The sequence below is a fragment of the Lycium barbarum genome, chromosome 1 (genome assembly GCF_019175385.1).
Source record: "Lycium barbarum isolate Lr01 chromosome 1, ASM1917538v2, whole genome shotgun sequence".
NCBI lineage: Eukaryota > Viridiplantae > Streptophyta > Magnoliopsida > Solanales > Solanaceae > Lycium > Lycium barbarum.
The window spans coordinates 158,998,277-159,126,469 of NC_083337.1; the positions used below are offsets into that span (position 1 = coordinate 158,998,277).

At 36.3% G+C, this 128,193-nt stretch overlaps 9 protein-coding genes, 3 long non-coding RNA genes and 2 other non-coding genes across 18 annotated transcripts; 6 read left to right on the forward strand and 8 right to left on the reverse strand.

Annotated features, from left to right (window-relative positions):
* Positions 1-2,230: 2,230 nt before the first annotated feature.
* LOC132625490 (uncharacterized) lies at positions 2,231-3,222 on the reverse strand. Its single transcript, XR_009576881.1, has 2 exons — positions 2,909-3,222; positions 2,231-2,541 (listed from the first exon to the last, which is right to left on the reverse strand). It is a non-coding gene; the product is annotated as an uncharacterized LOC132625490 (long non-coding RNA).
* Positions 3,223-10,668: 7,446 nt separating this feature from the next.
* LOC132600815 (probable aldehyde dehydrogenase) lies at positions 10,669-19,301 on the forward strand. Of its 2 annotated transcripts, none has more exons than XM_060314219.1 (16): positions 10,669-10,834; positions 12,270-12,349; positions 12,652-12,755; positions 12,971-13,038; positions 13,191-13,248; positions 13,384-13,497; positions 13,794-13,877; positions 14,274-14,378; positions 14,643-14,756; positions 16,521-16,652; positions 16,732-16,821; positions 16,957-17,046; positions 17,461-17,670; positions 17,757-17,867; positions 18,784-18,863; positions 18,956-19,301. In XM_060314219.1, exons 1-16 carry the CDS (start codon positions 10,749-10,751, stop codon positions 19,092-19,094), a joined length of 1,665 nt encoding a protein of 554 aa, XP_060170202.1. In that variant the 5' UTR covers positions 10,669-10,748; the 3' UTR covers positions 19,095-19,301. The 2 variants fall into 2 exon arrangements, with proteins under 2 accessions (XP_060170202.1, XP_060170212.1); XM_060314229.1 differs by lacking the exon at positions 10,669-10,834 and adding an exon at positions 11,342-11,395.
* A 4,811-nt stretch (positions 19,302-24,112) lies between these two features.
* LOC132600825 (uncharacterized) lies at positions 24,113-27,822 on the forward strand. Its single transcript, XM_060314236.1, has 2 exons — positions 24,113-25,456; positions 27,248-27,822. Exons 1-2 carry the CDS (start codon positions 24,277-24,279, stop codon positions 27,250-27,252), a joined length of 1,185 nt encoding a protein of 394 aa, XP_060170219.1. The 5' UTR covers positions 24,113-24,276; the 3' UTR covers positions 27,253-27,822.
* A 685-nt stretch (positions 27,823-28,507) lies between these two features.
* LOC132625574 (pectate lyase-like) lies at positions 28,508-31,077 on the forward strand. Its single transcript, XM_060340210.1, has 4 exons — positions 28,508-28,890; positions 29,430-30,081; positions 30,184-30,426; positions 30,568-31,077. Exons 1-4 carry the CDS (start codon positions 28,694-28,696, stop codon positions 30,787-30,789), a joined length of 1,314 nt encoding a protein of 437 aa, XP_060196193.1. The 5' UTR covers positions 28,508-28,693; the 3' UTR covers positions 30,790-31,077.
* Positions 31,078-32,257: 1,180 nt separating this feature from the next.
* LOC132600834 (uncharacterized) lies at positions 32,258-37,244 on the reverse strand. The gene is made up of 4 exons (XR_009567321.1): positions 36,893-37,244; positions 36,019-36,085; positions 35,002-35,090; positions 32,258-33,490 (listed from the first exon to the last, which is right to left on the reverse strand). It is a non-coding gene; the product is annotated as an uncharacterized LOC132600834 (long non-coding RNA).
* A 1,739-nt stretch (positions 37,245-38,983) lies between these two features.
* On the reverse strand, positions 38,984-47,685 carry LOC132600838 (isochorismate synthase, chloroplastic). 3 transcript variants are annotated; one of them, XM_060314268.1, is made up of 16 exons: positions 47,370-47,684; positions 47,070-47,264; positions 46,182-46,408; positions 44,597-44,714; positions 44,380-44,496; positions 44,127-44,273; positions 43,586-43,660; positions 43,429-43,497; positions 42,527-42,645; positions 42,362-42,419; positions 41,987-42,097; positions 41,472-41,556; positions 40,840-40,937; positions 40,502-40,594; positions 40,301-40,368; positions 38,984-39,279 (listed from the first exon to the last, which is right to left on the reverse strand). In XM_060314268.1, exons 1-16 carry the CDS (start codon positions 47,574-47,576, stop codon positions 39,270-39,272), a joined length of 1,797 nt encoding a protein of 598 aa, XP_060170251.1. In that variant the 5' UTR covers positions 47,577-47,684; the 3' UTR covers positions 38,984-39,269. The 3 variants fall into 3 exon arrangements, with proteins under 3 accessions (XP_060170251.1, XP_060170242.1, XP_060170236.1); XM_060314259.1 differs by having other exon boundaries at positions 38,984-39,277; positions 40,293-40,368; XM_060314253.1 differs by lacking the exon at positions 38,984-39,279 and having other exon boundaries at positions 40,264-40,368; positions 47,370-47,685.
* Positions 47,686-51,390: 3,705 nt separating this feature from the next.
* Positions 51,391-65,032, reverse strand: LOC132600856 (uncharacterized). The gene is made up of 13 exons (XM_060314280.1): positions 63,406-65,032; positions 62,800-62,974; positions 60,709-60,821; positions 60,500-60,601; positions 58,411-58,480; positions 57,861-57,916; positions 54,793-54,843; positions 54,532-54,636; positions 54,314-54,358; positions 53,263-53,371; positions 52,531-52,736; positions 52,064-52,147; positions 51,391-51,841 (listed from the first exon to the last, which is right to left on the reverse strand). Exons 1-13 carry the CDS (start codon positions 64,891-64,893, stop codon positions 51,650-51,652), a joined length of 2,796 nt encoding a protein of 931 aa, XP_060170263.1. The 5' UTR covers positions 64,894-65,032; the 3' UTR covers positions 51,391-51,649.
* An 852-nt stretch (positions 65,033-65,884) lies between these two features.
* Positions 65,885-69,503, reverse strand: LOC132600865 (hypersensitive-induced reaction 1 protein). 2 transcript variants are annotated; one of them, XM_060314288.1, is made up of 6 exons: positions 69,258-69,503; positions 67,629-67,820; positions 67,335-67,455; positions 67,134-67,225; positions 66,944-67,040; positions 65,885-66,496 (listed from the first exon to the last, which is right to left on the reverse strand). In XM_060314288.1, the coding sequence occupies exons 2-6, from the start codon at positions 67,815-67,817 to the stop codon at positions 66,138-66,140; spliced, it is 858 nt and encodes a 285-aa protein (XP_060170271.1). In that variant the 5' UTR covers positions 67,818-67,820; positions 69,258-69,503; the 3' UTR covers positions 65,885-66,137. The 2 variants fall into 2 exon arrangements, with proteins under 2 accessions (XP_060170271.1, XP_060170270.1); XM_060314287.1 differs by having other exon boundaries at positions 69,262-69,499.
* A 10,371-nt stretch (positions 69,504-79,874) lies between these two features.
* On the reverse strand, positions 79,875-79,947 carry TRNAA-AGC (transfer RNA alanine (anticodon AGC)). The gene has a single exon. It is a non-coding gene; the product is annotated as a tRNA-Ala (tRNA).
* A 1,513-nt stretch (positions 79,948-81,460) lies between these two features.
* LOC132625652 (NADPH-dependent aldehyde reductase-like protein, chloroplastic) lies at positions 81,461-82,674 on the forward strand. The gene is made up of 2 exons (XM_060340282.1): positions 81,461-82,040; positions 82,225-82,674. The coding sequence occupies exons 1-2, from the start codon at positions 81,608-81,610 to the stop codon at positions 82,569-82,571; spliced, it is 780 nt and encodes a 259-aa protein (XP_060196265.1). The 5' UTR covers positions 81,461-81,607; the 3' UTR covers positions 82,572-82,674.
* Positions 82,675-85,973: 3,299 nt separating this feature from the next.
* LOC132600892 (NADPH-dependent aldehyde reductase-like protein, chloroplastic) lies at positions 85,974-87,414 on the forward strand. Its single transcript, XM_060314290.1, has 2 exons — positions 85,974-86,550; positions 87,003-87,414. Exons 1-2 carry the CDS (start codon positions 86,091-86,093, stop codon positions 87,347-87,349), a joined length of 807 nt encoding a protein of 268 aa, XP_060170273.1. The 5' UTR covers positions 85,974-86,090; the 3' UTR covers positions 87,350-87,414.
* Positions 87,415-93,293: 5,879 nt separating this feature from the next.
* Positions 93,294-100,361, reverse strand: LOC132600908 ((-)-isopiperitenol/(-)-carveol dehydrogenase, mitochondrial-like). Its single transcript, XM_060314291.1, has 2 exons — positions 99,795-100,361; positions 93,294-93,851 (listed from the first exon to the last, which is right to left on the reverse strand). Exons 1-2 carry the CDS (start codon positions 100,264-100,266, stop codon positions 93,523-93,525), a joined length of 801 nt encoding a protein of 266 aa, XP_060170274.1. The 5' UTR covers positions 100,267-100,361; the 3' UTR covers positions 93,294-93,522.
* Positions 94,557-99,062, forward strand: LOC132600924 (uncharacterized). Its single transcript, XR_009567385.1, has 3 exons — positions 94,557-94,717; positions 96,449-96,568; positions 98,671-99,062. It is a non-coding gene; the product is annotated as an uncharacterized LOC132600924 (long non-coding RNA).
* Positions 100,362-105,579: 5,218 nt separating the features above from the next.
* LOC132618789 (small nucleolar RNA R71) lies at positions 105,580-105,686 on the reverse strand. The gene has a single exon (XR_009574321.1). It is a non-coding gene; the product is annotated as a small nucleolar RNA R71 (small nucleolar RNA).
* Positions 105,687-128,193: the final 22,507 nt, after the last annotated feature.

The following is a 128,193-nucleotide window of genomic DNA, read 5'->3' on the forward strand; positions in this document are numbered from 1 at the left end:
AATGATGTAAGATTCATTTATATAAGATGATATCCGGGGCCTAAAGCGGCCGCTTCAATCGCTCGGCCCTGGAACCGGCCTTGACACCAACGCAGAAGCATGTGGGGCAGTATCTATTGTCATGTGTGGTACGTATCATAAATGTAATCCCATCAGACTATCTAACCTCAGCGTCACAATCTTCGAAGCCAATTACTTTCAAAGCATGATAAATACTACTCGTAAGATCTTTCAGTTCACTACAACATAATACATCTATAGCTATAAAATACGTTGTAGCTAAATATGAAAATTTTCGTGGCTAAACACTTTAGCCACAATTCTTTTTTTCGTAGCATCCGTAGCAAAATGTAGCGTAGCTAAAGGTTAGCTACATACTTTTGGTGATCCGTGGCTAAGGAGTAATACTTATTGCTACGAATTATTTTGTGTTGTAGCTGTGACAGTAAAATGCTCTTGCCACGAAAAATATATTTATAGCAAATAATTTTATTCTTTTGCCACGACAAATAAAACTTGTAGCAATCTTTATATTGTAGCTACAATGTGCTCTTTTGTGGCAAAAAGTTTAAGCTATTTGCTATGAAAATACAAATTTGGTGGCTATTTTTATAGTTTAGTCTTGTGGCAATAATAATGTATTTAGCTACGAGTTCAAAAATCTATAGCTATGAGTTCAAGTATTTGCCACAAATATATTCGTATGTATCTAAAGAATCCATTATTTTTGTCATGAAATATATAAAAGTATAGCTAATTTTTTTCTACATTTGCTACGAAAAGTAAAAATGCGTAGCCCTGTTTTTGGCAATTGTATGTATAGCTACGGACTCAAAATTTTCATCGCTACATATTGAAGATTAAGCCACAATGATAACGTCCAAATCCACTCCTCAAAGAGAAAGTGTACACGGTCGTCGCAATATAATTTACCCAACTATGAGTCGGGGTCAATCTCACAGGGAACAATATACTAGGCGATTTAAACAAGTAAGGAATTATCACCAACTAAGCTAAGCCAAACACTTTTTCAATATTTGGTTTTTGATTTAAAAACTAACAAAGATAAAACTAACTAGAAAGCGGGTAAAATGATCAATGGCCACAAGTTTGGATACAAAGGAAATTACACTCAAGTAACGATCCAATGTATTTTATGATTTTACAACTAAGAGCAGGTTTATGTTAATAGATAATGGTTTCTACAATCTCATTGAAAGTCTTCCAACCAAATCAATGAATTTCACTCCAAGCTTTTCCAAGCCTTAGAGTGTGATATCAAGCACAACCAATTGAATCTCAAGTAACTTTCCTATTCCTAGCTCAAGTTATTAGATGGGTTTAATGACCCAAATTCTTGTTAATTAATCTTTCTCAACTTAGATTTCCTCTTCCGAGCTCAATCAAAGTAAGTGGGCGAGTCTTAGGGTTAGCTAATCCCTTAAGAATCATTCGAAACGAGATTAATTAAAACGACAAAGACCCACTTCAAAGCAATAAAAGTCATTCAATACATAAGCAAAACAAGAGTTTCATCCAACACTTTAATCATAGAATATTTCCATAAACAAGATTCAAGTGAAGAAAATAAATACTACACACTTAGATATACAATAATACAAAGCAAGGAATTGAAGAAATGAATTAAAAGTTTAAGAAATGCTCAACCAAATCTTCAAATCTTCAACCCCAAAGTGTGATGTAGGAACTTAGTCTCCAAAACTTGTATGAAAATGGCCAAAGATGAGTTTTAGAAACCCTAGCATTCTATTTATAGAAGTGCCAAAACGGGAACAAAAGTTGGACAAAAATACCCTGCGTGCACAACATGCTACTCGCATCTTGTGTCGCAGGTGCAACATGCGAGTCGCATGTTGTGCCAATTTCTCTGTCAGTACATGCTGCTCGCATGTTGTGTCGCAGGTGCAACATGCGAGTCGCATGTTGTGCCAAAACCGTAGCATGTTGTGCCAATTTCTCTGTCAGCACATGCTGCACAACATGTTGCTCGCATGTTCAACATGCTGCTCGCATGTTCAACATGCTGCAGCAAGTGCTACTAGCATGTGCTGCCAGAAAGTGCTTCTTGTTCTATTTTTGCTCTGTTTTGCTCTTTGGGCATCTTACCCTACAAAACAACATAAATACACAAAAAGTAACAACAAAAGTGCTTGAAGAGTCACAAAAGCTTAAGGAATTAGCATCGAATATCCCGTAATTTCACGGCACATCACACAAGCATTGTTAATTTTGTATTCCATAATAGGTTTCAAGTTACACATAGTTACATAGCTAAAATTTCAAACATTCATAATACATCATTTGTCTATGACACAATTACAATAGTAATATCTTGCTTGAGACTTGTGGGATCACATTGGGTATGTTGTTGTTGTTGTTGTCATCTTGCTTGAGACTCAAACTCAGCACCATCTTTTCACTTCTCTCCTCCCACACAGCCTCCAACCGCATCTTAGTTTGATCAATATCCGCCCTCTAATTTGTCATTGTTGTTGCGGCTCGAATAATTCCATAATCTGCCTATTAATTTTGATAAAGTAAATTAACATCATAAACATAAACGAATGAGTATATAAGTATATTGAATCATATATTATGAGAAATACATCGATTAACTTTTCATGAAAAATCTTCACAGTAATCTTAAAAGGGATAGCAAAACTCTAAATATTTCATAATAGATTTGAATCTTTACACTAAAAGTTTCTTCTAACAAAATCTCAATTAAGAAACAAACATATTTCTACATTATTGTTTCATGAAAGATTTATAGATCAATAATGGTGAAACATTACAAATATTAACATGAACAACAAAATGCCTAATAAATAGCAAGAGATTTCATTCAACTCAATAAATTGCGAATATGAAATAGAAAAGTCAATACCATCTTCGGAATCACATTTCAAAAGAGATTAATGGCATCAAAAGCGCTTGTTGATGCAGATCTAATAAAAGAGGACATCACTTTTGCCCCTCCATTGTGTAATAAAAAGAATCAATTAGCTATTTATCCAGCTGCATTGCATAAAAACCAAAGAACCCCCTTATGAACTTTTGATATGGAGTAATAAAGATTTGTTTTGGTGAAATTGAAAAAGAGAACAAGAAACCGTGGAGAGGTGTAGCGGCTAGAGGGAAAAGATGAGGACTAGGTTTTAGATTAGACAAAGGGAACAGGGACCGTGCTTAGATTCTTGATAACTAGGTCTAGGAGTATCAAGTTATTAAAATAGCATTAAGCCATTAATTGATAACTTTTATTTATTTAAATTGGATATAATAGTAATCAATAAATAAATACAAGAACATTGTTATTTAAATCTAACATAGTTAAATATTCAAATTTAATAAATATTATTAGATATTTCTTTAAATTGTATTTAAAAATTAATTCCTCGTTTAATACGAGTTATGATATACTAGTTAGTACATAAATCATATATATTATTAAAATTTTAAAATATAATTCTTAATAATTTAGGTATTATAAAATGTCTAAATATAGTCACAAAAGAGAAGAGACCCCTACACTATATATGAATCATACTAAGTAAGTGTTTGGCCGTAGATTTCAAATGAAGTTGTGTTTGGTCATACTTTTTACAAAGAATATTTGAAATAATGTTCATGCTTGAATGTACTTAAGTACAACTTCAAAAATGAAAAGTGGGTTGGAAAACATGCTATAAGCTGTTTTCCAAATTCGGAATACAACTTCAAGTTGAATTAGAATTTTTTATGGCCAAACATTTATTTTAAATAAAGTAAAAAATTATTACTCCGGAAAAAAGTGAATGCCAAATGGGTTTGTCATAACTCATATGCTCCTATTGTAATTACATCAAATTATTAATTATATTTGTAATAATTATTAAGTTTTTTTATGACAAGCGAAACCACTATCCTTCGGGTGCGCATTAGTTATTTAATATTGCCATAAGATCATAAAATCAATAATGCATATTATTTAAATTTAATATAATTAGTGATCAATGTAGTTAGATACAATCATACAAGCACATAGATGTTTAAATGTGATATAATTAGATATTCAAAATTAATTAATAAAATTACATAATTATTCATCATATCGAATCTTGCAAATAATACTTTATTAAATATAAATTATTTTATAATAGTTTGATTTGATTTACAATCGTACGTATGTCAACAATATTCTTAATTTATTGAACATTAAATTTAATAGTATGAATAACCAAATTGTTACAAATATAATACTAGTTCACTACGAATTTATTAAGTTGGATTTTAATATGAATTATGATATACTAGTTAGTATTGTTATGCACTTCTATATCAATCATATATATCATTGAAATTTTAAAATATAATTCTTAATTATATAGGTATTCCAAAATGTCCAAATATAATCACAAAAGGGACAAGACAACGTAATGTATGTTAATCATATTAAATTTTTAGTTTTTGAATTTAGTATATAATTTGGTTTACGATAATCAATAAGTTATTAACATTGTACAAGACTATATATCATAACACTTTTTATTGTTTAGATTAAATAAATATAATATGTTATACGATGCAATTGATACAAGATTATAGTTGTTTAAATTCTATATATTTAGTTATTCACACATTAATTAGATAAAGCTAATTTTTTAATTATAATCTTGATTTTATTAGTACTGATGTTAACTCAGCTGATGATAATATTGTAGACATGGAATCAGAACCTAAAACTGATGATTATAGCTATTACGTCAAGTATTGCCATGACTTTTTAGTACTTGAAGCAAAAGTATTTATTTAGATATAATATGTTAATTTGAATATTTTTTTGTGGCTAAAAGATTACTATTGCTTCAATGAGTTTTAACTCGTGGCAAAAAACAACAATTAGCTACAAAGCTTTGTTATAACAAAAAGTTTGTGGCTATATCATTTAAATATTGCCATAATTTCTAATAACTTGAAGCAAAAATATGTATTTAGCTACAACATGTTGTTCCAAATAATTTATTGTGGCTAAAAGGTAAACTATTGCTATAGTAACTTTTAACTCGTGGCAAAAATTAATAATTGGCTACGATGTTTTGTTATATCAAAAAGTTTGTGGCTTTATCATTTAATTATTGCCATAATTTCATATAACCTGAAGCAAAAAATACTTATTTAGCTACAATATTTTGTTTCAAATATTTTTTTGTGGCTAAAACGTTACTATTACTACAATAAGTTTCAACTTGTGGCAAAAAAATTAATATTAGTTACGAAATTTTATAAAAGCTAAAACTTTGTGGCTATATCATTTAACTATTGCCACAATTTTTTATAACTTGAAGCAAAAATACTCATTTAGCTACGACATGTTGTTTCAAATAATTTATTGTAGCTAAAAGGTGAACTATTGCTACAGTAAGTTTCAACTCGTGCCAAAACTTAATAATTAGCTATGAAATTTCACTGTAGCAAAAAGTTGCAGCTATTTAGGTAATTATTGCCACGATTCTTAGCAATTATAGCAAAAATGAGGAATTAGCTTTGTCAATATGATTTTTGTGGCTAAGAAATTTTACGAATGTGTAGATAGCTACGGAATTCAAATTTTTGTGGCTATTATTAGGTACTAGCCACGACTTTTAAATTCATAGCTGAGATTTCATAGCTATAAATGCCTTATGTTTTTGTGGTTTTTTGATGTCAGACAATTGCCGTTGATGAAGTCTCAACTCAAGCGTCCGAATAATAACTCTCTTTTTTTCTTGAAAAATAAAATTTCACTAATAAAAAATCAGCATCAAATCAAAGATTGACTAGTCCAAAAAATATCCTCAAACTACACACTTGTAATTGTTATGTTGAATCACCATTTTGTCCAAAATTTGGTAAAATGGGAAGCTGGTTATTGACCCATTAACCTACTTAGTGGATGAAAGATTGTTTATGGAGGATTTCGTGAAGCAAGCAAAATGAAAGTGAGTTCTTTCAAAGGAGAAGATGGTTTGACGGTCAATGACGATGTTAGTTGAGTTAATTAGAAATTTGATTGACAACAAAATTGAAGACAGAGAATGGTGATGGAGGAGAATGACCTTATTTCGCTCGCGCACTTTCGGAATTTAAGACATTCAACTCTAATAACCTATATACATCCATTGTTTATTCTATTTACTTAATTCTTAAGAGATTTGGTAATGCAAACAGGAGTTTTCTTGGTGGAAGACGATAACGCTAACATAATGAGTATATTGTCCAGATTGAAGTTTCAAGAATTGATAATAAGTCGTAAAGTTTCATTACACCATTATTTCAACCGGGGGGTGTTCATGAGTCTGTTTGGGTTTATTTTTGGGTAAAATCAAAACCAAATCAATTTAGTCGGTTGTTTTTAATTATTAAAATCAAACCGAATCAAATATAATACATATCCACCGGTTTGGTTGTTGTCGGCTTGATTCGTTTTTGGCTCGACTTTTCGCTTTTTTAATGATATTTCTCTCTTTCACTTTTTTTTCCTACGATTAAAGAAAACTTTTCCGTCCTTTTACAACTTATAATTAATCTGTTATTACCCTTTCATTGTGGGATCTATAATTTTCATGGATTATGGAGAAAATGTCTTAAGATCTACAAACTTTAATCTAGTGAATTAAGTTTATAAAAATACAATTTTTTCTAGATAAATTTCTTAGTTGTTTCTTTGAATAAATGAGTTTGGATTCATGAATTTCTTTTAAGAAATGACTTATAACCTGTTTGGCCAAGCTTATTTTCCCCTCAAAAGTACTTATTTTTTCAATAAGTGCCTATTTGAAAAAAAGTGAGGTTTTTGGCTAAGCTTTTGAGAGAAAATAAGTGTTTCTGGGGAGTAGCAGAAACAATTTTTCAGAAGCTAAAGAAAATAGCTTTTGCCCAAAATCACTTTTTTGAAAAGTACTTTTGAGAAAAAAATACATATAGAAGCATTTTTTAAAAGTTTGGTCAAACACTAATTGCTGCTCAAAACTGCTTTTTAAATTAATTGGCCCAACACAAACTGTTTTTCGCCAAAAGTATTTTTTTGAAAAGTACTTCTTAAAATAAGCTGATTTTAGAAGTTTGGCCAAACTGACTATTAATGTGTAAAGTTCATTAGCCTAATAGAAATAAAGAAAATTTTAATGAAAAAGTAAACAAAGTATTTAAATTATTTATAAAAGTATAATATATTGTGTACATATAATTATAAAAACAGTGTATATTATTTTATCGGTTTGGTTCGATTTTTTCTTTGATTTATTTTTGGTAAAACCAAACCAAACCAAATATTATCGGTTTTTTAAATTTCAAAACCAACCCAAACAACTATCGGTTTATTTTAAGGGGAAAGATCACGCATGCCTCCTCAAACTAAAAGAATTACCCGCCCATACCCCCATTACGTTCGTACCCCCAGAAAAAATCAAAAGTATTTACCCGAGATGCCCCCAATTATGATACCAACATGGTATATAAATATACTGAGATGATATCATGGAAGATGCTTTAATCCTTCTCTTAGTCCTTCATGATACCATCATGGTATATAAATATACCGAGATGGTATTATGGAAGATGTTTCAGTCCTTCTCTTAGTCCTCCATGATACCATCTTGGTATATAAATATACTGAGATGGTATTATGAATGATCATGTTCATTTATTAACAATGACAATTTTCTCGAAAAAAAATAATCTATGATACCATCGTTTTATACACATATATTGTGATGGTATTATGGAGGTCTGCTTCAATCCTTTAATGAGACATTCCTCAGGACCATGATACCATCGTGATATATAAATATACCGAGACGGAGTCATGAAGGACTGGTTCAGTCCTTCTCTTAGTCCTCCATAATACCATCATGATATATAAATATACTGCGATGATATCATAAAGGAAGGGGTTTGGGCGAGGGGGGCAATTAGTTTGGGTTGGCCAGGGCAAAAGCGAAAATAGTGTGAGAGGGGGCATGAGCGGATAATTAAATTGGGGTTGGACAATTAGTGATGTTTTCCCTTTAACCAAACCATAACACCTCTAATTTCAATTTTTTAAAATATTCGTTGACCTAATTATTACATTTGAAGAATTAATTATATTGTTTGATTCTTAACCGTAAAGTAATTGAAGTTTGTATATCATGAAAATTTAAATGTATAACTCTCATTTTGGCAAGTTAGATTAATCATTATGTCTGTGAAATTAGGCCGGGAATTGATCTTTGTATATAGTTCTTCAAGACCAAAGTCATACCAATTTATAGTGTTCATATAAGAAAATCCAATTTATTTTAATATTTGAATTGAAAGTAAAAATGAAGTTGATTCAGGGAAAGCAAACAAAAAATGTTATCCAAAAATGAAGAACAACTTAGATCTTCATAAACTTAATTCAAATATTTGTCCGACAAAGTTTCTTTTGACTAGGCTAAAAGTTATTCTTATAAACTAATCTAAGCAGGTTAGTTTTTCTCAAAATCAACTCTTAGTAGGCCTTTGGCAATAAAAACCAAATATTTTATGGGAATTTTACATAAATGACTAACATTTAGGGGTTTTAAATTGGGCATAGCTATATTTTAGCTAATTACATTTCGTAGCTACAGTGCGCGCTACAGTTGATTGTATTCAAAATTCGGTTGAGTTAGATTTCGCTGTATTCAAGTCAGATGTATTCAACTAAGTTGTATTCAAGTCAAATGTATTCAACTCAACTTTATTTATTTGTAGCTATTTTTACACTATATTCACTTTATTATATTTAAAACCGGTTGTGTAAAAAAAAAATATATCCTTCAAAATACGCCCCAAAACACAAAATTTTGCACTAAAAAAAATTAATGAATACACTAAAAAACTGAAAGAAATAAATTTCACTCTATTCATTTGTATACACTTCAAAATTCACTGTATTCATTTGTATACAAGAATAAAATTAACGAATACACTCAAAAATGAATACAAGAAATAAAATTCCGGCCAGATTTGGTTGTTTCCATCTAGATCTGACCGCTGTCACCGTCGTCGTCATCAACACCGGATTGTATTCAAAATTAGAAAGCCACTTCCAGCCAGATCTGATTGTTTCCGTCCGGATCTGACCGCTATGGGCAGCGGAGTTGTAAGCTGTCGTCGTCGCCGTCAGTGAGGAAGAAGAGAGAGACGGCGAACAACAACAACAACCACGGCCAACAACAACAACGCCACCATCAAAATAAATACAAAGACTCCGAATCTTCTCCGCCACAACAACAGCAACAGCCATCGTCGGAGCTTACTTCTCCGGCGAACCACAATAACAACAACAACACGAACCACAGCCAACAACAACATGAATTAATCAGTGATTCCCCAAGTACAAGAAATATCCCTACAATATTGGCTAATGATGGAGTTTATACTTGGTCGTTCATTTATTTTATTGTCTAATTTATAAGTAGTCATCTTATGGATGAAATCATGATATTACAATACTTTAAGCTCTGATTCTGTATACATAAAAGTTCCGTCTGGCTTTCGCATGAAGCAATGGTGACGATGAGGGCTAGTGGCCGGAGCTCGTTCGCCGAAGCTCCGGTGGCGGTATTGAGAGCAGAAGCCTTCAAAAAAAATTTATAAATAATAATAATAAGGTATTCTACTTTAAATATATATGTAGCTATTAATTGTATTTAACATATTAATCTTAGCTATATGTGTAATTTATTTAAATTATAACTACCAAATATAATATGTACTAATGTTAGTTATGCCACGTAGTAATCTCATATTTTATCTATTATTTGAAATTTTTGAAGTTGGAGTTAAAGATGAAGTTGTGTTTGATTATAATTTTTGTAAAAAATATTTAATTGTTTGAATGTAAGAAAATAAAGTTTTACTTGTTTTTCAAATACAAATATATTTGATCAAATGCTTGATTTTCAAATAAAATGAACCAATTTTTTTCCCCAAAAAGTGTATAATTCTAGTGGCCAAACGGGTCTTTTAAAACTTTTCTAAAAAACTGAAGTTTTTTATAAAAGAAAAGAAGAAACTGAAAACAAATTCAACGGAGAAGTGATTCACGCAATCACCTCTGGCTCACACGTGATTGTTTAGCACTGGGAATTTTTTTGGAATTGAAATTAGCGCACACAAACAAACAAAATTGAGTCACTGACAGCTCAACTTTACGTATTTTTAACGAAAAGTTTTATTAGTACTATACTATATGCCTTATCGGATTTTCGTCAGCAAAAAAGTAGATCTCATATTACATTTCTGGGTTCAGAAATTTTAGATCCACTTTTTTATTATCACAGTTCCGTTTGACCACGAGAATTTTTCACTTTTTTTTAAAAAATTATTTTACTTTATTTAAAAATTAACTTTTGATCATAAAATTTTTAAATATCTAAAAAACACCTAATAATCTATTTTTACTTTTATTATATTCAAACAATTAAATATTCTTTATAAAAACTATAACCAAATATAATTTCATCTTCAACTCTAACTTTAAAATTTCAAATGAAATGAAAAATATTTAATTTTCATGATCAAACGCCAACTTATTAATATTAATGTGTACTCCTCGTTTTCATATCAATAAGATCTTTTAAGCTAGTCAGGGACACGTATTTTTTATTTATTTAAAGAAATACTAGTTTCCATATCTATAAATTCTTTTAACCTAGTTAAAGTGTGACGCTTTGACACACACACTGCCGTCAATCATGTATCGGCTTGCCGCATACAGGCAATTGAAGAATAAAGTTTCTTGCAATGATCTCAATTGGATCAGTTTATTCAGTTCTGCAAGGTATTTTTATTGTTGCATATGTCACAATAAATCAGTGTTTTTTTGTTTTACTTGAATATATATATTATTATTATTATTAGTTTCAGGACTGGGATTGGCTCTGATAAAAATTTGGGTTTGATAATTTTAGTTTTTCTGTTACACCAATAAAAAGCGATCGTATTGCATATTCATGATTTTAGGTTGAAAAGTTACATCTTTTTCTTTATTACTTATCAAAAAAAATAAAAAATAGAAACACCACAATACCAAACTAGTTGGTTGAAGGGATTACATTTCTGAAAATTAGAGCTCTTTTTTTTTTTTTTTAATAAGAACCATGGTGTTTTTAAGGAGTCATTTTTCTTGGGTAAAGAATATTTTACAAAATATGTTTTTTTTTTTTCTGCTAAAAGTTATTACAGGCTTCCAATTGGATGGTTATTTAGTTTAGGATCACTGTTATTAAAAGCCATTGCTTTGTCCTTTAAAGGAATGAAGTGATGCAAAGCAAGGGGTTATATGCACTTCAGAGAAGTGTGCCCTTCAAACAATGAAGCCAATGTGTTCCAAATTAGAAAGGCAAATTCTTGACTTTTCAAACTTGAGGAGTTGTATTGATATTGGCATTATTACATGTTGGATGCCAAGAAAAGTTATTTTATTTGCAATTTGATCATTGTACTACTAAATTCATATATTGTTGGTATCTTTTAATCTTTGGTAAATTCTGTGCTTCAGTTCAAAGACATATCAAACAGCATTTTGGAATTTACTTTTTCCTTTTAATTATGTTCATTCCACTACCTGGATACTTAGAGAGCACGTTCCAATGTATTAGTTGTTACGAGGATACATTATAACTTGATTAGTTTTACAAGCTATCAACCTACTGCAAATGTTGTCTTTTATCCATGTTTGGGACTAGCGATGTGATAGCTACTTTTTTTCTTGTCTAGACCAGTTGTTTTTATAGAGAAGTCCCTTTTGTTTGTTTTAGTTGACGCAACTTTTTTGCAGTATTAAGATTTTCTTTCTAAGAATTCACAACGAAAAATGTCGGTTTTTACATCTCTTTCTTTCTGAGATGATTTTTGTTGTTATAGATGGACGAGTTCTTGTATCTGATTATTTCTTTTTGTGCATCTACATTATCACGATATGGCTGTGTTATCCATGTAAGTGATGCTTAGCTTAGATTTTGTTTTCTACTAAAGTACTGCTCTGGATATTCTCAATGTCCTGTTTTGAGCTAATCAATTGACGTGTATGGACCAAGCATGTATGGTGTTGTTTTAGAGTCATTGTCACATTGAACTTGAAATGCACGTCAATATGAAGTTATTTTAATTTTCCATGGCATTAGTTATTCCATTTAATTTGGCTTCCTTGACATTCTAGTTCCTTATGCTTTTTCACTTGTTGCATTTTTGTGACTTAGTCTTTCATAGTGCAGGTCAAACCACAATTTGTCCTTTGCTACGGTAAAAGCTGAAGAAGTATCAGGCTCTCAACCTGCTGAAGTCCACAACTTGGGTATGTAAATGTACATAACAACTAGCTGCTGAAAATGGCCATTGATATGCAGTTGTCCAACGTTTGCCTAGGAATAGATGTGATATACTGTATAGAGAATTTAGAAAGTTTTAATTCTCTCAATCTCCCTGTATACCATATACGTGTTAGCAATTGATAACTGATGTATTACATCACTTCTGTACACTTTTTCCTTTTTCACCAAATGTGCATTGTGTTCAATCGAAATACAAATAGAGAACTCTGGTTATGGTTCTAGTTTACTGCTACATCTAGTTGACTGGTGATTTTCATCCATCCAGTGCAGGGCAAGTGGACAAGTTCTTCTAATTGGAATACATTACTGGATCCCTTGAATGGGCAACCATTCATTAAAGTTGCAGAAGTAAACGAATCAGAATTGCAGGTAAATAATTTGGATGCATCATAATTCTTTGCGCTGTATTTTTCCAGACGAGTCTTTCAACCTGTGGAGTCTGTTATTCTGTACAACTGACTTGTTACTTTATGGCCAACTATTAGTTCGGTCACATAAAGACTTCTCCATTCTAGTATGAAATCTATAACATCAAAGATTGGCTCATAGTGATGATTCTATAATTCCTTTTGTCGCCTGTGCAGCCATTTGTGGAGAGCTTGTCCAAGTGCCCAAAACATGGTCTACATAATCCATTCAAAGCACCAGAAAGGTTTGCTTTAATTTTTTGTTCTTTTTCTTGTTTTTTGTGATGTTCTCTAGCTGAACAGTGTATAGGATGAGCCTTTAATGACTTGTGAATTTTTATACAAAGGAAGAAATGATGACTTTAGAGAATGTATCGAGTGACACCATTTTTTGCAGGTACCTAATGTTAGGAGACGTATCTACAAAAGCAGCTCATGCGCTTGGCTTGCCTGAGGTAAGATATATTCAAGCAAGGATGCTGGTGTTCGCTTAGCCATTTTTATGGATAGTTCATAACTTCATAATTAATTCTTATCCTCTTAATCTTTTTTTTTTTGTTTTGTTTTTTTGTTTCTTTTCGGTCTTTCAGGTTTCTGACTTCTTTGCTAAGCTAATACAACGGGTGTCTCCTAAGAGTTACCAACAAGCTCTTGGTGAGGTTTCCGTGACGCAGAAATTTCTGGAAAATTTCTGTGGTGATCAGGTAGATTCTAAAACTATTACCTCGTACGTTCTACGTTATACAGGGGCTATCTAAGAAAGAAAATCCATGTGATTTTATTGCTGCTTCATGTTATTTCAACAATTTTGTGTCTACTCATTCGTTGTTTGTTTTTATTTTTTGTTGTTCTGTTAATGTTAGTAGCTTATTTGACATTGAAATATTTTTCAAAGCTTTGACTTCAGGTTCAGGAAGGACTTGTTTCCAGGGGAATCATTTCTCCGTTTTCTTTAACATTACTGTCAGATCAAACACTGAACTCCTGATTTATTTGGCAGGTTCGCTTTCTAGCTAGGTCTTTCGCAGTACCAGGAAATCATCTGGGGCAGCAGAGCCATGGTTTTCGCTGGCCTTATGGACCTGTAAGCACCATTCTGGCAAATTGTTGACTAATTTAATTGGAAGTGTTAAACAAAAGGGTCTTCTAATGCTATCTTTCACTTTGAAACTGAGATCTAAAGGTGCAGTTTTAGAACTAAAATCACTAAACTTATGGGAATAAAAATTCTTCACTAGTTCAGAATGGTGTAAAAGTTGTGTTATATATCTGCGGGAATCATTTTTTATGAATGTCTTCCTGCTAATATAAGGATTTAACCTAGATTGCTTTTGGGCATAGTGCTCATAGTGGTAAAATTAACAGCACATAGGTTGTTTTTTACATTCCCCAGTTGTGACTTTCTTATGTGATTAATCGAAGTTTGTACTTCAATTATTAAAGGTTCTCACACTGCCCACTTTTAAACTTTACTTTGTAGGTGGCAGTTATTACTCCCTTTAATTTTCCTTTGGAGATTCCTTTGCTTCAGCTGATGGGAGCGTTGTACATGGGAAATAAGCCGGTACTTAAAGTTGATAGCAAGGTAAGGTCGTGCAAATTCTTATAGACTCTATATAGCATGCGAATTCACTTATTGGACAAGGCCCAGCTAAGAAACAAACTTGACTCTCATTTATCAAAGAACCAAAAATTGCAAATTGACTTTTACAAACTTCTCTCCTTTTTATCAAATTAACAAGATGTGCAGAAAATTGGAAGATTCTGTTCCTATTTTGGTTTTCTCTGTTAATAACTCTAAATATTTTTCCAGTGTGCTTTTTATAATTTGACTTGCATTGTTGGTTAGGTATGCATTGTCATGGAACAAATGCTTCGACTACTTCATGATTGCGGGTTACCTGTGGATGACGTGGATTTCATAAACTCGGATGGAAAGACAATGAACAAGCTACTCGTGGAGGTTAGTTTCTGAAATTAGACTTCTCTGGACACTTATCAATAAGAATTGACAAATGAGAATTACAAATTTTCGTCCAAAAACTTTCCATCCTATTAAAAATTTATTATCATCATGTTATGTGCAATCAATCTTAATTTCAACCAAGTTAAACTGATTCAGGAATCCCAAGAATAATTTATTCTATTTTCTTTGTTGAATTATTGGTATTCCGGCACTAATATGGAGTAATTAACTTCGTAGAGTCCTTAATAACTATAGGATTCTTTTGAAGCAACTTTTCCAATTCCTAAACTCAGTAATTGATTTCTTAAGAATATCTCTTTGAAAGTATTAATTATTAGGAAAAAAATTCCAGAGCTTTTCAAAATACAGTGACTTGCTTGGTAAACCTGATTTCGACCTATAATCAGCTTTAACTTCCTATAATAAATTAATTGCTTATTATATTTACAACCTTGTCCAATCTGTGTATTAATTTAGGTGTGTGTATTTGGTGATGGTATAATGATGACTACAACTAGAACTCCCCAAATCCTTTTGATTTCTCCAAAAGGCTAATTGTTCTTCATAGACACATAAATAAAATAGAAAAAGAGATTTTGATAGACACCTTTGGTGCGAACGCCTGTGATTCAGACGATCTCATTCATGTTAGTAAGCTAGTGACTTTATAGCAAATAGGTCTAATGATTCTTTTATCACAAAAAAAAAATAAAAAAAATTAGGTCTAATGATTAGTCAGCTTCCTGTCGTTTGAGATCTCATTCATGTTAGTAAGCTAGGGAGTTTTATAACGAACAGGTCTACTAATTTAGTCAGGTTCCTGTCCTTTGAGAATAATTATCAGTAAGCTCTGTGCCTTGAGAATAATTCCCTTCTCCAAATCTTGCTTTCTTTTAAACTACTACTTTTTAATGTAATCAAGTTTAGCATTTATACATCCCTTCATCTTGGTATGGTCAGTCTTTTGCCAAGGTTTCACAAATCAGTCTGTGGGAATAGTATGGGGGAACTTTTCCATTCTCAAACATTTTCTGGTGGAAAAGAAGACTTTGATTGTTGGACTAAATCGACCAACTGGTATAACATGTTTCTAATCTAATATTGGAACAAAGCCTTTTTGCCTTTGGGTGGGGGGAGGGGGAGTGGGGGAGGTGGTATTTGTTTCATTTGTTTAGCCATTATCCTCCTCTACCTGTTGAAAGATAGATGCACAAATATGATGCTATTATCCACCTGTTTCTTTCGATACCTCTAGCACATGCACCTCTTTCCCAAAAACCATAAGTAAACAAAATTGATCTATTATTTTCGACATGGTCATTATTTTAGATCCAGGGTAATCGCCCAAAGTTTCAATTTTTAGGTGTATTCATGTGTACCCAAAATATAGAATTAGTTACCAGTGCTGGAATACATGGTACAGATAGAGCGAATGGACATAGGAGATCCATGTACCTAACCCCAACTAGTTTGACATATATGTCCAAAATATACCCAGAATTGTTTCACAGGAAACCATATTGAAATGGAATATACTAATATGAGAATTACAATTAGTTATGCTTTTATATTTTTACCTTCTCAAAAGAAAAATTAGCTGTGCTTTTTATATGCAATGATGCATTTTTGAGCTTTCATTTTTATATCAGTGTAGTGAGAGGGGAAATGTGTTTCTATTTACCGGACAGATTTTCCCTTCAGACTCTGAACTGTTGTGCGTTTGTTTACCTAATATAGTTCTCTTTCAAATTGTATTGCTAGGCAAAACCACGCATGACTCTCTTCACAGGTAGCTCAAGAGTGGCAGAGAAGTTAGCTGATGACCTAAACGGTCGAGTCAGACTAGAAGATGCTGGATTCGACTGGAAGATCCTTGGGCCCGATGTCAATGAGGTTTACACAATCTGTTATCGACAGGCTTCTTTGCATTTCAGAAAAGCTTTATTTACTCGTGATTATTTGCTTTTGACAGGTGGATTACACTGCATGGGTTTGTGATCAAGATGCATATGCATGTAGTGGTCAGAAGTGTTCAGCTCAATCAATATTGTTCATGCATGAGGTTTTCTTGGTCCTTTTCTTTTATTTTTTTCTCCATGGAAATTAAATGTTTAGAGACAAAAAGTAAAGTAATATGGTTTCATGAAATTTCATTCAAATAACTCTTTTTTTTCTAACCATTATTTATTTGGTGCAGAATTGGCGTGAAACTACTCTCATGCAAAAAATGAAAGAGCTTGCTGCAAGAAGAAAGTTGGATGATTTAACTGTTGGTCCTGTCCTTACGGTAAGAATACCTAATGCTTTAAGTGTTAATTTGGAGATTTGAGTGTACATCGTTTGATGGTCTAGATTCTGGAGTTCTAGAGTGACATTAGATACAATTTATTAGGGAATAGTATCAATTTGGTCTGAGACTATTTTGGATGGTCATTTCGATATTCAGAATATTATTCTCTCAAACAAGTGTAGAAGTTTTCTTGAATATGTTAAACCAAATCTGTGACTCTGTGAGATTGAAATAGAATATTTGTCTTATCCTGCTCACTTTTTGTTAGCATGAGTACTATACCTACTATACTTGCATTTCATTTTCCTTTATATTTTTTCTTGAATTAAGCATTCTTAGTGGTACATTGTCAAGTAATGCCAAGTCTTGTCAGAACTTCCTGTCCATAATTGTTATGTATTCTTTCTGCAGGTTACAACTGAAACAATGCTAGACCATGCGAAGAAATTACTTCAGATACCTGGATCAAAACTGCTCTTTGGTGGTGAAGCCTTACAAAACCATTCTATCCCTGAAATTTATGGAGCTATTAAACCCACTGCTATTTTCATACCACTTGAAGAAATACTCAAAGATGAACATTATCATCTCGTGACCAAAGAGATTTTTGGGCCATTCCAGGTAATTGGATATTCTGAATTAAATGTCAAGTTGGGTAATTTTCTAGCTGATCATCAAATCTTGCTGGTGTGTTCTTTTCCTTATAGGTTGTCACCGAGTACAAAGATAATCAGCTTCCACTGGTCCTCAATGCCCTTGAAAAGATGCATGCACATTTAACAGCTGCTGTGGTTTCAAATGACATATTGTTCCAGCAAGTAAGAAAATGTTCTCGTTACTCTTGTTCAGATACGAGGATACCTGGGAGTAACAAGATTGAAATATCTGTTGCTCTACAATACAACTTAGAATGTTCCACATGCAACTAGCAAAAAATATCTCGAATTCTTTTTCTAGAAAGCATCCAGAATTCCTGTATGAATTTTTTTATTCCTTGATTGGATGAATCTAGAATAGAGAAGGCAATAACATCATGGAAGATACCCATCCCAAATTAGTTGTCGTCCCTACCCAAGAAATATTTTAGATTAAAACTGTTGAATTTTCTATTATGTCCGAGAGGTGTAGCATTGACTGTTAACTTAGATGAAGTAGTAGTAGTAATGATGTCTGCTATTTTACCCCGCTGTAGAATTAGAGAGCCAGGGAGGAGGGAGAGATGAAATTTTGCTAGTCCCAAATGTATACACCTTAAAAGTTCTGGAAGATAAAGAGATTCAAATAGTCCTAAGTAGAGTCAGGACAGTACTGGAGAAAATCGAACTATATTGCTATAGGTTATACCAGTCGGGTTCAGGGCTGAATGACCTCAATCAATTTTGTCTATCTGCTACCCATGTTTAGATTAGCTTCCAAATTGAGTTTAAGGCACGTTGAGCGAAAGAAGTTTGGATTCACGGATTTGGGGACTTGTAATACATTTTGACTTGTTGAATTGTTTGCATCATTGGGAGCTTAGAGTTTTAGCATTGACTTCATCCACATAGGATACGAGGTTGCTGTATTGGTTGGTAATGGTTATTGTGCTGAGAAACTTAGCTATGCTTCGTTGTTAAGACGCTGGCATTTCTGTCATGATAAAGAAAATGCTGAGAGATGTATGTAGTTATTTCAGCAATGTACTGTCTATTGGATTACACATGAATCATGTAACATTGTCAATTCCCTTTTCAGAAAGTAATTGGAAATACAGTTAATGGAACCACTTATGCTGGATTGAGAGCAAGAACAACAGGGGCTCCACAGAATCACTGGTCAGCAACGTCTTCTTCATCATCTTTTTGTTTTTGTGACTGTGATACACCTATTTAGTTGCTAACTGTGCCAAACGATGGCCCTATTATAGGTTTGGTCCAGCTGGGGACCCAAGAGGAGCAGGAATAGGTACTCCAGAGGCTATAAAACTTGTATGGTCTTGCCACAGAGAAGTCATATATGATGTCGGTCCTGTGCCGCATGGATGGGAAGTTCCAGCATGTACTTGAGGAACAACTGCGACACTCAAAGCACTCAGAGGATAGCATTCCAAGAGGCCTAACATTAGAATTCTTTAGAGAGAATCCAGTTGAGGATAATGGAAGAAAGGCGGCATATGAATTCAATAGGAATGTTATTTGAGTGCTTATGTTTATGCGAATATGGGAGCGGCTTGTATCTAATAAATGTGCGAGTTATCTTCGCATTTTGAAGAATATGCTCCCATCCGAATCTCGTCCCGTCCACCCTCAGCTCCAGTTCTTTCCATCCAAAAAACAGACTCATGCTTAGCATAAAATGGTTCCAGTAACCATGGAAAAGGGAAATGCTCTTTCATTGGCTATAGATCGGCACGCTGAGTATTCCATAAGAATCAGCAACACTTGTTCTCTGATAAAACCTGCTTTAATGATAAATGGGTGAAAAATATGGTTATTCGCCCGATTCAACCCATTTGAAATGGGTCCAATATGAGTTAACCCATATTATTCACTTAAAATATGGGTAACTTAATGGGTAAAATGGATAAAATCCATAACATATAAGGTGTGTTTGGTATGCTAATTTTCTCATGTTGGTTTGTTTAAAAAATTTTGAAAAATATTTTCTTTAGAAAAATAAGTTTTTTAAAAATGAGAAAAATGACTTTCCTAATGAAATTAGGAAAATAAGTTTCACATTTGACATTTCACCAATCACCCCACCACCACGCAACTCACTCCAACCCCTTCCATTTTTTTTTTAAAGTTTATACTCCTCTGTACCAAATTATGTGATACATTTTTCTTTTTAGTCTATCTCAAAAAGAATGATATATTTCTTTATTTGACAATAATTTAACTTTAAATTTTACTTTTTACGTTTAACGAGATGATTTATAACCACACAAATATCTTTAACTTATTTTAGACCATAAGATTCAAAAGTCATCCTTTATTCCTTAAATTCCGTGTCCAGTCAAATTATATCACATAAATTGGAATGAAGGTAATAGTATTTTTTTTGGTTTTCTACACTACTAACCCCCCCTCCTGCCCCAACCCCACTACCCTAAAAAAATAATTTAAAACAAAAAAGATTTTGATTTTTACACCCCCCCCCCCCCCCCCCGCGCCCCTGCTACCTCCCCTCCAAAAAAATTAAATTTTTTTAAAAGTTTTTATTTTGATTTTATACACCCCTTTCCCCCAACCACACCACCCTAGACCCCCACCACCACTCAACTCACCCCCCCCCCCCCCCCCCCAAGCCCCTCCAAATTATTTTTAAATTTTCTAATTTTTTTTTTTGGTTTTCCCCCCAAACCCCCCCCCCCCCCACCCCAAAAAAACAATTTTTTTTAAAAGTTTTTTTTTGTTTTTAGAAAGTTTGGAGGGGGGGGGGGGGGGAATGGTGGGTATTTTCCGAAATATGTTTTCTTGGAGGTCGTGTCATTGGAAAGTTCCTAAGTTTTATTCTTCCCGCAAATGTTGAGGCGCAACTATGTGTTGGGGATTGAATTTGTGGATAAGAAGGTAATTTAATCTTTTCCATATTAACTACATGAAGTCAGCATCTTTGAAGTAGCTTTGGATGATATGGATATCCATATTATCCGTCGGGTAACCCATTTTTTACCCGTATTATATGTGGACGGGTTGGGTAACTGATCCGTTTTTTGTTAATTCATTTTCGACCCGACCCATATCCGACTTGACCAGCCCGTTTGCCACCCTATTTATGATGTGTAAGAAGAGCAGCTTCTGCAAATTTAATGGTTTTCTTACTGTGATTAACCAAAGGACTTGTCGTGCATGGTGCTGCAAATCCATGCCATATGATTATGATGAAGGGGCATTTCACCAGAGGGTGGCAGTGGTAGATCTAGAGTGTAATCTCCGGGCTTACTTGAATTCAGTACTCCCTCTGTCCCATAATAAGTATCACCTTAACCAAAAATTCGCATATTAAGAAATCAATAATAAATTACCCTTATATAATAAAAATAAATTATTTTTTCCTCTTAATTAGAACATTTACGAGTGGTAATCCTTTTAACATTGAGAATCCAATAATACCAAAGTTACTATGTGGCTTCTTCAATCAAAATTTAGATGTTACTTTAACTTTTCAGTTTTTGTGTAAGAGTAGAGTTGAAAAAAACTAGTCAATTTATGTCTTGATTTCTTAAGATGTCACTTATTATGGGACGAAGGGAGTAACTTTTATTCTTGGGGAAATTGTTGATAATAGGAGTTTCCATAGTTCCAACAATTTCCAAGTTTGGTGTGGCTTTATAATTATAAGAATCTTCAGACTTGTGGATTATTTCTCCCCTTAGGCAATTCAGAGAAGTTAATGAAAACTTGTGCGAAGCTCATTATCGTGGACAAAACACAGTGATGCAAAAGCAGAGGCGGACCTACATGCGTGCACTCCACCCTTCGAAAAAAATTAAGTATATATGTGTATATATCTTAAGAAATTAGTATATATTTAATGGTGCACTCTAACAAACGAAAGTGTCTTTAGGGCACGTTGGTTACAATTGTTGCTTCCCTTACATGTCATTCCGGATCTGACCCGAATGTCACTTTTTTTTTTAGCCTATTTTTAGGAAAACAATAAGCGCTGAATGAGCTCGCCCAGATTCGAACCTGCACTGTCACCACATGTTGCACAGCCTTAGCCACTGAGTTATCTCTTTCATTTGCTTCACTGTGTTAAATATTATTTATTACACATATTTGACCTATAAACTTGTATTTTTGTCACTGCTACGCTATTAGTGACCGATCCGACACAGTATTATCCCTCAGTCATCATTAAAAAATTTGTTGGCATTTATGTTAAGATAATAGTGCCCCGCCTCTATGCAAAAGTTCCTTTTTAATTGAATTCTGTATGAAATAATATGGAATTACAAAATAATTAATGCTGATAGGTAACACATAAAAATTAGCAATCAAACATTCACTTATTAATATAAAATTCAAAATCAAATTATTTCCAATCGTACGGGTAATTAAGTTAAGGTGGTGATGCTACTAAAACTTCAAAGAATGTAAATAGTTCTTACACGCAATTAACAAAAAGCAAAATCAAAACCAAAAAGAAAAGAAAAACAAAAAGAAAGAGAGAAAGACGTCAAAAAAGGGTCATTTGCACTTCCCTTCTCTTTTGGGCTGGTCTTTAATTTATGCTTAACTTTTTTTTAAAGCATCGGTTTATATTTTTGTATCATAATATTTCATAAATTGTGCCTCGCACCGTTAATGAACTTATGCTCCCCTAAACATAAGTTCATTTTGAAGGGAAAAAAAAATAATTAAAGACCAGTCCATTTGAAGGATAAAACGTGCAATTTTGGGTCATTCGCACAAATGCACCTACTTCGGGGTGGTCTTAGATTTTTGGCCCTTAAATTTGTGGTCTTGAATTTTTGTCCTATAGCACTTTTGTCGTGGTATAAGTTTAGATTTCGCTCGACAAAGTTTAGATTTCGCTTGGCATATGTATCATAACATCCACTCAAGTTGTGCTGGAAAAGTCAAAACTTTCGACACTCATTATAATCTGAAAAATACTATACAACTTATACGACATAACTTAATTCTCACAAAACTTGTGCCGAGCGAGACAAAAACTAAATACCACAGATGTGAGGGACAAAAATTAAAGAACAGTGGGTTTGAAGGTTAATCCGTGCAAAACTTCTAAGAAAAAAATAGAAAGGACTGTAGACTACTGGTGGGCTCATACCTGTACGAGTAAGGTTTAGGGATTTCTACATGGTGTAGATAACATTAGGCCTTATTTATATCTAGTAGCTATACTTTAAATTAATTACATTCCATAACTAAAAGGTGTATATCAATTACTGTACATAACTAAAACATTTAAACACGGTTAAAATTAAAAACCAACCGTTCTCCTCCTCCTCTCTCTCTCTCTCTCTCTCTCTCTCTCTCTCTCATGTCGTTTTCTCTTTCTCTCTCTAACATTTTGAGCCGCCGCCGGTCATCTTTTCCGGCGGAGCTCTACCGGAGCCCAATCAAACGACCTGAGACATTATAACCAAATTGATAAAAAGTAAAGATACAGCTCCAGGAATCAGTAGCGTAAAACCCATATGAAGTCACTGATGATGCCAACAGTTATTGTCCAATCGAATATCACTTCAGATTATATCTGTATTTTCTTTCTTTATTTTATTTTTATCAGTAATGTATGCCAACAGTTACCGCCTCTCTCTCTCTCTCTCTCTCTCTCTCTCTCTCTCTCTCATTCTCGGATTTGTATGGATCTGTGTTGATTTTTGTTGTTGTTGGCCGTGGTTGTTGATGTTGTTCGTCGTCTCTCTCTCTTCTGACGACGACGACGACTTACAACTCCGCAGCGGTCATATCTGGTCAGATCTGGCCAGAATTTGGCCGGAATTTTATTTCTTATATTCAGTTTTGAGTGTATCGTTAATTTTATTTCTTGTATACAAATGAATACAGTGAATTTTGAAGTGTATACAAATGAATATAGTGAAATTTATTTCTTTGTATTCAGTTTTTTAGTGTATTCATTAATTTTAGTGCAAAATTCTGTGTTTTGGGGTGTATTTTGAAGGATTTTTTTTTTTTGTATACAATCGGTTTTAGATACAATGTAAAAGTAGTTATAGATGAATACATTTGACATAAATACAGTTGAGTTGAATACATATGAATTGAATACAGTGAAAAGAATTTTTGATTTTTTTTTATTCATTGTATTCATGAATACAGCTAGGCCGTTTTATGAATACAACGAGCCATTTTTCGAATACAGCGGGGCAACTGTAGCTACGAAATGTAAATATTGGAACTGTAGCTATGACAAATTTTAAACCCCCAAAGTGTAATCATTTATGTAAAATTCCCTAAGGTTTATGTACACTCTAAACTCTCCAGAGTCCGCTTGTGGGATTATATTGAGTATGCTGTTCGCGGGCTCAGAAATGGGCTCAAGCATTAAGACCTAACTCACTGAATGAAATATAACCCAGCCCAGTCCACTTTCATCACCTTCTACAACTCCTAACAGTTGCTCCGCGCCAATACTCACTTCTTTAGGGCTTCAAACTTCAAACCTCTTCTCCTCCGCCGCCGCCACACCGCCGTGAAGAAACTTCTAGAACTTTCTGTACACTTAAAAACAAAGATACCCATTTTTTTTTCAATGTCTTTGCTAGAAGTTATCACCAAAGCTTCAACTGAACAATCACCAACCACCTCAGATGGAAATTACTCTATTCTCCTTAACTCCGAACCGGTTTTACTTCAACTGAAACCAGAAAAGGAGTCTAACGATGACGTGTCGCTAGTCAAACGAGGGACAGGTTGGAGACTTTTATCAACTGATGTCGAAGTAATTGAGTTAGGGCAAAGGTTCTTTCAAAAATTGAAGAAAAAGATGAAAAACCCTATTAGTTTCAATAAAGGCGAGTTTTTTGAGATGTTGGTTTCTTATATGACTGAAATTTGGGAGAAATTTGGTGTTTCTGTTAATGTGGAGAGGTTAGATGAGGGTAATATTGTAAAATTGATTGAAAAGTTGGGTAATTATATGGGCAGAGATGTTAAGGGTTTGGTTGTGGAGGGTTGTGTTGTTTTAGAGACCTGGGAGGTTTTAGAGAGTTTGATTGTTAATGGGCTTGTTGAACATTCGTGTTTATCGAGTTTGATAAATAATTTAATCGAAAAGAAGCAATCTTGGTTGGTTGTTTTGTGTGTAAAGCATGTTTTGGATATTCAAACTTATGATATGATGTGTGTGTTGAAGTATTTTCTTGACCTTTCGAGAAATGGGGATAGTAGTTTGATTAATGTGAGGAAAGAATGGGAGAGTCAAGCAATGTCAGCAATTGAGAAGGCGATGGATATGAGCCTTGGTCCGATTAGGATGGATATAGCTAGGGATGCTTCATTATTGCTTATGCTAGCACATGATGGGTTCTCGGTTAATGAAATGTGTTTGCATTATGTGCTTGCGTCGAGGAATGTTGATGAAGTTATTTTGGGCGCTTGCATTAGTAAATTAAATGGTTCCGAGATAATGGTTTTGATTAGGTACTTGCAAAAGTGGTTGAATAAATATGAGAGGTTTCCTCAGGCGTGTCCTTGTCCTAAGGCACCATTTGAATTGGGGTTGAAGGCTTGTGAATGGGTTCCTTCACTTGAAGATGTAGTCAAGTGTCTTGGTTTGGTTGTAGATGAGCATTTCTCTTCTTTGGTTTTACATCAAGAATTTCATGAGGAATTGAAAGGTTTAGATGAAATTGTCAATTCTTTAACTGCAGAGGCAAAAGTATGTGGCATCTTGTCAAATTTGACCGAGGCATTGAAAAACAAACATAAAGGTTTGTGATTGAACTTGAAACTCATATATTATCACTAAATTTGTTGTTTTAAATACTTCGTGGAATGAGTGCTATATATATACGTCTTGCCAGTATGTATTGACATCTTAAATCTGATGTGTATTTTTTCAAGAATGTCCTTAGGTAGGTGTAAGTATTAAGCATTTCATTAAGTTCGTTTCTCAGGAGAATGTCCAAAGGTCAGTGTAAATGTTATTCTGTTTTTAAATATTTGTGGTCAGTAAATATGTATAATTAGCATAGAACTCATGTCATGTAGTGTTGATATAGAATGGAAGATGATGACACATTTATAGTTGTTGCTGCTGATATCCCAGTTAATATCTGTTTCACTTTATCGATCCAAAAAGATATCCTGGTAATCATTGGATTTGGTCCATTGGAAAGTTGGTAAAATTGCTAATATTTGGATCAATGTAACTTGACCATTCATAGATATTGTATAGCTTAGAACAGTGGTAAAATCACTAATCTTTGGATGATGTGAACTTGAATCTGGAACTTCCATAGCCTTGTTTTGAATCACAGATTGAGTATGATAGAGATAGATCATGTGTGCAATTCAACTGCAACACAAGATAAATAGAACCGCAATAATATGTGATTTACTTGTGCGTCAGGAAATGGTGAGGAACTGCCTATGCAGGAGGGCCCATTTAGCAATGTTTGACAACAACACTTTATGTTATTGTACTTTCAAGAAAACCTAGAATGAGATAGCAAGCCTAAAAAATTAATCTGGAATCAATATTGCTTGCAATTTAGATCCGCCTGCTTAATCTTGTATTACCACCATTGGTGCTGCTGTTGGCATTTTCCTCTTACTTATTAAATACCACCATCTCCTCTTCCTCCCTCTTGCCAACCCTTTCTTGCCAGTGCTACTTGCAACTACCAGTCTACTCCCAATATTTATTTTTGGCCACCACCAGGTCAAATTGCCGCCCTTATTATCAGCTTAATCAGTTGCCAGAAACATGGAACCTAGCTTTTTCTTGTTCATGTGTATCTCCATCTTTATTTATACGCTTGTTATAGTCTGAATGAGTAATATTGATAGTAGGTGGTCGAATGGAAGATGAAGCAGACTTGTGTGCCCAGCTATTTGTAGTTGAGTTTAATAATTATTTAAGATGTGACACTTCACATTATAGTGGATTATATGGTAAGTTTATAGGTAATAGGAAATTGACGGTTAGTCGTGTTCATGGCTATTTGTAAGTCATGAGCTTGGGTTTATTTCCTTTCTTTTATCTTTTGACTAGTTCATTCATATTTCAACATTAAATTCAGTTATGAAGCACTCAAATGCATGGAAGCTGAACTCTTTTGACAATTCTATCAACTAGTAGTAAAAGTAATGTTTTGGCATCGTCAAGATCCCTTATTTATGCAAATAGTTTATAGGTATGTTGTCTTTCTCGTCATGCTACGATCAATTTCCTTTGTGGCTCTTGTCAATATATGAGTATGACAATCGTTTCCTTTCATTATCTTATTTTTCCCGATTTTCTACTCTGGAACTTCAAATACCACGGGGTCAATGATATCAGCTAACAATTGAGTACATGATCGTGGATGTACTTGTGCTCATTATTAGATCCATGTTGGCATGTTAGAGATTCCTTATCCGTGTGAATGTCTTCACTCTATTTAAACTAAGAAGCATATTTCTCCTATGAATTTTATTTATGATTTGGCTTTTGGTTTGCAAGATATTGGAAATTATCTAGGTGGAATGCAGTTCCTGATACTTTAAGTATTTTGCAGGATAGTTGGCCATGCAGCATGAGGTTGATGATCTCTCATGATTTTCAGTTTATGCTGAATATGCAGTTGGAGGTTTATGGCAAGATCAATGACGTCAGATTCTACTGTACTGATGGGTGAATGAGAACTATGGTTTTGATTGCATTTGAAAGAGTCAACTGATTTATAGCTTCCGCATTCTTGACTTTACAGCACGAGGCAGAGATTAAGAATAAGACTTGTCTTTTCATTTATTTAAGGTATACACTAGAATATATTTGCAGGGGAAGTGTCCAAGTCCTTTTTATTTTTTTTATTTTTTTTATAACTAAGCTAGTCAAGCCAAAGTATCAGGCGAGTATATCACTCTTATTAGATTATGACTCTTTGGATATGGTTTTGGTTAGTTTAGAAGTGTTGAGGCAACTTGGAAAAAAACTCTTAAGAGAGCTAAGAGATGTGTGCTTCTGTTTTGTCGATTTGAGATGCATGTCTCGTGGTTGACAATTGACACGGTGGCAATTTGTAGACTAGTTTTTGGTGAACATTTTTGTAGCTTTTAATGTTTTTGGTCTTTGATAATCCTTTTTTTAGTATCTATGTGAATCCGGAATGCCTCTATTTTGGGTGTGTTTAATATGACGGGGAAATAAGAAATGTAGCGAGGGAAAATGTTTTCCTTGAATATACCATTTACCTGTGTTTGGAACATTAAATTGTGGAAAATGTTTTTCCTAATTAAACTCCTTGTACCACAATAAGGACACTTAACTTACTTTTGGATGGAATTATTTCTTTTACAGAAATTCTAAACTCTTGAATCCTTATACTTGTTTAATTCAACATCTAATGCCAAACGTATTGCTTTAAAACTCTAGTATCTTTAGTTTATATGGTTGATCTCAACCAAACGCTCGAAAATGAAATGTTTGTCAAAACATCTTCCCAGCATCTTTATGCATATCTTTTAATTTTCCTAAACGTAGGTCCAAAAAGATAGATAACTAACCCATTTTCTTGTCTTCCACTTGTTGATGAAATATCCATGGAAATTACCAATAAAAAAATTCCATGAAAATTATGGTAACACCAACCAATATCTCTGGATAAAACAGTTTATCCAGAGAAACAAAGTAGACCAACAGTTGACCGTTAGAGCAAAAACGGTTCCCCACTTTTCCCTCTCTATTTCTCATTCTCCTTTCCTCTCCTTTTTACTTTTATCAGTTAGTGGTATTTAAACAAACTCTTCTCCCTCACACAAAGAAAGAATAATACAAAAGCCAATTATATATGGCTCTTCAATGGATTCTCTATAATATCTGAGCATTTAAAGCCTAACCATTATTATTAAAAATCATCCCTTGTCGTCGTCAGAAGAAAGAAAAGAAAACAACAAAGTGAAAAAAAATAAAATTAGATTTTATAAGTAAAGATAGAAAAGAAGTAGTACAAATATAGCTAGCAATGAAAATGGAAACTTTCAAATATAGGTTGAGTTTCTTTGTAATTTTAGTCTCTCTAGTTTTTAGTATTGAGGCAAACATTGGAGAGTTTGATGAGGTGTGGAAGACTCGAGCCACTCAAGCAAAGAAAGCTGCTAAAGATTCCTATAATCCTCATCCTGAAAAAGTCGCAGACCATCTCAACAAACACGTGCACAAGTATTTCTCTCATTTCTTCGTCTTCTTTTTGTATTTATAAACTTTTTATTAATTTGGAGGAGAGCTGGGAAATTATGTATATTATATATACAGACAACAAAACGTTGTATATTACAGAGTTGTATGATAATGTAAAAAATTATGCGGGAAATAGGGTCAGAGACAGTATTAGAGACAAATGATAAATTGTCACAGACAAATCCATGATCAAAAACATTTTTTGAACCTCCTTTGCCACTAGCTACACCAGAAGCTTTCGTTACGTAAATGAGATTCATATTCAATATATAAACATAAAACAAGATTCTTACCGAAAAAAGAAAACATAAATAAGATTTATCCATGCACTAGTATAATTTTCTGGCGAAGGAGATTCACAGACCACTCTACGGCCTATGTAGCTCTACCACAGTCTGGAAATGAAATGTAGTATTGGCCATGCTAAGTTTCATGTCAAAACTATTGTTTCGCTTTCTTTTAAAAGAAAAAGAAGATTCATAGACCACTAACCCTCACAATTTCATCTTATTGATTTGAAGGTCAGAAGAAGGTAGCAATAGCACAAGAAGGGACTTGCACAAGTACGATGGTCCATGCATGGCTACTAACCCTATTGATCGTTGCTGGAGATGTGACCCAAACTGGGCCAAAAACCGCCAGAAGCTAGCTGATTGTGTTCTTGGATTTGGCCACCATACAACTGGTGGCAAAGGTGGAAAAATCTACATAGTAACTGACCCTGGGGACGATGATATGGTGAATCCTAAGCCAGGGACACTGCGCCATGCAGTCATTCAACCAGAACCATTATGGATTATATTTGCACATCACATGGTCATTAGGCTAAACCAGGAGCTTATCATGACAAGCAACAAGACAATTGATGCCAGAGGGCAGCAAGTGCATATTTCCTTTGGTGCTAGTTTGATGCTACAGTTCATAAACAATGTGATTATTCATGGTCTACATATTCATGATATTAAGGCTGGAAATGGCGGCCTAATTAGAGACTCGGTCAGTCACTATGGTTATCGATCAAGAAGTGATGGTGATGGTATTTCAATCTTTGGATCAACAAACATTTGGATTGATCATGTTTCCATGTCTAATTGTGATGATGGACTCATTGATGCTGTGCAGGCTTCAACTGCTATTACCATTTCCAACTGCCATTTCACCAACCATAATGACGTAAATTAGTTCCAAATAGGATTAGTGCCTAAATTAGATATACTGATAGCATTTTCTACTGGACCAGAATGTTTTAATAGCTGCATTATGTTTTTTGTTTAGGTTATGTTGTTTGGAGCAAGTGATAGCTACTCAGAGGACAAAATTTTACAAATAACACTTGCTTTTAATCACTTTGGACAAGGGCTGATCCAGAGGATGCCAAGAGCGAGATGGGGATTTGTTCATGCAGTAAACAATGACTACACTCACTGGCTAATGTACGCCATTGGTGGAAGCCAACAACCTACCATCCTCAGCCAGGGCAATCGTTTCATCGCCCCGCCTAACCCTAATGCCAAAGAGGTAATCCAATCAACAATATCTATAACCAACAAGGTTGCATCACTATCTAGTGTATGAAAAGAAACGAACATGTCAAGAAGACTACATGCGACTAACTCTTATTGAAAATACATGCTCATTCTCTTCTACCTTTTCTTGTAGGTGACAAAAAGGGATTATGCACCTGAAAGCGTGTGGAAGAATTGGGTGTGGAGATCGCAGGGAGATCTGATGATGAACGGAGCTTTCTTCGTGGAATCTGGAGATCCCAATCATAAATTCATGACGGGTCCTGATATGATCCACCCTCGGCCAGGATCAGATGTGAGCAGGCTAACAAGATTTTCAGGCTCTTTGAACTGCATTGAGGGGAAGCCTTGTTAGAGCTTGTCTGCACCAGGTTACTAATAGAAATAAGACCTGAAACTATAGAAGTCAGTTTGCTCCCTTTCTCCTCACATGCAAAGCTTGTAAGTAGAAGGGGAGAATGAGTGTGAGCTAAGATGGAAAAGCTTTTAGGTTTTTGATGCTCTGTGCTTCTATCAATGTAGAAGTCATAAATTTAATAAAACTGTAATTCGAATTGATATAGCTATTTTTCATGATACTTGGACATTCACACATTAGGATGCTGGTGCCACTAAAACAACAAGGCGTTCTTGTAAAAGATAGAAATTACTCGAATTCTGCAATACAAACGTGAACTAAGTTGCTCGGACTAGGGTGCGGGTGTCCGATACGGGTGAAGATCTAGAGGTCGGATCCTTCATGATCTAAATTTAAAGATTCGGGGATACGGATCCAGTCATGGATACGGGTGTGGGGATTCGGCTAAAACAAATTCAAATATCTAAAAATAGAGTTATAAAACCTAAATTATGAGATATTATGTGGAAAACTTATGGAAAAAATATTGATCAAGGGGAGAATCCAGGAAGGAGATAAAAGGAAAAGGAGTGACATAGAAATTTCTAGATACAAGGTATCCATTTTCTTCAATTTCACCTTAGCTTTTGTTTTGATTAAAGAAATCATTGAATCTGTTCCCATTTCTCTGTCGATTTGGGTCAAAGTATCCAAAATCGGTTGACCAGGTCGGGTACGGATCCCACACCCACACCCACACCCACACCCATGTCGTGTCGACACTGGTGCGGCACCGAAAGTGAAGAGTCCGAGTAACATAGAACGTGAAGGCTTTCTGTGTTCAGCTGCCAATATCCGTTTTCTGGAATCAGACGGAACACATACAAAAAAATGTATTTATATCTGTACAAGGTAATCATTATACACAATTTCTACTTCTTGTGTTGTGCCGGTTGAAGGCATAATTGCTTGCTATGGAAAAATATTCAACTACTAATTACATAAATATTGGACGAAAAGAAGAATAAAGATCAGGTTGCCGATTTCTCCTGCATTTGGTTAATTAAAGCAAGAAGCTGAACTACGTATGTGATTTGCTATCAAAAGCTGAAGATAATGGTGTTATATCATATGATTGATATTGATCCCCTCAATATGTCATCTCTCCTCCAAGAAGATGTCATCTCACTAAATTGAAGGAAATGTTAATCAGTGTAAGATCTGAAAAGAGTTTCTCATGCAAAACAAAACTAGAGGAGTAGCTCGTAAATTGCAAAATCAAAGTGATATTCAACAAATGAATTTATCTATAAAAGTTAGTAAAATAGTCAAAATTAGTATTTTTGCTTCCAAAGAATTACATCCAAAATAGCTAAGACAGTGTGGTATGCTATCTCATAACATTAACATTAGATTTCCTAGTATAAATAGTCACATTCTGCTTTTACTGAAACAGTGAAAAGTATAAATGAGGCCAAGACCAGTTTTTGAAATTGAAAAAAGCAACAGCCAGATTGTATTTCAATCGTATAAATGTCAGCTTTACTGGATCAAATATTAGTTGTTTAGTACTATATCTCATATTCTATCAGCTCCCTCCTTCCATTAAATGGCACTCTTTCCTTTTTTGGTCTATTCCAAAAATATTTAAACATTTCTATATTTAAAAAGTGTTTATTTTTTAACATTCCCATATTTCTTTAACGACATGTGCACGTGGATGACCATTATATACTAAGCGTACTTTTGGAATATTATACATATTTAACTTATTATCAAAAGTTTTTAAAAGTGTATCTACTTCAACACCATCATATAACATGACTGGAGGGAGTATATTTTAGTAAACACCAAGATATGACATCTCCTTTTTTGAAATACCTCAGATATAGAGGCTCTTTTGTATTAGTCTACTTATACAAAATAATTGTTCAGGAAAAAACAGCACAAACAGACACTGATTACCACCCCTACAAAGTAAGAATTGGTCCGTGTAACATTATCTAACACTAGAGCTGCTCTCTGGGACAAAAGCCTGGCGTGATGATATTTGCATACAAAGAATGTGAAAAGAAGTCAATATAATTTTCTTTGTTTTCCCCCTAATTTCAGAAACCACAATTGCTTTCAGAAAGAGAGTTAATTCACTGAATGAAATATAACCCAGCCCAGTCCACTTCATCACCTTATAGTTTTTTTTTTTCAAGCCATCCACCCAGTCTTTCACTTCCCGTGGTGGTGGGGGGTTTGGCAAGGACACCTACCATGTTTATTTTCGGCAAAAGAGACGTTACAGGTGGGAGGGGGACTTAAAGCCAATACCTCCATAACATATGAAACTTGATACACTGAAAAGATAAATCCTAAGGACCAACTAAATGCAATGATCAAGAATGGAAATTCAGGGACTCTCTCTTTACACAAGAAGATGAACATGTCATCCTGAGTAATTCTTAGAATAAAAACCCCGTCTTTGTGCAAGAGAATGCCAGGTTGAGCATAGACATAATCCATGATTGGAGTGATATTAATAAACATCTTGATGACCAATAGCTAGCCAGGTCCATACGAGAAGGCTTTAAGCAAAAAATGGACGTCATTATGGAATCTGGAATTGATTCCTCTTTACCCTGAATCTGAAATTTGGCATGTTGTCCTGGTCACTCTTCAGTAACGATTTCACCTGATTAGGCAAGACCAAAGCACTAGTGAAGAGGGCCTGTACATTGTTAGCAACAGCGAGATTAGCCAGAGCATCAGCTACAGTACTTGTTTTGAAATTAATGCATTCACAAGGATACTATCCTTGACTTTTATGTTTTCTAGGAGTTCTTTATTGTTTCAAGAATATCATTCAGTCTTTCAATATTATCTCTTAGTTTTTTAAGAAATCTTTTAAAAGTTTGTGATACATGTATCTAGTGAATTGTGATACATGTATCTAGTTATTTGTGCAAGACTTTTGAATTGATTTTTGAGTAGTATAAATAGAGATGTAATTGATGATTGTAATCATCTCAAGTGGCCTTAAATAGCCTAATACAACTTGAGCATTCTCTAAGAAAAATATTCTCTTCCTATTCTTTCCTACAAATTGGTATCAGAGCCAGGTTTTCGTTCTTAATCTAGGGTTAGGTGAAGAAAAAAAAATTATGGCATCTAAAACAAATTATGGTGTTGATTCTTTAGTTGTTCTTACTCCATTTTTTGATGGAAATGACTTTGAATACTGGAAGATAAGAATGAGAACTTATCTGAAAGCTGAAGGTTTGTGGACTATTGTTGCAAATGGCTATGAAGAGCCAGAAGACGATGGTGAACTTTTAGTAGTAGAGATGAAAAATCTTGAGGCTAAGCGTCGTCAAGATGCAAAGGCTTTGAGCAAAATTCAAATGGGAGTCTCAAGAGCATTTTTTGCAAAAATTGCTACTTGTGAGACTGCAAAGCAAGCTTGGGAGTCTCTGGAAGCTGAGGTGTATGGTGACGAAAAGGTACGTACTATCAATCTTCAAACTCTTAGAAGAGAGTTTCAAAATTTGAAGATGATAGAATCTGAAAAAATCGATGAATATTGCACAAGAGTCATGAATATTGTTAATGAAATGAGAAATCATGGTGATGAAATTTCTGACCAACAAGTTGTGGAAAAGATTCTAATTAGTGTCCCAGAAAAGTATGAGTATATTGTTGCTATCACTGAGGAGACGAAAGATCTTTCTAAGCTTTCCATCAAAGAGCTAGTTGGATTTGTCACGACCCAACCCCGTAGGCCGTGACTAGTGCCCGATCTGGGCACCCGAACCCATCTATCAAATATTATCTCAAATTCTATCAACTCATTCTAGTATATGGCGGAAGCCGACAAGACTTTATTTCAAATTTAGGTAATTTCCAGAAAATTTCGACAGAGTTTCCTTTGTTTTACGGACTATCCAATATACCCTGCACGCAGAAAATACCAACAAAAGCCACACAGGGCTAACCAAGCAATATATAAACATATGCGGACCGGCCGCCTCGGCGTATAGGATCGCCCAAACAACATATGCGGACCGGCCGCCTCGGCGTATGGGATCGCCCAAACGACATGTACATACATCTATACAGAAAGACCCTAACCCACAAACATGTCCACAGACCTCTAAACAGACCGACAGAATCATATGACGGGACAGGGCCCCGCCGTACCCATGAACGAATATATACAAATGCATTAATAAATATATATACCAAAAGTATAAGCTCCGGAAAGAGAGGAGCACTCCGAATAGCAGAAAGGGTGTCCTAAACAGGTGGATCACCAGGGTGTGCGTCTGTACCTGCGGGCATGAAACGCAGCCCCCGGAGAAGGGGGTCAGTACGAAATATGTACTGAGTATGCAAAGCAGAAGGTACAGAAATAAATCTGAATAATAATCGAATCAGATATATAGAAAATAATACATATCAAAATGTTTATTTCCAAAGTATAAATTATGCATAGGGCACTGGAAAATGTGGTCGCCCGCCTGTCGATGGCGCCACAACACAGCATAACACCAGAAAGTTTCAAATCTCCGAATCCCCGTCACACATCACAACACAGCATAACGCCAAACACAGCATAACGCCAAACATAAGTGGAACCCGGCCCTCGAGCGAGGAGCACGGTGAACCATAATCACAGCATAACACCGGAATGTATCACAAAGCGCACGACAACAGAACCGGCCCGGGAACCGGTGAACGATATCACAGTAGGCACGAGCGGAGTAGTGAGGAATCATATGCATAAAATAATTATTATAAATCTGAAGGATAAGTAAAATAGTCATATTCGAAATCAGAATAAAAATTATCACTTTTTGTTTCAAAGTTGTCGAATTTCAAAAAGGGCGTCGCGGGACCCACGGACGAGTATAGACCCGAACTGAGCCCGCCTATGAAAAACATACTCATTTTATATCATACAAACTCCTACGAAAATTTCAAAGCAATCCGAGCTTTTCTGAGGAAATTATGGGCGTTTGAAGTCTTGGAATCGCTAAAGAATGAACTTTAAAACAAAAATCAGCTTTCATGTAATCTTTACAAATTATGGATTCCAAGAACAGAAGGATCAACGTTTTGCCATGACAAGGCAAGGATGCCAAAGAACAAATGCGATTCATAAACATGCTCGGATTGTGAGAATAGAGTTTCCTCGAGGCTTATATCATAGCCTATTTTAACTAAGGCATGCCGAAGAAGGAAGATTACTTTACATACCTCAAACGCTCTCCAATACGATCCAAACTCAAGCTAAATCCAACCTATGATTCGGGCTGCCCAAGGTCTACAAACAAGCCATAAAATGCCAAACATTAGCTAAAGACTTTTTGGGCATTAAATTCCAAATTCGCCCTTAATTCTACAGAAATTTGGGCAGCATTTCCCCTGTAAATAGGCTACCCCGAGAATTTGATTCGGCCATATCAACCAACAACAACAACAACAACCAACCTAACAACATCAACAACCAATCCGAAAGACAAAACAACAATAATAGCTTTCTTTTCCATTATTCAACAACTTACATAAATTCAATTCAACTACTTACGTTCAAGCCAAAATCGACGCTTATATATTCACATACTAACCCGAACCCATACTAACAATGTCCAAGGACATTCCAAACAAGTTACACAATATTTCCAGCAAATTTCAGGGAAATACAACAGCAGCCACACGACACCACATCATCCATTCATATGCAAGTAAATCACATTATTGTCTCTATAATTCTTACATCAACTCACAACAATTTTTTTTACTCCAACTTTAACCATTAAATTCCTTCATTCTCATCACATAATCCATGATTACAACAACCAAAATATTAACTCAAATCAGTTCAGCAAATTTCAATTAAAACAGCCCCTACGCCATTCAACAACATTCCAACATTCGTACAATTCATGTTACCAAGTTACAACTATGTTTCAACATCAAGCTACATAATTTCGTGGCTTCAACCATGCTTCAATATCAAGATACATAATTTCATGATTTTCATTCATTTATACTCACCATAACACATTCAAACCATCCACAACACAAGCAAATTCGTCCTAAAACATATGGAAAAATAATCAACTCTTACCTTAGCAAGTTGCTCCTTAATTTGCTGAATTTAATGGCTTCAATTAAAGACCATTCTTGCTGCTCTCAAGGACCAATTCATGTTCCCAAAGACCTCCATTTGATTTACAACACCATGGAAAAATTAATTGGACCAAGCTTGGTGAACATGGATTTTTTTCACCATGGCCGTGAGCCCCCCCTTCTCTATCTCTAGGTTTTTCTCTTTTCTTGTAATGTTGAAGATGATAAAATGAACACTTAAACATCAGATTTTTCCTTATATAGGCAGCCCCTAAGAGTGACAAGTGTCCCACTCAAGGCTTGAGCCAATTAAATTTGGTCACATGTCTTGGTGGGGCCCACTTAGTGCATTAGTGACTTGTTTAATGACTAATTAAATTTTTAATCCCAACTTAATAATCTAATCATGGTAAATTAATCCCAACTTCCATTAATATTTTTACACCAAGTAAAATTTATAAACAATTCATTTTCCAATAGAGATCGGAAATAAAAGAAAAAATTCTATTTCGAGCCCGAAAATGATCCCATCTTTAACTTGAGTCGATTCTCTTGCGAATAGCTCGACATATAAAAATATGGGATATAACAGATGAATTAATAGGCTGTACCAGTTAAATTATCCATCCTTCCAAATATATAACATACTATAGGACCTTGAAATTCCAATTGTCTTCTTTTGCAATTAATGGTGAGCAACTGCCTATGCAGGAGAGCCCATTCTGCAATGTTTGACAACAACAAATCACTTTATGTAATTGTACTTTCAAGACAACCAAGAACGAGATAGAAAGCCTATTTTTTTTTTCTGCAATCACAATTGCTTGCAATTTAAATATACCTGCTTACATCTCGTATTACAACCATTGGTGCTGCTGCTGACATTTTCCTCTTATCAAATACCACTATCTCCTCTTCCTCCCTCTCGCCAACCCTTTCTTGCCAGTGCTACTTGCAACTTGCAACTACCACCATTATTTATTTTCGGCCACCACCAGGTCAAATTGCCGCCCTTATTATCTGCTAAATCAGTTGCTAGGAATATTGAACCTTGCTTAATATTGATAGAAGGTGGTCGAATGGAAGATGAAGCAGATTTGTGTGCGCAGCTGTTTGTAGTTGAGTTCAGTAATTATTTAAGACGTGACACACTGACACTTCACGTTATAGTGGATTATATGGTAACTTTATAGGTAATAGGAAATTGACTGTTAGTTGTGTACATGGCTATTTGTAAGTCATGTGCTTGGGTATATTTCCTTTTTTTCTTTTTCTTTTTGACAAGTTCATCCATATTTCAAAACTAAACTCAGTAATGAAGCTCTCAAATGCATGGAAGCTGAATTCTATTGTGTACATGGCTATTTGTAAATCATGTGCTTGGGTAAAAGTAATGTTTTGGAATCATCAAGATCTCTTATTTATACAATTAGTTTATAGGTATGTTGTCTTTCTCGTCATGCTAAGATCAATTTCCTTTGTGAATCTTGTCAATATATGAGTAGGACAATCGTTTACTTTCATTATCTTATTTCCCAATTTTCTACGCTGAACTTCAAATGCCACAAGTTCAATGATATGAACAAACAATTAAGTACATGATTGGTGGATGTACTTGTGCTCATTATTACATCCATGCTGGCATGTTAGAGATTCCTTATCTGTGTGAATTTCTTCACTCTATTTAAATTAAGAAGCATAATTCTCAATTACTAATAGAAATAAGACCTGAAACTATAGAAGTCAGTTTGCTCCCTTTCTCCTCACATGCAAAGCTTGTAAGTAGAAGGGGAGAATGAGTGTGAGCTAGGATAGAAAAGCTTTTAGGTTTTTGATGCTCCATGCTTCTGTAAATTCTGGAGACGATGTCCTTTTTCCTTCTATCAATGTAGAAGTGATAAATCGAATAAAATTGTAATCCGAATGGATATAGCTACTTCTCGTGATACTTGGACATTCACACATTAGGATGCTGCAACCACTGAAACAACAAGGCATTCTTGCAAAAGATAGAAATTACTCAGTTCTGCAATACAAACGTGAAGGCTTTCTGTGTTTAGTTGCCAGTATCCCTACTTCTGGAATCAGATGGAGCACATACCAAAAATGTATTTATATCTGTACGAGGTAATCATTATACACAGTTTGCCAGTTGAATGCATAATTGATTGCTATGGCAAATATTCAACAACTAATTACATGAATATTGAACGAAAAGAAGAATAAAGATTAGCTGATTTCTCTTGCATTTGGTAACTAAAGCAAGAAGTTAAATTGCATATCTGATTTGCTATCAAAAGCTGAAGATAACGGTGTTATATCATATGATTGACATTGATCTCCTCAAGGTATGTCATCTGTCCTTCAAGAAGATGTCATCTCACTAAATTGCAGGAATGGTAATCAGTGTAAGATCAGAAAAGAGTTTCTCATGCTGTCATGCAAAACAAAACTAGAGGAGTAGCATGGAAGTTGCAAAATCAAAGTGATATCCAACAAATGAATTATCTATAGAAGTTAGTAAAATCATCAAAATTAGTATTTCCTCTTCCAAGGAATTACATCCAAAATAGCTAAGACAGTGTGGTATGCTATCTCATAACCTTAACATTAGATTTCCTAGTATAAATAGTCACATTCTGCTTTTACTGAAACAGTGAAAAGTATAAAAGATGCCAAGACCAGTTTTTGAAATTGAAAAAGCAATAGCCAGATTCTATTTCAATTATATAAATTTCAGCTTTACTGGATCAAATATTACTAGTTGTTGAGTACCTGGGTTATGTCTCATATTCTACCTGCTTCCTTCTTCCATTTTAAATGGCACTCTTTCCTTTTTTGGTCTATTCCAAAAATATCGGAACCTTTTTATATTAAGAAAGTATTTATTTTTTAACTTTCCCATCTTTCTTTAACGGCATGTGCACATGGAAGACCACTATATACTAAGGGCACTTTTCGAATATTATACATATTTAGCTTATTTATCAAAAACTGTTAAAACTGTCTCTAGTTATCATATAACATGACTGGAGGGAGTATATTTTATTAGACCCCAACATATGACATCTCCTTTCAGAAGTACCTCAGGTATAGAGGTTCTTTTGTATTACTCTACTTATGCAAAATAGTTAATCAGGAAAAAACAGCACAAACAGAAACTGATTGCCACCCCTTCAAAGTAAGAATTGGTCTGCGTAACATTATCTAACGCTAGAAATGCTCTGTGGGACAAAAAGCCTGACAGTCTGATGATATTTGCATACAAAGAATGTGAAAAGATGTCAATATAATTTTCTTTGTCCCCCCCCCCCCCCCCCCCCCAATTCAGAAACCACAATTGCTTTCAGAAAGAGAGTTATAGACAAACTAAATATGACGCAGCAGGCGTGACAAACCTTTCTGATTCTGATTGATAATCCTACTTTGTCCCCTTGTCAAAAGAGGTGCCTCAAGTTTCATCAATTTGGTGAACTGCAGGAGACAATAAAAAGATGCAGCAGAAAAAAGATTATGTTGTCATTCCTATCAGAGGGCAGGGAAGCTCTTCACACTCTAGATAATAAAAGACACATCTAATAGAGTAGGAAAGAATTATTAAGGATACCTGTGAAGTCTTCAGCTCTAGCTCTTCCCATTCTAGAGATGAATCACTTCCTTCCACTATCCCAGTTCCCGCATAAATTAATGCACCAAGACCCTGGTTATTCCATTTCATCAGCATGTCATATTTACAAAATGTATCACTAGAAAGGCTTTGTTCTGTTGTAAGTGATCAAGTCAAGTAAGATTGTATTCCTAAAAGGTATTCCAAAAATAAAAAGTCAGAAGCATTTAATATTGATTCTTATTATGTGTGGAGTACATGCATGCAAACTAGTTTTAGAAAGTTGCAGGAGATGTACTCTAGAATGAAGGTGAAGTGCTATGAAGTATTAACCTCACCTTTTCAACCAAAGCTGACCTTATTCCAACTGCAAATTCACTCTCTTCCCCTCCAAACCAACCAACAGGACCAGCATACATTCCTCGGTCAAACATTTCTGGGAAACATCAGCTGGTTAAAACTCATATACCAGAACACAAGGTACAAGAAGCCACTGAGTTGATCCTCAGAGAATTGCTAAATTCTTTTTATGAAAAAAGGTAATAGATTGCTAAATCCCTCTGTTTGTATTAAGACATTGCATAAAATGATAATCTCTCTCACAGTTACGCATCAATTAAAGGCTTATTGAAATGACTAATCACAGCATTTCCAAGCACCAGCATCCAGGCCTCATCTGGAAGCCTAAGGTTGGATACAGATGACCATTTTGCAACAAGAGGAATCTGGCTTTCCATAAGTCGGTTGAGATAATAAGTGGAAAATCTGATTCTTTAACTTACAAGACCACAATTTTCCATTCTGTTATCTTTATATTCTATCTTTTTTTGATCAAGTAAAAGGTTTCATTGATATTATCTTTCTATTCTATCAACCAACATAAGTAGCTATTTATTATTTTGGGGTGCAAAAAGAGCTAGTCCGACGAAAGAGTCATCAAGCATGCAAAGGTGTAGCAACTAGCACATACCAGTTTCTGAAATAAAAGCCCGTGCATCTTCTGTAGGATACCCACAAACTGCTGGAGTAGGGTGCACGGACGACAAAATCTTAAACTGGAAAACTGCAGATGCTTAGTGTGGTACTTTATAAAAGGAACAGAGGAAACAATAAATTGATCTATACATATCATCAGCACATCTTTATGGATGAAGAAATTCAAAATTATTTTTTTCCAACTAGGGGGAGCGATAATGAACTAATTTTTAATTTTATGAAGTAGTGATTATGAACTAATTTAGGAAGATTTTCTGATGAAAGACTATGCTTCATTCAGTTCTAGTTCTCATAGAACTTACGATCCACATCAACAATAATAAAACCCAGTCCACCTGTCCCAATCAGGGGGATTACCAAAAGTTTTAAGAAACCAGAAACAAGAATATCATGTAAACTTTTGCTGTCTACACTAAAGAGTCTCATAAGGCGCGGCATCTATTATAACTCAGTAAGTAATGGATGGAATATGAAGACGTTAAGACTTACCTCATCATCTTCAGACTGGAGTCTCCCCCTCAATCGAGCGTAAAGATGCTGAACTCTTGGAAATTTTCTTATTGCTTTCTTTGGTTCAATTAAAACGCTTGAACACACAGCCTATGAAACGAAAAAATGTTAATAGAGACTCTAGCTAGTTTTATACAACATGAAGGGTTCCTAAAAGTGGATTGGGAACTTTAGAAAATCGAATTCTGGAATAGTTCAAGTTTGACATACAAAATTTTCGAATTCGTCAATTAAATGTACAAGTCACCAAACAAAAATGAACAAGTGCAATCCCCCAATTAGAAATCTCAAAAGTTCTGCTTCCCATACAAAATGTTCTTAAGATTCTGTTCAGAAACCATTAACCAAGCTTACCTCCAATCTTCTTCTTATGCACTCTCGTACTATAGCAAACTCATTATGGTCCTTAGCACTGTGGAAGATTATGAGAATATAGTTAATAATACACCACTGGAAAATATGAAGTATGATAATGACATTGTGTATTTTATTTACAGAACACAAAGAAGAAAGATGAACCTGGATAGTAAATCCTGTTCTATCTTACGATCCAGAAGCTCTGATCCACCCCTAGCCCGTGTTCCAGCTAAAGCCTCACTACAAATGCTGAGGCGGTCCCGATGAAAGAGCTGCTCTGGCTATTCAAAAAGAGCATAAGTAATAAACAAAAACTCCTGTTATTTTGCTACCATGGCTAATAATTGGCACTTGAAAGATTCAAAAGTGACCTTGATGCTTCAGATCAATAGAAGGTGGTGAGTATGGGTTCTCATTACTACAACTTATAATCGATGGAGCAAGAAATTCGTCACAGGAATCCAGTTGTCAACAGTACAAATCTCTTGCTACTAACCTAGACTTGCCATCAGTGAATTATGTATTTTCTAGTATCGTAGTCAAAGAAAATCTTTTGGAAAACTCAACTATCAGAAACTTAATAAGGTTCTTTTCATTCTGAAATTAGCGCGTTAAGAATGGTTATGGTCAAGCTTAACAATGGTTGTGGTCACCGGTCAGGCAATTTAGCTTCATATCCTTTCACCTTTGAAGGTGACGCCTTCAGGATTTCATACTAGAAAATTTATTAAATTTAAGCATAATTAACATATTTCTTTTTTGACTTACCAGATACACCATCACAGAAATTACTGTTTGCGGTTTCAATAACTCTTTGTACATTAGATGATATAACGAAAGATGCAATACAGAACAATTCAAACGTATTTTTTGTCATGTGTAAATAAAGTCATTTCACCTGGTCAATGCACCATAATCTAGGGTAGCATTTACTTCGATAGGATGCACACCAAAGAATTGATGTGTTCTATCAATTGAAGAACATAAAACTGATTTACACAGAATTTCACCTTTTACATTGCTTCATTACACCATTTAGTTACTGAGAAAAAGCTTTGACTTACAGTGTTTCCAATGAATGCCGGCGAATGGGGAGGTTGCAAACAGAACTGATATGCATTTTCTCCTTCAACCTGCAAAACTTAACCCTCTATATTTTAGCAAAAGTAAGAGATAATATGCTAGTGAACTATTCAAAAACATAAGGTGGGTGATGAACACCTTTAAGCAAGCCAGCCACGTTAGCGGATCAATATCCGCAGCTGTCACAACTCTGGTGCTACGAGCAAGTACCACCTGTTCCAAGAAAAAGTATGCACTTCAAAACCACCTAGACTTACTTGTTATGAACCCATATATTAATGTGTGCATCAGATTATCTCATTTTTGTTCGGCTACTTCTATAGTCCTCCATAATAAATAGGAGTACTTTATTCTAGATTAAAACAGCAATATTTTAGTACTCCCTCTGTCCCACTTTACGTGATACACTTTCCTTTTTGGTCTGTCCCAAAAAGAATGATACATATCTATATTTAGAAATAATTTAACTTAAAACTTCCCCTTTTACCCTTAATGAAATGATTTACAGCCAAACAAGTATGTATGGCTTGTTTTAGACCACAAGTTTCAAAAATCTTCCTTTCTTTCTTAAAACTCCGTGCCTAGTCAAACTATATCACATAAATTGGGACGAAGGGAGTAGAATATAAGGTCAAAGGTGAAGACCATAAGTGATTAGAAAACACAAGTGGTTGACAACCTTGATCAGTACGGGGTCATTTCTGCTTATTATCTGCAAAGCACGCTTAACAGCATGGTCCCAAGATGCTTTACCCGGCACATGAGTATTTGCAAGTATATGCGAATGAGGAACTTTTTTCTGCACTCTCATAAGAACGGAAGAAAGCTGCATTCATAAAGGTAGAGTTAAAAAGAAAAGTTAATGAGGAAAGGAGAAAAAATAGAATAAAATAAAACAACGAAAATGATTAAATGAAACGAGAAGCAGAGACCTGCCGTATTGTGGCCCGAAGTGCATCTATTGCCCTCTGGTATGTCCATGAGGCAGCATTATCCCATGCAATAGTTGCAGCAATTATTGAACTTCCTTCAAGCTCATCAAACTCAACCTGTCATTTAGCATCTAGCAATGGATGGATTATATTCAAGAGGCAACATGTCTAACAAAAAGACCCTAAGCAATAAAGAGATGAAAGTCAATCCATTTACCTGAGGAACCATGAAATAAAATGAGCCAAAAGCACTCCATTCCGAAGCTATATTGGCTGTTGCATCAAATCGGATTGCCCCATAAGCACGAATTAGTGGACATTTCTTGGAGAGGAACCTTTGGCAGAGATAAAATGATGCTAGAGTTCAGAACATACACAATGAGTTTAACCAAGTCTTCTGCTAACTATATATCTAGGTGATCCAATTCTTGCTAACTAAAAAATCCTCAAGCATTCCTGGGTCTCTTTTTGTTGAAATTTTTCTGAAGTTTGGCTCCAACAATATGATTATGATACTAGATTAAACTACATTTCAGGTCCAGTTTATAATTATTCATGAAGCAGCTCCAAATTTTCAATTGTGATTAGTAAAACTAACATTGCATGAAACATCATTAACCCTTGTCCCCTAATGCTTATAAAAATAAAACAAGCTAAGTAAATATGATCTTAGCCCTAGCAAAATCATCAACTGAACCCATATGGCAACACAAAGTAAAATTAAAATGATACCTTCTGAGATCCACATGTTACCACTGCCCACATTTGGGACCATGTCATGCGATGATTTAATTTAATTTTGACAAGGCATGTCATGGAATGAATGACCGGACTCAGGACCATTTATATACCATGTTCTGCTTCTTGTTCTAAGAGTGCAAGCCTCTGTCTTTAATCAGTAGTTAGTCTTTGTACACCATGTGTCTAAAGGAGACCAAGTTCAACTATTGTTGTGCTTTATGGTACCATATGCAACAATTTAATACATAACGCAATTCCAAAGAGGATTATGTCATCACTACTAGGGCAAATGGAGTTATTTGCATTTTACATCTATTATATATGCATCATTTTTTATTTACACCCATCTTTGGTTGTATACATTGTCTCTAATGTGTTATTTGCTCCCTATCCTTCGTTGTTTTACCATTTGCCTGGTAATTTATTATTGGCATAATACATAAATAGGCCCTTAAACTTAGCTTCAGCTGACATGCATGCCCTTCAACTTTAGGTGTGCACAAGTAGGCACCTCAACTTGTATAATGTTGAACAAGTAACACAAATGCTGATGTGGCCCTGACGTGGCCTTCCAATATTTATGTGCCATGTCATTATTTGTGTTTACTCGTTCAACTTTATACAAGTGGAGGTGCTTACTTGTGCACACCCAAATTGGAGAGCATACTTGCCAGCTGAGACCGAGTTTAAAGGCTTATTTTTGTATTATGCGTTTATTATTTGAATATTATCCTTTGAGAAATCAAAAAATATTTCATTTGTAAAGGGTCAAACTAGAAAAATACAATTCAATGGCACTATTAACACTTTGGTAATATATGCTTCAGCTCTCCATTCTCCCCGTACAACATCTCTATTTCCTTTGTCATCCAAAAGGCAGACTGGCAGTCTGGCAGAGGCATTTCTGTGTAATTTTCAGTACTCGAATGACCCGCCCAAATGTTACTTAAACTAAAATGGGCAAAAAGCGGGTCATAATCCAAACCGTCCAATTCTTACTAGGTTTTAATTTCTTTATTTGTTCTTTTATAATCTTGTTCAAGTTGGGCTGATAGAATTACCTCCTTATAGAACGCCAATGGTGAAGTGAGAAGGGACGTAAATGAGTAAAGAAGAGTGCAGAGCCAAGACCAGCTACACTGAGCAGTTTATGTTTGGAGGAAGCCGAAGTTCCATTAAAGCAAATTTCAGTAGGTGGTCTTCGACCGGAAAAGAAGCAGCGAGGGAGTAGGAGATGATCCTGGGCATGAAGCCACTCAAGTGCTTCTATCTGCTCTTCAATTGGCACCTGATTTTCCCATAATTATAACATTTGTCACCACAACTCATAATTTCTTACATATCAATATTCAAAAACAATGTAACAAAATTCTACTAGTAGTAGATAATATGGAGTAATTGTTTTTTTTTTTTTTTATCACTATAATACTCACTCTATACCTGTTTGGATTCACTTATTGTAGGTCTTTATTTATTCAGAGTCAAATATATAATAAGAAAAACCTTGGTTGAAACTCTATTATTCAGACTTCAGAGTCAAATAAAAGATAGGCAAAATCATGGAATCCAACTGTGTATTTCTTTTTATTTTTATTTTTCTTTCAATGCAATGATTATATAATCTAATTTTGCTGCTACTGATTTGGACAGTCTAATTCGTACAGTGAAAACAATTAATCATTTGGACTTTACACTTCCAGAACCTGTTCTTGAAGTTAGATAAGGAATAAGATCACGAATTCAATAAGCTAATCTGAGCCAACCACGTGTCCTATATCCAAGATAGATAACTTGGTGTTGGAATAACAGTACTATCCTGATATCCTTGTAACTAACTTGTTAACTGCCTATTCCACCTTGTATGCGTTATCCATACAGAGTGGACATTGTACCTATACGCATTCATGTTTATGTGAGTGATATTATCTACTCATAAATATGGGATTTACCTCAAGGCGAATAATGCCGGAAGTGTAAGGAGGCGGCTCTGATTTAACCATGTCAGAGATGGCGGAATTGAGACGGTCCATAGCCAATGCAGGGCTAGAAACTGCAGGCAAAGTTCGAGTTTCTATGGTTCCAATGGGAGCTCTAGGGTCGCCTTGGCATCCATTCATTGACAATGAACAACACTGATTATATCTCTGCTTAGTTGAGGTACAAAATGTGCAGTAACTCGAAAGTCAGATGATTAAAAAAAAATTACAGAGCATACACTTTACTGCAGAATTAACACTACATTATCTTACTTGGCTAGAGTTGGAGAAATGAAAAGATTGCTTCCTATACAGCGAGCATTTCATGAGTGACGATGATTCAAGCTCCAAGAACTTTACTGTGTAGTGCCTTGCACCTATAGCCATTGAGTAAATTGTAGAACAAACAATGGAGGAGACGGGGGTGGGAAATGATATTGTTTTATTTGGTTTCTTCTGAAGTAGTAACAAATTGCACATACAATAAATTAGACACAATAAACATAGGATAAACAAATTGCTACTATATATATAAGCAAGAATGAGGATCTTTTGTAGTCGTCACAGGGCCATTTTTGTAATTTCATAGAGTTTCTTGTAGAAGTGGCATGTGTTCCTCTTTTATGTTGCCCCTAATTTAGTTTAATATTACTTTAGTTGTCATCACATAATTTGATAAATAAGAAAAAAACACTTTTGAGATATTTTGTGAGACCCTAATATCTCTCCCTCCACCACCCCCCCCCCCCCCCCCACCACCACCCCCAACTCTTTTGTGTTGCATTAAGTGATGTTTAGTCACTAAATTTCTACGCGGTAAATAAATATGTGTTGCTTGCATTTATTTATACGCTTTTGTCAACAAATAATCTTATAAAATATAATTATCCACGTAGGAGTGCAACTATTCAAGAAAATAAATAACTAATAATTCATATATTTGCATAGTTTTTGAATACATAAACTTTATTTTAAACATTCAAAAGTACTATAAGTCCACATAGTTTGTAATTAAAATTATTTGGAAAAAAATGAATAAAAAATATAGTAATGCCTTCACATAAAATGAGACGGAAGGAACACTTTTTTTCCTTAAAATAAAATGAAATCAAGAAACATATTGCACTATGTCGTAATAAATCTACTAAGACACGTTAGACATTGTGTAGACTTATTGCTTAAGATTTTGTCTTCTGAGATGGATGCCACTAACATAGATATTTTACAAGTCTATTTATAGATCTTATTCTTCTATTTTAAGCTCATAAACTATATATAGATTCCACCTACAATATTGTTTGTGGCACCCTTTAGAGATTTTAGAATTTAACATTATTATGAATAATTTATTGAATTCTAATATGATGACTTTGCTATTCAAAGTAGTGCCTTTAGGATAGCTAATAAAATCAATGAATATAATTTTGTGTTGTTTATTAATTTGAGAAAATCGACTGTCGTGTTTGTTCTTTCTTCTTGGAATGTTTTGCAGAAAAAATGTACCGGCCTATTTGATGTTGAATTTCAACAATAAATATTGAAATACCCAATACGATAAAGCAAAATAAAAAAGAAAAACATTTGCAAACAAATGATTAGCTTCGTCAATAGACATTTGCTTTGTAATGCATAATTTCTTTTCCCATCATATAGTGTCACTTACTCACTATTAATAAATCATAGTTTCTTTATTCATTTGAGGTTGAAAATCATGCCAGCATTTCTTGAACACTCAAATATCTTTTTATAATAGTTGGTTAGTGAACATTGATTTAATTCAGAAAAAAATTATTGAAATTAATCCAACAGATGATAAAGTTCAATTTAGATTATTGGGCTCTATATTCTCAAAAGCATTCAATGAAATAAAAAAGAGAAGAACTCTTATATCATGAATTTATTTGAAAATAAAAAGAAATTCTTCTTTAACTTTCAAATACTTTTATATTATAATTTAATATTTAGGAGTTTCTCAGAAAATGTCGAACTACTCCTTCAATAACTTAATGTCACAAAGAGCAGGAAAAAAATAAAAAGTAATTAAAAATTTAATTTTATTGTTAGTATTGGGCCCGGCCTTAGTGATGTGCCGGGATTTTGGCACATCTAATGCTCTTTAGCTCTAAGTTTTACTTGTTTTTGAGCAAGTTCGTGGTAGTTTGATGTGTTTTATGTGTTGTGCAGGTATTTTGAAGTTAGAATGCGCGGAAAGCGAAAAAACGGGGAAAATAGGCAATCTGTTTTGATAAGCATAAGGACGGACCGTCAACATGCTCGACGACCCATCAAATCGCCTTGTCAAAAAGTTCCTGCGAAGTAACAAAAACATCAGAGCATACTCAGATCGTCGACTTGCATCGTCGACATGATCGACGGTCCGTTGAAGTGCTTCGACGGTGAAATTCCTGCAGGGTGATAAAAGTGTACTCAGATCATCGAGCATGTCGACGACCGTCGAAGTGCAAAGACGACCCGTCGAAGTGCAAGCCGAGATGGAACAAGACTGGGATTGATTATTCCGAGTTTTAACTTGTATAAATACCTGTTTAGGTTTTATTTTTTAAACATTTGGAGTTTTAGACTTGTAGTAATTACTTTTGAGTTGTTATTGCTTTTGAAGACTTCCAGACAATTACATTCATTACTTTCAAGTTTTATTCGTAAGTTCAATACAATAATTCAATTATGCAATCTTCAATCTTTTATTGTTTTCTTGTTTTCATGAGTAGCTAAACACCTTTACTAAGGTTGTGAACCCAAGGATGAGTGTTTTCTGATTGGGGATCGTGAAAGATATACGCATAATGGATTGTTAGGGTTTATTTGTTCTTCGTATTCATCATATAGTTAGTGGTTGCAAACATTAGCTCACGCCATAAACTTTAGTTTATTTGGGAAAATAACTAGGGTTAGGTAAGAATAAATAACAAGAACTCGAGGCTTTAAACCTTGTTTAATAAATTCACTTACGAATAAGAGGAATTTACTTGGCATAATTAACCGTTCCTCATGCATACTTTCTTATCTTTGGAAAAAGCATACAAAGAAATAATCTTTTCTTATTGGGAAATAGTTTAGATTCACATAGAGGTTAAGTGCATCCATACAAACAGTCCATTAGAAGTATATCAAGATCGAGACCCATGATCATACAATTTATCTGATGGGGACACAACCTTGGTTCTTTTACCCATATAGTTACAACCTTAAATTTTCAGTCACTTTAAATTAGTCCACAAACCAAATCAACTATAAAATCCTTTTCTGAAATACACCAGGACCGCAAGATTAGTATAATACTTGTTTAGTAAACTTTTCACACCATATTCTCTGTTGGATTCGACCCTAACCTCGTTGGGTTACTATATTTGACAACGTCTGCATTATACCATTAATAAGTGTAATTTAAGTGTATCACTTAGCACGAGTCAAGTGACACTAGTAGTGTTATATACACAAAAAGTTTTGGAAAGCTATTATTGGGCATGGAGATGGGCCACCACTACACATCTTAGCGGCTATAAAATTAATGCCAAGACCACACAAAGAAGGGAGGAGTGGTATCTCGCTTGTCGCTTTCTGCCATTATCACTCTTGGAGCTACAAGTTAAATCATCATTTCCACACGCACATATTACTTTACTGATTACTACCTCTTTACAACTATTCTCACGTGGCGTAACAATGGCCAAATAAACATAACTACACAAGTACTACGTAACTGTAGCTCTACATATTAAGGCTTTGGCCAATGAAAACGAAAGAACCTAATTTCGTTACGTCTCTGCTGAGATTTGACATTTGAAGTACAACCATCGTGGCATTATAATTTTTTGGGGTGATGTTTGAATCGAGCTCCTCTTATCACTGCAGAGGAGATAGCCCTTCGATTACAAGTTCAATCAAACCCAGTAACTTTATTACAAACCCTGTATTTGTATTAAAAAATCATTAAATATGTATAAATTTTTAATTTGAATCCCAGTAACTTTAAAGGATTATAATTCTGAATTCATAAGCTTCAAACTCTAACTCCGCCTCTTTGGCTCTATGCTAACTTAAAGACTAAAAGCTCCTCTGACAAAATATTAAAGTCCTCAATAATATAATGAAAAACACCAAGGGTTCACTCTTAGACAAAACACCTCCAAATTCCAGCAAGCTCATGCAATCCCTGATGAAGAAAATTCATGTAAATGTTGCTAATTTAAGTTTCTAACAGAGACGTCAGTACAGCAGCTCAAGGATCAACTGAAAATCGGTTATTGCAACCGAAATAGAGAATATCTTCTACTTTTCAATGAACAAACTTTTGCATTGATAACGTTCGTTAGCAAAATTTCCAGTAGTACAGACTCAACGGACCCATGACATAGCCCTTCCATTCAGGGCCACCAACTACCTATTTTGCCACATGAATTACACTAGATTACAACAGAAATAGCTAAACCCTCCCCAGCAGAAGAAAGGGGGCAGGTTCCTCCCTCTATGGCAAGGATTAGGGGAACATACAATTTTGCCAAAATGTGATTTTAAGCCTATATACAGATGTACTATTCATCTTCAGCATTAAGCCCAACTATCCGCTGCCGCCTCTTGTCAGAGCCAGTTCTGAAAGACTCGAAAACAGCCCTAAATGACTCACGCTCTGCTCGCAGTCTCTCTTGAAATATGCTCTGCCTCTTCGGTTCACCATTATTCCGAGTTGATGTCGACTTCTCTCCTTCAGGCAAAGGGTTTGACTTCTGCAAATATTGAAACAATTAACCCAGCTTATCATATGGGTTCCAAGAACACGGAAAATCTCATTGTAAGTGTTTGCCAACCAAAGTTGCAGTGGTATTATAAGAACAGAACCCCAGAATGTTAAACAGTGCGGTTACAAGCATAATATTGATAAGTAGCACAAAGATGGAGATGATGATGAGATGAACAAGTTAAAACAATAGTTGCACGAGGAATCTCACCAAGTTGTATCCTGCACCAGGACCAATTACTAAAGATACATTGGTTGCTTTTGCTGCCCCTATTGAAAAGCCTCTTTTGGTTACCTGGGGAATTGGCACAAAGCACAAAATTTGAGCTAGTGTGTCTGTTTAAAAACAGTAGAACAGATGGCGAAAAAAACAATAATCAGATTAGTAGATGCATAGTGGGTGAAAGGAGAGAGTCTTCCCAACAATTCATCTACCAGATCTTTGCTACTGTAAAGTGTCAGGAGATGAGATGACGAGAAAATAAAAGATATGACGGCTGAAAATAGGTCACTTTTGCTGATAAACCCATCAGGAAAAGCAAAGAAGGGAAAGCGGATAAAGAGAAGAGAGAGAAGACATAATTATCACCAATCATCCCACAGGGGGGAAAAAAACACAGATCCATATATAACTATTATAACTATGAATAGTTATCATCTGTAACACGTAAAATTTACCTGGTCACCCCAACGTACTGACTTTCCTTCCTTTCTGTAAGATTGTATCAACCCAGAGAGAGCATTTAAGTTTTTAGCGGCATCTCCGTTTCTTTGAGTATCATCTTCATCTAAATCAGATGACCATTTACTCTTTGCCAATCCTTTTACTTCAGTTATTCGGTGGTCCTCTTCATGGTCTGAATCCTGATCATCCTTTACATCGCCTAATATCAAATTAAATAATAAGTATGATCAGATGCTTTTTGCAGCCAAGACAATGAAGAAAGGACAAGTTGAAGAGATCCAAAGACTACGTTAGACAGAGCCCAACTGATGTGAGAAGTAATCAGCATTGGAAGGGAGAATAAGTTCAGACCACTGGTCAAAGCTAGGTTAGCGGCAGAACTTAGGAGTCAACCAAGTTCAACCACCACAAAAGTCAGGCCCTTTGTGTTATTACACGATAAAATCAACTCAACCTTGTTTTAAGCCTCAACACAAACATACCTACTGTGACTACATCGAATGTAAATATTAAAAAAGAAGGGGATCGTTCTCAGTTGGTAAGGTAAGAAACGATCTCTACACCAGAACTATCACAAATTGATCTGGGAGACCTACCCAGAAATGATTCCACTATGCAAATTGCCACAATGTTTACTAACTAGAATTTAGGACATACAACAATAGAGTCCAGACAGGAGCAACATAATAAATACAGATGACCCTTTTGACAGATCCATGACATACCATCAACCCGAACATCCTCTTGGGGAGGTACTTTAAACTTCTCTATATTCTCTTCATCTAAAGTGGAAGGCACTCCCAATGATTCATCATCTTCCATGTCCATGTCCACCTGCAGAAATAAAATAAGACTCGCGATTTAGAAGTTTCTACCTCTCAGTAACAGAAGCTGTACATGTTTTAGTACACCACCTGAAAAAGATGTGAATGAAGACATTACAAGTCGGTGGATATCACATGATATTCCTAGTACATTACTACTATTTTTTCGATATAATCACCATGTACATTATTACTATGTAACTTATTTATTGTTCATAAGTTTATTTTCAGAAAAACCCAGACCCCACTTGGGGGATTACACTGGGTATGTTGTTTATTTTCAGAAAAAAAAATAAGATGTTTGGGACAATATCAACCGACATCTCTTTTCTTTCCTTCCTTGCATTTAGACATTGTTGACTGTTCATGTGTCATTATATGTAGGAACTAATACCATCCAAGACGACACCACATGATTTTGGCCATTCATATATTAATTTTTTCAATAAATGAAAGCCACTTTATTAAATGAACAAGCTAGGAAGACAAAAGAGGAAATATTTTCAAAGCTATATGATGCCAAATTTACAAGCCAGGAAATTTTCTTTTTTTGGAACAACTTTACAAGCTATGAGAAATTTTCCTTCATGCCAAAAACTGTACAAAAGAAAATGTAGGACTATCCAAGAAGCATTTCCGACAAAATCATAGGCTAGTCTATTTCTTTTATCTTTTTATAGCTTAAAGGCCAAACTGTTTCTCTCCTTCCAGATACTCCAGAACACATCTAAAGGTGGTGGCATCCCATCCCATTAATCTACCTCTCCTACTTTAGTGGAAGTCTCTTCATTTCATAGCTGCTGCTATCTGCAACTTTAGGTGGGCCTCAGGAGAACTCTACTGGACACATTTGCTATGGAACATATGCAAGTGTCTATGTGCACATGGTCAGGGTATGCATCAGCTGAACCTTGGGTACAGTTTTCAACAAAATATGCGTAAAGAAATTTACCTCTTGGATTCCACCTTCCTCCAGAGCATCTCCATGAAGTAATGACTGTCACATTATTGAAATACAATGTAAGGACAGATTGACATATTAGCATCTCATGTAAGGTCTAAAAGGCTACACTAACAACTACTTATGGAATAACTTTGGTATAAGTATACTTGAGAGTCCAGGATGTAGAACCTAACTATGCAACGAGATAGTTTTTAAGGAGAAGGTACCTTAACATCAAGTTTCAAGTACATGGATGGAGCTTCCTCCCATTTCCCAGCCATCTTTTGTACGTCATCCCGCGTGAAACCATGCACATTCCTTGCTGCACATCCCTGAAATTCACAAGGAAATGAGTTTTAAAAAGTGCATTCAGAAGATCAGAAGATGACCATACATATATACATGCAAGCTATAGAGAAAACCAGTACATAACACACCATGCTTGATGTTAAATCGTGGCCAACAAAGAAATACATGAGCTAACTTACCGCCGGGTCCTTATAAGTCGCATCTAGCAAGTACACTTCATAACCAGATCTCTGAAATAATAAGCAACAGAAATAAGCAAAGAAAACAACCATGGCAAACAGAAAGGCAGCAATCAGCTTTTCTTAAATAGATGCGATGGTAACAATAGAAGAAGATAATCAACAGTTGGAGAAGCCATAATAGGCAGAAGTAACAGAAGCCGCAGGCATCACTGTAGGGAATGTGACAAGCAATTAAATCTAGAAAGCAAGGGGCAACAACACTCCCATCCAAAAAGCAAAAACACTGGCAAAGAGTATTATTTTTTTGTGTCCAGTCCAACTTGCACGCACCTCGACAATCCCACCGAGTACCTGCTACCTCCCACCAGCACAGGTATCCACCCTTAGTAAGATGGGAAAAAATCAACTAGTGTTTTTTGTAAGGGATTTGAATATTATTTCCGCGTACTTTCTCAAAAATATTATTCCATTTAACATCTTATTTAAAAAAAAAAAAAACTGTTTAACATCCAAATAAATGACGAGAAACATAATAATATCAGCTTTGCACTTAGTTTTATTATATCCTATGAGCAAAGGCACTTTATCCACTACTTAGATTTATATCCTATGAGCAAAGGCACTTTATCCGCTACTTGTGTGTATAGATGGATGGACAACTTCGGATGACTTGTGTCTCATTTAGAACTTGTAGGTATTTTTCTAACACCTACTGGGTGTTCTGATGAATGACATTATTGGCTTACAAAAAAAGGTATTCAGGAAGGCTACTTAAGCTGCTTTGATGATGTAATACTACAGGTAACCAGATAGAATAGATAGGAATCCACCACATTACACAGAGAGACTTCGATTGCCTTTATACTGTTAAATTTACACTAGACTGCTTAATTCAAAATTTCAAAATATACATTAAAAAAAGTTCACGCAAATCCCACATAGGGAAACGATTACTTTAACTCAACCCAACTTAAGCTGCTTTGATGATGTAATACTACAGGTAACCAGACAGAATAGATAGGAATCCACCACGTTACACGGAGAACTTCGATTGCCTTTATACTGTTAAATTTACACTAGACTGCTTAATTCAAAATTTCAAAATATACATCAAAAAAAGTTAACGCAAATCCCACACAGGGAAACGATTACTTTAACTCAGCCCAATCTCGCAACTTCAATTACATTAACCCAACCAGCATTACTTAGTCTCATCACAAAAAATAGATAAAGAAAAAGATAAACAACACAAAAGACAAATACAGAATCACATAAATTTCAAATAACTGATTAACAAAGTGAGTCTTATAATTTATCAGATAGAGGTTTTCATAATTAAAGGATATATACCAATTTCTCTGAAAATTTATGGCAAAGAATTACCAAACTAATTCCATGTAATAACCAGCCAAAACTGAAACTGACTCAATACGATAAAAACAAATTACTAGAGGGCAAACTTAGTCACTCGAGTCTCTTTTGGCTACAAATCTAAAACATAAACCGCATTTTAATTGTATGGTCGTACTAGTTGCTTGGCTTCTCCACATATTCAACCGCTTTCATCAAATCAAGTTCTTTTAACTCCCCACCCCATCCAAAACAACCAAACCTAACCCCAAAAGAAGGAAAATTTGGTTCAGGTAAAGAGAGACATTTCCACTTATAAGATCTGTCAACCAGATATCCTTCTATAAACCTTCATGATCTTAAAAGTTATTTAATAGGATTGATCTGGTGAATTACATAGTTATAGATATGCAGTTGTCATCCACAAATTTGTACATTCTGAATACATGCAGTTGTTTAGCAGTATTTAGATAACCAGCATAATATATCGACGGTAAAGCAAGTTGTGCAGCAGGTACTTTAGACGCAGATCCATAGTTTCTACGAAGAAGTTGTTGATTGGGGGAAATGCTAAACCTAACTATTATCCTAGTTTTCTGTTGCTCTAGCTGGGTATTTCAGCCCCATCCCAATGATAATTGAGCTTGCTTACTGAAAGTTTACAATTTTGCATTGTTCTTTGGTAAAGCTTAACTTGAAGCTTCAAGCTTGATGAACCTGCACGTCGGAATATATGCCAGTTTTATGCTATCATTTAGTAATAAAATTTAAGTTCTGCGATCTGTCCTAGTCGATGCATTAAGCTTTATGCTTGTCAAATAGCAACTATCTGCTGATTCAAATCATCAACTGAAGATTTCAATATCCCACCAGAAACCAAACTTCTCCATATACTGCATCTGGTAACATCTTAACTTTCTTGAACCAAAGCCACTCACCCCCACCCACCCCCAACGCCGATAATCTTGAAAAAACTTTCAACTGGAATATAATTTCCAAAATCCAGGAGTCTATTCAATCAATAGAGATGTGAAAAAGATAGCCTTGGCAATTCCTACACATTGTTATGTGTTATACTAGGCATGAAGTTTAGTGTGAGCAAAAGAAGACACGGCAATAACGTATTTGCAGAATTGCAAGCAAAATCACCACTAAAATATTAATGACAACGGTGGGCCAAAAACACAAGACAGGGTGCTTGCTTTTATCTTCTTTAGTAAATCTACTCTAAAGCAATGCATGAGAAGGTGTTCTATGTCAAATCATTGCCAACAGACAAGAACGAGTTAAAATCCTAAACAGTTCACACACAAGTCATCAGGATATGGTACTTTTAAGCAGACCAACAGAAAATAGAAACTGAGGCAAAACCCACGCCATGAATTAAATAGATTTCAATTAACAAAAACTTAAAATACAACACAATTTTAACAAAATATTAGGACTGAATGAAGTGAGTTTTCGAACTCGCAGTATCCACTCCGTCATATTGGACAACTGAAGGATAAGTGACTTCAGCCGCAAATTCTCTTGATCAACTAAGGTTATATTATTTTAAAATTAAAAGAACTGCCAACCTATAAAACAGTGACAAACTACACATACACAAACACAAAAGGTATAAGACTTTTAGACATTCAAAGTGTCCTTGAAAACAATTGAACGAGACTATAGCACTTGAACTGGTTGTGTAATAGAGAGAACTGAGAGTATACCTTTGCGGTTGCCCAAAACTGAGCAAAATCAGCTACCCGCAGATTGCGGTCATCCACTAAGATGAGGCACAAATACCAGCAACAAATGGGTCAATTGCCAAACAAAACTGCATCTGTAGTTAGTAAACTGAAGGCAGTGCAAGGCACTGCATCACCACTTAATCTATAATTAAATTATGGTTGAACTTTTTAACTAGACAATCTAGCATGACTTGAAGAACCAATGTGCTAGCTATGATCAAGAAACCTATGGGATACTGTCTACCTACAAGTTTCCTAGATCCAACAAAAATGGAGGTTTTCTATAGAAAAAAATATGCTCCAATAGAGGGCAACAGATGACACAACAAAACAACAGACGGCAGCGTGTAATTCATTTCACTAGCAGAATTTGAGAATCTCACAGAAACAATAAACAAAAGAATAGACATCTAGCTGTAAGAGAAAACATGATGCAAATCATTTCACACGTCAGTCTTAGATTATGGACAAAAAGAAGAATTGTGGAATTGCAGAGTAAGAGCTATCATCTTGCCCCAAAATACCATACCAATTACGAAGGAGAAAGCCCCCTCGCCTAGGGTCTTTGTGAAAGCCTTCAACATGCTTGACCGATAAGCCTGAAAGAGGAGAGAATATCAATATAGGTAATAATATAGATTAGGCACTAAATTGCAGAAAATTGGGGAAACAAACTGGTAAAATCCCAACCCATAAAGATCAACAGGAAATATCATAAAATGACCTCTCTATATCACATAGAGTATGGACGAGTCAAGCTTCTTGAAAGATGCAATTACAATATACCATTACATCGAGTGTTACCTCATAATTTCAAGAAGAAGCTTCCTAGGCATGCAATGGTCTTGGTCACTACCCAGTGTAATCCCACAATAGTGGGGTCTGGGGAGGGTAAGATGTACGCAGCCTTACCCCTACCTGGGTAGGGAGGCTGTTTCCGATTGACCCTCGGCAACCCTCCTCCTTTATCCGGGCTTGGGACCGGCAATGTGAGCGAGCTCACACAGGCGGAGTTTTCCTAGGCATGCAATATGAAAATATATTTTTTTGCCGATTGATGAACCAGGGCCCTCAAGCCCCCAGGCCAGTAATTAAATAGTGGCATTTTGTTGGTCACTCGATTACACTACCCCCCCGCCCAAAAAAAAAACAGGGAAATACAAAAAGGAGAAAATAAGAAACCATTGTCTCTTGTTTGCTTGATTTTATAATGTCCATAACACTCTAATCCAAACCGCCCGCACCCAAAAAAAAAAAAAAAAAGGAAAGAGGAAACTTAACTAGGACTAAGTGCAGTTTCACCTAGCATTGCACAGTAAGAACGTGAAGAAAACCTCAATAGAAAAGAATTGGACGAACAAAACTCAAAATCAATACTGCTTTCCCTCAATACTGCATAATTCTAAGTTGTAAATTTACCATATTACTCATCTAGCCTTACAAATACCAGGCAAAGAGGAATTTGTGTAACCAATAAAATATCACCATAAGATGATATTGAACATAATTTACCACTATGAGGCTCTTATACTAAGCTTATAAGCTAGTCAAACTATCTTATAAGTAGTTTTTGGCTTATCTCTTATCTACGCGTTTAGTCCAAATCAGCTAAAAGTCATAAGTTGGTCACACCTAGATTATGGTTTCACAACTTCTAAGCACTTTGGGTTTGTCCAAACCTTTTACGATTTTATCCCTAATATCTTTTGTAATCTCTGAAATACACTTCCTAAAACTTTGTTTTTTAAATCACTCTTCTATTTTCGTCATTTGTCCCTTTTTTATGATGTAAAATACTTTTAAATTAATATTTTTGGTAACTAGCTTTTGAGGACATTTCAGCGATTTTAACAAAAAAGGCGTTTATCAGCAGTTCAACACCTTGTTACCAAACACATTAACTTCTTATATCAGCTTCAATACTTCTACCCAAACATGTAATTGCTTATTTATAAACTCAGTTTCAGCACCTAAAAATGTCTTTTCATCACTTGATGCTTATCAGCCAGTTTTATACAGCTAACCCAAACGGGGTCTACATCCTAGGATGTTGTGGATCAGCACCAACTAGAAAATAAGAGTTTTTTTTTTTTTTTTTTGGTTAAGGTAAAAGTTAGAAAATAAGAGCTTCGACAACATCAAATCAGGGGCGGATTTAGAGGGTGGGGAGGGTGTTCCCGAACACCCTCGGCATAAAATTACATTATATATATTGGGTAGATTTTCTGTGTTTATGTACATATATTAACTTTGGAATACCTTGAACTGCAAGGGTGTTCAAATTTGCCTCCTGCGTTCGATTCCCATGGACAACATTAATTTTTATATTAGCTTTTGTTGCTTTTTCCGAACCCCCTAAGTAAAAATCCTGGATCCTCCACGGCATCAAATGCCAAAAAAAACAAAAGTGAAACAAGCTCCCCCAGGAGTATCCTCAATCCCCCCCCCCTTCAGTTTTTACTCCACTGCAGATATATCCCTTAAAACTACCTCTTAGAAAGGCAGATAAATATCCAAGACTAAAGGCTCCAAATTTTTTTTTGATTGGTAAAAGCCTCCAAGTTTGAATCTATGGAAGTTCAGTTATCTCTTAAAAGCTTAGGCAGAAATGTTTTTACCTCCTCCATCTCAGGTTCATAGCAGTATTCCATGACCTTCTTTGTCACCATCTTTTTGCCTCTGATAGAACCAGAAGATCTCGAAACCTCACTCTCCTCCACCTGCATGTCCAACAGAACTTGTTTTTATTTTTGGGAGAACATATGAAAGAAAGAAAAGCAAGAGATGTTGACAATCAAAAGAACTTCAAGTAAGAACAAGATAAGACCTTGTCAACTTCAGTCATGAAGTAATCATCCATTGAGTGAATACGAGGGGCAGTGCCACCGTTTTCAACCTCAAGATCACGTAACATCTTTGCCAAATAGCTCTTTCCACTCCCTGAAAATTTGATAATAAAAGGCTGAAAATACAAGAAGAAAGCTTACCGAGAGAATCCAAATTCTTTTGGCAAAGTAAGCTTTCATTTTTTAAACATTCTTCATATAAGAATGCGGGCAATCCAGTCACAAAAGGACATCTAACATGAGTGCCAGCCGTTAAGTGGTTACAACAACAACAACATACCCAGTAGAATCCCACAATGTGGGGTCTGGGGAGGGTAGAGTGTACGCAGCCAAGAATCTATAGAATCACAAATGATTATCCTTAGGAGGGAAGCAAACTGGTCATACTTTTCCGACCCCTAGACTACTTTCAGTCGGTATTTGATGGAATAATGAAGTAGGCCAACAAATGCAATGCAAGGAGGTCAAAAGTGAAAGAATTGTCTCAATGGATCCCAACATGCGAGAAGGAACACGCCTGATCCAGGATCACACTTCAATTTTTCCCAAAGCAAGGATGTATTATCACGAAAACGACAAAAAGAGGGAACAAACAGGGGAGAAAGTGAAAGCCATGAAGGAAGAGAGAGAGAGAGAGAGAGAGTGCGCGCGCCCAAAAACTTCATTCATTCATAATTAGCTAGTACTTTGTGCAGAAAGGTACTCTTTAATTTCCAGTGGTCTGGAAAAATCCAAACCACCTAAAGGTAGAATTGGTCACAAATTTTATTTTATTATCTCAACTTCAACTTGATATAATATTTGCAGATCAATATTTGTTTCACAATGTGGTCCATTATTTCAAAAGTTGAAAGTTGAAACCCAGCTTCCGTAGTTTCAAGTGAAATAAAGGTTTTCACGCACAAGACTTCAACTTTTTTTTCCAAATGAAATTCATGTCCAAATACTTCAAATTCTCTTCTCTCTTCCCTATTCAGCCAAATATTGTCCAAACGCCTACTAAACATACCCACATCAAACCAACCTATATATATGTCTCCAGCAGACTTTACACAATAAAGAATTCAACTTTCTTTTCTTAATAACAGCAAGGTTCACTTATCCTTTTCCTTCTTCGGGAGGGGAGGGGGAGAAAAATGGGGAAGGTATTTAGTCTCCTCATCAAGTAATACAAGGGTCAATAACTTTCATTAAAACCTGGTGATGGTGTTCATATTAAGTTTTGGAAGAATAGATGGCTTAACAATGCATCTCTCATGGAGGAATACCCCAGCCTTTTCAACATTGCCAGAGACAAGGATTCCTCAATTGCTCAAAACAGGACCAACAACAGTTGGGATGTGCATTTCAGAAGGTTTATACAGGATTGGGAACTTGGGAGTTTGATGGAAATGTCAGCAAAGGTGGAAGCTCACAACATTGATGAAAGTGCACCAGACAAGTTGAGATGGGGAAACAAAGGCACATTCACAGTGAAAGAATGCTATAGGCAGCTATGTTCTAATAATCAATTGCCTGATATATGGCCATGGAAGCTAGTATGGAAGACTAAACTGCCTATGAAGATTAAATGTTTCAGCTGGGTTATACTAAAGAATGCATGTCTTACTTTGGATAATCTGAATAGAAAATGCTTCCAGTTGGGATAAGACCATCAGAAAGGTCTGGAATATGATTCCTCCTGCAATTTTTTGGTGTATTTGGACTGAGAGGAACAAGAGATGTTTTGATGATACCTCAACTCCTGCTCAAGCTCTTAAAGCCAAATGCTTAGTTAATCTTTTTTGCTGGACAATGTTGTCCCCTGAACAGTTTTTAGATTTTATTAGTACTCTAACTTGAGAAGGAATCAATGTATGGTGGCCTGCAATTCTCTTTTGTATTTTTGCCTATCTGTAGTTACGCCCCTGTAATTATGCATCTACTTGATGCTTTTCTAATGAAATACCTTACTTCATCCAAAAAAAAAAAAAACAAAGAGCAAAATCTTATAGTCATAATCAGATATCAACTAAAAGCAAACGCACAACTACATAACTAAATGAGGTAACCCTTGGAAAAGAAAGAAGCACCTGGAAGCCCCCGAAGAATTACAACAAGATGATCAGGACGGGTAGCTCGGTATGGATGCTTTAGTATGTGTTTAGCATCAATGACTTTTGACTTCTCTGGAGGTACCTCTAACAGAGGATGTTCACTTCCTCCGGAGCGTATAGATGATGAAGTATAGCGATGCATATGGACTTCCTGGTAAAACACACAAAAATCAGATATATTAGGCATGTTTCACCATAACTCCAACATAAAAAGGATATCAAATTGTTAAGTCAAGAAGCAAGCTAAAGGCACACACATGTACATCTTTTATTCTGAAGATCCATCGTTCAAGCTAGTGTGCAAAAGAGCAGAGAAGGCCAAAAAAAGACTGGGTAACCTTGTCCATCAATGCCTTAGACAGATGGGAAGAATCACCTAGTATTTTTGCCTGGCATCATAGTTCTCAACCCACTTCATTGATCACTAGGTCTCTTGAAACTTTTTTATAGGTAACGTTTCAATATTTATTTGATAATTAGGTAATATTTCAATATTCATATATAATGTCATCTCCTGAGCCACTCAATAATAGATTGCAGACTAAAGAACACAAACAAAGCCTAAAATATCTGAAGGAGTACCTCTACAGCAGAGCGAGATGACAAGTGTAAATTGGGCTGATAACGCGGTATGGACTTTTCTTCAGGAAGTGGTGGGTAATATGATGACAAAGGAGCTGAATAACCAACAGAAACCGGAAACAATGAAGCAGGCGTTCCAGGTGGTGAAGATGAGACAAGACGCTCACGCAAAGGGGGTTCCATTGGAAGTGGAGGTGGTGGAGAAGCTGGAAGTGGCGGCTGGTTAGCAAATGCCTTACCACCATGTGCCGAATACAAGCTCATCCCACTACGGTCCGCTGAATTAACCTTATGGTCGTATGGTGAACCATAGTGATTTGATTTCGACTCCATATGATTCTGCATTGCATAAGCCTCCGAATGATGGTTGTAACCGCGACCATCCATAGGCAAACAGCTTGTCTGTTCATGGTACAGTTTATTCAACCCTGAAACTCCATGTCTTGGAAGATACCCATCTCCAAGTTTTGAGCTGTACCTTGATCCTTGATAATTCTGTTGATCGTGCTCTACATTGTGGTAACTATCACCGTACTTGTAACCATTTTTCCGGGGCAGATTATTGTCAACATCATCATATCCTAATTGTCCAAACTGTCCATTATTCCCTTCCCTCATCGGATCGAAACGTTCTTGATCATGAAATCTTTGATTTTTATCCAAATTACGATAACCTGGATCAACAAAACTGCTATTGCTACTTTTACCACCTAGAAATCCATCAAATTTCCCATATTCTCCAGCATCAAAACTACCATTCCCCTTGTCTAATTCGTGATCCGCCCCACCAAATTCGTTAATCAGTTTCAATCTCCTTTCATTATCATCTGGAAACCTAGCTAAATTCGTCAACTTTTCGCTCATAAATTGACCAGTTGAATCATCAACTCTCATTCTCTTAACTCCAACATTAGCATTACCATAATCATAACTAGGGTTTACATTCCCATATGCATCCGAAGGGCGTGGATTATGTTCGTAGCCATCAATTGTAGGGCAATGACCGCGATGATCGGTCTTTACTCCAACATTAAATGGATCATAACTAGGGTTTAGATTTCCAAATGAGGGCCGTGGATGAGGAGGAGGCGGCATAGGGTGATGATGGATATTTACAGCAACATTACCACAATCATAACTAGGGTTTAGTGGATGATTTCCATACGCATCAGAGGGCCGTGGGTGATGTTCATAGCTATCAACGGTGGCATGATGAGCAGGGGGCCCACTACGATGATGGATATTTACAGCAACATCACCACAATCATAACTAGGGTTTCCATAGGTGGGACGACTAGGTGGGGGTATAGGGGGCCCACCGCGATGATCGATGAAGGGGTCGTAAGGTGCTGCCACGTGGGGAGGAAGTGGAGGGGGATATTGATAACTAGGGTTTGAAGAAGGGAAAGGGGGTGGTGGTGGTAGAGGAGGACAGATTCTACCTTGAATTGGTGGTGGTGGAAGATGAGGACGCCATGTCTGATCCATCTACGATCTTGAATTTGAATGAATTCGTGTTGGTAGTTTGTGATTCAATCTTGTAAAGAAGATTGAAGGTCAGCACACACTGCTTAGAGAGGGCAAAAGGAAAATACTAAGAGTGAAGATGGAATTGATTTTGGGAGGGAGAGGTAGGTTATGTTTTATTAGTATGTAGAAGATCTAGAACTATCTTTGCTTAATTACTTTTTCTTGTTAATTTCATTAATTAATTATTCACTCAAAATTTACTTTATTTTTCATGTACAATTATTTGTTCAACATTATATTTTTATTATAATTATGTTATTTTACAATTGTGTACTTTATGACTTACTTCTTTATACCTTAAGGCGTGCTTGGTTCAAAATCAAAATATCCCACTATATAATTTTCGGATTAAAATCGAGATTATAATATGGATAACTTACCCCTTCTTTTTATATATGTGATAAGTTACACCAAAATTTTGGTATAAAAATAAGAGAAAGGGCATTTTTCATACTTGCCTTATTTTATTTGGTAGTGAAATAAGTGGTCTTAATTTAGATTAATTGTATTAATTTTCGTATCCAAGTGAACTTTCAGGCGAAGAAAATGCATTTTCCAGTTAGAATTACTTTGTAGAAAATAAGGTATAAGTTGAGTAACTTTACTGATATAAAAATAAGATAGAAATCTTCATATTTTACACATAAGAGATCTGGAAAAAAAAATACATAAAAGATCTAAAAAAAAAACTTGTATTAATAGAGTAAAGAAGTTCAATTGACCTTTCCTACTCAGTTAACTCTCTCAGAAAAGTTCTCTGAAAACCAAATTCACACACTACTATAAAGCTAAAAAGAACTTGGTTTCCACTTGATGAACTTTGCATCATGCAGTCCTGTTTAGACATGGCATAGCAATAAACATTACATACTGCAGGGATCAATGTCAACGTGTGTCATAAACTACATGTTTGGACAGATGAGTAAAAGGAACAATGTTAACATGTCAATTTACGAATATCCTTCAGCTTGAATCGTCATCAAGGAGCAATATCATATCAACGTATTAACAGTACTTCACAATGCTTCAAAGGTCTGGAGATCTTAAATTTTTTACAAAATAACATTTGAACATAGGTACTAATGGCATTCACAAGAACAAAGTCAAACTCGCCATATATATCCACACTTTAGAAAGTAAAGACAAAAGGAAAAAGGCTGCTTCAAGTGAAACTCATTTGACATTTCTGAGAGATAGAACATTTAACGATCAACAGAAGCTTGAAGGAGTCCATCGCGAATCTGGCTTGCCACATCTCTTACAGCACCAGGCCCGTGAGGAAGGAAGACGGCAGATGATTTACTGGAAGCGCCAATTTCTTTCATGGTGTCAAAGTACTGGGTTAAGAGGACCATGTCCATAACATCCTTTGCTGAGGTTCCAGGCACATTCACTGAGAATCCGAGCACGCTGTCTCTCAAACCATCCACAATTGCTTGGCGCTGTCGTGCAATACCTAACCCTGAGAGATACTTCGACTCCGCCTCTCCTTCAGCCCTTTTAATTTGTAAAATCTTTTCTGCCTCTGCCTTCTCATTAGCAGCCACCCTCATCCGAGCAGCTGTGGAGTTGAAAATAGTTAAGACATGAAAAATATCAAGACAAACGGAGCAAGAATACCATTACACTCAATTAGGCAAACTGGAAAAAGAAAAAAAAAGAATATCCATACCCTGGAAACCCTTGCTTACACTTATGGCAGTGGGGCGGGGCGGGTTGAAATTTTGCAGGGTTAAGCCCAACTAAACCCGCACCATTCTTTCTTACACTAAAAAAATAATTAAACATGGGAAGGAAATAGAAACTAGTTCATGAAGAGCTTGGTAGACATAGATGTTATTACAAATCCTAAAGTTGTCATATGTCTCTGAGAAGAAATTAAAAAAAAAAAAATCATATAATACTGCAAGGAAAATCCATCAAGTGACGTATCTCTTGGGACTATCTAGTTAGAGCAGTTGAGAAAGGGCAGGCACTGGGCATAATTAGAGAGAAGATCTTAACATACCAGCATTGATCTCATTCATAGCCCTCTTCACATGCTCATCTGGTTCTATGTCAACTATAAGTGTCTGAACAATTTCATATCCATAAGCCGACATAGCCTGTAAAGGATCATAATAGGACTCGTATTAGATCCAACAATCAAACTAAATTGCTTGCATCAATTAAAAAAGAATATTAAAGAATTGGCTTGCCTTCTCAAGTTCATCCTCAACAGCCCTGGCAATTTCATTTTTCTGCTCGAAAACATCATCAAGATTGAGTTTTGGAACACTTGCTCTTATGACTGACAAAATATAAAACATAGATTTGTTTAAGTTAGCATTATCTATTGAAACCAATTTATTCTCAGAAATGGAACATCAGATTTATAAACAGACAGCTTAGGTATCTACCATCAAAAACATAAGCCTGAATTTGACCCTTAGTGTTGCTTAGTTTGTAGAAAGCATCATTTGCTTTGTCTGCCAGGGCACGATACTGAATTGATGCCACAACATTGACAAACACATTATCCTGCACATATGTTGCAATAAATGTATTAAGTCATAATATCCATAAACAGCGAAAAACCATCACCTACTTATGTTTGACAAAGTGCAAATTGTGGTTGACTTTGATGATTTGGCTATGAACCAACACAGTTTGTTTCAAGTAATGGAATTCCTGTTTTGGAATAAAGAATAGACCTTTGTCTTTGTCTCGCAGCGAACATCCAGTTGTTGCAACCTGAGGGAGAGATAGCCAGCTAGCTGGAATCCGAGGAACCAAGGCAGACAGTGGCAACCTGGCTCAAGCACATCTTGATACTTGCCAAACTGCTCCTTAATTGCAACAGTGGATTGATCAACTTGTACACAGCAAAACAAATTGCCCATACTCTGTAAAGATTGCACCAAAAAGGAAGATGATCCACAGAATTCAACCATGAAACATGCTCAAAAGATGTTATACAAATAGAACTTGGCATTATTAACCACCACTTTTGACTAGTAATAACTTCTCAAATGAAAAATTGAACAACGTAGTACTAGTTAACAAATTATACTTCAACATCTCAAGTTTACAATCCAAAAAGGGGTAATATTTCGAACTATGATTCTATATTTTCCAGGGACTAAAGATGAACGTCCATTCGAATTTTTAGGAAGGGAAGGTATGTTTCTTTTTCTACCTTTTGTGAGTGGAAGCAATTCTTTGACACAATTTACAGCATAATTAGAAGTAAACTCATAGTTAACCAAGAAACTAAATTCATTGTCACGATACCAGCAGTCCAATTACTGTTGTCTACAGCTAACTTTATGCATCTATAAAAGACATATCCCACCAAATTGACATGAAGTTGAATTTCCCTGTCAATCTTCTAAAGAAAGAAACTTCTCAACCTACTTTACAGAAGGCAATAAACTAAAATCCATGGCATCATAAAAACTAGCATAGCTATTTTCGGTTTACAACTTATTTGTAAACTAGATCAACTTTTATACAGCACAACAGATTGCCCATACTGTGTAAAGATTGCATGGAAAGGAAGATGATCCACAGAATTCACCCATGAAACATACTCAAAAAGATATTAGAACTTGTCACTATCAACGAACAATTTCAACTAGTAATAATTTCTCAAACGAAAAGAAAAGTAAGTTTACAAATTACAGTTGAACACCTCAGGTTCAGAATCCAAAAGGGGTAATATTTTCGAAACTTTTGCCTGGGACTAAAGATCAACTGCTATTGTATTCATCTACAAAAAGGCATATGCCACCAAATTGACATGGAAAGTTGAATTTTCCTGCCACTCTTCTAAAGAATGAAACTTCTCAACCTACTTTTACCTTATCAAACCCAGAACCAACTTTCAATCCAAAAAGGCAAGAAACTAAAATCCATGGCATCAAAGAAACTAGAGCAGCAATTTTCTGTTTAACTAAATTTATGTGACACTTTTAGCTTCCCGAGATTCAATATATGTAAAGTTTGACCAATAATTTAAATGTATTTTTTCATGTTATTGACATGAGAAGAATTACAACTTATATATATAGTACTTTTCGTGTAGTTTTTCAAATATCTAAATTTTAATTTATTTATATATTGAGTTGGTGTCGCTTCAGAGATTAGTGAAATTGACTTTCAAGAAACCAAAAATATAACATAAATTGGGAGAGGGAAAGTAATTTACAGGATTGATCCCATTTCATTAACAGTATTAAACAAAAAGAACAACATAGAAACATGTATAAAAAGGGGTGAAGAAATCAATTTCAAGAAATGGGAAAATATAAATTATATTATCTGCATCTCCATAAACATACTTACAAATCACAGGAATTGCTAGCAAAGAAGTCTTGAAGAATTGAAATGGGCTTCGCTGGACAGAGGGGGCTGTGTTTATATATTAGGGGTCTGCCTGTCACTTGGTGAGGAAGAAAGAAACAGATTATTACAAGGAGAATATACTTTTCTTGGAAAATATCAAATTGCCGTAAGCTCTGTTGGCCACTTGTTCCCATCGCCGTCTCATATTGTATTTACTAGTGGGAAGGAAAATACTCGGATTTTGTCCAATATTATATTACATCCATTTAGGACCAAACAACCCCTTAAATTATTATGGATGTCACTGGCCATTAACTTCGCAACTAATATTTTCTTGTTTTGGTATTAGAAGGCTTGAGGAATCCTATCCGAATAAAGATTTGATTTATCCAGTATTATAAAGTCCACAACGATATTTTTAATGATTGGATAGATGCAAAAGCTATTGACTTTTTGATCTCCTTTCTTAGTTGGAAGGATATTGGAGGTACATATTGTAATATTTTCAATTAAAAAAGAGGGAACATCAGCAGGCACACAGAAGGACATAGCTAAATAACCTTGATTAATTATAATGTTCTGTCATCAATATATACAAAAGATTTATCTTATTCTAAAAGATATTCTAGTTGTACATAATATTCTAGGAAATATTCTAGTTGTACATACTAATGACTAATTACAACGGTTATCACACCCCCGCAGTCGAAGCGGGAGGTGGACGAACGCTTAGACTGTCCCGAAAGTCATCAAACAGTACGCGCGGAAGCCCTTTTGTAAAAATGTCTGCAATCTGATATCAGAAACGGAACATGAAGGACACGAACCTTGCCACGGGCAACTTTTTCGCGAACAAAGTGTATGTCCATTTCAATGTGTTTAGTGCGCTGATGTTGTATCGGGTTACCTGATAAGTATATCGCACTCACATTGTCACAATAAACAAGTGTCGCCTTTTGGATCGGGCAATGTAGCTCAAGGAGTAAATTTCTGATCCAGCAGGATTCGGAGACAACATTAGAAACTCCCCTATATTCGGCCTCGGCACTAGAACGGGAGAGTGTAGGCTGACGTTTTGAGGATCAAGAAATCAAGTTGTCACCGAGAAAGACACAATAGCCAGAGGTGGAGCGTCTGGTATCCGGGCAACCACCCCAATCTGTATAGGAGACTGAGCTATTGACAGTAGACTTGTAGAGATGCAAACCAAAGTCGATATACCCCTGAATGTAGCGCAAAATATGCTTAAGAGCAGCCATATGTTCATTACGAGGGTCATGCATGTGGAGACACACCTGTTGGACGGCATAAGAGATATTTGGTCTAGTGAATGTAAAGTACTGCAAAGCCCCAGCAAGCTGATGATACTTAGTTGGATCATCAAATGGTGCATCTTTCGAGGCACTTAGCTTTGGCTTCGTATCAACAGGTGTAGGAGACGGGCTACAGTGTGACATACCTGCCCGTTCCAGGATTTCTTCGGCATACTGCTTCTGTGATAAAAATAAGCCATATGCATTACGAGTAACAGCAATACCCAAGAAATAGCTCAGTGGACCAAGGTCTTTCATGGCAAACTCGGCACTCAAGAGTGCCATAATAGACTTACGGAGATCGTCTGAAGAGGCCGTAAGAATGATGTCGTCGATATAAAGCAGTATATATGTAATATCAGAACCCCTGCGATAATGAATAATGAGTGATCAGACTTGCTGTGTGAGAAGCCAATGGTGGCGACAAAATCGGCAAACCGCTGGTACCAAGCCCGAGGGGCTTGTTTCAGGCCGTAGAGAGACTTCTTCAATAGGCAGACATGATCAGGAAAATTGGGGTCCCGAAAACCCAATGGTTGATGCATATACACAGTGTCAGAGAGATTACCATGAAGAAAAACATTCTTGACATCGAGCTGGTGTATGGGCCAAGAATAAGATAATGCAATACTTAGCACAGTGCGAATGGATGCCGGCTTGACCACCGGACTGAAGGTATCCTCATAGTCAACACCCTTCTGTTGAGACCTGCCATCACCTACAAGACGGGTTTTATGCCTCTCAAAAGAACCATTAGATTTCTTTTTATGATAGAAAATCCACATTGACCGAATCACATTAACATTAGCAGGCCGAGGAACTAACTCCCATGTCTTATTTTCAATTAGAGCATTAAATTCATCCATCATGGCATTCTTCCAATTTAAGTCACGGAGAGCACTTACGGGATTTTTGGGTAATGGAGAGATGGAGGTAGTGGTCTCGGTGTTAAGGTTGGAGGAATATTTCAAATTGGGTTTGAAAATGCCATTACGGGACCGAGTAGTCATGGGGTGTGGCTGCTGTGGGGAGTGGGCCGTAGGCGGTGGAGGCGGGCTGGCCAGCAGCGGTGCAGGAGCAGCGGAAGGGCTGTCCTGCGGCGGGTTGGGCTGCTGCTGGGGACTAGGAGTGGCAGCGGGTTGAGGTGGTAGGGCATTTAGAGTGTTAGGAGATGTATTTCCAGAATTTCGTTGCATATGATGAGTGATGTATGGATTAACATTATGGTCCAAAAATTCATACGTGTGAGAGGCAGGAGTATGAAGTTTTGAGAATGGGAATGTGTGCTCATCAAATACCACATGACGGGCAACGAGAATTTTTCGAGTTGACATGTCATAACACTTATATCCCCTATGATCGGAAGGGTACCCAAGAAAGACACAAGGAGTGGACCGTGTTTGTAACTTATGAATGGTAGTGGATAGAAACAAAGGAAAATATGCTCCCGGATGTCCTAAGCGACGATGCCATAAATCAGGAGACAAAGCAGTGAAGACGGAAGGAGATTTTGAAGGTGAGGCCTGGATGACGGTGGAGAGTGGATAGAGGTCCCCGCTACTGTTACATCTCATTAGTTTGTTCCCCGTCTGGAAATCCTTCACATAAAAACCAAACGGGTCAAATTCAACAGAAACCCAGTTATCAGTGGCAAATTTTCAGACGGAGATAAGATTTTTAATGAGCTTGGGTGCATATAATACATTATTTAAGGTGAGAGGGGGGTGTGGAGGTGAGAGAGTAGTGTTCCCGTAACCATGAATTGGAATTACATGCCCATTACCAACAATAATGCGATGATTACTATTGCTCAAATTAAAATAAGATGAGAGTGTACCTTGGTCCGAGGTCATATGTGATGTTGCACCGGTATCCATATACCAATTCCATCTGGTAGAGCGATAGAAAATCTATGCATTGCCGCCTCAATGTCCGTCGGAGTGTAGCCAATATGGGGCTGGGCTACAGAGGTCGCGTAGGCCTGTTGAGATCTGGGCCCGAGAATACCGGGCTGCATCGCCGGACGGGGCTGTTGCTGTGGAGCAGTCGGGTAGGGGCATGGTGGAGCAGCCCACTGTGGCGGCCACTGCCCATATAGGGGGTACGGGAGGAGACGCGGCTGCCACTGATTGGTACCGCCAGTCGGCCACTGGTAGGTGTCGCGGCCACCGTTCTGGCCACCCCCTCCGCGGCCATTATTGCGGTTTTGCCCATTATTCTTTTCATTATTATTTTTCTTCTTGTTCTTGTTGTTATTGTTTCTGCCATGATTGGAACTTGAAGAAAAATTATGCTGAGGATTGGAGTTAACATGTTCCATGTTACCTGGTTGGACACCGCCAGTAGAGGCAATAAAAGTAGCATTCCCGCCGGCTTCTTTGGAGAGACGGTTTTTGAAAGTACGTTCCGCCAGTTTTATTCGGGATCGAACGCTTTCAAAAGGTGGTAATGGGTCTTGATTTTGGACAAAATCCACCGTGCCAGAGTAGGCCTCTGGAAGACCACCAATGAGCCGCAAGACAAGGCGACTATTTGCCACCGGAGCATCCACATCAGCCAGCCTTTCTGCCAAGGTTTTCACGTGGTTGCAATACGCATCCGCACTTGAAAATTTTTCGAGAGATACATCAGCAAGTTCTTCCTCAAGATGGGTTGCCCTGGAACCCTTGTTATCTTGAAAGATGGCCTCCAACCTCTACCGGGCTTTCGCCGCGGTGTCATCCTTCACCAATATGGCTTGAAGTAATTCAGGAGAGATCGTACCATATATCCACTGTAGGACTGCTGCATCAAGACGATCATAGAGTTCTGGATCAGCTGCCCGTAAGACATCAATTTTGGCCTTAGCCGCGGCCCCTGTAGGAGGGATAATGTGATGCATCAGGTTATGCACCCGGGCTTGCACCTTAAATAACGCCACCCATGAATGATATGGACCATTTTCAATGTCCAATGTGAAAGGAACGAGAGATTTGACATTGGTTATTGAGAGGGCAGAGTGAAACTTTGCGCCTGTGTCAGTTATAGTGGCTTTGAAGACGAAGAGAGGAAGAATAAGTGAGGAAGAAGAGAAACGAAGGGGAGAGAGGAGGTGCGGCTGCTAGGGTAGGGCGGCGGCTAGGTTGTTATGGAGAAGGAAAAGCGGCAGCTAGGTTGTTATGGAGAAAGAAAACCTAGTCTAATACCATGTAGGAAATTGATTCCTTGATTAATTATAATGTTCTGTCATCAATATATACAAAAGACTTACCTTATTCTGGGAGATATTCTAGCTGTACATAATATTCTAGCTATACATAATATTCTAGGAAATATTCTAGCTGTACATACTAATGACTAATTACAACGGTTATTAGTTATCAACTGTTTTACTTGTTTGTGAAGAACAGTTTTGGAAGTTTTTTTTTGTACATTGAAATATACACTAAACTAGGGAGTAATTTTTGGGATAAAACGGCCCAAAGATACTCTTAACATGATGTGATATTGTCCGCTTTGGGCCAAGCCCGCACGGTTTTCCCCAAAAGGTCTCACATCATTAAAAGTATCTAACTCCTTATAAGTAGCTTCTTTTTTTTTGCAGCTACCAATGTGGTACTTTGTTCGCACACCCAACAATCTCCCCCTCGAACCAAGTTCCACGTGGCTCATTATCATACCACGGGTCAGAGATTCAATATGTATGTGTGTCACCCACACTGTCAGAGTATTTACGATCACCGAAGCCCAAAGGCTGTGAATGCGCCTTCGAAGCTACGACGTGGCCTAAAGCGGACAATATCACATCATGTTAAGAGTATCTTTGGGCCGTTTTATCCCAACAAAGTGGTATCAGAGCTTGTGGTTGTATTTGGTTTTGTTGATTGTCTATTTGAATGATGGAGGCAAATATGAGCAAAGATGGTTTGTTTAAATGGCAGTAATTACCATATTTGGAAAAGCAAGATGAAAGATCTTCTATTTGTCAAGAAATTGCATTTACCTGTGTTTGCTTCTAAGAAACTCGAGTCTATTAAAGATGAAGAGTGGAATTTGAGCACTTACAGGTTTGTGGCTATATCAGGCAATGGGTTGAAGATAATGTTCGAAATCATATTGTGAATGAGACAAATGCTAAAAGCTTGTGGGAAAAGCTCGAGACACTTTATGCTTCAAAGACTGGCAATAATAAGTTGTTCCTACTGAAACAATTGATGAATATTAGATACAAAGAGGGCAGCCCTATTTCTGATCATATCAATGATTTTCAGGGTGTCCTTGATCAGCTGTTTGGAATAAGTGTCAAGTTTGATGAAGAAATACAGGGACTTTGGCTTCTTAATACTCTGCCAGACTCTTGAGAAACTCTTCGAGTTTCTTTGACTAATTCTGCTCCCAGTGATGGTGTAACTATGGAATATGGTAAGACATTTTTAGACTAAAATCTCCGATGATCCAAATTCAGCTTTTCATATGTTAATTAATTTCATTTGTTTTTTGAATTAAACTTACTTATTTTTTACCAAAAAATATTACAATATTCAATTAATGTCAAAAATATGTACTGCGAAAAAATATTGTTGTATGATGAAATTAATAAAGTTAACTTATAAATAATAAAAACCCTTGATATTACAAGATATTTTTGTAGATGTTTTCTCAAATAAACACACGAAAAAAATATTGAAAAGTATTACAGGAGAAAATAAAAAACATTATCTATAACCGGACGAATAAAAATTTTAAATAGCAAATGATAATTGGTAATTAACATCAACAAATAATAAATAGTAGTATAAGAATAATATTTAATTCAATAATCAAGCCTATATTATAGAATTTGATTGACATGATAATTATACTCTTTAAGCGTCTATAATAAATTCTTAAGGAAAAATATAATTATACAAATTTAATATACTTCATAAAAGACTCAAATATGTATAAGCATGTTTTGTGGGGACCACTAATCTTTTCCACGACATCATTTTTAGTGGCATAAAAAAAGCCCTTAAAGTTCTCAAAATTGACCAAAATTTGTAAGAGTTCACAAAGTAATAAATTTCTTAATTAGGGGTAAAAAGAGATAAAAAATTCATGTGAGGACTACAAAAAATTGATATTCTCCCTTATTTATAGTAGTAATGTATGATTATTCCCAAGAGATCTTAATTTTCCAAGCCTGGATCCAAAAACCTTGATATCAAACAATTCTACCAATGTCTCGATGCATCTCACTTTGTCTAATACCTTGATGGAAATTATTTATACCCGATCCCCGTTTTGAATACTTGTACACCCATTATGTTTTGGTAGGTAGAGCTAGGAGGCACCTTTTTTACTCTTCATCTTTTTAAAATTTCTCTATGCGCAAGAATTTTCTCGAGTCGTGAATCCAAGTTCTTCTTAATTAATGTACTGTCTTCAGTATGTAATTATTCCAAAGCATTCCCTACTCTGTGGCTTCCTTAGTGATAAATCTCTACACTTTTGAATCGTATCTTAGTCTTTAGCAAATTGATTCACCTCTCCCTTCTCTGGACCAAACTTATATTGTGCTTGTTATCTGCTTGCAAATTCAAGATGAGCACCTATAGTGCCCTCTTTCTTCATTTCAAAATTTTAGTGTTGAGATCTACAAACATAAAAAAGAAGAACGGACAGCCAGAACTTGGGGAACCACTGCCTCAGGTCTACCTTATGCAAAGGAAGCAATAACTCATGCAATCTTGTCTGCTTAAAAACTCACCATCAACTCAAGCATACAGTTAAAACCAAGACATATCCACTTAAGAATTTTGCCAAATTTTGGTAGCAATGGTAGATGAATTAATCGGCAAAACAGCTACAATCTTGTATGTTTGCCAGAGATTCGTTGATGCGTCTAGATTCTTTATATAGGGAGGATAATGCATGACAAATATGCAGACAGAATAGAAAGAGCAAAATAAAGTAACAGAGACAAGATGATAAACTCATAAAACCCAGAGCAACTAAGATAGTGCGTGTATATATACGCTGCCCTACATAAGTGATACGTGGCTCTTTAGTTGAAACCTGAAAGACATATTACTCTTTAGTGGAAAACTTTTAGTGTTCCAGTAAATGTCCAAAATACCCTCAAGTATGAGTTTGTTGTCTTTAAGCACACACGTTGAAACCGTCTCTTATAATATATATAAAAAAATAAAAGTCTTAAAGCCTTTTGTAAAATCATACTCATATTGTTCAAATCAGCTAGGAGAAGAAGCTCCATTTCCTTTAATGTATTCTTCAAATTATCAACAAAAAAAAATTGTATTTGTGATCTTCATTCGCCAGAAAATCTGCACATTGGTTCGCCTCCCTCTAGATATTTGACAGTGACCTTGTTTGTTTCAAGCAAATATTCACAATCTTCAATTGTAGGGTGAAGAGATGGCACTGTATACCCTCTATAATAAGCTTGACAACAAGCATGCACACTTCTGATTTTTATATCCCAATTCTTTCGCTGGTTTTAGCCTTTATTTGATGCTCAATTTCTGTGACGAGACTTAAGATAGGTTTCATCTTCATGAGTATCTGAGCATTTACTTCGCTTAATCATCCCTAGAAACTGCTCCAAAAATAATATCTCCAATTGAGTCTTGATGCTGCTATCAGTCATCAATTTAAATTTTCCTCCAAAAGAGGAGACCAAGCTAATAGTTTACCTTGTTTGGAAGTTGCTTTTGACCAAGTATTCACACGCTTTCCTTCGTTCTTTTTCTTCTTTTTTTGTTCATATATAGGGCTATAGTGGTGTATTTGACTTTTTTCCAATATTACGACAAATTAAATTCAATATCATATGCTAATTTTCAGATGATATTTATAAATTAAATTCATTAACTGAAATTTCCCGTAATTTACCAAATTATACATCTCTTGCTTTCGTAATTAAGCCGCAGCCCGCATGAATCAAATAATCTTGTTTTTAAAAAAAAATAAAAAATTAATTAGTCAATTCCAACAACCTGCCTTAGACGTCCAATAATACATGGCTAAACTTTCAGATACCAATTTATCCTAAACTAAATAGAATATTCTTAATGCAGGATAGACGTTAAAGTGTTTTGGTTGGAATTTATGTTTGATTTAAAGATAAATGTCAAACGAAGGACTTTTTCAAGAAGAAACCTCACAAGTATTTGCTGTTAAAATTAATTAAGAAACTAATGACATGTGGAGGCTAATCTATCACTTGTTTGCATAATCATGGAATGAGTTTAATTCAGATTATGTGTTGCACCTAGTCAACCTGCTAGTTTGAGCATTAACGGAATTCAAATTGCAGTGTCACAAATTCGAATTTAATAGACGCTTAACCGCTGTTCACATTTGGAGTTCTCACAAGTCATAGCTGTCCAATTGACAATTTCCTTAAATAAGTGTTAACTAAGTGAACATTACCATTGTGCATTTCTTAACTTTCGTTTTCTTTTCTTCTTTTCCTGCTAGCTCCCGGGGTGTTAGTGACCAATTGAAAATGAGTAGGGGACCAAATTGGAAGATTAGCAACTTAATAGAAGCCTAGTTATCATGGGTTTTGGAAGAAATTGTGTATGTGTGAAAAATCGCACCTAACACATGGACCAACATGTAGTCGACACGTGTCAGTTTATATAATGATGTAGAGAGATCTGATGGTAATGCCGAGCAAAGCATTTACGGAGAGGTAGCAGATATCAAAGACTTAGTCAACGAAGAGAACATCAACGGAAACAACATACAAAGACCCTATTGATTGCGCATTAAATAGAGTTAATGCAGTAACGACAAAACGGTTTCTAACGGCCATAATCAAGGAATTAAATGACAATCATTAATTCAGCAATTAATGATTGCCGTTACATACACACAACGGGAAAAACACCAAATAGGATCATATAGCTATAAATAGGACTTTCACTTGTATATCAGGAGAGCCAATACTGACTGAAAAATAGACGATTATTGATTATTCTCTGCTTATTATCATTATCATTATTCTTTTATCATCAAGTTCTTATTCATTCTGGGGAACGGAAAAAGCCATCACTGTTGTTCATCTACAATTGGCATAAGTTTACTTTTTCCTTTTATTTACTTATTCTTTATTAACCTTTAAATAACTTGCTTGTGTTAATTCTAACATCTGTATCAAATTACTACCGACTGTGGTTAACCTTAGAACAAATTCAACTATTTGGGTAAAATACGAATTTTGACTCAAATAGATTGTTATACGGTACTGTAGCTTTGTCCGAAAATAGCAGTACTCAAGGGTCAAAGAGTATCTAGGATTTGAAATTTATGAATTTCTTAATCTTCGAGGTAATATATAATAAAACCTCAATTTATAGTTAAAATTAATAAATATTTAAAAACTTTATTAATATTATTATGAACCCATAACTTGTGCACTAAATTCGCCACACTGTACAAGAATAAACTCTGAAGTAAATTTGTCTATTTGACAATATTTCGAAAAACAACACAAAAGAACAGAAAAAGCAGATCGTTTTTTGTTGCTGGAAAAGCAAAGGACCAATAGCATTACGTCAATATAGAGATTTGAGAGAAAGGACTATTTTATTTGTCCAGTAGAATGAAATCATATGTTTTCTCTATTTATGCTTATTCTCATACAGACAGAAAAAAGACACGATAATTAAGTAATCTATTATAAATATTATAAATGTGGACGTCCATAACTTCTAGGTGTTATTCCACCATTATGTCTAGTTTAAACCCACACCTCCACTAGTCCCTCAATGTCCCACAACCCCATAATCTTTCTACCTTCTCAAAGGTAAATGTCATGTTTATGATACCCTTAATCATGTTACTCAATATAGCCCTATAAACAGAGACATTGAGAATGATGTTGTACACACCTAAAACACATTTAGATGATTAAGAAAGCTCTCCTTCTCTTGTCTCTCTTTATTGTTTTTTCATCTTTTGATATATCGTACTAACTCTTTTAGGTTGATTTTACGACACGTTATCAGCACGAGTCTCTAATATTCTTTGAGTACATTTGAATTTTTCTAATTTCGTTCAAGGTGATGAGAAGTTGGCTTGTGGATTTACTGCACCATCAATTCAAATAAACCAGGTAATACGTTCCAATATATAACTCTATCTCGTGGTTGACTTGCAACTTTGATTGTTTCTCTTCAGGATTATCTATTCGATCTTTTTGCAATTTGAGAGTTTTACTTGGATAACAAATTTTGCCAAGGGAAAAAAAAATCAATATATTTTCTCATTGGAGCAAAAATTCATAAAAAACAAGCACTGAAAAAATGTATATGGAGATGCGGGGTATCGATCCCCGTACCTCTCGCATGCTAAGCGAGCGCTCTACCATCTGAGCTACATCCCCAGGTTGACTGTATTCTGGTTGTACATATTTGTTATGAATTAGCGAAATGCAAATGTTCAGATGCATCCATACTACACATATGTACATGTATGTAATATACTCGGAATAGTATAGGTTATTGGAGTCTCCAATGGAAGGGACAACTAGGTACATTGACCAATAGTATATTCTACTCGTGAAATTGCCCAATCCCCTGTTTTTTGTAATGTGATGAACATCAAATAACATGATGAGGTAAGGTTTCTGATGGCATCGTAACAGTCCAATCCTGAATCCACCTTGTTGTGTTCTTTGCGTATATTTTGATCTTGATGTTTCCTTGTTTCTTCTTCCTTTTGTAGTTTTATTGTGCACATCCTCTAAGAAAGAAAGCGCTTCTCTGGTTCACTGTTGTTGCATCAATAACTCTATTAAGTACTGCTGAGTTAATGTTCTTCTACCAATTCCTTACGAATTTGATTAGTGTGCTCTGCTATTCTCTTACTTTTGGAAATTTTACATTTAATAGAGCTGAATAAGTACTCAGTTGGTATTTGATGATTTGTCTAATAGAAACATTTTATATTTGCTTCTGAAGTTTCAGAAACCTCTAAACTTTCATGAGCTTTTAGATTTCCGGACATCTTAGCTCATGAGCTGAAAATTCATTTTCATGCTTAGACATTACATGCTTTCTGTTATGAAATATTAGAATATTATGGTGAATGTCCAACTCCTAAAGAATTAACTCACACTACATTTTTTTTTATGATGTAGATATTTACTCCCACACCTCCACAATCTTTCTATGATCTTGATCCATGATTCCAAATGGGTTAAATGCCATGTTCATGGCAACCCTTTGTATCCCTCAACCAATCCTATAATAGTGCTATTGGATATCACATTGGAGACACTTGAGAAACACTTACAAAGAAATAAGAAATGTTCTCCTCTCCTGTCTCTAGTTCTTCTCCTTGCTTTCATCTTTTAATATATTGTACTAACTTCGTAGATTGATTTTACAACACTTTCTAGTATAAAGTATTTATATCATTTTCATGCTTAGACATTTCAGAAAGAAAAAAAAAATCAACTAAGTACTAATACAATCCTACCAAGATAAATTGAAAAAGAGAGATCAAAGTGAGCTGAAAATTCTATTGTACAGGACGGAAATTTTGGTTTTAACTTCAAAAGTTTTACTACTACTATCATTTTTTCTTTAGCTCTATAAAACAAGAAATGGCAGATTTTTTGGCATTTAAGCGAAAGGTTCCTGGAGTTCTCGTCATTTGGATCGTCGATAACAAATCAGTCAAGCAAGCAAACAATGCAATGAAGTAAGCCATAATGATCAGAGTGCTCTCAAAATGCCAAGTAGGCATGTTGACTTATTAGTAGTAGAAGAAATAGAAATAATATTTTAGTGTTTTGTTTCAGAAAATGAGGACGGGGCGGTCTTGTTCATCAATAGATTTTCTAGAATAAGTAAAGAGCCCCATTAATAGTATATTAGTATTACATTACACAGTGACGTAGCTTTCCTTAATGCAACGCCATGGCTTCCGTGGCTTTCTCTTTCACTCCATATATATATAAATAAATTCCAGCAAAGTTCACTATCTATCCACTAAATCCTTCTTCCTCTTTATAGCAATTTCAGTGCTTTTCTTCAATCATGTCGGAAGCAAACAAAAACTTGCCACTCCAAGACCGTGTAGCCATTGTTACAGGCTCTTCTCGAGGCATTGGCAAAGCAATAGCCCTTCATTTAGCCTCACTTGGCGCTAGACTCGTCATCAACTATTCCTCCAACTCCACTCTAGCCAACGACGTCGTATCCCAAATCAACTCCACCTCCAATTCCCCACGCGCCATCCCCTTCAAAGCCAACATCTCCGATCCAGATCAAGTCAAATCCCTCTTCGACGCTGCAGAGTCAACCTTCCAATCGCCGGTCAACATCCTGGTCAACTCCGCAGGCGTACTCGACGGAAAATACCCGTCAATCTTAAACACAACACTAGAGGATTTCGATCGGACATTCGACGTGAACGCACGTGGAGCTTTCGTGTGCTGCAAAGAAGGCGCTAAGAGAATAAAGCAAGGAGGTGAAAGAAAAATATTTTATTCATAAACTTAATGCTTTCACCGCTCCAATTTATAATAGTATGAACCTGTTTTAACTCAAAATAAAAAAATAAAAAAAATCTATTTCTATATAAATTTGATTACAAATTCTAACTACACATGAATTAAAACTAACCAATTTTAATTTCTTATTATTTTTTCCAGGAGGGGGAAGGATTATATGCTTATCGACGTCGTTAGCGGCAGCGTTTAGGCCTGGGTACGGGGCATACACGGCGTCAAAGGCGGCAGTGGAAGCAATGGTGAAGATACTGGCGAAGGAACTGAAAGGAACAGGAATAACCGCGAATTGTGTGGCGCCAGGACCCATAGCAACGGAATTGTTTTACGATGGGAAAACGGAGGAGATGATAAATAGAGTGATTAATGATTGTCCACATGGGAGACTTGGACAGACAGAGGATATTGCGCCGGTGGTTGCCTTTTTGGCGGGCGATGGTTCTGAATGGATTAATGGACAGATCATTCGCGTCAATGGTGGCTTCATCTGATCATTTTTGCCAGAGTTTTGTTCTATCTGCCGTTTCAATTAATATCTATTTGTTTTTGTTTTTTATATATAAGTGTTTGGGTATTCCAAGTTAAAATTTCAAATATTGTTAAAATCAAAATTTTGCCTTGAAATAAATTGCCCCATTTCAAGTTAAGTTAACCAAAAAAAAAAAAGGGGAGGGGGGAGGGGGGAGGGGGAGGGAATTTCATAAATATACATTTGGTCACTTAAATTGTAAAAGAAAAAAAAAGCTCAAAATTTACATTGCAAAGTTTTAATCCATATACAATTATATACACTCAAATACAATATTATAACTCATATACCCATATACACTCATATACAATATTATAACCCATATACAATATTATACACTATTATACCTTCACTACCCCTGCCACTTCCGATTTCTCCATCGCCAACCTCAACCACCTCCGGCAAACCCCACCGTCGTCACCTGCACTCCAACAGCACCAGAAAACTTGTAAAAAAACAAATAGATTCAAAGACCAGATAACAAAAACAGAAACAATTAAATATCATGATTGGTCTAAACAAAAACAGAGTCTTGAGAGACCGCAAGACTAAATCCATTCTAGTTTATAATTCATCTTAGGATTGGGGTTGATGAGCTGGTAGCTACACAGATATTGTTTTTGATATAGGCATTTGGGTATTTCAAGTTACGGAGGAAAATTGAAGAAAATTCATTTGGTATTTCCCTTGGAAGTTGAAATATTGTTAAATCAATTTATAACTTTGAAATAACTTGCTTTTTACTTCAAGTTATGTTATAACCACAAAAAAAATGTTTAAAGTTTGAGTCATAGATCAAATTATAAAATAATTAGTAGTATTAAAATTTGCAATAATATACTATCAAGTTATGAATAAAATTATGGTAAAAATTTGGTAACTGTATTAAACTTAAGAAAACTTACATGTTTCTTGCTTATTTTACAAAAACAAATACATAAATTCAAAAAAGGATAAAAGTTGTCTCGTTAAGTACTCAAATAATGCTCGAAGCCCATATTTGCTCAATCAACTAGGGATTAATTTGAGTCCGCAACTTAAATGATCCCTAAAGTGAGATTTTGATCCAAAATAATTCACAAAAAATAAAATAAAAATACAAATGTACATTTTGCACACAAAATTAGTGCGCAATAGGACTTAACTGTGATGGTCACAGTTAATTCCTATTGCGCACTAATTTTGAGCGCAATAGGGGTTAATTTTATTTTCCCCAGACTTTGTATAATTTTAAAGTTTTGAAATTCATGTTTTTTTCATACTTTGATCAAATATTAGTCGTGTCTCAAAACTCTGAAATATAAATATTTTATATAGAACTTGATTTTTTTTTTATTTTTTTTTTTGTAAACAATATTGGAGGCTCAATACATCAAGTACACCTAAACGTTTGGATCGTCGTTTTAGGGATTCTAAAGTGCTCCCGAAGTAAGTTTTGTTTGAAAATTTATTACCGTTAGGTTTAAGTGTTATTAAGTTTGTTTGGAAACTTGTTATCGTTAGGTTTAAGTGTCATTTTATAAGGTTTTGATTTAAGCATTTTATTATTTAGTTAAGGCATTACTTTATTTCGAATATGTTGAGATCTTTTTCACAATTAGTTTAAGACGTCGCACGAGTTATTAATAAACAATAATAAAGACTAAGACAACTAATCATCATTAAAAAATAATACCAAAAAATATAATATTAACATAAACTGTACAATTTATTTACATATACACAATCATGTGGGACCCTTTAATAATAGTCTTAAGGTCCCACATGTGAGAGCCTTTAGAGTAACCCTAGGCCAAAGGCAATCCCCACCACCCTCAACATCATCTCTGTTCCCTTTCTTTCTTTTAATAATAGGATGTTCTATGTCATGATCATTCTTCATTCTCTTCCTTGTGCCCATGAGCCTTTAAAGTAATTTAACTTGATTTTAGTTAACGTATATTTCATTCTTTTTAATGATACAAAAATTATTTATATATTTTATTAACTTTTGCAACAAAAAATAAATGGCTTGATTGATAAATATTTTGAGATGATTCTCAAAGGTCAAGAATTTGAAGGTTTTTGCTTTGAAATAATTGTCATATAACTCGACAATTATGATGAAAAGATTAACCCAAGAGCAATAAAAGTAAATTAATCTAGTCAAACAAAGAATATGTAGTAATTAAGCTACTCTTTATGCAAATTTTCAAATTGGAGCCGCTCTTTATTGCAATTTTATTCTAGAATATAACTTTAATAAAGTGTTAAAAGGACTAAACTAAAATTAAACTTATTTGCCTATTTGTGAATGAAACCCATTGAATTAACCAAAAACTAACTGAACCGACACATCCTTCCTATTCAGTCTATGTATCTAACTATCAAAGGATGTGGTGCAACAGGTGGGGTTGTTCCTCCTTTAACCAGAAGTCTTGGATTCGAGCCCTATGTATGAAAATGTTCTTCGTAAGGAGTACTTCACTCGAATGGGCCTTACGTGGCACAAATCCGGATATAATCAGGCTCCAATGCGGGTAGCGGACACCGAGTGAGAAACACAAAAAAAATCTTTATAGCTAATGTTAGGTATACTGTGCACATAAAATAGTGGCACCCGCAACCTTCGAATCATGATCCACCTCTGCTTGTTTTGATGGGGTTTAATGGGTTTTGGGTCATGAGGTAATGGAGTTGGGTCGGAGCGGGTAAATAAAGAGAAAAGGTCCTTGGGAGGGGGGGGGGGGGGGAGTATGGGGAGCGGGTAGGGTGGGTAGGAGGTTTAATTTTATTCAATAAAAATATTACACGTAATAAATTTTCTCTTTCCCAATTTATGTGATACTTTTCACTTTCTGAGATTCAAAATGCATGAACTTTGACCAACATTTGAAGATGTACTTTTTCACCAAATTGGTATGAGAAAAGTGCCAATTTTTTTTTTTTAATAAAAATAAAAAGTGACAACTTATAGTGCTTTTCATATAATTTTCAAATATATAAATTTTAATCTTATAATATTGAGTTAATCTAATCCAATTTAGCATCAAAATTTAGTTAAACTGACTCTCGAAAAGCTAAAAGTATCATATAAATTGAGATAAAGTGAGTAGTAAAAAAAAATCAAGAGAGACATGCTAGTTTTAAGGGCATAAGTGAGCCAGAAACGTGAGGATATTATATCAAAATAGACGGAGAAAGGGTATATTTAGACCTTTTCAATAGTTTAGGAGTATTTTTTTTTATCCTTTTCCGAAAAATAAATAAGGCTAATTTTTGTGAAGTTATCTTTTTTAGTTAATACTGCGTAGTATTTTTTAAGGGTTTTGCAAAATAAAAATTTGACAAGTAAAATGTACTGTTTAGCATGCTTTGTTGCTTAGTACAGTATTTATCATCACACAATTAGAAGGCACCAGAAATCTTCTGTCTCATCCACAAAAATATCCGATTCACTCTTTCCCCTTATCCTTAGCAATTTCAGTGCTTTTCTGCAGTCATGGCGGAAGGACACGTCGCCCAATCAACCCAAGGCCAAAACCTCCCACTCCAAGACCGTGTAGCCATTGTTACAGGCTCTTCCCGCGGAATCGGCAGAGCAATTGCCCTCCACTTGGCCTCTCTCGGCGCTAAACTCGTCATCAACTATTGTTCCAACTCCACTCAAGCCAACGACGTCGTATCCCAAATCAATTCCACCTCCACTTCCAATTCCCCACGTGCCATCGCCGTCAAAGCCAATGTCTCCGATCCGGATCAAGTCAAATCCCTCTTCGACGCTGCAGAAACAACCTTCCAATCTCCGGTCAACATCCTGGTCAACTCCGCAGGCGTACTCGACCCAAAATACCCGTCACTCCTAAACACAACCCTAGAGGATTTCGATCGCACGTTCCATGTGAACGCGCGTGGAGCCTTCATATGCTGCAAAGAAGGCGCTAAGAGAATAAAGCATGGAGGTAAAAGGAAAATATTTTATTCATAGGACCGGTTTTGCCGTGAGGATTTTTTTTTTTTTTTTGAAAGTCTTTTTCTACTTTAAATAAAAATCAAACGTTTGGTTATGAAGTTGTATTTAAAATTTGAAAACTCTATTTTTACTTTAATATATTCAAATAATTAAATATTTTTTGTAAAATATATAACGGAACACAACTCCTCTTCAACCTCAACTTCAATTGTAAAATTTCAAATTAAGTGAAAAATATTTGAATTTTATACCCAAACGCCTACTTAATTCTCTTAATGTTTTCTATACTCTCCGTAATATGAAAATAGCTAGCACCACCGTCTAGTTTAACTCAAAACAGGAAAGTATATAGCTATATGCTAACTAGATATGAATTAAAATATTATTATAAATCCTAATCAATTTTGATTTGTTACGACTTTGAATTATTCTTTCCAACAGGAGGGGGAAGGATTATATGCTTAACGACGTCGTTAGCTGCGGTGTTTAGGCCTGGGTACGGGGCGTACACTGCGTCAAAGGCGGCAGTGGAAGCAATGGTGAAAATACTGGCGAAGGAACTCAAAGGGACAGGGATAACAGCGAATTGTGTGGCGCCAGGAGCCGTAGCAACGGAGATGTTTTACGAAGGGAAAACGGAGGAGATGATAAAGAGAGCAATTGATGAGTGTCCACATGGAAGGCTTGGACAGACGGAGGATGTTGCACCAGTGGTTGCGTTTTTGGCTGGTGATGCTTCTGAATGGGTTAATGGACAGATTATTCGTGTCAATGGCGGCTATGTTTGATTGTTTTGCAAGAGTTAAGCGTATTTACTGCAGTTTCAATTTGATATCTGTTTGATTTTGTTTTATTTTAGCTCTTTTTTTTTTATTATTATTAAAACATATGGGGTAGATGGGGTCAATATGGATTCCTCTATGATGGAGGTGTAGGAACTAGGAAGTTTGGTGTGGGAGCAAAGCCATAGGAAGAATTTGATTTTGTTTAGTCTTGAGAGACCAAATCCATTGTAGTTTATAATTCAACTTAGGATTGGGGTTGATGAGCTGGTAGAGAGATTTGGTTGTTTTTGGTATAGGCATTTGGGTATTTATTAACGGATCAAACTGTGCCGTATTGAACCGATTATAGGTTTTTTTTAATAAAATTGAAGATTTTTATATAAATTTATAACTGTACTGAATAATTAGGTAGGTTTTTAATTTTAGAAAAATAAACCGTAAAAATACCGAAATGAATAAGTTTATATATGTAAAATATATTTTATATATTAAATTTAAATATAATAAATATTAAAAATTTCGCCTTGGTTTTGGGATGATGAAAATTACTACAAGCCGACAACATAAATAACACCTAAAGTTTCAACTCTAAAACCTATTATATTACTTCTATTGAAATTAAATTAGTTCTAGCATCTCGAGTAGTAACTAGTAAGCTACAAGGTATTCCAACGATCTTAGATAGAAAGCTACAAAGTATGATTTTAAATCATCTTATTAGATAATCAATCTTAGTAGTCTCATCTTGATTGATTTTTCCGCCTCGTGCAATCTAATTTTTTTTTTTTTGCTTAACATTATTTTACACTATCGTAAAATAGTAGGACTAATCTCTATTCTTCTCGTCTTTCATGTTTACTTGATTCATCACCTTTTAATCAGTAAAAATACCTAAAGAGTTTTTGTCAAAGTCCTATAGAAGTATGTATAATATTGTGTCTTAACTTTTACTAGTGACTATAACATGATGTTCTTTTTTAAAAAAAAATTGAAACTTAACCGAACCGTACCGATACCGACGAGAAACCGACTTGATAGGACGGTTTTAAAAGTCTAATTTTGGTTCTACAAAATGAAATAACTGAAAAATTAGTACGATATAAATTTATAAAATAACCGCCCAAACTGTACTATTGACACCTCTAATTTCAAGTTACAGAGGAAATTTGGAGAAAAATCATTTGGCATTTCCCTTGAAAGTTGAAATATTGTTAAATCAATTTACAACTTAGAGATAACTTCAAGTTATGTTATAACCAGGAAAAAAAAAGGTTTAAAGTTTTAAGTCATAGATCAAACTATAAAATAATTAGCAGTATTAAAATTTGCAATAATATATCAAGCTATGAATAAAATTATGGCAAAAATTTGGTAACTGTATTAACGTAAGAAAACTTGCATGTTTCTTGCTTATTTAACAAAAACAAATACGTAAATTCAGAAAAGGATAAAAGTTGGCTCGTTAAGTACTCAAATAATGCTCGAAGGCCATATTTGCTCAATCAACTAGGGATTAATTTGAGTCCGCAACTTAAATGACCTCAAAAGTGGGATTTTTATCCAAAATAATCCACAAAAAAAAAGTTATAAAAGTACATTTTGCGCACTAATTTTGTGCGCAATAGGGGTTAGTTTTATTTTCCCACACTTTGTATAATTTCAAAGTTTTGATATTCACGTCTTTTTCATACTCTGACCAAGGATTAATCATGTCTCAAAACTCCGGAATATCAACATTTTATATAGAACCTAATATTTTTTTTCTGCGAACAACAATGTAGGCTCAATACATCAAGTGGCATACCTAAACGTTTGGATCATCGTTTTAGGGTTTGTAAAGTGCCCCAAGTAAGTTTTGTTTTGAAACTTGTTATCGTTAGGTTTAAGTGTTATTTTATAAGGTATTGATTTAAGCGTTTTATTATTTAGTCAAGGCATTACTTTATTTCAAATATGTCAAGATTTTTTTCATAATTAATTTAGGACGTCGCACGAGTTATTAATAAACGATAATAAAGACTAAGATAACTAATTATTATTAAGAAAATAATATCAAAAAAATAATATTAACATAAAATGTATAATTTATTTACATATACACAATTTCTAATGGGTCCCACATGTGGGAGCCTTTATAGTAACCTTAGGTCCCACATGTGAGAGCCTTTAAGTAATCCTAGGCCTAAGGAGATCCCCCATCACTCACCATCATCTCCATCTCTCTTCTTTCTCTTGATAATAGGATGCTCTATGTCATGATCATCCTTTCTTTTCTTCCCTGCGCCCTTGAGCATAATATGCTTCTTCGGTTTACGTGCGCTATATAAGGTCAGACATCAGCATCAGGAGACGGGTCCACAGGTACAGAAGGATGAACTTGAAATAACATATAAACAATTAGTATTAATTTTAGTTTAGATTTAATTAATACATTATTTTTTGGTAAAAATTCAAACTTGTGTGTCGACGGGCTCCTGAGCTGGCTTCTGAGCGGTCTCTCGAGGGGGCCCCTTAGCCGGAACTGTAGATGGTGCCGGAGCTGGAGCTGGATCCTAAGAAATGGATTTTTTTTTAATAATTTGCGTATCTGTATTAATAATTTTTAATTAATCATAACATGTAATATTAATTATGTAATCCTTTATCGAAAAAATATACTAATTAACTAATCCTTTAACGGAAAATTATATTAACTATCCAAATTTACGAATTAATAATTGTTAATTAATTATTATACTAACTAAAATTAACTAACTAATATTATATTAATGATATTTTTAATCCTAAACTAAGGATTAACTATTTGCGAATTCGTAATTGTTAATTAATTATTATACTAACTACAATTAACTAATTAATATTATATTAATGATATTTTTAATCCTAAACTAAGGATGTTCAATCCTAAATTAAGGATTAACTATTTCTAATTAATAATTGTTAATTAATTATTATACTAAATAATATTATATTAATGATATTTTTAATCCTAAACTAAGGATTAACTATTTGAGAATTTTTAATTGTTAATTAATTATTATACTAGCTACAATTAACTAACTAATATTATATTAATGATATTTTTAATCCTAAACTAAGGATGTTCAATCCTAAAGTAAGGATTAACTATTTCTAATTAATAATTGTTAATTAATTATTATACTAACTAATATTATATTAATGTTATTTTTAATCCTAAACTAAGGATTAATTATTTCTAATTAATAATTATTATACTAAATACAATTAACTAACAAATATAATATTAATGATGTTTTTAATCCTAAACTAATGATGTTTAATCCTAAACTAAGGATGTTCAATTTCTAATTGATAATTGTTAATTAATTATTATACTAGCTACAATTAACTAATAAATATAATATTAAGGATTAACTAATTCTAATTAAAAATTGATAATTAATTAGATAACTAACTAGCACATTAACACATAAAATTAGATAACTAATTAGCACATAAAATTAGATAGCTAATTAGCAAATAAAATTAGATTAACACGTACAATTAGATAACTAATTAGCACATTAATAATTAACATGGATTATCAATTTTACAAATAAATAAATTAACGAATAAAGATATTATTAGGAGATTAGTATATTTTCCTATAATCAAATAATTAACAAATAATTTAAAATTAACAAATAACAAACAATTAACAAATAAAAAAAATCATAGAAGGGGCTGGACGAACAGAACTATTGAGCACAAAAATAATGCATGTTTTTTTTTTTGAAATCCGCGACTATTAAACATTAATCATGCTTAGGATAATAATATATATAACAATGTAATTGCAAAATTCATAGTAAGATACCTAGATTAAAGGTTATTTTTAAGTTTTTGAAATCGAGTTCTACGACGCTTTATTCCGAAATTCAAGCTTCGAAACTTATTCCTTGACTTGAATATACCGAGAACGTTGACTTTCGGGTTAAAAAATAACACGAAAATGACACTTTTGGAACATGGGACCACGGATTTTGAGTGTTAATGGCGGAAATAATTTTATAAAAAGGTGGGGGGACCGATGGTGGGGAAGACGGTCGGGCATTTTATTAAACTCCGATTGCGCATAAAATTAGTGTGCAATAGGACTTAACGGTGACCGTCACAGTTAAGTCCTATTGCCTACTAGTTTTGTGCGCAAAAGATACTTTTGTAATTTTTTTTTTATGTGGATTATTTTGGATCAAAATTCTATTTTTGGAATCATTTAATTGGGGACTCTGGAAAAAGACTCCAGTTACAGAAGAGAGAACACAGTACAAGAGAAATTAGTACGTGAAAAATACGTGGACCAAACTGAGCTTCCACCATCAGTGACTCTTGCCGACACATACGTAGTACTAGTAAGTAGTAATCAAGCAATAAATCCTACATGTACTCTCTGTAAATTGTAATTAATAATTTCTCTCTTCTTTACACATTTTTATTTTTGGCTTTTATGGTTGAAAGATAAACAATTCTCAGCCAGCAAGCAATTGAATACATTTTCTTGATATTCGTGGTGTCAGTTGCGTTGGTGCGACTAATTTTACGAAATATCTACTATTTTCTATCGGCACATATATTGTATAATTCTATCTGTCAAGACTTAGAGGGTGTTTGGGCACTTTTTAATTTATATGTGTTTGATAAATTTTAAAAGTGCTTATAAGTCAAAATAAGCAATAAGTCATAAGTTAGTCACCTCAACTTATGATTTTACAGCTTAAGTACTTTTGTTTTGACCAAACCTTTTATACGATTTGTCCTTGATATCTTTTTATAATTCTGAAAATACCTTTTCTTAAAATAAAATTCTTAACACTCTCCACGATTTCACTCCAATGTTTGTTCTTCCGTACCTAAAATTTTTCCACCTCATCAACGTAAACAACAGTTATGCAGTTTTTCATGGCATTATTTGGGGTAACAAATTTCTCTCTAGTATTGTTTTTAGTAGTTCTTCAAATCCTACACCAAGCATGGAACCCTTCTTCAACTTGACATCAGTATCGTTGATTTATGGGTTTTGTAGAGCATGGAATCCTCTCCTACTTATCTATGCATATTTATCATTGATTTCAAGAGCTAAATAAACTGGAAGAAGAATATAATATTATTGATAAACGCAAAATATGTAAATTAAAAAAAATAAAAAATAGAAAACATTTGTAAATTAAAAAAATTTAGAAAACATGCAACCCTTTAGCATTTGGATGCCAACTCGTGATCAGATTGATGAGAATATTTATGATAGTTGGATGTGTTAGTTTAATTAACGACAAAAGAAGATTGTTAAATTTTTGTTTCTTCTATACAAATTTTGTGTAATATTTAAGTATGTTTTTTACCAAAAAAAAACAAAAAATTAGTAAAAATATTAATTATTATATTATAGCTTATGATTATATTTTATCTTAACATAAAATAATTTATATTTATAAACATAATTTATCTAATCAATTTTGTATGAAAAATAAATGAGACCTAAATCATTTTGTATTTGAATTAAATAAAATTTAAATTCTTGTAAAAATCACGTGTTATTAGTGAAAATAACTTTAAGGATATTTAAGTCATTTTAACATAAAAATATGCTTAACACGTCAGGTGCTTATTATTAGTTTCAGCGCTTTTGTCCAAACATGTAACTGCTTATTTATTAAATCAGCTTCAGCACTTAAAATTGCTTATCAACACTTAATTCTTATCAGCTACTTTAAATCAGTTAAGTCAAATAAATAAGAAGAAATCACCTACTTATAATATTTCTTTCTCAGCAGACATTTATTTCTAAATATATAATACTATATGAGTATGGTCTATGGGAAAGAAAAAATGGAGCAATATAAATTCATGCGTTCGTAACTGCGTATAGTCCTTCTTGCAAAAGAGAAAAAAGAAAAGAAAAAAAGGAGATAGTTTATAAAACCAAAAATTTGAAACAAACTAGCTTGTACTATTTAATATTAATGAATCCTCAAATGATAAAGATTATAGCAAATAAGGGAACTCATACAATTTAGTGGTTCTAATCTTACCTAGATTTAAATATAGGCAAGCGAAAGCCTAGTTAGCCCCATATTTTCACATGATATTGTTCCAATATAATATCTGAATTTTCACTAACGGTAGCCTTCCTTATATTGAAAGGATACTGTAACCATTTACCAAGAAGTAAAGCCTCCATCAACAGAAAGATCATGGCCAGTAACAAATGCAGACTCATCAGAAGCAAGGAAAGCAACAGCATCAGCAACATGTTTCACTTTTAACACTATCCCTTTTAAACAAGTCAGTGGCTCATACATCTTCTCCACTTCCTCCAACTCCTTCTGTAGGCTTCTGCACAGCCCTGGCGTTGCCACCGCGGAAGGCGATACGCTGTTAACCCTAATTCCATGCACTCCTAGCTGTAGACTGGCCGAGCGGACCAACCCTATCACTGCATGTTTCGACATCACATAGTCCGTCCGCCTCCTGGCGCCTTTGCTGCCTAATTAAAATTGGGAGTGTCAAATTTAGGCCATGAAATCGTTAATCGTCTTTATCCGCCCAAGTTAATTTGGAGGGTTCTACTAACATTCATACATTAACGGATCAATTTATGCACATCTCAAGTTACTCACTTTAAAAGTATGAGCAATGTGGGTTACCTAAATAAATTTGTGTAATTCAAAAAATAACTAACGTGGGTTACGTTCGATTCTCTTAGCAACTTTTAGCTCTGCCCGTGTGAGCTTGGTTACGTTGCTAGTCCCAGTTAGGACAAAGAAAGAGAGTTAAGTAGGCAGAAAAGGGAATTTTAAGTAGTATTGGGTTGGAAAGCTTGAGCGATTACATGTTTCAATCCAGCTTGACTCAACCTGTATTGACCTAAACAAGAAACATTATAAATCAATGTTCTGTTTATTTGACTCACTTTAACCTGTCCATAATTCACTACTAAAAAAAGGGGATTTCCCGACCTCAAAAAACCGACCTCAATTGAGGTCGGAAAAAAAGTCGTAATATTTATTTTTCAATTTTTTTGAAAATAAACCGACCTCATGAGGTCGGTAATTTTGTATTAAAATTTTAAAAAATAATGTACCGACCTCAATAGGTCAGTAATTTAATAAAAAAATCTGATTAATTCATTTATTAAATTTACGACCTCATGAGGTCGGTAAATTTAATAAAAATCTAAACCCTCCTTCTTCTTTTACCTCATTTTTACTTGTCACTCTTAAAATCTAAACCCCGTCTCTCTCTCTTTCCATTTCTCCACCGCCCTACCCTCGCCCACATCGCCGCTAGCCAGATCCGTCGCCACCCAGCCAGGTCCGGCATCCAGTACGCCGTCGCCATCATCTATTCCAGGTATTTTTTTTAATTGTTTGGGATCTAGTTTAGGGTTCTTCAAGACATTTACTTTTTTGCTTCTTTTGTGGGTTTCTCACTGAATTGGTTTTATGGGTTAGTGTATTTGGTTGATTATAGTTTCTCTTAGGTTAATTCTGCGTTGGTTTTTTGCTCCCTTTTGTGGGTTTCGTTGATTGTAGTTTCTTATTGCTAAAAAAAAAAATTGGGTGCTTTTCGAATTTTTGTGATTTTGGATTTTAAAGTGTTCTCTTAAGTTTTACTATCCTTTTACTGATTTCTAGTGAAGCGTTTGAGTAATCATAGGGTCTGACCTAAAGCTGAAAATTAGGTAGTGTTGATTGTGATATTGGCTAAAAGAAAATAGGGAATTCTTTGAAACTGTGTGATCTAGAATTTAAAAGGGTTCTTTGTATTAGCTATTTCTTTTACTGGTTGATAGTTAAGTTTTGGGTGGTTTGTAGGATGAACACTAAAAGATGGAAATTTGCTAAAAAAGTGATATATTGCGGGTCTAAGCAAGTGCTAAAGTGGGATCCAGCTCCCCTCCAGTAGGGGATCCGTCCAGTTGCTCTGGTGCTACCCGAAATAAGCTACACGTGTCCTTTCAATTGTTCAAAGGACCAGATTCATTTCGCTAACCCAGATATTAACTATGGTTACATATATCTCTCACTTAGCTATGCAATCTCTTCGAAAAGTAAAATGACAAGACGATGCAGAATGCTCACACAATATCACTCCTTTTCTTAATCACTATTTTCACAAAAAAGAAAATACAGTTCATCCGATATCTCTCTATAAGAAGAGGAGAACAAATCTAAAAGATGCACAGGGTTTAAAACATTTTAAAAATCTTAGCAAGGAGGAATGGCGGAGCCAGAATTTTCATCCAGGGGTTCAAAAATTCTAAAAGGTAAATATACGAAAAAGTCAGGGGTTCAACATCTATTATATATACATAATAAAATAATTTTAACTTTGAAAATACACTTTAATTTTTCACAACCCCTGGACATACGCTGGCTAGCAAGGAGAGTGTATTCAACTACTCTAAAGCTTAGTTTTGGCAGAAATGGAGATCCAACAGAGCTTTGTTGACTTCTTCGGTACAAAAAATTCAACTTGGAGTTTCTTAGAACTATAAAAGCCAAATAGAGGACCCAGAGAAGCCATGAAAATTGAAAAGAGAAATGGTTGATGCACTTGGATGCAGAATTTGGGGTTTCTCATGAAATACCGAGTAATTTTTTTCTTGGGTTTTCTTTTTCTCCTATTGTATTCATAATTATATTCTTCAATTGAGACTACTCACTCCGATTCAACATTTTTCCTTTGTTTGTTCCAATTATTTGATTTACACAAGTAAATATTACATCTACCTGCTCTGTTTTCTAGATAAATTTGGGATGTGTTTCTTGGTAGCAGCTAAAGGTAAACGAAGAGAGGAGAGAGAATTATTGGTAACTATAGTTAATACTCTGTATTAGTTATTGAGTTAGCAAAATGAATATGGTCCATTAAAAAATTATAAGGACACGTGTAACTTATTTAGGGTAGCACTGCAGCAACTGGACGGATCCCTTACTGGAGGGGAGCCGGATCCGCTAAAGTGAATGGGTTAATTTATTGGATTGATGTGGGACATAATAAGATGGGAATGTTGTTCCTTTTCCTCCTTTGTGATATTTTACTTCAATGAGTGAGCTAATTTGCAACGTGCAATTGCAGTGCTAATGACATATGCAAGGAGTCTAAGAGGCAAACAATAAATGCGGAGGATGTGTTCAAGGCCCTTGAAGAGATTTGAGTTTCCCGAGCTCATCGAACCTCTCAAAGCTTCTCTCGAGGGTAAGTTCCTTTTCACTGCTCTAAAATTCTTTGATGACTCTATATTTTCTGATGAAGCTGAGTGCTTTCCATTGTAAGCAAGTCCTTTCATTCATAGATGCGTACAATCACATGTCAGCTTTGGGGTCAGATTTCTAGATTGTTGTGTCTATTTAGTTCTATATTACTTCAAGAACGATGTGCTACGTATCTCAATGGGCAAAACCAAGTGTTGGATTTCAATGAATAGTTATTGCTTCTCTTTGCTGTGATTCCTCTTATTCTTCTTATTGCTTGAAACCGTAGACAATATCTTTCTACTAAAACTAAGTAATATTATTACTAGTGGGCTTTCAAAAGATTATTGTTTACTTCCCTTTGCCACGTAAATATTTCCATCGAGTTAAGTACTAACTATAATTGGCAGGTTGCATAGTGTGATCAGGTGTATGATGCTTGATAGCTTGTTTAGGTCAACGGTTGAGCATATTTTCTTCGTTTTTCTTTGTTTTTCTAAAACCAATGAAGCGTTGTGGCCTCATCAAGTTGGAGGGTGGCACTTGTTGAGGTCTCTCTGAATAAGAAGAGATATTGTGTAGTTGAAACTTCAATGTTATTTTATTAACATGAAGAAGCTAGAGTACCGCAGACATTAAATTACCTTGCATTACTATGGAGAGATGAGGCCTTCCAACTTCTAAAAACTTCACTCCCAACCAAAAGATAAAGGTAGAAAGAGAGACTAGAGTATTAATACATATCTTCTTCTTCATTGCTACTCACACTCCATAGAAAAATTTATGTCGTGCATATGTTGGTCAAAAGGAGACATATAGTTCAGTAATAAGCAACTATGCCCATTCTATTGTGTTGGGGCATAAAACTTAGAAGGAATTGAATAGTCGGTGAGGATTATGGTCAGAGATCTTTCGAGCTGTACAGAGAGCAGATGTGTGTTAATCCACCAGGTCTAAAGCCAATACGAAAAGGTCGTCTTTTTTTTTTGATGAGGTAAAAGTTTTACTAGTAAGGTACACAGAAGTACAACAAGAATATAGCCCCTACAATAGATTCAAGTTACATAATTTCCAAGTGAATCTAAGTAATCCAATCCATATATTGCTCCATGTTGTCTAGCAAAACCCTCTTCACACAAAAAAAAAAAAAAAAAAAACAGATTATGCGGGCACAGGTTCTTGACTCTAGAAATATGATTCTTTTTATTCTCAAAGCATGCACTATTTCTCACTCCAGAAAGGTTAATGATTGTCTTCGTCTCCTGGCTAATTATGGTGGAACAGACGTGAAACCATGCGTTACATATTTTTATTAGTCTTGCCGGGAGGTACTCTATGAAAGGTCAAAACAACTAATAGAGCTGAAATTAGAAAATAAATGCTCACATTTTAAAGACTGGGAATATTTTGAGAGTTGCCAGGCACACTAGCTCTCTTTAACCCATACAAGTTGAGCGTATTAGTGCTTATTGAGCACTCTGAATGGTTGATCTCTTTATCGGTGTTAATACCAAGTATAGCGAATGCACAACTTTAGTAGTGTATCTTTGTCTCACTTGTCTAGGAAATGTAGCGAGTCTTAAAAACAATGTCCTGAGTTTAACTTGGACGGAGTAAGTATTTTGGGACAGATGATTAAGTTTTAACATTTGAACTTTAGCTTATTAATCATTCTCTTCATATGAATTAGAAGAATAAAACTATTTTCCATTTTTTGTTCTAGCTTATAGTCTTCTCATGTGTTTTGAGTTTATCTGATATTTCACATAATCAAAAGCTCTTTTGCCCCTTGTTTACGTAATATGTAAGCATCATCTCAATTAAATCTCTACTTTAAACTAAACTGAATCATTAGTATTTATAATCCTGTCTTTTCTGGGCTCATTCTACTTGATCTCTTAATTCGAGTTATCCTCTTTTGATAAGCTTCAGACTAGTCAGACAAGTATCATTTGCTGATGGATGCTTGTATAGTTGTATGATAACTGATAGATTATTGCTTTAACTCGCTTTAGTTATCTGGTTCGAAATGAGGCAATTTTTACTATGGTGATGAAATGAACTTACAGCTATCTTTGCCTTTATTTTTCTTCTTTCTTTTTACAGTATTCAGAGAAAAGAACTCTAAAAGGAAGTCCGCATCATCGAAGTCCACAGAATCTAACAAAAAGGCCAAGCTGAAAGAACCTGACTTTGAATGTTCGCGTCAACCATCTTGATGTTTGCGAGGGGTGAAGTAGTCTAATGTTGTAGACTAACTTAATGTAGACTAGTTTAATGTTTTGTGGACGTTTACAAATATTAGAAGTAGTTTAATGTTGTTTTGATGTTTGCAAAGGTTGAAGTAGCTTAAGTCTCTTGTGAATGATTGATGTTTTTATTCAACTTTGAAGTAGTTTCAAATTGAATTTGATGTATTGGTGGTTGTAGTATATGTGTTGTAATAGTAGTTTAATGTTTTATGTATTTATAGTAGTTTGGTGTATTGTTGGCAGCTATTTGAGCTGGTTTTAGTTGAAACTGCCATTTTTCTTGCAGGGTACCGACCTCATGAGGTCGGTTTTGGGGCCAGACACATAAAATACTGACCTCATGAGGTTGGTTTTTTACAAAATATTTTCAGAAATTGCAAATTACCGACCACATGAGGTCGGTTTTCTGCAAAATTTTCTAGGGAATTGCAAATTACCGACCTCATGAGGTTGGTTTTCTACAAAATATTTCTAGAAATTGCAAATTACCGACCTCATGAGGTCGGTTTTCTGCAAATTTTTCCAGGGAATTTCAAATTACCGACCTCATGAGGTCGGTATTTCATATAATTAATATCCGACTAAAAAAATATTACCGACCTCATGAGGTCGGTTTTATGCGACCTCATGAGGTCGGTAATATTTCCGATCCACTCTTTTCCGACCTAATTTTGAGGTCGGTTTTTGTCCAAAACCGACCTCATGAAGTCGGAAATGGCCCTTTTTTCAGGTCGAAAAATACAGTTTTTTTTAGTAGTGATTAGCACGCTCATTTGACATTCCTATGTGTATTGGTGGATGCAACTATGTTTATTGGGTCCAACTGAACAATAATTTCAACATAGAGTATACATATATTTGAAAAAGCTAATAAATTAATTTTAACAAATTAATATTAAAATTTGAACTCATATTTCAATATTTTAATGATAACAATTTAAAGATTGGACTCATCAAATTTGGTTTCTGCCTATATACCTGAAACACTGGCAGTGCAGATGATGCTTCCACTAACGCTCCCCTCCACCATAACACGAGCAGCGTGCTTTACACACGCCGCCATGCCACGAACATTAACGGCGAAAATCTGATCAAGCTTCGACAAGTTCAAGTCCAAAATGGTTTGATCAGTTGGGCTAACAACGCCAGCATTGCTAAACATTATATCAAGCTGCCCATACATCTGAACAGTCCAGTCCACCATATCCTTCACTTGATCTTCATCAGTAACATCGCAATGTACGTAGCTGCACCGGATTAAATTCGAACACACGGCTTCCGCCACGCGTTTCCCCTTCTCGTCTTGAATATCAGCTATCACAATGGCTCGTACCCCATGTTCGGCAAAGACATGAACTGTAGCTTCGCCTATACCGCTTGCTCCTCCTGTGATTAGTGCTACTTTGCCTTGTAATTTCTTAGTACTACATTGGTTTTGGTCAATACTCATTTTGAACTGAAAAAAGATAAAGAAACAAAAATACTAGTGATATTATATTCTTGATTGATTGATTTGTTTCTTAGTATTTGATTTTGATATGATATGTATGCGAACGGTGTAAAGGGAATCTTCTTTATGGTGATCGAGCTACCACGTTACACTACCAGTCAACAGTACTGCTGATAGCGTGTCAGGCAATTATTGCTGTGTTAATTGATCGATTTTCGTACATATCGACAAGTGCACAGTGGTCCCCCATTTTTGCCATTTTCACTGGTCCCCTTTCTTTTTCTCTTCACCTGCCACGATACCACTACTACTTCCATTCGAGGGTCCGGAACCAAAATGCTAAAAAAAAAAAAAAAAAAAAATTGAATCAAAATGCTCTAACAATAAAAAAAAATATTATAAAACTACTTTTAGCGCAGTATTTTACTGCAATATAGCAATTTATCCCTCACTTATAGCGCAGTAAAATACTGGGCTATAGGACTACACCATTTTTCACTAACAACCTATTATTACATTTTCACTCCTTTTTACGTAGTTTAGCCGTATATTAATCATGCTTTCAGACTCCGGAACTTCAATATTTTATATATAACCCTACTTATATTTGTACAATTAATAAGATAGGCTCAATACATCAAGAATACGCAATACTTTGGATTGTCGTTTTAGTGGTTGAAAAGTGCTCGAACTCCTTTTTTGTCTGAATTGTAGTTATTAGCTTTACGTTATTTATCTTTTAGGGTTTCGTCTTATTTTTAAATTAATGCTTAACTTTATTTCGAATGTGTCACGTTTTTTTTTATTATCAATTTAGGATGCGAAACTATAAATAATAATAAAGACTAAGATAATATTTATAAATATGCAAAAAATATATAATATTTACGATAAATTGTACAACACTAATGTATATACACTATCGAGGACGGGTCCCACATGTAGTATGCCGGAGACTATCCCTAGGCCTAAGGCTCATACCATCCCCACCGCCCTCGCCCTCGCCATCGTCTCCATCGTCCTTTTTCCTCTTAATAATCGGGCGCTCCAAGTCATGATCATCTCCTCTTCCCCTGGCCCGTGCGCCTTTGACCAGAATGTGCTTCTTCTTGGGATCTGATCCTGCTCGCACGAGCAGAACGTCGTGATGACCTGGGTCTGGAAACTCGGACTCTTCCTCGTCAGGAATTGCCACCGCGAGCGCCGAAGGATGAACCTAAAAAATATATAACAATTAGTACCATTTCTTATTTATATTGAATACATTAATGTTATTTATTTAAGCAAATCTGTGTGTCAACGGGCGCCTGAGTAGGCCCCTGCGATGGGTTTGTAGGCTCCTCAGATGGGTCTGGTGGTGAATATGAGGTAGTCTCCTGGACGAGATGTTGTTCGAAGTCCAAGTAAAGGTTATAAAGATTAAATAAATATTTACCTTATATTGAATAAAATTAATTTTAAGTAAAAAACTTACATGCGCCTCGGTAGTGTCATGAGAAGACACCTCTACCTCGGCAGGCTGATGAGAATGCTTCTGAATGGATCGCTCCTGTGGACCCACTGGCGCCGAATCCTAAAATATGAAAAAACGAAATAATAAGTAACATACATATTTAAAATAAGTACTTTAAATAATCAAATATGTATATTAAATATTGACCTTATATTGAATAAAATAAATTTTAATAAAAAACTTACCTGTGGCTCGACAGTCACATGGGAAGACACCGCTGGCTCGGCAGACCCATGAGAAAACGCCTGAGTGGGTGGCTCTGGTGGACCCGCTGGCGTCGAATCCTAAAATATAAAATATTACTAAATAGTGAGTAACATATATATTTAAAATAAATAATTTAAATGAACAAATAAGGATTTTAAATACTAACCGGGATCAAAAACTCATCGAAGTCAAGAATACTGGCTCCCTCTAAATTCCTCACAGGCCGCTCATCAGCTAATGAAGCGCGTAACGCCGCCCAATCAAGGTTATCACGCTCATCCATGTATGCATTCTGGCTCGGCTGTGATGAAGACCCAGGTATCTCAGCAAGTAAGAGCGCCGGTGTAAACTTAGGTGAGTCCCCAGGTGAGCTGCCACCGGACTGGAACGGCTGCGGATGGACTAGACCGTGAACGCCCTCTGGAATGGGATCGGTCTCATCCACCTCATCTACCAGATAGTGTCCTCCACCATCAGGTCCTGTAGCAGCAACACTGCGTCCTCTACGCGCACGGCGTCCTCTGCCAGCACGGCTTCCTCCTCTGGGAGCACCCGGTCATCCTCTTGGCGCTGCCTGATACTTAGCCTCTGGAACAGGCTCCTCCCTACGCCTAATCTCTCCTGTTTGCTAGATACCATCCTCGGATATCCGTACCATCTCCGACCCAAGCCCCGCAAGCCCAGGGTAAGGCATATGCTCTAACCCCAAGATGCGTAAACGTTGTACGGCCACCAGCTGCATTTGTGTTCAACAGAAAAAAAAGTTATTTTTTAAAACGTAACAAATAATATAATTAAATAAATCTAAATACGATAAAATTACCAATGCCTCGTACTACCCCGCGAGTGCTGAGTATCCTACATCCCTTGGGGGACGCAAAGCTGGGTTGCCGATCAATCGGCGTGTGATCTGATGATACCGGCGCATGTAATGCTCAATGGGAGTCAAAATGGCCGACCACCGCTAACGTGCCCAACCTGTTCTCCCAACGGTGGAGCTGGACATCCATGAAAGCTAGAAAATCATCATCAACGGCAGCCCGATCGTCCCGCTAGTAGTATCGGAGCTCATGACGGACGTCAGGGGGTATATTCTGTGTATGCCCAAACTGTCGTAAGACACGCTTGGGCATGTGGTCCTCTACGATGTCCAGATGTATCAATGGACACCGTGACCTCCAAACCCCCTGACCTGCCCTGCAAAAGCCGGCAAACCATCTAATATAGCAGCGTACGACGTCCATATAAATAGCTACATAACATATAAATACAAATCAGTGATCACCAAGTAGAAAAGACGTTTAATTAAATTATTAATGTAAATTTAAATAGTTTTACCGCATCGTCTGTCATGTGATCAAGCTGGTCCCGGAATGGAAGAATATTGTAGTGCGTATTGATGTGCCGTGAATTTTGGCACATTTTATGCCTTTGTAACTAGAAATATTGCTTGATTTTAAGTGTTTTTATATTGTTTCTTATGTTATTTTTGTATTTTATAGGGTTGATTAACTAAGGATCGGAAATGAGAAGTAATGCTGGAAAAACGGACAAATTTGAGCTAAGCGACGGTCCGTAACTCATGTTACGGACCGTAACGGTGTCCGTAACTCATGTTACGGTTCGTACCTTTGAACCGTAACAAGGCCTGAATTTCCAGAAAGTTTCATTGAAACCATCAGTGTTACGGTGAAGTGTTACGGTCCGTAACTCATGTTACGGTCCGTAACATGTCACCGTAACATGAGCTAAATTTCCAGAGAGTTTCAATAAAATCTTCAGTGTTACGGTTTAGTGTTACGGTCCGTAACTCATGTTACGGTCCGTAACATGTCACCGTAACATGAGCTAAATTTCCAGAGAGTTTCAATAAAATCTTCAGTGTTACGGTTTAGTGTTACGGTCCGTAACTCATGTTACGGTCCGTAACCCTTCACCGTAACATCATCCAAATTTCCAGAGAGTTGCCAAGTAATTGTCACCACTTACGCTTCAGAAGGACGGACCGTAACACAGGGTACGGTCCGTCGCATGGTGGCCGTAACGTCGAAGTGGTCAAATGACGAAATGAAGGACGGACCGTAACCTGAGTTACGGTCCGTAACAATGCGGCGTAAGGGCATTTTTGTCCAGAAACTTGGCGCGATTTTTGGCTCTATAAATACATAATGTAGGGTTTTAATTCATTATTCAGATTTTATTTTAGAGGCATAAACCCTAGATTTTTAATCTTGAAGTGATTGGAGCATTTAAGGCAACAACTTCACTCTCATTCCATCTTGTATTAGTATTGTACGTGTATTATGTTAATCTTTAAGCTTTTTCTGTCAAGAAACATTATGAGTAGCTAATTTCAATTCTAAGGTTGTGAATCCCATGATGGGTATTATGTGAATGGGTTTCTATTATTGATATATGCATAATGGTTGTTGTTATTTATTCTATCTTTGTGTTGTAACGTTGGGTAATGATTGCAAGCATTAGCCGAAGCCATTATATTGACTTTTCTTGGGAAAGAGAGTCAATATTGGTAAGATTGAATAACAATGACTCGAGGCGTTAACCCTCGTTTAATAGACTAACTTAGGAATAAGAATAAGTCTAAATTGGCATTATTGGTCGCTCTTCGATTGTAACTCTTTTATATTCGGAAGAATCATAAAGAGGAAATACTGCTTAACTGTTGGGAAACATTAAGAAGTCTTTAAGAGATCAAGTGCATATTCTTAGAACAACCATTAGAAGTATATCACATTGAAATCCGAAGCATAATATCTAATCAAATTGGGAAACACAACCTTAGTCTCTCTCTCATATTAATTACATTCTAAGTCAAAGTATTCAATTACATTATTCAACAATCAATTCAAACTATCCGGAATAGGATTAAAGCCTTTAAAGATTGGTATCGCATACGATTAGTACTCTTTTCTCTCCATATTCCCTGTGGGATTCGACCCCAACCTTGTTGGGTTACTATATTTGACAACGTCCACTTTACGCCATTAATAGGTGTAATTTGAGCGTATAAAATTTTGGCGCCGCTGCCGGGGAATACGGTTCAGAAATTACTAATTGTTGTGTACTATTCTTTAAAACTTTTTCTATTCCATCACACCTCGTTTGCTGTTTTAGTGAACCAGGTGAACATGGCTGGAAGACCCCATCGCAATCAAGGGAACCAAGGGGGGATCCAAGTGAACCATCCTGCACCAGAAGAAGAGGAGGATGAGAATGTATTTGCAGAATTCATCGACGAAGCTGATTATGCTTCTGCTGTAGTTCCCCCGAGAACAGGAAATGCTAATTTCAAAATTGATAGTTCTATCTATCAGCTATTGAAACTTGAAGGCTATTTCCGAAATTCTTCGGAAGACTGTCCCCTTCGACACCTGAAGAATTTCGTGCATGTATGTTCCCAACAATCTCAAGGTGCTGTTCCTGCTGATGCACTGCGACTGCGGGTTTTCAAATATTCATTAGCTGGCCAAGCTAGGGAATGGTATGAAAAGCTCCCGAGCAATACTATTCATACCTGGAATGAGCTGGCCAATATCTTTCTAAAAAAATGGTTCCCACCCAGCAAAAAGGCTGAGCTTCGGGATAAGATTTTTGGGTTTAAACAACTTCCAGGGGAACAACTATATGCTGCATGGGAGAGGTTCAAATATTATCTAGCTCAATCTCCGAATCATGGATTTCCAGATGCAATTCTCACAGAGAAGTTCTACAAGGGGCTAGATACAATGAATCAAATAGCTGTCAACACTGCAGCTGGGGGATGCTTTATGGACAAAACCTTTGTCAACATCACCCGGTTGCTCGACAAGCTTACTACCCATAATCAAGCCTGGCATTCGACTGATAGCGAATTCCTATCATATGGTAGTCCCTCTGTGGCCGCGGTGGCCAAAGAAAATCATGAGCGAGATCATGCGTTCGCTCAACTGCAAACCACCGTGGATTTATTATCCAAAAGGCTTATGGAGAAAGAGGCCAAATGTGTAAACGTTATCGATGAGATGCCACCTCATGCTCCCGGAATGTATCAAGTTTCTGACGAAACTTATCTTGAGGGGTAGCCACAATATGAGGATGCGAATTATGTCAATAACTCGCAAGGGGGTTATCAACGGCAAAACTACCAAGGTTCCGGTAATCACCCATGGCAAAGGCCTCAACAAAATTACCAAGGACAGAATTATGGAAGAACTGATCAGGGTAATCCCAATCAAGGGAATTACAATAACAATAATTATGGCAACAAGAGCTCTAACCCCTACATTCCACCTAGGGGGCAAGCATCCAATTCCCAGCCATGGAAAGATAATTCAGCTACTAACTCTGCTGGTAACACGTCTAATGATTCTGCAGAACTGAAGAGTATGATGCAGAAAATGCTGATGAATCAAGACAGAACAGAGAGCACAATCAAGGGAATGTCCCAGGTCCAACTATCGCATTCAGCTTCCATTCAGAAGCTTGAAGCGCAATTCAGAGACCTTTCCCGAGAAGTGCATACTCCTCAACGGGGACAATTACCGAGTGATACAGTTCCTAATCCAAAAGGTAGTGGAGTGAACTCTGTGGAGAATGTACTTGCCATTAGCACCAGAAGTGGAAAAATACTTCAGGGTGACAATAAAAAGCCAATTGATCAGGAACCAATTGTTGAAAAAGAAGCGCAGCCTAGTGTATTGGATGATATTGTCGAGGAAGAAGCAGGGGAGGAAGTCCCCATTGTAGTTGAAGAAGAGCTGAATCTTAATAAACCAAAGGAACCGGTGGAAAACCAGGAAAAGGGGAAGGCAAAACTTTCCGGTGCTCTTCGCCCTTTGAGCCAATTGTTTAAATCTTCACCGCCTTTTCCTCAAAGGTTGGTGAGAAAAACAGAAGATGAGAAGTGCTTGAGATTTTATGATCAACTCAAGCAGTTGACGATGAACATTCCTTTCATGGATGCTGTTAAAGAAATGCCTGGCTTTGCTAAGTATTTGAAGGATCTTTTAACAAAGAAGAAAAAGCCATTGAAACACGACACTGTGGGTATCACTCACCGCGTTAGTGCCATTCTTTCCAAAACCACTGTGCAAAAGAGGGAAGATCCTGGAGCATTCACAATTCCATGCACTATAGGGCAGCAAAATTTTGCCAGGGCTTTGTGTGATAACGGGGCTAGCATAAATCTTATGCCCCTGGAAATCTTTAAGAGATCGGGGCTAGCTATGCCAAGGCCAACTACCATGAGGTTGCAGATGGCTGACAGATCGATAAAAAGGCCAGTTGGAGTAGTTGATGATGTGCTGGTTCAAATCGAGGAATTTCTACTGCCGGCAGATTTCGTGATTCTTGATTGTGCTATTGATCAAGAAATTCCTATTATTCTGGGAAGACCTTTCCTTGCCACAGGGAGGGCTCTTATGGACTCCGAAAAGCACGAAATAAAGTTCCGGGTGAACGATGAGGAGGTGACTTTTCACGCTAGCAAAGGCATGAAGTTACCTAGTCCTTATCAAAGCATTTCAGTCATAAACTCTGTTGACAAGGTGGATGAAGCAGTGGAATTTAAAATGGAGGAAGAATGCTTGAGCGAAGCATTGTTGGCCATCTTGGTAAATTTTGATGCCGACCAAATGGAGGGATATAATGAGACAGTGAATTCACTCACAGGTCTGGGGTCTTACTCTTATGAGCCCAAGAAATTGTCTCTTGATCTAGAGAAACGAACAACTCCTCCAGCAAAACCATCAATTATTGAGCCACCGAAACTGGAACTCAAGAAACTGCCATCACATCTTAAATATGTATTTCTTGGAGAAAATGCTACTCTTCCAGTTATTGTGTCATCGCTTCTGAATGAGGGCCAAATTCAAAGACTCATCGTAGTCTTGAGAAAGCATTTAAGAGCTCTGGGTTGGACTATTGCAGACATCCGGGGGATTCCCGCCGGAATTTGTGAGCACCGAATACAGTTGGAGGAGGAAAGTTCGCCGAGTGTTGAACATTAGAGAAGATTAAATCCACCGATGCAAGAGGTGGTGAAGAAGGAGATCATTAAGTGGTTAGATGCTGGGGTGGTTTACCCGATTGCCAACAGCCCTTGGGTAAGCCCTGTTCAGTGTGTGCCAAAGAAAGGGGGCATCACTGTTGTCCCTAACTCGAAAAATGAGTTGATTCCAACAAGGACTGTCACCGGTTGGAGAGTGTGTATGGACTACCGGAAGCTGAATACCGCATCTTGCAAGGATCACTTCCCTATGCCTTTTATTGATCAAATGCTTGATCGGCTAGCCGGAAGATCTTATTACTGTTTCTTGGATGGGTACTCAGGATACAACCAGATCAATATTGCGTTGGAAGACCAAGAAAAGACTACTTTCACTTGTCCCTATGGGACATTCGCTTTCAGCCGGATGCCATTTGGTCTTTGCAATGCACCAGCTACCTTCCAAAGATGCATGATGTCCATATTCTCTGATATGGTTGAAAACTTTCTTGAAGTTTTCATGGATGATTTCTCGGTGGTGGGAGATTCATTCGATGAATGTTTGGGTCATCTTGATCGGGTGCTGCAACGGTGTGAGGAAACCAACCTCGTGCTCAACTGGGAGAAGTGTCATTTTATGGTCAAGGAGGGCATTGTCCTTGGCCATAAGATTTCAAAAAAAGGGATTGAGGTTGATCAAGCTAAAATCGATGTGATTTCACAACTCCCTCCACCCGTTTCAGTAAAAGGAGTTTGGAGTTTCTTGGGGCACGCCGGATTCTATAGAAGGTTTATCAAAGACTTCTCAAAAATTGCAAATCCCATGTGCAAACTCTTAGAAAAAGAATCCAAATTCAATTTTGATGAAAAGTGCATCAAGGCGTTTGACGAGTTGAAGCTGAAATTAACCTCCGCACCGATTGTGGTGTCCCCAGATTGGTCACTTCCCTTTGAATTAATGTGTGACGCCAGTGGTCTTGCAATTGGTGCTGTGCTTGGTCAGCTGCTAAACAAAATCCTGCACCCAATTTATTATGCCAACAAAACATTGAATGGAGCCCAGCTGAACTATACAGTAACGGAGCAAGAATTACTTGCTATTGTTTATGCTTTTGAAAAGTTCCGGGCTTATTTGTTGGGTGCCAAGGTAGTGGTTCACACTGACCATGCTGCATTGCGCTATTTGATGACGAAAAAGGATGCTAAGCCTCGGTTGATAAGATGGGTGTTGTTGCTACAAGAATTTGACTTTGAAGTCAGAGACCGGAAAGGGTCAGAAAATCAAGTAGTTGACCATCTTTCCAGACTGGAAGCACCAGGGAGACCGAGTGATGTGCTAGATATTGATGACACTTTCCCGGATGAAAGAGTTTTGGTCATTTCCAATGATGTGGCACCATGGTATGCCGATATTGCCAATTATTTGGTAACTGGCATCGTTCCTGAAGAGTTGAAGACATATCAAAAGAAGAAGTTCTTGCGAGACTGCCGACAGTATTGTTGGGATGAGCCTTACTTATTCAGAACGTGTGCTGACAATATGATCCGGAGATGTGTGGCGGAATCTGAGGTGATGGACATCTTGAAAGCGTGCCATGATTCTCCAGTTGGTGGACATCACAGTGGAAATCGAACAGCAGCCAAGGTGCTAGAGTGTGGCTACTAATGGCCAGCCATTTATCGTGATGCAAATATGTTGGCACGCTCTTGTGATAAATGCCAACGCCAGGGCACAATAGGTCGGAGGCATGAAACTCCGATGAACTTTGTTCTTGAGGTGGAGCTATTTGATGTATGGGGAATTGATTTTATGGGGCCCTTCGTGAGCTCCTACGGCCTGAAATACATTCTTGTCGCAGTGGATTATGTCTCCAAATGGGTGGAGGCGGTGGCCTTGCCTAACAATGATGGTAGGAGAGTCAATGCATTTCTCAAAAAGAACATCTTTACTAGATTTGGCACTCCTGGAGCTATTATTAGCGATGGTGGATCTCATTTCTGCAATAAACCATTTGCTGATCTTCTTGAAAAATATGGCGTGCATCACAGGGTTGCCACTCCATATCATCCTCAGACGAGTGGTCAGGTTGAGGTCTCAAACAGAGAAATAAAAAGCATCTTGGCAAAGACGGTCAATGTGAATCGCACTGACTGGTCTAAAAAGTTGGATGATGCTTTATGGGCATATCGCACGGCATTCAAAACGCCTATAGGGACTTCACCGTATAAGTTGGTATTTGGGAAGGCATGTCATTTGCCTATTGAGCTTGAGCATAAAGCCCTTTGGGCATTGAAAAAGCTGAATATGGATTGGCATGAAGCAACTAAGCTGCGGTTGTTTCAAATCAACGAGATGGATGAATTTAGGTACAATGCCTATGAAAGTGCAACACTGTACAAGGAAAAGATGAAATACTATCATGACTCGAAGATCCTAAAAAGGGATTTTCAGCCAAAAGACTTGGTCTTGTTGTACAATTCACGCCTGAAGTTCTTTCCAGGCAAGTTAAAGTCTCGTTGGTCTGGTCCTTTTGAAATTGTGAGTGTGTCCCCAAATGGAAGCGTCATTGAGGTGAAATCCGAGGATGGCACTCGAACTTTTAAGGTGAATGCACAAAGAGTGAAGCATTACCATTGGTGTATTGATGATGGTAAGGTCGTGGATAGGTATCGTTTGAAATATGGCTCCTGAACTCGAAAATGAGGTACCACGTCGAGCCGTGACGTTAAACCAAGCGCTGTGTGGGAGGCAACCCACATTTACCGCTTTGTAAGTAGTTTAAAGTTTATATTTTCATTGTATTCTTTTGTGTTGTTGATGTGCTAATGTGGTGGGATTTTGAGAACTGAAGGGACCAAATAACTACCAAGTGATCCAAGGCGAGACGCTCCACGTTACGGCCCGTAACTCTTGTTACGGTCCGTATCATGAAGCGTAACAGGCAAAAAGAAAAAAAAAAGAAAAAAATCACTGAAGGGTGAGGAAGAGTGTTACGGTACGAGTTACGGTCCGTCGTACGTGTTATGGACCGTAACACTGTGTCGTAACTTTGATGCAAAATATGGGCTTCACTGGAAATTTTCAACATGTTACGCCAGGTGATACGGACCGTAACACGAGTTACGGTCCGTCGATTGGACTGCCAGGTCATTAATGAATAAACGAAACGGGGTCGTTTGATGAACCGTAACACAAGATACGGACCGTATCCTATGATACGGTCCGTAACAGGTAACGTAATTGTCGGAAATGTTTAAATACATTACCGACGGTTCCCATTCCAAATTATAACGATTCTTCACACGTTTTTCAACTCCCTCTCCCTCATAAATCCTCTCTTCTCTTCTTCACATCCTCCTCTCTTCATCCTCCTCCCATTCTCCCCCATATTTCTCTAAAATCTCATTACTATTTTCTTATCCACAATCACTGTTTTAAGTTGAGTTTCATCCTTACAATCGCCAACGATCAGGTATTACATGTCTTTACTCTTTTCTTTTAGCTATCAATGCGAGTTCTATGATGCTCATGAGTAATTTCGTAAAATATGTGTTGAAATTCGTGTTTTGGGCTGTGTTGATTGAGTTTGCATTTAAATTGATAAGTTATGGGGGATTTGACATTGGTTGGGGGTTGGGATTGGTATTGGTGCTGTTTAAATGATTCGTGGGTACAAGCAACTGCTTCCCACTGAATTGGAGGGCAAATCCGGTTGAAGGTTTCATTCGTGAAATTACTAAATCGGTTTGCCCACCAACTGTTCGATACAAGTCCCCAATGAAAACTTTAATAAAATCGGGTGAAGTCTGAGTAACCCGAGGCATGTGAGGGGGATATAATATTGTTTCACAACATACCCATGGATCATTAAGTCGAAAATCTTGGCCTCGTGCTTAAAACGATAAAATTTGGCCAAGCCATTTGTTTGCTACTCTGTTTGCTACTCTGGAAATTTTGATCACGTTACGGTGCGACGTTACGAACCGTATACTATGATACGGACCGTCGACTGTGTTACGGCCCCTTTGCTTAATTGAACCATTTCAGTTACGGATGAAGATACGGCCCGTAACACCATCGACGGTCCGTCGACTGTGTTACGGTACCTGACCTAATTAAAGTCTTTGGCTTAAATTCATAAGGTGTAAAATTTTTACAACTTCTCGTACATCATATCTAACTTTTCCTTCCACAGGTATGGGTAAACCACGACAATCAAAGAAGGCTTCACCTAAGGTCGCGCAAAAAGGAAAAGGTCGTGCTGCAAGCAAGGTAACCTCACGGCTGCGCGACGATGATCTGATCAAGGACGCCAGGCCTAAAAAGAGGCCGGTCGCACCCAGCAAGCCACCCCCACCAGTTGCACCCAGCCAACCAGACCCACAATCAGAAAGTTCCTCCTCGACTGAGGAGTTAAGAGAGTCGAGCTCGTCGAGTTCGTCGAGCCAAAGTGAACCCCAGCGGGCTATCACACCAACACACCGACCTCAACCACCCATTAGACAGTCTACTGCAGAGGAGCGCGAAAAAGAGCGCGAACAGGAAAGAAGGAAACTTGACATTCGGCTGCAAACTATGACTGAGAAGATCCTCCGGTTTAATGTGGAGGGATCTGAAGATTTGTATAACAAGGGGTGTGAGCGGGTAAAAGGTGAGGGAATGGACCCAAGGCGGAGTATTTTCGAGGAACGGAATGTCATTTTCGATGGAATCGAAAGATATCCCGGCATTAGTGATACTATCCGATTCCACAAGTTGGAGTTTTTGAAAAACCCCGTTGGGTCCTACATATCGGTTTTTGTTAGGGAATTCTACGCTTCATATGGGGCAGCTGTATTCAAAGTAGTGAAGAAAGGGCAGCGAGCAACTCAAGTACCGGCAATGAATGAGGTTGTATTCCGGACAAAGAAGATAGATGTCTCTCCATCGGCTATAAATAAAACACTATTCGGGGAAGATTATATAGAGCCTACAGCAGCGGAAGAAGGGGAGTTTGCCTACAAAATTGAACAGAAGGATACAATCCCCGTCCGAAAATGGGTAGCTTCTGTTATTGCACGGACAACAGATCCTGAATGGGCCATAGTGCCAAAGTTGACAGCCACCACGCGGATTTGGAAAAACACCCTAACGCCAGAGGCAAAGTTTTGGTGGCAAATTGTTCTGTTCCGAATCCGTCCTACCCAATCAGATAATTATTTGACTCCAGACAGGGCTGTTCTTGTGGCTTCCATAGTGTCGCGATATAAGATCAACTTCGGGCGACTGATAGCCGAAGACCTCCGAGAGAGAGCCACCCAGCCGGCCACTTCCCTCATTCATCCATGCCTGCTTACGCTACTATGCTTGCGTGCAGAACCAGAACCCCTACCCCATATCGATCACAGTGTGATTGCCAGCCATATTTATGACATCACAAAAGGGAAAGATGAGGTGTTCAGCCAGGGTTCGTTGCCCTCTGCATCGGTTTCTGAGGTGCCGGAGGGGCCTACGGGATCAGATGTTATACCCTTGGCTATCATAGGTGAAGAGGGAGCTGCTGCGGATCAGCACACAGATTCTGAGGCTCCACCGGCTGATCATGCTACACAGCCTATGCCACCTCCAGCCGCACCTACTTCGGGTGGTCCTACCTCTTCCACTGGAGCAAGCCCAGCACCACCGCAGGCAACACCAGGAGTCCCACCCGAGCTTGCGAGAAAAATGATGTTCAACCGGGACAATTTTGGGGCGGTGGTCTTACAAGCGGATCGCACAGATAGGCAGGTCAAGCAGATCATGACTGAGCTAAAATTATACACAAAAAGGGCTATTGATGCAGCGCTGCGACCGATAAAAGAACAGATAAAAGAACAGATGGCTGCGGACCACCTACAATCATTACAAATCCACTCCCGGATAGATGGTATTGAGCGTAGGATGACTGAGCTGACTAGGACACACCCTACTATGGAATTGGGCGCTATTCGGAGTGAGTTGCGGTCTGTCAAGGATGATGTGCAGAAATTGAAGGCCCAGGAAGTGGCTGTGGCGACAGACCAGCTTCCTAAAGTACACACGGAGTTGGTACAGACCCTATACCAGCCGATTCAGAGCTTACTAGGGGATGATGACAACGATGACACGGTTGAGGAACAGCACGACGAGGAGTTGGAGGAGGATATCCCCTCTTTGGACAAAGGGAAGCGAAGCAGAGCCTCGCCAGATCTCGAGCCCACTCTCCAAAGTCTTGATCCATATGCTGAGTTACGCCCACAGAATGAGGAAGAGGAGCGGTGTACTTTGAAAAGAATCCGCCAGGAGTCCCGGTTAAGTTCCGACACCGCAGGAGCTACTTCTAGCTCAACTCAGCCTACAGAGCCGGCTCACCGTATTTCTCCCCCATCCACTGCTCCACCCCATGATGCTGCGACAGATCCGAGTGCCTAGTGCGCTCCAGGGAGGCCCTCCAAATTTTTTTACTGCGTTATATTGATGCTTTGAGGGCAATGCATGCTTTTAAGCTGGGGGTGTGGTATTTGCTGATTGGTTGTTGGGATTGCTGTTTTAGTATACTGGATATTGTTTTTATTGTTTTGTTTTGGTAAATATCTTATCAAAATTGTGATAGTAAGCATGTGTTTAAGACAATTGTTATTGTTTTGTTTTGTTGGTATTGTTTTTATTAACAAGTATGTGTTAGGACGTTCTTCGGCTGTTCTTTGCTATGTGTTTCTATTCCCGAAGAATGCTGTGTGTATGTTGAACCTAGCATGTTTAGAATGTTTAATATAGAAGTAAAGTAATGCTGACTTAAGTGGTGGTGGTCCGTGTTTCTAGCATAGATAAAAATGGTTTTTACAAGTTCAATGATATCCCTCCGAAAAATAATTTGTGATGTACATCAAAACTGAGTTGTTGATATTGACATGTATGGTTCTTTTAATGACATTGCAAAGAAAGGGTGTTTATGTATGTGAAATCTTCAAACGGAAATGAAGTCGGAGTATTTAAACAATCCTTATGCCATTGTGTTGTGAGTTTTTAGCTTCTATTTGCATATGATGCCGGCAATCTAGAACTTGCCCGGTTGGTCGTGCGTGAATTCTAAGGCGAATTAGATTGTGAAGTGATCTTAGGCTTTCTTTGTATTAACCCCAAAGTATCTTAAATGAGCCTGGCCCGTACAGAAAATGATCCCTAGTCTCCCATTTTTGAGCCTATAGACTTTTTCTTCGAATAAACCCATTTGGCACCAAGTCCCTCCTTGACACGGAAGATTGACAAATGAGGCTAAAAGCCTAAGTTGGGGGTGACAAGTCAAAAATGCGGAAAATGAGGCTAAAAGCCTAAGTTGGGGGTGATAAGTCAAAGATGAGGAAAATGAGGTCAAAGGCCTGTTGGGGGTAATCACGAATATAAAGGGACATAATTCAGCGTGGATATATATATATATAAAAAAAAAAAAAAAAAAAAATTGTTCAAACTTCTAAATAAATCCACGCTAAAAAGGGAGGGTCGGAAATGATAGGAAGAATGGTGAATGAAGTCAAAAAGAAGTGTCGAGGAGAGTGAGTCACCGATACCCAAATATTCATCCTACCCGTCCCTAAGCCAATATTACAAGCCCAAAAAGTCCTAATGTGATCACGATCAAATTGTTCAAAGTTGAATGCATGGAAAATAAAGGCAAGCCTATGGTATGTGCACGCATGGTATGCAAATTTCTTTGTGAGTATGAGTGTTCTTCTGTCTCTTTAGTCTTCTGTCCCATTTATGTCGTAAATGTGTGTTGGGACATTCTTTGGTCTATGTGAGGGCATAAGGATTGTAGGTTTCAAAGTAACTGGCTTTCCGGAAGTTGAAATTCATGTGCATAGAGGCCCCCGTACTATGATTATGTCATTAATTGAGGTTGCATAGTGAATTGACATTTTTCCGGAATGTGCATCTTGTGTCACAAATAGGAGATGGATAAGAGCCTAAATATTTTTCTTGAATTGAAGAGTCCGTGCTAGGAACACATGCCAAAACCACCGTAGTCATTCTTATTTTGCTAAGATGTCGTGTGTTAGTAGTGAGTATTGTTGTAGTTGCTTGAGGACAAGCAAAAGCTTAAGTTGGGGGTGTTGATGTGCCGTGAATTTTGGCACATTTTATGCCTTTGTAACTAGAAATATTGCTTGATTTTAAGTGTTTTTATATTGTTTCTTATGTTATTTTTGTATTTTATAGGGTTGATTAACTAAGGATCGGAAATGAGAAGTAATGCTGGAAAAACGGACAAATTTGAGCTAAGCGACGGTCCATAACTCATGTTACGGACCGTAACGGTGTCCGTAACTCATGTTACGGTTCGTACCTTTGAACCGTAACAAGGCCTGAATTTCCAGAAAGTTTCATTGAAACCATCAGTGTTACGGTGAAGTGTTACGGTCCGTAACTCATGTTACGGTCCGTAACATGTCACCGTAACATGAGCTAAATTTCCAGAGAGTTTCAATAAAATCTTCAGTGTTACGGTTTAGTGTTACGGTCCGTAACTCATGTTACGGTCCGTAACATGTCACCGTAACATGAGCTAAATTTCCAGAGAGTTTCAATAAAATCTTCAGTGTTACGGTTTAGTGTTACGGTCCGTAACCCTTCACCGTAACATCATCCAAATTTCCAGAGAGTTGCCAAGTAATTGTCACCACTTACGCTTCAGAAGGACGGACCGTAACACAGGGTACGGTCCGTCGCATGGTGGCCGTAACGTCGAAGTGGTCAAATGACGAAATGAAGGACGGACCGTAACCTGAGTTACGGTCCGTAACAATGCGGCGTAAGGGCATTTTTGTCCAGAAACTTGGCGCGATTTTTGGCTCTATAAATACATAATGTAGGGTTTTAATTCATTATTCAGATTTTATTTTAGAGGCATAAACCCTAGATTTTTAATCTTGAAGTGATTGGAGCATTTAAGGCAACAACTTCACTCTCATTCCATCTTGTATTAGTATTGTAAGTGTATTATGTTAATCTTTAAGCTTTTTCTGTCAAGAAACATTATGAGTAGCTAATTTCAATTCTAAGGTTGTGAATCCCATGATGGGTATTATGTGAATGGGTTTCTATTATTGATATATGCATAATGGTTGTTGTTATTTATTCTATCTTTGTGTTGTAACGTTGGGTAATGATTGCAAGCATTAGCCGAAGCCATTATATTGACTTTTCTTGGGAAAGAGAGTCAATATTGGTAAGATTGAATAACAATGACTCGAGGCGTTAACCCTCGTTTAATAGACTAACTTAGGAATAAGAATAAGTCTAAATTGGCATTATTGGTCGCTCTTCGATTGTAACTCTTTTATATTCGGAAGAATCATAAAGAGGAAATACTGCTTAACTGTTGGGAAACATTAAGAAGTCTTTAAGAGATCAAGTGCATATTCTTAGAACAACCATTAGAAGTATATCACATTGAAATCTGAAGCATAATATCTAATCAAATTGGGAAACACAACCTTAGTCTCTCTCTCATATTAATTACATTCTAAGTCAAAGTATTCAATTACATTATTCAACAATCAATTCAAACTATCCGGAATAGGATTAAAGCCTTTAAAGATTGGTATCGCATACGATTAGTACTCTTTTCTCTCCATATTCCCTGTGGGATTCGACCCCAATCTTGTTGGGTTACTATATTTGACAACGTCCGCTTTACGCCATTAATAGGTGTAATTTGAGCGTATAAAATTTTAAAACTGTCCAGTTTCTGAAAAACTGTCCAGTTTTTGTTTCTGCAGAAACTGTCCAGTTTTTGCTTCTGCAGAAACTGTCCAGTTTTTGCTTCTGCAAAACTGTCCAGTTTCTGAAAAACTGTCCAGTTTTTGCTTTTGCTAAAAAAAAAAAAAAAATGACATCATATAATGAAAATTGGTTGGATGGTAATTGTTCATACTTTGATGACCCATGTCCATATTGTGGAGGACCTCACTTTTGGCAAGATTGTGAAAATGCTCCCGGGAGAGAGATGTGTGCACCGTCTCAATCCTATGATGGGAATATTTGTAATATATGTGGTGGTCAAAATGGACATTGGAGTGATTGTCCTAATTATTCTCCTTCCCCTCCCCCAAGTTGTTCTAATGAAAATACTAGTTGTGCTTTTGAGTTTGATAGGAACAATGATATGGCAAACGAAGGGCAAAGTACCGGATATGAAGGTATCATGGAATTGCTCCAAGCATACTTTGACCGGGAAAGGGAGGAGGAGCGAGAACTCGTCGGGCAATCCATTTTAGAAATGAACAAATCACTTGAGGATGAAAATTTTTCAATTTCCATGGATGTGCCTATTCCTCAAAATGAAGTAGTTGAAGAAGAGATTTCAAATTTACAAGATGAGCCCGAAAATTCTTGTGACCACAACAAGAGTTGTGAAATTGATGAAGTGGTTCAACTTGAAGAAAATGAGCTAAGTCATAAAGAAGAAATCTCCAATACTCGAAAAAAGAAAATTGAGGAAATGTTAAGTGGCATTATGGAGAGAAATGAAAAATATGGGAAAATTGTGGCCAAATGGTGGGAAGTAGTTCAAAATGGAGATGATGAAACTATCCAAAACATGGATTTCACCATGTTAGGATTTTTACAAGCTTTGGACGATTCTCACCATGAAGAAAAACTTGACAAAGTGGATATTGTGAGCCAAGATTGGCTAATGAATCAAGCTCAACAACTTGAACTCTATGGGGATCACCGTGATGGCTTTTCACGGATGATAGAAGAATTGCTAAAAATGCATGTTGAGCAAAGTCAAGAAGTGGAGTTACTTGAAATTGCTATAAAAAAATTGGAGGCCGAATTGAATGCAAAGATTGAGGCATGTGACGCTCAACATCAAAAGGTCATGGATAGTAGTTTTAAGTTGGTTTCCAATGAAGAAGTGGTCACTATTGATTTTCAAGAGCTAATGATAAATTACCAACCAACAAATCCAAAAATAGTGAATGATGCCGAGATTGAAGAAATGATACTAGAGTTGCATAAAAAAGTTCATGAAATCGTTTTTGAAGACTCTAGTTCATTTATGGGTAAGGATGTCAAAATTCATGCAAATTTGAAATTTGAGCGCGTTGGACCACATTCGAACCATTTTTCAACATTGTGCTTGGTTGATGATATAGAAGTTGAACCAAACAAGCCAATGGAGAATTTTGGATATGGAGAAGAAAGCGTTTTTATTTTGAAGTTTGCTATGCCAAGAAGACAAAAGGGCATTCCTCACTCAAAGGCCAAAAAGTGCAAAATGCGACATCCGAGAGTTGGCCTCTTTGTTTTTCTACCACCGCCCCATGAGCGTCATCATAATCTTGATTCAAAGTTGGGGCGCAAATTCATATCTTCCAAATGGAAGGAAAAGTGGTACAGGTAACCGTCGTGCCGCAACGTTAACTTAAGCGCTTGGTGGGAGGCAACCCATCGTTTTAAAAATTTTAAATTATTTTTGAAATTTGATTTTTTAGAATAGTTTTGTTTATGGTTTTTGACTAATCTGCAAAGTTTTAGAATTTTTTGAGTTGTTTTGAGCAGGTCGAATTTTCGGACAGCCCAAACCAGTAGCTGCTGAAAATTGCAGAAACTGTTCAGTTTTTGCAAAACTGTCCAGTTTTTACAAAACTGTCCAGTTTCTGCAAAACTGTCCAGTTCTGAAAAACTATCCAGTTTTTGCTTCTGCAAAACTGTCCAGTTTTTGCTTGTGCAGTGAGGACACTGCAATGTTTTTAGTTGGGGGTGGCATGTGGTAGCACGCTATATTTTGGTTATGCTTGATTGTGTGCCCTTGTCGGGCTTATTTTGTGACTGTTGGTGTGGCTGTGGATAAACGTTACAAATGGAACTTGCTCAAATTCTTGAAAATTTCGTTCTTTTTGCATGTTGTGGATTAGTCACTTTTGTTATTTTATTTCCGTTCTTAGTTAGGTAGTTTAGGAGTAAAAATGGTGTTGGGATGTGATTTTTTACCCCTTGACTAATTTTTGGCTTGCTTGGTACCAACTTATTTAAACCTTAACATATGAACTCTTGATTTTTGAAAAAGAAAAATGATTGAAGTAAGGTTTCTTGTTGTGATTTTTAGATTTAATTTTTGGCTCTTACTTTCACTAATTAGTCTCTTTAGGCTATGAGTGACTTTTTGAGTTCATTTGTTTCAATTGGTTCTTGGATACATATTCTACTTGAGTTTTCATGTGTCATGTGTGATGAGGTTTATTTGTGAGTTCTTTTGCATTATTTGTGGTCTAGAACTTGCCCGGAATGAGTTTCAAGGCGAAATCCTAGACTACACTTGGTTTGAAAAATGATGTTAGGCCTTCCTTGAACCGCTTTTGTGCCTTAAATATCCTACCTTTGCATATTTTCCCTAGTCAACCCCTTTTGAGCCTTTAACCTTTTCTTTGGCAACCATGTTACAAGCTTTAACCTTTTGTTCTTCATTGATCCATCTTTTGGTACCCTACCTCCTTAAGTGCGTTGAAAGTGCAAACATAGGCGAAAAGCCTAAGTTTGGGGGTGATGGTTGGAAAAAGTTGTTATGTGGGAGTTACTTTAAAGGCGAAAAAAAAAAAAAATTGAACTGTTAAATGGTTTCGTCGTTCAGTGTTACGGACCGTAACGTGTGTTACGGACCGTAACGTGTGTTACGGACCGTAACACCCATCGTAACATCATTAAATTTCCAAGTAAACTCTCTGGAAATTTGGATGACGTTACGGTGAGGTGTTACGGACCGTAACGTGTGTTACGGACCGTAACACCCATCGTAACACCATTGATTTCCATGTAAAACTTTCTGGAAATTTGGGTGGTGTTACGGTGAGGTGTTACAGACCGTAACACGTGTGACGGTCCGTCGAATGAGTTACGGTTCCTGTGCTATAAATGAATAACTTGAGTTACGGTTGGAGATACGGCCCGTAACACGATCGACGGTCCGTCGACGGTGTTACGGTGCAAATAAAAAAAAAAAAAAAAAAAAAAAAAAACTAGTGTGTGAATAATGGGAAGACTAAGTGGTGAAAGGAAAAATGAAGAAAGGGGTGAAAAAAAATTTCAAAGGAAGTGTGCTTTGATTGTTGAAAATTGTAGTGCTTAGGGAGGTTTTTGAGTCACTATTTCCAAATTATGTTCCTACCTTAACCAAAAGCCTACATTACAACTCTTTAAGTCCTAATTGATTTTGAACCAAGTGTGTCTATATTAGTGGAGAAATACATGAAGGGCAAGCTTATGGTACTACTTGTGCAATTGAACATCTTTGTGAGAGAAAAGAGTTAATTCTTTCTATTTAAATATCCCATTTGTGTTTTGAATTACATTTTCTAAGTGTGGGATTCTCTCTTGAGTGTGAGGACACATGAGAATTTAAGTTGTGAACTTGTTCCATTTTCCAATTGAGAGGAATGAACAAAAGAAAGTTGTTTTGTGATAAGGAGTCAAATTTTGAAGCTTTAGTGTCATGACTTGATTGCTACTTTGATCAACTTGGTGTTTGAGCACTTGAAAAGAAAATGAAGTTTTTAAGAAGAAGTTGGTGATTCATATGTTTTGAATTAATTGTTGGTACCAATCAAAGTCATGTTTTTGTGCTTAAAGTAGACTTTTTAATTTGGTATGATGTTGATGCACTATTGAGTCAATTCCTTAGAAAGAGATTTTATGTTTTGAATTGCTTGAGGACAAGCAATAGTTTAAGTTTGGGGGTTTGATAAGTTGGTATTTTACCAACTTATCTCTTCTTTAATCTTATATTTTTGCTATATTTGCTTGAGAAAATAGTGTATTTAATATCATTTACATCTACTTTACAGGTTTTATGTGATTTAGAAGTGATCAGAAGAAACCAAGTGAAAATTTAGTCAAAAAGAGGCCAAAGGGGACAGTTTTGCAAAACTGTCCAAACTGGACAGTTTTGCAAAAACGGGACAGAACTGCAAAAAACGGGCAGAACTGCAAAAAAACTGAAAGTTGGGGCATATTTTGTCATTGTTTTGACTTGGAAAAATCTGGGCATAAAGAGAGGCTTAGGGCAAGAAAACATTTTCATCTTTGGCACAACACACAAGTTCTTGGAGGCTAGGGTTCATCACCAACACCTTGGAAGAGAAGATTTGGAGACACCAATGAGAAATTCTTTACCCATTTCTTCTACTCTTGCTATGTATTGAATATTTATGTGTGTAGTATTTCATTTCAATACTTGAATTTCGTTTATGGAAATATTCTTGATTAAAGTTTGGATTGAATCTCTTGTTTTGCTTATGTGTTGAATGATTTTATTCTTAATGAAGTGAGTTATTGTTTCTTTAATTAATCTCATTTTGAATGATTCTTAAGGGAGTAGCTAACCCTAAGACTTGCCCATTTATTTCGGTTTAAACTTGGAAGAGGCAAACTCGGGATTGGGAAAGATTAATTAACAAGAATTTGGGGCGTTAACCCTCATCTAATGGAAATCGACCTAGGAATAGGCGACACCACTTGTAGCCATATTCGGGTGTTCTTAATGCTCCTAATTGCTTTAGGGATATTCAATTAGGTAGTCTAGTTAGTCTTCGGAAGAAGCTAATTTAGAGTCATTATCCGAGGCTAAGTAATATAAACTCACCATTATTTGTAAATCATGAAGTACATTGGATCGTTACTTGAGCGTAGTTTCCCTTGTATCCATGCTTGTGGCCATTGATCATTTTACTTGCTTTCTAGGTTAGTTTACATTTTTGCATTAGTTATAATTCTCTCAAACAAAACCAAAACATTATCTATCGTTTGGCTTTAGCGTAGTTGGTGAAAATTCCTACTTTTCCTAATCGCCTACATATTGTTCTCTGTGGGATTCGACCCCGACTCATAGTTGGGTAAATTATATTTGCATACGACCGTGCCCATTCCAATTAATAGGGTGGATTTGGACGTTATCACGTATCCACATCCCGGTCAAAACTCGCTGTCCACCTCCTCGCATAAGGCATGTCAATCTCGAGGTGATGCCTAGGTATGGGCTGAAAAGGCAGCATCCTCTCCCACGTCCATAACTGTAAGCGATATTAAAAAATATGATTTTTAAGTCGTCGTTTTAAGAGGTCTGTCTACATTAAAGGAAGGCACACTTAAAATATTACCTGGAGAAGAGCAAAAAATCCACACACATCTCTGACAACACCAATAGACGCTCGGCACAGGCATCTGTAAAAATACGCCAAAACAGCACTGCCCCAGTTGTAGTCTCCCAAGCGTTCCAGATGCTCCAAGAAAATCAAATAACGTAAACTGACAAAGGCACCCGATGAGTTCGGGAACAAGATGCCCCCGAATATAATAAGCAGGTACAAACGGACATGACGATCAACATCGTCCTGCGGGGTGCCGTCCACAACCGGATGCAGACCCTCCAAATAAGTGCAGAGTGCACTAATCTTAACCCGACTGTGTCCCGAAATCTGGCCCTCGGCATCAGGCACGAAGTGGGTGAGCCTAGTCAACTCTGTTGCTCACGTCTGACCAGGAGGAGGCTCGTACCGAGTATATAGTGGATCTTCATCTACCCGCAATCCAAAGAGGACCTCCACATCCTGAAGTGTAATCGTGGCCTCACCAGTGCGAAGATGGAAGGTATGTGTCTCTGGCCTCCACCGCTCAACCATGGTCGTGATGAGCGCCCAATCATGTTGTACGGACACGTAACGGTAGATGCCACCCCGAAATAATATCTCCAAGACGCGAGGGTGTGGGGGTGCTCGCGTAAAAGAGTCCATGCTCTCTGTAGCCTACGGGGACGGAGCCTAGTAGATATCCCTATGGTACCGGCCCATAATAACTCTGACCTATGATTGCCTTGCAAAGACAATACTGATCTATCAGCGGGCCCCGGGTGAACAGTGGGCCCCGAGTGATCATCGGGCCCCAGGTGATCATCGGGCCCCGGGGGAACATCGGGCCCAGGGGGACATTCGGATCCATGAAAGAGTCTGGTCTGTACAAATTAAATTAGTCATTATTCTTGAAATGAAATATAAATTATATTAACTAATTAATAATTTGTAGGGAATATGTGAATTATGTAGTATTATATCTTGTGAATAATTAACATGAGATATGCAGTAAATTTAATATGTGATAGTATTGAATTATGTGATGGCAAAGACTTGTTAAGTTAATTAGTTTGGGAATCGAAATTCAGCAATAATATTTGTTTAGAACTTTATTTTGAATATGTGATATATTTTTAGTTGACCAAATAGCCAACACAACTACGATAAAATTAGACTAAAAGAGTATATTCGTCGACCACATATTTTCGTACAAACTTTACATTTTTTTCGTTAACTTATGTATTTATGAAAGGAAGAACTTTAACTATTATTTTTTAGATAATATTTTTTTATTTAACATATATATTAACGCTTTTAAAATAATATAGATTAACAATTCATAATCATTTACAACTTGTTTGGATGGTTGTTACCTATTGTATTATATTATGTTGTTAGTTTAAATACAATGTTTGCTTTGATTGTTACTTTAATTTTATTGTTATGTAACAACGAAAGGTCCTATTTTATGTAACCACTGATTTGATCCTATACAATACAACACAATACGATACATTATGAAACAATACATAACAATCATCCAAACAAAGTGTTAACAACATAATAATTTATTACCAATCAAAAAATTGATTTTTTTTTTTGGAAAATAGCAAGGATTAAATGTTAAGCATGCTTAGAATATAATGTATATAACAAAATAATAACAAAAGTTCATAGTAGAAAACCTTAATCGAAGATTTTTTGTAGAGTTATTTTAATCGAGTTGTATGCCGCTTTTTTTCAAAATTTGAACTTAGAATCTTGCTCCTTGATTTGAATATACCGAGAATTTAAACTTTCTGGACGAAATTTAATAGAAAATGACGTTTTTGAATGTGGGGACCACCTCGATTTCGCCTCCAATGGCGTTTTCATTTTTTTTTTGGCCACTGGAGGGACCAGTGGTGGAACCCGATGGGTTTAATGTGGACTACTATAGCGCAGTATTTTATTGCGCTATAGGTGAGAGAAAAATTGCTATGGCGCAGTAAAATAATGCGCTAAAGCACTTAACGGGTCCATTACGGTTAGCTGCTTTAGCGCAGTATTTTACTGTGCCAAAGGTAGTTTTGTAACATTTTTTTTGTTGGGGTATTTTGGTTCAAAATGATTTTTTTTGGGGGGGGGGGGGGGGGGGCATTTTGGTTCCGGACTCTCCATTCGAAGCCCTTGTCACACCCCAGCCTTGGGGAGTGGCCGACACCCGGCACCCGAAGGGCCGAGCGAACCAACTGTGATATCTGAACTCTGTAACGTGAATCATAGGCAGACTAGGCCGCTGAATAACAATAGTAAGAAGTATATCATAACAACCTGCAAGCAGAAAAGGTCCAACAACACATATATGCATAACAGGGGCCAACAAGGCCACAACCAAGAAAGACAACTAGTCAGAAGGCCGGCAAGGCCAAACACAATACCTGTACACTGACTGATAGTTTGTAAGCCTCTGAGAGCACTAATATGTATCAACTGGTCGGGACAGTGGCCCCGACGTACCCATAGCCACACTCTTTATACATATATATATGCATGCATCCTATTTAATGACTCTGACCAGCAACTCCGGAGAATGGAGTGCGAACATCGCTGCTGAACTTTGGTATCCTACTGAGAAAGGTACAACAATTCGTCTACCGTACCTGTGGGCATGATCACAATACAAAAAATGTGTCAGTATGAAATATGTACCGAGTATCTAAGGCAGTAAGCATAAACGTAACATAAGCATAAGAGATACCGATAACTTGAGAAAAGATGTAGAGACAACCTGAAACTCTGAACGAGGCCACTGAGGGCGACCATAATCATGATATAGATGTAAATGCATTCCTGTAAAATCATTCCTCACTCTGGAGGCATATATCATATCATATAACAATAATAAATCCCTCTATGGGGTGAGCTCATCATCATAACATCATCTCTGCGCAACTGATCAGTGGCAATGCACAGCTACGTGTCTACCCGGCCTCCTACAAAACGGCTCGGTAAAGAAAGAAATACATCTAGGTGCACAGTTACGTGCCTACCCGACCGCCTACAACACGGCTCGGTAAAGAAAGAAACATGTCTAGGTGCACATATAAGTGCCTACCCGGCCGACTATAGCGCGGCTCGGTGATGAAAATAAATACATATATATAAGTGCAATGCAAGACTGACCTTAGAAGAGATATCATAAGAAGAGTCGGAGTGACCTATCGTCATTACCCTCCGACTATCGTTATTGTCGCTGCATTCTTTACCTTTCAATTCAAGAGACAACAAAATAGAGAACATGTAAGATACTTGGTCTGAGTTGCACATGAACTGGAGTTCAACTCATTCAGATGGTATATGATCAATCCAAGTTTAGTAGAAACATTTCAATTCGGTGGCCAAAAGAGATATGGAAGCATGAAAGGCGTTTGATGCAATCATATATGAAATAAAGATTAGTCAATCACAAGGAATCGTATTCATCTCATATTTAGTGGAAACATATATCAATGGAAGGTCCGTCATCTTTAAGTGATGGACAAGAAAGATAAGAATGCGGGAATACACTTTAATACAAGCTATTTCAGATAAGAGGTAAGCTTAACCATTTTGGAACGTAATCGACACAAGTTGAACGGAAAGTCTTTTAATCGATAGCCAAAAGGAGATATGGAACATAATTTGGTACAAGTCATAGATGACGTTTATGTCAGCTCAATTATCATGGAACGCGATCGATCCAAGCTAATGGAACAACTTTTCAATGAAAGGTCATCCGAATTCTAGTCATGCCACAAAGAGAATAGAAAGCCCTACATACCTCGTCGATGGAGTTATATATGTTTCCTGAGTCCTTGAATGCCTTACGAACGATTTCCTACATAATACAGACTATTCAAGATCAAAACCAAGGTCATAGCTTATAGAAATCTTCATTTAGACATTTAATCGAGCAACTCATGGGCATGAATTTATAGGCCCTTTTTGTAGCGAACTTTTCTCGTAAACGCTACCAAATTCTACTTTTCTACTTCTCCTCTTCAATATGATTCCATCCATATCACCATAACTCCAAAAAACACAACAAAACCATATAAAACAGCCCAACAAATAAGCTAAGTTCATGAAAGTTTCATAAGAATATATAAGAGCTTGTTCTATGGGGGTTTTCACCAATTTTTATGATCAATTACTTGTAGAAGTTCAAAAAGATCAAAAGAAAGTTAAAATACACCTTAGATCATGAAAATCACTTCAAACCCCAAGTTACTTCAAAGCAAGGTTTTCCTCCGAAAGGTGAAATAGTGAAGAAATCACAATTTTGAAGTTGCCATGTTGTTCCTCATGTTAAAGTTGATATATTTGCTCTTGGTTTGGATTGAGGTTGATGGAGCATTCATTGGAGAGAGTTTGAGTGTTTTCCAAGTCGTGGATGGTGAAAAAAATGAAGAAAAAATTCGTGCAAGGGGTCTTTTATATGACCTAAAGTGACCAGCCACCGACCTTGCTCACTGTTCCCGCGGCAGTTTACATCCCTGGACGGAAATACGAATATCTCTCTACTTCGATGTCGTATTGACGAACGGTAAAATCCGCTGGAAACTAGACTCATAGACCTTCGATTTGGTAGGTGGATCACCCGGTAAATCTAAGTAGATTGAGAGAAAAGCTCCGAGACATCTGACCCAAATTTCAGTGAAATTTACAAACTTAACTTGCGACGCCCTTTGTCGACTTTCGTATTACAACTCGTTTGACTTCCAAACTTAACAGACGACCATTATACGATTCAAATACTTCATATTATTATTTTCTTAGCATGTGAAGAATTCCTAATCTCACCCAAAAGTACAAGTTATCATATTCCCAACTTACCGACTTTTGACGAAACTCATGCTTCTTTGATTCATTCACCCTTTAAATCTTCCTCCACTTACTAATATTATTTATAGACTCTTCTAACCATTTATATTAGTAAGCTCAATCCCTTTTAACTTCAAGATAATTTCTTTTTGAACTTGCGTCGACTAACTTATGATGCGACTTTAACATGCGAAAATCTGAAGTGTAACAGCCCTGCACCCCACCCCACCCCATGCCCAACCCCAAATAT

Excerpts from the sequence above, each read along its gene's own strand:
- LOC132600838 (XM_060314253.1), bottom strand. The coding sequence starts at position 47,576 with ATGTGCAATTTGTTACTACTTCAGAAGAAACCAAATAAAACAATATCA. Across the intron at positions 46,409-47,069 it reads CCGGCATTATTCGCCTTGAG|GTGCCAATTGAAGAGCAGAT; the intron begins GTAAATCCCATA and ends TGGGAAAATCAG. Across the intron at positions 44,497-44,596 it reads TTTATTTCATGGTTCCTCAG|GTTGAGTTTGATGAGCTTGA; the intron begins GTAAATGGATTG and ends GCTAAATGACAG.
- LOC132600908 (XM_060314291.1), bottom strand. The coding sequence starts at position 100,266 with ATGAGTATTGACCAAAACCAATGTAGTACTAAGAAATTACAAGGCAAA. Across the intron at positions 93,852-99,794 it reads CTGCACTGCCAGTGTTTCAG|GCAGCAAAGGCGCCAGGAGG; the intron begins GTATATAGGCAG and ends AATTTTAATTAG.
- LOC132600892 (XM_060314290.1), top strand. The coding sequence starts at position 86,091 with ATGGCGGAAGGACACGTCGCCCAATCAACCCAAGGCCAAAACCTCCCA. Across the intron at positions 86,551-87,002 it reads TAAGAGAATAAAGCATGGAG|GAGGGGGAAGGATTATATGC; the intron begins GTAAAAGGAAAA and ends TCTTTCCAACAG.
- LOC132625574 (XM_060340210.1), top strand. The coding sequence starts at position 28,694 with ATGAAAATGGAAACTTTCAAATATAGGTTGAGTTTCTTTGTAATTTTA. Across the intron at positions 28,891-29,429 it reads CTCAACAAACACGTGCACAA|GTCAGAAGAAGGTAGCAATA; the intron begins GTATTTCTCTCA and ends ATTGATTTGAAG. Across the intron at positions 30,427-30,567 it reads CTAACCCTAATGCCAAAGAG|GTGACAAAAAGGGATTATGC; the intron begins GTAATCCAATCA and ends CTTTTCTTGTAG.
- LOC132625652 (XM_060340282.1), top strand. The coding sequence starts at position 81,608 with ATGTCGGAAGCAAACAAAAACTTGCCACTCCAAGACCGTGTAGCCATT. Across the intron at positions 82,041-82,224 it reads TAAGAGAATAAAGCAAGGAG|GAGGGGGAAGGATTATATGC; the intron begins GTGAAAGAAAAA and ends TATTTTTTCCAG.
- LOC132600865 (XM_060314288.1), bottom strand. The coding sequence starts at position 67,817 with ATGGGCAATTTGTTTTGCTGTGTACAAGTTGATCAATCCACTGTTGCA. Across the intron at positions 67,226-67,334 it reads TCAGGCTTATGTTTTTGATG|TCATAAGAGCAAGTGTTCCA; the intron begins GTAGATACCTAA and ends ATATTTTGTCAG. Across the intron at positions 67,041-67,133 it reads TTGAGGATGAACTTGAGAAG|GCTATGTCGGCTTATGGATA; the intron begins GCAAGCCAATTC and ends GATCCTTTACAG.
- LOC132600856 (XM_060314280.1), bottom strand. The coding sequence starts at position 64,893 with ATGGATCAGACATGGCGTCCTCATCTTCCACCACCACCAATTCAAGGT. Across the intron at positions 57,917-58,410 it reads GGCTTTCTCCTTCGTAATTG|TGGATGACCGCAATCTGCGG; the intron begins GTATGGTATTTT and ends GCCTCATCTTAG. Across the intron at positions 53,372-54,313 it reads AGGAAGGTGGAATCCAAGAG|GTGGACATGGACATGGAAGA; the intron begins GTAAATTTCTTT and ends TTATTTCTGCAG.
- LOC132600815 (XM_060314219.1), top strand. The coding sequence starts at position 10,749 with ATGTATCGGCTTGCCGCATACAGGCAATTGAAGAATAAAGTTTCTTGC. Across the intron at positions 13,249-13,383 it reads ATGCGCTTGGCTTGCCTGAG|GTTTCTGACTTCTTTGCTAA; the intron begins GTAAGATATATT and ends TCGGTCTTTCAG. Across the intron at positions 17,868-18,783 it reads ATGACATATTGTTCCAGCAA|AAAGTAATTGGAAATACAGT; the intron begins GTAAGAAAATGT and ends TTCCCTTTTCAG.
- LOC132600825 (XM_060314236.1), top strand. The coding sequence starts at position 24,277 with ATGTCTTTGCTAGAAGTTATCACCAAAGCTTCAACTGAACAATCACCA.